The sequence below is a fragment of the Astyanax mexicanus genome, chromosome 2, assembly GCF_023375975.1.
Source record: "Astyanax mexicanus isolate ESR-SI-001 chromosome 2, AstMex3_surface, whole genome shotgun sequence".
NCBI lineage: Eukaryota > Metazoa > Chordata > Actinopteri > Characiformes > Acestrorhamphidae > Astyanax > Astyanax mexicanus.
The window spans coordinates 54899477-55043655 of record NC_064409.1 but is presented as its reverse complement, the minus strand read 5'-3'; the positions used below and the strand labels follow the sequence as shown (position 1 = coordinate 55043655).

Here is a 144179-nt window from a genome sequence, read left to right as displayed (position 1 = left end):
CAAAAAACACAGCTTTTTACAACTAAGAAATCAGAACCAAGAAATCTCTGGATTTTTCTAAATTTGGTACTTCATAAACACTCCCATGCATGGTAATGAAAAATTCAATCTGCACTTTCATTTCCCAAATACAACTCAAATAAAAGCAACCCCAATTTCCGTTTTTTATTCACATGTCCTGTTTATACTGTCCCGCTGGTCCGCTGTGTACAATAGCTATTCAGGATCGCACAAAGGACGCCTTATCATCGCCTATTTATCCGTTTGATAACTGTACACACTAACTGCCCTGCAGGTCTCTCTCAGAGGATTTGAGTCCTTTTCTGGGAGCTCTGAGACTCTGGGAACAGCAGACTCTGCTGTTTCTGTTAAGCCACTCACACATTCATGCATGTAGATCTTATTCTATTTGGTGCAAGAAGAGATGCTATAGATGTCTGGGGGATAACACAAAGTCATGAATAATAATCATTTTTGTCACAAGGCTAAAACTTGCAGCTATTTTTAAGTAATCTTAGATTCAATACTGCAAAATGCAAAAGTCTAGTTTAAACTAGTGTGTGTTCTTCAATTTGTAAAAACTACGCAAATAATGTTTCTTACATAAAGTCTGACTGATTTATTTGTCTGCAGACAGTGTGAACCCAAGATATTTCATATTTAACCAGGTCATAATCATTCATAAGACGGAGACAGTTAAGAGCTAGTAATGGCTAGAGCTGGTTACTGTGTCTTTGCTGTCGTAACGACAGAAAAAGTATGCTTTGCGTGGCTCGATCCAGTTTGCAAAAGGCATGTACTAATTATCTTAATTAATCATGGGTGTGTTTTGTGCGTAGTGCGCAGGTCTACTCTGACTTTGGTGCCTTGCACTTTTAACAGTGCAGTTAGCCGGACACGTCCAATGTTTCTTAGTAAAAGAAACTGACCTGCTCGCATGTGCTATGGGCTTGTGCACTATGGCAAGCCAACTAAGCCAAAACGTGTGGGAAAGAAAGCCTCCACGGGTAAAAATATCACGTGTCCACACGTAAAAAAAACACGTGTACAGGCGGTAAAACTGTTCGTGTATACATGTCTTGGCATCTAACATCCAATCAGTAAACGTGCCTAGGCATACATTTGCATTGTAATAAGGCAGCCTGACAACACATGATGTCATGCAACGTATTGTATTCCATATTCATAAGACGCTTACGTGGGTTACAACGCAGTGTCAACGTACCGTGACATAGCCCCATACATACTCATACACACTCTGCACATAAAGTCCACGTAACTGAAATGTTGTAATCATGTGACTATGATGTACCCCCCATTTCACATCTACCTCTGTACAGGTAAAAAAAGCATGTGATGTACAGACGGCATAAATTCACGCCTCTACACGTAAAAAGATCACGTCTTTATCTGTCAACATGTAATTTTTTATGTGTGGATACGTGATAATTTTACGTGTGGAGCCGTTTCTTTCCCACACATTTTGGCTTAATGGCTTGCCATAGTGCACTGCTGTGTGTGGCCACATACCTCTGTGTTGGCAATTCATTGCCAAGATAGCAATTAACGTATGACTGTTAATGTCATGCCCATCAGCATAGATATATTCACAACTGTCTTCGCTGTTTAAACGACGCAGGCACAAGGCGTGAAAATAGACTATTGGTTGTGTATAAGATCTTGTTCAGAGTGTCAGTCTTTAAGGAGCCAAAGTGGGCAGAGGATCTCGAGTTTGTCAACAAATACGTGAGAAAATTCTAGTCCAAAAAACAGGGGCTGTCATGGTATTATATTTTTTCAGTACACTTCCATGATGGGAGCATAAAGAGCATGAAGAGCAACATACAGTGCCTTATCTCTTCCAGGAACAGTCATACATTTTTAACAAGACAATGCAAAACCACATGACGCACAATAAAAGAGTGCACTGGACTAGCCTGCCTTTAATTCTGACCGAAAATGAGACAGTAACACTGCATTGTTGAACATGTTTGCAGGCAAAATAAAACGAAAACACTTGATACACTTTCTTTCAGAGCAAAATAAAATATTTAAAAAGAAATAACAATATTACATAGTGGTAAATGCTTTACTTCCCTTTTTTGTAATGTGTTACAGGACTAAAATGCAGGAATGTATGAATCGTTTTTAGAATAGCTTTGTTCTTTATTTAAAACCAAAATCTTTTATACATATATTTGCGACGTCCCACTAACAAAAATTTTATACGTGTCTCTTGCATCTAATTTTGTCGTTATTGTGAAGATCTCATCAGCACTCAAACCTTACAGTAGTTTAAACCACTTTTGAGGCAGATGATTTTAAGTTGTTTGAAAAACACAACTATACAATCATTAATTATTGAAATTAATATTATAATTAGATTTCTCTTGCTATGAAAGATGCTTTGATGAATATAAAGCTTATCAAACATTACTTTGAAGATAGGGCAGTATATCTCACCTGTTGTATCTGCTATCTAATGCGGAAAGTTTGACTTAGCTCTCAGATTTAATATAGAGACAATTTTGGAGACTCTGCACAAACAGACAGGTTGTGCATCCACCCTAAGTCATCGGAGGGCAATTTGTTATACATCTCTGCCGTTCTGGAGAGAGTAAATATTTCATGGAGGCAAACCTGATGATGGAGGCTGTGTTCAATGGTAAATAAAACAAGCGGTGCGCGACAACGTACCAAACATGACCATCTGGTGTTTATCTCATCTGGGGGATTGCTTGTAAAGTAATGCCTTCGGAGAAAGCGGCTGATATTTGCGTGCGCTGTTTTGTTGGGCTATTGACGGTACACAAAAATTCTTCATATGGTGCTGATGAGAACTTTTCATTTCTCCAAGGGAAGGAAATTGTCGGGGGAATGATTCTAAATAGCAGTTTATGGAAGAGGTAGAATTACACTCCTTTTTTTGTGCTTGTTTTCTCTTGCTCTGCAGGATAATGAAGCTGGTGAGTGATGCATTCAGTGAGGCACTGATAATTACCACACAATCGGAGCAGTGGTTCGGCCTGGGCTCAGAAATGCGTTCGCTGTCAGGTTGTGGCGTGAGTTGATAAATGTTTGTACAGCAGGTTGTCAGCTAGATCTGCCTGTTTACCTGTGTGTGTGTGTGTGTGTGTGTGTGTGTGTGTGTGTGTGTGTGTGTGTTAAATTCTTACCGCTGCAGCTAATACACAAGTGACACGTTTAAAAATGAGAGGAAATGAAAGCAGAAGAGGGGCATCACTCCTGAAGGCCTTGAGTGTGATAGCAGGAGTCCTCTTACGCGGCTAGACTTCAGAATGGACTTACAGCACAGGGCGCAGTTCCAGTCACACCGGGGGGCAGCAAGACCCAAACAGTTCCAGACAAGACAACAAATTGGACAAACAGCTGGACCTGGGAGCGAGAAAAAAAAAGATACCAGAATGACAGACAGTTCGTAACAAAGTGGAGCCGGTTTAACCGAGAAACTTTAAGTGCTTCAAGTGGCTAGACAGGAGAGCTGTGTCTGAATAGGGCTGAACAGGGCCCTCCTAGTGTGATCAAATCAAGATCAAGAGGAGGAAATCTGCCACGCCAGCCCTATCGATTGTAGAGTGCAGTGCAACATGAGACAGGATAAGCACTTGACAGTGTGCCTGAGTTTTAAAAAAATAGTAATTTCTACTTTTTATAACTAGTAACTTGTTATTCTTGATTTAACACTTAATTGGTTTTGGTTTGGATGCACGCTACAAGTGTTTATTAGATTGCAGCATTGACAACTACATCAAACACACAGGAAACACACTTGATTTAGAATGAAGAGCTCTTTATTGTGAAGGAGGGTGGAATGCTTCACTTCAGTTGGCTCATGAATCAAGGAGCAATTGATTCAAACCCTGATTGCTCACTGAGCTTCCCGAGCTTCCACGCACATGCAGCAAATCCGCTGACCCCATTAGCATCAACTCAAACCAATCAAATCTCTGTGTCTCTATAAGGGACGCCTAAAGGCCTTATAATACACAGACAACTAATAGTGTAAAAATAACACACAACATGACAGAACTCACAAATCTCTGCAACCACAGGCTGTAAAAATGCCCCAATGGCCCTTTTCCGAAGTGCTGGATGTCGTATAATTGCCAACAACCCGTGTCGAAGTTTGTCAGCTTGCTTCCTTGCTTCTTCCCTTTCCCCTGATTTCCATTTTCTCCCCACATTAAGCAAGTCATCATTTCAAACTCCAGCTATTTTAGTGTCACTGGATGAAGCAGAATTCTGAATTTTCTATCACATCAACCAGCAGAACAGTAAGGATGACTTGCAGTACTGCACTGAGTGATGGGAAAATAGAGAGGGTCATTCTACCCAACCAACCAATCATGACAGATTAAAACAATTCTGATCTGTTGGATTTCTCACAACGGAGGGCTGTGGCATCATCTTGCAGTATCCAAAAGATTGGGTATTCTTACAGGAGAAGGAAACATTTTTGACTTCAGTGTATATCAGGGGTCGTTAATAGGCCATGAAACATCTGGCACGTGAGGTTGTTTGTTTGACCTATAATGAACGATAAAGAAAAAAACAAAATCAAATGCTTCTCTGGCAATCTTTTGTTTACATGCCTCCCCTGTCTACCTGTCGCGCTTGGCGTGACTTTAGTTTTCACCTGCTCTCGTTTTTCTGCCCATTCTTGGGCCCCCTATCTCCTTATAATAGCGTTTTTCCTGGCTGTGTCCCAATTCAGTAGCTCTTTCAGTTCACTTCCCGGTAACATTAGTGTGTAATTTAGCTCGTTGCTAATTTTAGCTAGCTTTAGTACTATCCCAGGTAACATTAGTATTTTAGCTAGCTCATCACTAAGATTAGCTAGCTTGTCGCTAGCTTTAGTTCTCTCCCCGATAACATTAGTATTTTAGTTAGCTTGTTGCTATGGTTAGCTAGCTTGTCACTACGGTCGTTGCTAAATTTATTTCTCTCCCTGATAACATTTGTATTTTAGTTACCTTGTTGCTATGGTTAGTTAGCCCATGGCTAATGTTAATTATCTCGCTAGTTTGCACTTACTTCTCGTTGTGCTTTCTTTTTAGATGTCTGGAAAAATTAATCGTGGTCCATAAAACTCACATGTAACTTAACGTCGGACTCTTCAAAATGAAAATTGTTTATTGACTGGATACTAAACGAGAGCGTGAGTAGCTTATTTTTTGCCTGTTAGACAAAATATGTGTGCAGATTTTAAACACACAAAAAAGGACTGATTTGGTCTGTTTGAATTAATTGTTGATGTTCAGTAACGATACAAAAAAGATTCAGTTTCTAATGAACTTCACCTCAGACAGAGGACTCGGAATTGGCCGGTCTCGTCCACAATCTCAGAGTCCATCTCACCCCAAGACCGAGGCCGATTCCAAAGAAGGTCGAATCCGAGTCGAGAGTGAGACCGATCATTTTTTGGTCTCGGGTACTGCAACACTACTGTCCCCATATGATTATGATATATGATATGAATTTTTTTTTCATATGATTTTTTTTTGTTTTTGCAAAAACAGCTTCCTGTATGGAGACAAAGTATAGTTTTTTTTATAGTTGTTAGGTCCCAATACTAATCCTAAATAGCTTGGAGAGTCTGGGTCTCAGATGTTAATGTTGTGACAACCCCATGGGCCCCCTTCAGGTACTACTCTGCCAGTGCACGGGCAAGGCTAGACCTGATTGGTGTAATTAGTTCTTGAGTTCACCTGTGCAGGTGGATGGCATATAAGCTGGGGGTTTGTCTCTCTCAGAGAGGCACCTTCTTTCTTTGTGTAGGCACGTTTCTTTTTCTTTCTCCCGCAGGCTCCATGATTTATCTTTCTTTCCCCCTCTTCACTCTCCTCCTTTCCTTTGCCTCTACATTTATCACTTACTGACGCAAAAATACATCCGCTCACTCAGGACTAACCTTGCATATATACCCTAGACATTTTGAATTAATTTATATTTTCAAATTGATTTAATAAAATTATCCTTTGTTGAAACTTAAAACTCCCGTGTGGTGTCCCTCTATTATGTTGCGGGGTGTTGATGAGCCCATGCCGTAACAATGTTCAAAATCCATAATTTTGCTCAACATAAGCAAGATAACACAGCATAAGAAAGACGAGTAAGAATATATGTTGTGCAAAGAATGCAGTCCAGAGTTAATTGACCTATATTATTACAGCCTATATAAACTTGTAACAGTAGCGTATTATAGTGCAGGTAATAATAGAATGAAAATGACAGCTAGAAGCACGATAGTAGCTCGCCAAGAAATACACACAGTGACAGTCTACAGAAGGAGGCTGTCAAGAAATAGTGTGACGAGTGCAAGGGGAAAAGTTTGAACTGTGGGTGGTCCTTTCATTTATGTTGTCTTTTTCCCTACAACACCTTCACACACATTTTCACATATTGTTTTCCTCATGAATCCTTCCGTTTTCGCTTCCCAGTGTGTGCCAACACCACTGATTCCCAACAATGAACTCTGTCATATTATATCCTGCCCTGCTTAATACTGAAACTACAATAATAGTTTCTATCAAAGAATATTCATGTGTTAGAATGGCCCAGTCAAAGTCCTGACCTGAATCCCACTGATCATCTGTGGCAAGGCATGAAAATTTCTGTTCACAGAGCTTGAGCTGTTTTACAAAGAAGAATGGGGCAAAAATCTCAGTCTCTAGATGCGCAAAGCTGGTAGAGACATACCCTAAAAGACTTGCAGCGAAAGGTGGCTCTACTATGTATGTACTGATATAGGGGCTGAATACTTTTGCACATCACACCTTTCAGAATTTTATTTTATAAAAAATTTGAAAACCGTGTATCATTTTTGTTCCACTTCACAGTTATGTGCTATTTTGTATCGGTCTATCACTTAAAATCTTAATAAAATATGTTTAAGTTTAAGGTTGTAAGGTGATGTCACGCTGGCCAGACACACACAAATACCAAACACAGTTTATTAATAAAGGGAACAAACTTACAGGGAAAGTCAGAGACAGGCAGGGTCAGTAACAAATAAACAGCAATGGTACACAATATACCAGGGAGAGAGCAGGCTAAAGAGGTCATACACGGGAGATCCATAGAAGAGAAGGGCTAGGGCAAAAGAGTAGTCTAAAAACAGAAATAAGGGTTGGCAACGATAAACAAACTGTACTAGGGCAGGGCAAACTTGTAGTCAAAAACACAAAAATGGGTCGGTAACAAAAGAGCAACAGAAACAGGTGGCTATTTATACTAAGAGGACAGGTGTGTAATCAGAAGCTTGGTGGGTTAGAAGGCCGTAGCGTTACACAATCAGCAGAGTCTGGAAGATCTAGAGAAAGTGTATTATGGGAGTTGGAGTCTTTTGTGTGAGTATTAAAGTTCATGGCAGGCAGACTGACAAAAGGACAAGGGGTATAAATATTTTGGCAAGCCACTATATAAATGTAGGTACATGTAAATATAAGCGTACCAAGTGTCATTTGTATCCTGCACTTTTGCTCTGTTGATTATTTGTTATTTATTGTTGACTGCATCATCTGCTACACTGTTATTACTGTTATTGTTGACAAAAGATACAAGATACATTTAATAGATTTTCCTTCCAAAGTTTTTTATGTTTTTGCATCTCTGAATATCTGTATATTCTTTCTGTTTGTTCTTTGATTGCATTTGATTGTTGTTGTAAGTGACTGGATGCCTTAATTTTCTTCAGAATCAACAAAGTATCTATTTGTCTGTCTGTCTGTCTGTCGGCCCAAAGATCATGCTAGACTTCACCAACTGACATTGAAGACAAACCCTAGAATACCAGTCAAAGACTCCTAAAAGAGTTTCTAGTGACAGTTTACGGGTCAGGCAGAGAGAGAAGATTGAGAGGGATTAATGGCCCATTTTATGAGGGAAGATGAGGGGAAAGCTGTTCATTCCGTAATGAAATGACGTGTCTGTTATCTTCAAAGAACAGGTCAGAGTCGGAGGAGAAACCCACTGATAGGAAAACAACAAGGCGAAAATTTCTGATTTATATTCCGACGTTTTAAAGTAATAAATTATCTAGCCAAATGTTTCGAACCGTCACAATCAATTTCCATCTGTAATAAGTGGAGGGTCTTTGATATGGTCACTGCCCCCGGAAACCTCAAGACCTCAATATGACTGTTTTTACTGAAACCTGACACTCCTCTGCATGTCTGCTGGATGTTTTTATAACCACAGGAGATTAAACACGTCCTCCCACACGCCTGCACCTGAAAGTCTTGTGATAATTGGATTAAAGCCTTGTAAGATGAAGACTTTTCCAGAAGCTACAACATCAGGATGTAATGAAATCACCTGCCTGTTTGAAGTTCTGATGTGAATTGGATTGCAGTAGGAGATCCTATAAATGAGTATGGGATTGTTTTCTCCTGCAGTCATACAGTCCCAGCTTTAGTTTCCTGCTTACTTCATCTTAGTTTCATAAAATGCAATTAGGCTTTTGTGGGAAATGAATCATTTCCAGAGATCATGTTTCCATAGAAACAGCCTCAGGATTCACGAGGTGTGTGTGACTATCTGGGGTTGTAGACGTATGTTGATAAAACTGCAGAATAAACTTAAATAAACTTGGTGTAATCAGAGTTTCAGTTTTTTTATCTTTCTAATATACTAAATATAAACAGAGAGAAAGAGAGAGAATACCTTATACCAAGAAAAACATATCTGGGTCAATATTAATATATTGTGACTTTTATATTCACAGCATAGATGATCAGAATGTGGCAAAATAACACAATAACACAAAAAATATATATTTTCTTTATGAAGTTTTGAAGATGTTTTTAGTAATTCAGGCTTTTAAATGTTTTTTTAAGCTATTCTCATAAAGTTCTTAAGCTATTTAAATGAGTGTAAGAATTTCCTGTCCAACCCTGTTATCTCGGGATAAACCCGCCCCTTTAAGAAAGTAACCTTTATCAACTGGGGCATCACAAACTTCATACTGTTTTATTTTCAAAGGAATGAAGACACTTGCTACATGTTTAGGCATTAGTTATATTAATGTCACCTAATATTTCTCATATTTTTTCCATACTAAACTGTAAGCAATTCTTCCTATTGTGGTAAAATATTAGGGTAATTAAAATTATTAAACAATTAAAATTATTTTACAAAATCAAAATGTATCTTTAATGCCCCAAGTTCACCATGAGCAATAGAAAATGTATACATCTTTAAGTAAAAATGTCTATTCTTTTGTGCATCACTTTTTAATTTCACTTTTGATTTTCTGTCATGCATGTGTCCATCCTGTTGTGCAGCTTGTCATAGCATGGCAGAAATAAAAAAGTGATCAAGTTGGAAAATAGGATGTCTGTGTAGTCTGAAGTCTTCCTAATAAGATAAACTGTTAAAATAAGAAAAAATATTCTATATATAATTTTTTGAAAGTTATGTAAAAAGCCACAGTAGCCAAAAGCCACAGTACTCTGGTGAATTTTCCTGATGATTTAGCAGTTAAAACGGTTTTGCTGTTTCTTTGCTCAGGTGTGGGATGGGACAGAATGTGGTCATTCTCTGCTTAATGTGTCTGCGGCACCAGATGCCTTGGAGGGAGAGTCTACTTGTTTTCAGGATCAACAGAACATGACAGCCAATATTCTGGTCTATGACAACCATTTGGAAGTAGCCAGAATGTTGCAGGTGAGAGACAAAACATTTCACATTTCAAATGTTCAAGAAGGAAAATGTGAATTGTCATCAAATATCTGTTTTATAGATCTGTTTATAGCTATAGTCTGATTTGTGTGTATATAAGGTTTGTGAATGCAGTTCAACAGGAAAGAGACAGAGTCAGAGCTGCTTTATTCAGCTGCCTGTCTGTATTATCTGTAGCCTTATTAGTTATCATTCAGATCCTAGAGAATCTAGGATAGAAAATAATCTCTATCCTATTAAACTATACAAGTATTTAATCAGAATCACTTTATTCCACCAAGTATGTCACACAAACAAGAAATTTGGCTTAGTGAGAGCAACACATGTATGACATGTAACAGTTACACAGAATATTGACAAATATTACACTACGAAAGAAGGTACAATAAACAATACATAGAATAAGAATATAGTTAAAAGTACTAAAGGAATAAAGAATAATAATAAAGAACAGTAGAAATATAGTAATAGAAAAAGATCGAAATATAGTATTAGAAACAGAATAGAAGCCATAAATGAAATGAAATAAAATAAATGAAAATCATAACTGCACACATATCAATATCATTGTATCTAAATATTCCTATGGTAGTTTTTTTGGTAAATATTGTTTAAAGAAAGTTGCAGATGATGTTAACATTACAGAAGAACATCTGTACAGCTGTTCAAGTAAGCAAATTGCAAGTAAGCAAATTGTGAATCCAGTCAGTACAGTTCAGTGAGTGATGCTGGAGACTCAGAGGTGTCCACTGTGGTTAGGGAGTGCTACAGCTCTGGGGAAGAAGCTGTTAGCGTGTCGGGTTGTGCTGGTTTTGATGGTCTGAAGCCTTTTACCAGAGGGAAAGTCTGGAAGAGGTGATGTCCAGGATGTGAGTTGTAAGTTGTGATTTTGCCTTCGTCACACTGCTGATGTAGATCTCTTGAAGTGTTGGCAATAGAGCTCATTTATCTCATCAGCAGGGACCAGCTGGTATCAATATTTTGTGACTGATACCGAATTTAAATTGAGCTGCATATGGATGAATAAAGGCAACTTTATGTAGGTCTTATTTTGAGACTATTATGGGTGGAATAGTTGTACTTTTCCCAACACTGAATTTAAACACAGAGAGAGAGGGAGAGAATGCAGAGCGAGGAAGAGGGAGGGAGAGTGAGATCATACCTTAGGCAAGACAAATGGGAGCTGTTTCCAGGTTCAATAACTTCTCATATTCAGTCACAACTGAGTGGAACCCAATTCCTTGCGGGATTTGGGAACAGTGCTGAGGCAGAGAAACATTATCATCTCTAATTTTTGGATGAAACTCTGAGTAGCTGCACTTGAAACATTCTGTCTGCTTTACTCAATTCTTCATGATAATATTCTGGAGTATCCTGGTTCCTCCTGCTATTTTATGATGATGAGTCATGATGATGATATCACATATGATCTGCATATGATGCAATAAAAGAATGCATAACACGGAAGTGAGGGATCAAATCACAATCAAACGAGTCTTAAAATGATAATTTTTACAAGGAAAATATGTTGCATATCACCTGTATGCCGTATTTAACCTCCTCAGACCAAAACTTTTCTATGGCATGCATTTTTTTTTCTCTTTGCTTTTTGGTCTAATTGGCACCTTATTAGTGTAAAAACTAAGAATATTTGTTTTACATGATGTTGTTTCTGAGAAAAGTATTTCCACATATGAGGACTTTAGTTTTATATTTTGATAGAACACAGTGAAGTTGCAATTTGTAATGATGTGCAAAACATTTATGTTGTGCCTGAACACAGCAGCATTTTTCCATGAGTGCAAAACACAAGTAAAAAGAACAATTTAGCTTTATTTCCTGTTAATTTAAATTCCTAAACTAAATCGAAACTGTAACGTGTTAAACTTTTCAGCCACCACTAGGTGACAGTATAATGGCCTCATAAGAGGACACCAGGTCTATGTAAAGAGCAAAATTTAGTGCTGTGGTCTAGGCAACCCAAAATGTGACGTCTACAGGAGGTTAAAAAAGTCATGACTCCCATAAAACTTACCATGACTGTGGTTTTTAATACTAAGCTGCCAATATTAGCAGAAACAGCTGCTACCTATAATATAGCATGACATCGGTATGGAAATTAATCATGAAGCGTTACCTCAGGGTCCAGCTTGGGAATGTTCACATTGTTCATATGTATAATTTGTGAGGTATTATCTTGTAAGTGATGTTGAGTTAATGGTGTAATGCAAACATGCAAACATGCAAATATACATGACTCACACTAATGTTCAAAGCAGAAGGCCCCCTATACATATCCCACAGGTTAGTGCGCTGTTCTTTAACTTCTATTGGACATGACAAAAGTCATGGAACAGGACACTAGTTCCTGTCATGACATTTGGCATGCCACTGTAAATTTGTGAAACTGTTTCAAATAAAACAATAAATGGCCTTTCCAGTATGATTAAAATTTGAAAGGGTTAGAAACAATATTGTGGAAACAAGGTATAAAAGGTATTAAAAATACACTACATGGGCAAAAGTATTGGATTTAGCATTTCTGTTAAAATCAAGGACATTAAAAAATATTTTGTTGTGCTTTTGTTGGAGTAAATTTGCAGCACTTTGCTCAAAAATTCCCCAAAAAGCTGTATTTTACAGCTTGGTATGGCTGCTGCGTTTGCACAGATCTCCACAGCAAGCTGATTGGCACTTTTTGTTGAGAACTTCTATTCTTATTTCTGTCTTATTTTCCTAATTTATAAAATCTCTGGCCTTTTACTCCTTTAGTCCTCTCTTTTCTAACTTTATTCATGGCACCAACAGGTTCTTCTTTACAGGTTGTGCATTTGCACACCTGTGTCAGCTATCTAATGTAGCATCAGAAGGGGTGTCTTCAAACATTTGGTCATTTTGTGTAGAAGAATTCTGAAGAGGGCATATTCAGTATACAGCACTTGGTGTTCAGGGTGTTTGTACAGTAGGCCTGGTCCTTTAACCCTTCTGCATTATTTACAGCGAGGCAGGTCGAACATACACTGACCTCAGTAAGTACTCACTGAAGGAGTGAAGTCACAACTGCTCATCTCTAGTCTCTGCTTTTATCTTTGGTGTCTACCTTTGGAGTCAACAGGCATGAATGATGAAAGAAGAAGAATCCTATACTGAGAGGTGAAGATAAAGCTTAACATCTCTGCACTGAAATAACCAGCATCCTCCAGAGGCCACGGGCTGTTTACAGTTCACAGAGCCTCCTGCTGACAGCAGAACTGTGTAACACAAAACACTAACAGCACACACAAAGGCCACATTATAAATTAATAAACAGTAGAAAGTGGAAAGAGTTCTGTTTCACATTTCATCAGCATGTGACACTCAGATTAACCTTCTCCACAAGGAAAATTACTGATGGTCCAAATAAATTAATAAATTAAATAGTACAAATAAAGTAAATTAATCATTAAAATTAAAGTGTTATCTCAGGGGATGGCTTGGGGACATCTACACCTGTATAGGTTGTCGTGGAAATTGACAAATGAGCGAACCCAGGATGCTGAAGAAAAGTATTTTATTTGTAAGTATCAAAGTATCAAAGAAATAGTATAAGCATAAAAATAGTATAAATCAAATTGAGAATAAGAAAACAGTGAGTGTGCTTACACCTCCTCCCAACAGGACACTTATATACTTTAAAAAGGGTGTGACATGAATTAATCTTCCTGTCTTTAGCTGCCTGTTCATGCAAGATATTACCAAAAATAGAAATAAGTTGTTCCATCCCTCCGGTGAAAAAAACATATATGCTTAATTGTACTTAAAACAAATTAAGACATGTCTAAGTATGCTGTAAATATACTAACAGATGTATGTACTTACTAAAAATATTATTATGCTTTTATCAAATGTTTGAAAGTAAACTCTGATAATACTTTAAAAATATATACAATACAGTGTATTTAAAAAAATAGACTACTATGAAGCACACTTTTAGTTTAATGTAATTCAGAATACTAATTTCCGAATATACTTTTGTACATTTTTAGCAAAGTGTGTTAAATACATCTGTTACAGTAATTCACTCAAAGTACAATGTGTCACGCAACTTTTTAGTTAAGTAAATTCAATTGCTGCGTTTATAAAATTTAAATTAAATTTGTAACCTGCTAAAAATTGTAGTGCAGTATATTAAAATATATTTTTATACCAAACGAACTATACTAGACGTGTGCTACTTACACTTAAGACAGGAACAAAAAGCATATTTGTAATCTAATGTAAAAAAAAAAACATAAATTGTTAGTACATTTCATATATATGTATTATAACTGCACTGTAAGCATATTTAAAATATGGGGTTACAAACATGAAGTAGTATGTTTAAATATTATGTAAGTATATTTAAAAAAGTTCCATTTTAGTAAAGTTAAGTACAATTTAAGTAAAATGTTTGTACTACTTTTATACAATTAAAGTATAATAAGTACAAAAAAAGTTGTTCCATTTTAGCACTCTTTATATATACTGATGATAATAATGCTTAGTATATTTTAATCAAATTTTTTAAACTAGGGCCCCACTGGGGTTGAGAGCTTTAACATCCCCCGGTGGTCCTGACACATGTACCCCTAAAAACAGGGATTGAAACTTGCATGTGCCAGGACAATAAGGACAAAAATAACAAAAATACATGGTGCAAATTATAAGGCACATGTACTCAACATTTAAATTAAGATGCTGTAAATGTGCGGACAGACAAGTGACTCTGACAGAAATCACATACACCTTTAATGCTGGAGACCTTACGTACATACCTTGCATGATATGGAGTGTATGTGAAACATGGTGAAGATAGTGTCAGGCCATAGCAATGCATAGCACACTCCTTAATCATTACTCATAGAGCAACTGAATAGTTCACGACCACTTATTTCCTTTATATGATATCTGCACTATGATGGGTTATATGATTTGCTTCCACCAACTGGAATTTATTAACATTGTATAGTTTCTATATAATCATATTAAATTCCCCAGACTCACTAGGTATTCACTGAAGAGGCGCATAGTAATGAAGGTTTTTAGAGTGTCCAAACCAGTTTCATATTTAATATCTAATCAGCCGTGCATTTCACATGATGAAAACATAATTGAAGTCAGGAGGTCATCAGCAAAGCAAACATCTACAACTGACTGAAGCAGAGACATGGATATTCAAACAAAAAATATTGTTTCTTCTAAAATTGAGGGATTAAAAAGGAGCATATGCTGCTTTTGTTGGGGTAACTAACTGTCTCTATTCTCGTGGGAGGATTTCTACTAGATTTTGGAGCATTGCTGTGAGGATTTGACTGCATTCATCAATACACCACTTCATCACCTTTCTCACCTCTGCCTGGTTCCCTACCCTGCTTGCTGGTATGTGTGTATCTTGTTAATTTTTGTATATAGTGTGAATAAAACTCCTTTGGTTCCACCTCAGCATTTGTCTCTGTCCTGCCTGGCCCATCTGACAACATGGGCAGTGCTGTGCCCCTATCACTAGCATTGTAAGCCTGTTGGGAGCCTTGGCTAAAAGCGTTGCATTTTGGATTTCAGGGGGCAAACGAAGGTGGGCTATTCAACAAAAGTTTGTACTCATTATGATGTTTCAATACACTCCAAGTCCATTTCACACAGAATTTGTCCTTTAAAGGAATAAGAAAAAAATATATTTTTAAATGCATAAAAAGTTATTGATGTTTCTCTCCGGTTTATCTTTGGATCTGATTGTTTTGATAGGATTGTATGTAATTTCCTTCTCTGTTCCAGCACTTATAGAGGGAATCATAAATGTGAGATTATACTATAACACAACATTGCCCTCAATAGATGTTTGTTTTGGAAAAAAAATGATAAAAAAATGAAGACCATATTCCATATTGTCCAATAATGTAAGAAGAGAATTTATTCTATATTGTTGCTTCACTGGTTTATATGATATGCAATAAAGCAGAAGGCGGATTTAGTGAGGAACGCTTTTTTGTGCAAATGGAAGAGAATACATTTGCATGATATTAGAGTTGGAGGCCATCTTAAGAGATCAAAAAAAGCCATATTGGACTGCATGCAGATAGAGTGAGATAATTATTTTTAAGAGAGAGTGAAGGGTCTGTCAGAGTGCTGTTATTTCCCTTCCGCCTGGCATGAAAGTGTTCGGCTGGTTGCTATGCAATGAGACAATATTTGATTGATCATTTCTTTCAGGGATGAGATCCTTATTTTGCCATTTATTGGACCAATTATTTCTCTATTAATTCTCTCCTCAGAAGAATGATGAAGAGGGAAAACACTGGAGCTGCTGACGATGAAGCGCTCGGAGGGGTTTGCTGAAGATGTCCTTGGGGGCGCGAGAAAAGAAAACATGGTGTATGCAGGCAGTGCTGCGTTACAGTCGCTTAGTAAAGAGATAAAAAAAAATCCCGCAGATTTAGGGACAGAGCTGTGCTGAGGGCAAACTTCGTACAGCCGTGCTCAGCAGCTCAGCGCTGGATCTGCTGTAATTATTTCAGTGCTGGAACAAGGCAAACACGAGACAGCGATGGAATACAAAATCACAAAAATAATGGGATACAAAACAGTTTACTGGCAGAAAATACTGAAAAAGGCAGAAGAAGGCCTGAACTGCACACACACACAGTTAAAAGCAAAAATACATTCTTTTAAAGCTGATTTGACATGGGTGAAAGCGAGTGGCTGGTAAGAGCTCTTCAGATTTGCAACTAGAAAGACAAAGAGCAGCATTTTATGTTTTTTTGTGTACTCATCTCCAGTCTCTCACAGCTCTGCCTCTGACTTCTTCAATTGCACATTTAAGAACAATTCAAAAGTCTTTCTCTTCTTCCACTGCGTCTGACCCAGGCTGCCTTTTCCCAAAAGCATCTCAGCACAAAGACTATGACTGGTCTAAAACGGTAGAGTGAGTCTCACGCTCCCATTATCACTAAAGATGATCAAAAGAACATCTAAGCAGATGCTTTTGGGAAACTTGGCTCATTTTTTTTTTCTCTTATCATGTAAAGCATAAGTGGCTTTTACCAATATCCCTCTCCTCCACCAGCGCTGATTACTTAGTGAACAGAAAGCCTAGAGCCAGAGCTGGATTGCACTTAGTATGCAGTGCTGTTTCTTGAGTTTTTCAAAGTGATAGGCAGTGCAGACAAGGCAATCCGGCTTTACAGATCACACACTCTTAGTGGGGACACCCGGAGCATGTGCAAGGCAAATACATCTCATCTGAGACTGTACATCATGCAGAGGATAAAGCTTTAACACTATCAGAGACAGCCACAGTATCATCTTCATGTCAAAGATAATAATGTTTTGATAATACTGCAGGTCCTTTTCCATCAAAGAACAGCATATACAATGTATACAGAATCTCTCTTTAAAAAGGACTAAACGCTTTGAAAGTGACTGGTGTGGAATGCTGGTTATTCTGCATTATATTATTGGGCAACTCCCAATAATTATTTGTAGCTTTGCTCTTATAATAATATGGATCCCATTGTTTTTGGAACAAATGAAACAATGGAACAAATCACAATTAAGACATTAAAACATTGAAGAACATACTTTTTTTTTTGTAAAAAAAAGGTTTTAAAGGCGTTTTCATGTGCAGTATATACTTACTTTGATTTGGTTAATATAAGTTAATATAAGTAACAAGCTCAACCTAGATTTGATTGGTTCATCTTCACACAATAATCGACATGCACCAAAATTGGTTAGACTTGTCTGGGAAAGAGCAAAAAATTAAATACAGGAAGATGGTTCTGTTTTCTGGACACAGCAGTTTAATATGGAGCAACATCAGAGATGGAATTGGCAAATAGCTGTATTAATTATCTGGGTAATTTAGTAAGTTACATAAACCAGAAATGAATCATGACAAAGTTAATTTGGAGCAAAAAGCATCTAGTTAGCTAAACAGTGTTGGTCCTTCTTTTAACAGTCCAGTCAAATTACGGCACTGGTTTATGTAATATAGTTTTAATATAGTTTCATTAACACTATTAATAAATACTTTATATTTATATACTTAATATTAATATTCTGTTTATACTGTTAAACACAATGCTTGTTGACACAATGGGTCATCTGAGTTTTAGATATAATGTTAGTGATGGTACTGATTATAAAATGATTCATATTAATTATTGCAAATTAAATTCCTCCATGTTCTTCTCCACTACAAACTTGAACCTAAATATACTTTAGGCCAAAATCTTACCTCAGGACCATTAAACCACATTAAAGCTTCAGGCAATGTATTTATAACAATTTAATTTACTAACAACCTTTAAGGAAGATTCAGTTATTCTGACATTCTGATATCTGGTTCCTGTCAAGTATCTGATTAGTATTTATAAAAAGAACATAGAAAACAGGACACGTGTTATTTTACATATGATACTTAAATAAACAAAAATACTTGTTTTTAATCAGTTCCTCCTGTTTATTTGACAGAAGGTGTCCAGGAAGTGAAGCAGTGCAAACCTGCCTCATTAACACTGCTGATCTAACTGTGAATCTAACCTGCAAAAAAACTCAAATGAGATCTGGTATAAAGTACTAGCCTACAGAAACTGACCAATAATAATAACTGCTGTAGAGGAAAGCTAATAAATAGCACACAACAACATAAGGGCTACTGTACACTTTTTATATCTCTGCATCTGTAGAGCTGCTATAAGGCGTATAAGGGGTATCATTAATAAAATGGCTCTTAATTTGAAGTACAGCAGAGTGGAGAGGAAGCTGAATAGAGTATAAACCACTAGAAGCCATATATCGACTGATTCACAATACAGAGCCCAAACACAGCCTGTTATTTAATATGCGAGCTGAGCTGCTGCACAGAAACACACGGCTGCTGTTTCTGGCTGAATGGTCAGCCGCTGTTCGCAGTCTTGCATTTCTTTATTGTTCTGATGAAAGAATAAAGAACAATGTACTAATTACAGGGTAATAATTAAACTGCTCTGTGTCACTTAACACTACAGATGTTTCTTTTTTCTGTGTGAAATTTAACATCATTCCTTCTAATAGTTTTTCACCGTATTCACTGCATGTGAGTTAATGATTGTACGCTGTAGCTTGCGCTCAATTTCAAGTGTTTCTAAATTACAAGGTGAGTTCACCATGGCATTATTCCAGTAATTATCATAATCACACATTCTCTTTATTTTCCTTTTGGTTTTCTCATTGTGTTTCAGATAATCATTTTAATTAGGCTTGTATAATTGCACATTATCAGCAAAAAAAAAATTGCATGCATATGAAATAACAGGTTAGATTGTGTAGGAGCTTCAGTGCAGTCGGTGCTGGAGAGACATGTGAAGAAAAAATATATTTAAATATATTTATCTCTCTCTCTCTGTCTCTTTCTTTCTCTCTCAGTCATGTTCTCTGTCTCGCTCACGAGTCTAAACCTCTGATATGTTCAAGTACATTAGCCTCAGTGTGTGTGTGTGTGTGTGTGTGTGTGTGTTTTATCAGAGATCCTTCCTCATTGTTTACAGTATCTGGTGAGTTCACCGCATTTTATGACTAATTGGTAGCTTCAAAATTAGCATACGTGTTTTAAAATGGAATCAGGTCGTAAATGTATGCATAAATTAACATCTTGTGCAGCCTTCTGCATGCACTTGCAGAACACATGCAGGTTTTATTGTATTTTTATATAGTAATTAAAAACCTATTAAACTCTCTCTGATAAATCTCTGATGATTTTATTAGTTTTGTATGTAAACTAATTTTATCTTCTGCATTAATAGTCAGGAAAACTATTCATTCTCCTTCTTTAACTGAACCATATTTCACTGGAGCAAATGTCTTATTCTTTTAAGCCAAAATATAAATTATAATATGGAATGTGGAACAAGACTGTACAATATTTAAATTCAATTGACTTTTAGCTCTGTAACATTTCTAGTACTTTTTTGTTGTTTTTATTGAAACTTTTTTTAATAATGCTTGTGCTTATTGTCCTGTTTTTGTTTGTTAAAATGCTTTAATGTGCTATATTCCTGTACATGCATACATTAATTAATTAAAACAAATAAAACATTTATTATTTTAAACAAAATACAGAATAAAATAAAAACTCTCAATTCTCTGCTAAGAATACAGATAATATTACTGTTATTAATAAATACACATCAAAATAGAGTGAACATGTAATGTCTTTATTATATATAATGCTTACTTAACACCGAAACTGCTTACACACACACATCCGCATACTCCAGCCAGGCTGCTTCTACCTGTGAAGATTTTTTAATTAAAGCTATTATAACTCAGATATTTCAGATTCTTTTCACTCCTACAGACTAAACTGAAGTTTTAATTTGCATTTACTCTATTTATAATTATAGCAACCACATAGCAACAGCCTTGCAGGAAGTGGGAAGCAATTAAGCTGCACAACCTTTCTTCATTTCCTTCAGGAAATGCGATTTTCTAGTTATTTATTATTAATTATTAGTACTGTAATGAACCTTCACTGTTACTGTTATGTTACTATAATGACTACTGTTATGCTTATCAGTGATTTATCAGTACAGCAGTTTATGAAAATGGACTTTCTGTATGTGGTGTTAAAAACATCACAATTAAAGCAAAATATTTTATATTAAAATATTAGCTTTAAATTAATTGTTATTATTCAACAATTAGTTTAAAGCTAAAGCTAAGTTTTATGATTCACTGACCTGGGGCTTCGAGTGGTCCAGCGGGCTTAGCGCTGCCACTATGATCGCCGGTTCGAATCCTGTTCATGTAGTCTTCATCCTCCTGGTGTTGGGGCATCACTAGTGATAGGGGAGTCCTAATGAGTGGGTTGGGTAATTGGCCATGTAAATTGGGAAGGAAATAGGGGGAAGAAAAAAAAATAATAAATATATATATATATATATATATATATATATATATATATATATATATATATATATATATATATATATAAAAAGATCCACTGACCTGTAATAAGGATCATAGCATCAGTATTATTGCTATTCTGGGCTCATCATGCTCATAACTGCACTATAAAACTTCAGACAGCGCTCTGTCACACTCTGTCACACACCTAAGTCATCTTTGTGTAAAATCCTGTAATATTACAGCCCAGTATTCAGTTTGTAGAAAAAGCTATGCATTATATGTCCACCTCAATATCCATCATTTTCCTCATCCATGCACTTTTGACAAACGTCCATTCTTCCACATTCATGAATTCCCTTAGCAACCTATACATCTATCCATCCTATTCATTTTTCTTCATTCTGTTACTTTGTGCTTATTACTTCATTGTGAAGGATCTTTGTGTGAACAAACCATGTCAACTTCAAGTCTTCTATGACACACCATCAAGGCAATCAATTTCCTATTAACCCTCTATTCAGCTGAACCTTACAACTGTATCAAGGTGACTTTTGTAACATTTAATAATATAATTTATAAATGGTTTTGACCAGGAAAAGAAGGGGTTGCTGTTGTACGTTCCAAGGTTTCCTGTTCCAGCTGTAAAGTAAACATCATTTAGGGATACACATTTTATTTATTTCCTCTTTTTTTGTCACTTTTTTAAAGCTGCTTTACAGCAACATGTATTGTTAAACAGTGTTATATAACCAGTGTTGGGCACGTTACTTTGAAAAAGTAATTAGTTATAGTTACTAGTTACTTCTCTAAAAAAGGGACTGAGTTACTAACTGAGTTACTCCATTATAAAAGTAACTAGTTACCAGTAAAAGTAACTATTGCGTTACTTTTGTTATTTTGTTATAACCCCTCCCCCCCAGGCCCCACCTTTTCAGAGCATGTTTCATAAGCCAGATGATTACAGTGCGCACAGTTATCTCATCCTCCCCTCCCTTGTGGCTCACACACACAATAACGCTCACACACACACTTGCGCCTTTGTCTGTATGCGCAAAGTAAAAAAAAAGTTGAGCGGCTAAAGTATTGTGCAGTAACAGGGTGTCGGAAATGGTAACAGCGTTAAGGTGACAGTCATCTAATTAGTTAGATTACTCGTTACTGAAAAAAGTAATGGCGTTCCCATCACTGTATATAACAAATTTTGGCTTTAACTGTAGAAATTGTAGTTCAGGTATTATTTTGTGTTATTATTTCGTCAGAATAAAAGAGGAAAACAGAAAGGACGTGTGCTGAATGTGAGGTGAATGTGTTTCCACTGACTGTGCTGTAAATCTCCTTGACGTCTGGTTTGTTGTAGTGGAAGAGGAATTGGTGTAAGTAATCAGGTGGAGAAAACTGTGAAATCAAGTCTAATCACATTTCTAGCATTTTAAAGTCAACAGCGCAAAGGAAGAGGCATGAGAATGTGAGATCTGTGCTGTGCAGTAAATTACATGCAGCACAACAAATCTCCTCTGATGTGAAATTCACTGCAGCCAGAACGTCCTGTTTAGATGTCAAATTAGGAGCTTTGGAGCTTTCTGAGGAGCTGAATGCAGGAGAGAGTCCTGTCTCACCTCTCCACTCAGCAGGACGTCCAGGAGCTTCTACTCACTGCCCACTGAGAGGCTGGAAATGGCACATCGACCTGCCGAGTCACCGCACAGCCTCTCACCACAGACCCAAATTAGCTACGCATGAGACGACACTGCCTCACTGCCTTTTTTCTTTTTTTTTGATTGAGCAGGAATGACTAACACCTTTGATTCCTGGAGGAACCTTTAAATGGATGTTTTTAGTTGACCTGTTTTTAAGAATGAGATGTATCTCATTCTCAGAGTGCGTATGTGAAGAACCTTTCTAAAGAAACCACGTTCTACAATTGTATGTTGAATGTTATTCAGTGCCATAATTTACTTTAATGATATATTTACATTTCTTCTCTTTATCTCAAATAAACTGTGCCTTTAAGAGTGATATGTGTAAATAGTATCTGGCTATGTTGCCAGATATGGCAGCCTAAATCTGATTTTGGCACATCTAGATTGTATTTAGATTGGTCTTTAATAGTCTGGACAAACAGCAATCATATGATTTTTCAAACTACTTTTGAAAGTGACTTGATTTCAACTAGATGTACAGATGCTTCTCAGCCTGGAAGTTTTGAATGATCAAATCAATGATATTTTGCACATGCACATGTCTAGGGGATGTGGAAGTGTTAGGGGTAAATTACCCTCCAAACTGAGATTTTTTAGAGGCACACTCAAAATAGAATGTTATAAGAATCGACCAAAAACAAATGACCAAAGAAACAATAGATTTTTTACAAATTACAATACCCCCTATGTTACCAAAACATTTCTTCATAACATGCATAAACTAATCACTAGTTGTTTATCTTAGAAGCTAACTATTTAGCTAACTGTCCTGTTCCACCCAGACAACAGAGGCTGCAGCATTTAAAGTGGAACGAAAAAATAAAAGAGAATAAAAGTTTATATAAGCTCCTTTCACCACCTTTCATCAGGAGCAGCACACTCTGTTCTGGTCGCTTGCAGTTACCAGTATGGTTAGTAATCTCAGCAGATCTGATTTCATAAAAAAAAAAAAAAATCCGGATTTGCCTGCAATCTGAACACAGCCTCTATGTTCAGAATGCAGAGGTTCATTCAGAAAGCAGTCTAAGCCAAAATGCATCTGATAACTCTGTGAACAAGTGGAGTGACTGTAGGCTGGTGACATATGAAAATGAATGGGGTTTTTGTGACATCCCAGAAATAATTCTTTTTTAAAACAGGTGGTTTTGGCAGATGCATGTCTGTATATTTAAGGCTATGTTCACATTATCAATCAAAAGTACTTTATAAGTGGTCAGATCAAATTTGAACCTCTTGACATCAAAAATGTTGCTGGGTTGATGTGGTAATGATGTAGGAATTATTAATTACGTAGCCACTTTGGTAATGTGGCTTTAATACTTGGAAGCAGAAGAGATGGAGGTGCATCATCTCACCATCTAAACAGACTTATTGTCAAGTCATGGTTTAGAACTGTAATGTGGCAACAGTAAGATGGTCATTAGAAAAGACACTTTACATTCAGTTCGAGCAACCGAAGCATCTCATTTCAATTCACCCCCAAATATGTTATGGATCTGATTTGGATCATGGGGAATGTTTTGCTGTGCAGTATATTACAAATCATATATGAATACAATATTTATATATGCTAAAATTCTGATTTGGGCTGGTAGTCTAAACATAGCCTTTCATATGTAGTCCTACGTCTGATAAACATTTAAATTAAGGTCATGCAGCATGAATTTGAACAGTGAGAATGGATTTCACGTATCCTTTTACCTGGAAAAAAACAAAAAACAAAAGCAAGCCTGCTGCCTTTTTTTTTTTTTTACTTTCGCAAATTAATCATGTACAGCCAATAGGTTTCCTGTCTTCCTGAACAAATGTTGATAATAATTAAACATATTAGAATATGGACTGTCAAGATTGTCTAATTTGAACTGAGGAAAAGAGAAAAATTAATAATTGAAGTAATGTTGTAATGTAAAGGTAGCCTTAGTAAAGAAAACAGAGTTTACCCATTACAGTTTTCTATTTACAAAATAAAATAAAACAAGAAAATCTTGGCTTTAAATTTGAACAAATAATGTTAGTGTTTTTTCTGTAACCTTAAATCCAGGCCTGGAACCATTTAGGAACCTTTATTTTTGGAGTACATGGACTTTAGGGCTCATCCAGCAAATGTGCTCCATGTATCCATGTATTGTAAAGCCCTCATGGGGGTTTGCTGAATTTACTGTCCATGCTGGCTTTTATATGACCAGCCCATAAAATAAGCCTGATGAGGGCGTCTGGGTTCTTGTGCGCCAATTTCACAGGCCTGGATTTTTTTGGTTTCTTATACTTGTGAATTTGCCTGCTTCATACACTTACTGATTGTAGGAGACATTTAACAAATGTTTTGATATAAGCTAAAACTCACTCTTCCAAACACATGAACGTGTGTGCACAGAAGCCTGGAAGAGGCCTGACAGGTGCCATGTTCTCTGTGGTCTCATTATGAGCCTGTCCGCTCTGAGTTACTGCCCATAAACATGTGACATTTCATCAGGAAAGTGCCCGGAGCCAGGCTCTGGCCCGGACCCTGCTGATAATAGGTCTCTAAGGCTCTGCTGTTGATGCCGTGAGGAGCCCTTACACGAGCCACGCTGCCCGTGTCGCAGTGCTAACAAGAAGGAATCCATGCTTACTGCGTGCATGTAGTTGAGTGAAGCAGGGGTGGATACATTTATTTCAATCGTAATAATTCTTAAATTGATGTGTCAAGTAGTGTGAGTATTATTATTAACCAGCCGAGCCTATCAACTATATCTCCTGATTTAACTGAAGCTTAAATCTGTGACTAAAAAAGGCAAATTCACTGCAAGTTAAATTTTCCTTTGGTTTTCATATTGGGTAGGGTTGCTTAAAGACTAAAGTCTGGAAAGTTCTTTTTAAAGTAATGAAATGAAATGAAATTCATTAATTGTTCTTACTTCATCTTATTTTTTTATAAAGCTAAAATAGATACATTTGACCCAAAATGCTCTCCTTACTGCCCAAATTGTAAGATTGTTGTGGGGGGCAATGCCTATTGTATCTGCTCATTATCTAGTATTATGGGAAAATGTTTTGGAGTTGATCTAGACCTCGACCCTCTTTCATTAATTTTGGGCATTCCATGTAAAACAATGAAAAATAAAAATGATAAAATATTCTATAGTATTCTGACTTAAATAGCAGTGAAGAATATCTATCTGTCTTGGATAAGAGATAAGGTTCACTCTGTTAAAAATTGGTATAAGATTGTAAGAGAGTGTATACCTATGACCTATGGAGTTTCTGACTTGCATGTTATATTCGTCAACAGATTTTTTTACCCGAATCTGGGCATCCTACATTTTTTGTAAATAAGTGAGCTTGTTTGTTGCTAGTTTGTTTGTTGATGTAAGTTTAAAATTGAAATAAAAATATGAAAAAGATATTCATATTTAATTTACCACAACACAAACATGAAAACTGCACCAATTTATGAAACAAAAGGTGTGACATAAAATTTACATACAGACTAATAATTAGGTCTGCTAGTATAAGGATCTCGTAATAAATATGTAATGTGCATAGCTTCCTTCAGCAGCTTCTTTTAATTAACAACAATGTCAATTATAGATGATTCCTTGCAGAAATTAAACATTGTCAAGTGATGTAAATGTGACACATTGGATTTTGATTCAATATTTTATTTTTATATAAAATCAAGTAAATGTTTTTCAGTTTACAAGTTCTCTGGTTTGTTTAGATCAGGGGTCTCAAACTCATTTTGGTGCACTACATGTTACATGTAACTTTGTAACTGCATAACACTGGTGGCGCGTTTTAAACCACACCCATCTACATATAAATTAGAACTACTTGAGTGATGCTTAAGTGATTATCAGTACATAAATTAAGCAAATATACTCCACCAAGTACACTTTCGTTTATTTTTCATTTTGTTTGAATGGTTGTATTTGTTTCCTGAAAGTGGCTACATAGAAGGTATCCTGAATCTAACTGCACATTACAAAAACAATGTCCTAATAATTGAAAAATCCATTTGCAAGAGTGCATTGTTGTTGTTTACCAGAGAATGCTAATGTTCCATTTTTAATAAAGCCTCTGTGTGTTATAGGCTCTTAGTCTGTGCTTCAGTCACAATGAATGTGACAATTAGGATTTGTAGTCTAGTAACACGGGAAGCTGATTCTCATTACTTTGACACTATACTAATCTGCTCTTGCTCTCTCTACAGGCGGCCTAACGGGATTACCTCACATTATGAACACAATCCCAGCAAATTATCAGCCGAAGACAGGCCAGCCGATAAGGTGACTGCACCCGTCCTCTGAGAGGCCAGAGAACCTGAAACTTACAGAGCAGGTTTATTTATTTTCAGTCTAACTGAAGCTTTTCTGGGTAAGCCAGTCTATATATTATATTTATATATTATCTATTACATTTTAAGTGGATTTATATGTGAGGCAACTGTTTTTATTTACTTATAATAGGTGAGTCCAAATTATATGTTATATCAAACTCTATTATAACTTATGAGAACCTGTTCTTGCTTTGTAAAACTACCAGTAATAAATACTTAACAGGAAGTGAGAATAAGCAAGGTGCACTGTCTCTCCTTCTAACTACTGTGAACCCTGGCACTGGCAGGTTCCGTGTTCTCTGACCTGAAAATAACATTGACCTCACATTGCAGCAGGCCTGCTGCTGAACTGGAGGTGACAGTGAAAAGAGCAGCATATTGAGCGGTACACTGAGTGCCACAGTACAGTAGGATAAGGTTCACTGAGGGAGGGTGAGGAAGGGGTAACTGGGGGAGGTCATGGGGTCAGAGATGATTTAGTAAACCTGCCACTTCTTATTTCTGTCACAAATTATGCTGCCAGAAAACAACACAAACAAACCAAAGTGAGAAACGTTCAATGACATACTTTCTTTTTTTTTTTTTTTTTTACTTTTTGCTTTATTTTAATGTCATTCATTCTGGTCTTCCCATTGTCTGAATATTTTACAGTGAATGAACTATAATGGACAGTTTAACATTGAAATGAATACTTAGTAATTATCAGATAATTAAGTTGTGGGGACCACTTATATGGCCTAATTATTTTGTCCCCACAACTTAATTATCTTGTTTCCATGCCTTAATAAGTTGTAGCCACACACTAGGATCTTATTCCCACGCATTATTATTGTTTAACATGATGTCACCTTATGGAACTACTGTATGATTCCAAAACCACAGGGAGTGGACATATATAAAATATTTACAAAAACACAGAAATTGTCATACATTATTCACATGAACAAGAAAAGGAAAAATGTGTTTACAATTATAGAAAGTTACATTTATAGAAAAATGATTTACCCTTTCAAATCTGAATTATCTCCAGTGATTGAGAAAAATGTAAGCATGCTGTTTTCTGATTGTAATGTACAGAAAAGAGAACTCTAGTCTACTAAAAAATCTATATAGCAAATAAATCCAATTACTAAAACTAAAATATTTAATATTTTTTGAATTACCATTGCACTGAAAGCCTGTGTGCAATATTTTATATTTCATACTGAACTTTTTATTTCATAAACCATCTGTAAACAGTAAAAACACAATAAACATGATAAAAACGTGTTCTAAATCACAAAACATTAGTAAAAATGAGCTGTTACTATGCCTCAGTGGCTCTAGTGCTACCGTTTTTCCAGTGCAGTAGGCAGAGCCAACAACTGTTTCATTGATTCATAAACTTGTTCCCTGGCCATTCATGGTTCATGGTTTATTTTGATGGACAACAGCTCTCGAATAGGGTTATGTGCGACAAAATATTTCAAAATAAAGAAAATACATGATGTCCATTGTAATGGATGCAGGGTCTGAAATGGTTAAATATACAGCTCTTGAAAAAATAAGAGACCACTTAAAAATGATGAGTGTACTTTGATTTTACCAACCTTTGGAATATAATCAAAAGGGAGATTGGTGATTAAGTCCTCAAACCAAGCTGAACTCCAATAGCAGTGTGTAAGACTGGTGGAAGATTACATGCAAAGATGCATGAAAACTGTGATTAAAAACCAGGGTTATTCCACCAAATACTGATTTCTGAACTCTTGAAACTTTATGAATATGACCTTGTTTTCTTTGCATTATTTGAAGTCTGAATGCTCTGCATATTTTTTGTTATTTTAGTTATTTCTCATTTTCTGCAAATAAATGCTCTAAATGGCAATATTTTTATTTGGAATGTTGTCCTTAGTTTATAGAATAAACAATGTTTATTTTACTCAAACATATACATATAAATAGCAAAATCAGAGAAACTGATTAAAAATTGTAGTGGTCTCTTTATTTTATTTTATTTTTTCGAGAATTTGATTTATATAAAATGACTGGCAAGTGAAAACGACTTTTTTCCCCCATAAACAAACATTTTTTACTTCTGGATATTTACAGAGTGTGGAGTTTACTCAAGAGTGTAAAATGCGTTGTTTTATTAGAACAGCGGTATTTGAAAGGTCACCACCATGTGTGCTTACAGTTTATATTGTCAATAGAACAATATTAAAGCTTTAAAACCAGGTGTAAAAGCGTTTAGGCTCAGTCTGAGAGCAGTGAACAGGTTTAGAGTGAAGAGCTCTGTGTTTTACTGTCTCTTTAAGAGAGTTTCTGTGTTTCGCTCATTTCCTGCTGCAGTTTTCCGCGCTCACATTAAACCTGCAGCGGGCTGCTGCTGTCCTGCTGTCATAGAGTCACACCGCTGTACTGACCTCATCTATGGACCCGTTTAGCACTAGTGTTAGCCAGCTAGCTGTGTTGGGTATTTTATACAAATACTGCGCGGACCGTAAAAAAACAGCTAGTTAAAATGTCCACGTTAGTTTTGTCTGTCAGCTGAAGTTGGCTGGAGTCTCTTGTTAGCTAACTAAGTGTAGCGGCTAGACGAGCGTTTGTTTTTAGCCGACTAGCAATAGTAGAGTTTAACTAGCTAGTTAGTTAGCTTAGCTAACCTAGCTAACTAACTAAGATAGCTAAGTTAGCTTATAAACGCCAAAGGGAATATGGTGTAATTTGAGAGTTTGGGTGTTAAACGTGGCTGTGTTCCGGAGGAGATAAGTGCTGGTAAGTTTGTTTAAACTCGTTAAGACTAACTTTCAAAATGTAGCACTAGTTGTAGCTGTATGTGGATCCATATTCATATCTGTGATTATATATGAGGGGAAAGAGCCGTTAGCATTACCCAGTTTTTTTTAACTCATTAAGTCGCTAAGTGACATATAACTTACTGAATATATACTGTGTGAATCTGTGTTTGTTTAATTGACCCCATTTAAGCTATGTAATGCACAAGTGTTGGGTTAGTGCTGGAAATAAAACTAGCTAGGTTATTTTTTGCTTTTACAGCTCTGATTCAACCATTCAGTTGCTTTAATTCCAAGTTTTAGGTTCAATATAACCAGAACTTATGAAATTGTTGTGTTATTTGTGTTAAATCAGGATTTTAAAATATTTAAAATATTTACATTCATTTGCCTACAATACAAACTTATGTATCTGATTAAATTTTGAACTTGATATCAATATGAAGAAATAGGTCTGGGCTCTAATGGGTTAGAGTTAACTTAATGTGCCTAATGTAACTAACTATAAACCTAACTACAAGAGCAAAGACGCTTTTAGTCAGTGGTTCTCACACCACAGGAATGAAATTCACTGCATGCACTAAATTCTAGAGGCTGAAGTTTATAGAGTTTTTTTAACTCGTAAAGTGTGTATAACACATACAGCTTTGGAAAAAATTAAGAGACCACTTCAAATTCTGAATAAGTTTTTCTAATTTTGCTATTTATAGGTATATGTTTGAGTAAAATGAACATTGTGGTTTTGTTGTAAAAACTACAGACAACATTTCTCCCAAATTCCAAATAAAAATATTGTCATTTAGAGCATTTATTTGCAGAAAATGAGAAATGGTTGAAATAACAAAAAAAGTTGTAGAGCTTTCAGACCTCAAATAGTTCAGAAATCAATATTTAGTGGAATAACCCTGGTTTTTAATCACAGATTTCATTAATGTTGGAATGTTCTCCTCCACCGATCTTTCACACTGCTTTTCGATAACTTTATGCCACTTCTGTCCTGGTTTGATGGCTTGTGATAATCCATCTTCCTCTTGATTATATTCCAGAGGTTTTCAGTTTTGTAAAATCAAAGAAACTTTAAGTGGTCTCTTATTTTTTGTCTCTTTTTAAAATTATTTTGTTTGTTATTAGTGTGTAATCCATTAGGTAACAATAAATGATCCCAAAATTAATGTGTTTACTTATTATAACTGCAATATTATAATGATAAGCTAACATCATTTTAATATGACGTACAGTAGAACACTGTGTACTAGCTAACAAGTCGATCACAATAGTTTCTGTATTATAATTAATAAGTAAATCATTAACCTATGTGTATGTTTTTTAGGGTTGACAGATAGACACTGTAGCAAGGTCATTGACCTTTACTTCTTTTGTTTTTGTCCGTCTCACACTTTCTAAAATGTCTGAGTAAGAAAACTGTTGTGAACATTCACAGTAATCAAACATACTGCCATGCTAGTTTGCAGATTGTAAAATTAGTGAAAAAAATGCACACAATTAGTGAAAAGCACTGAAAATAGAGAAGACATGTGTGATGTGTGGAGTTCTCATTTAGCCTACTGTGTTAAATGTATTGTGAAATGACTTGTAGGTGGTATGTAGTCCAAAAACAATTAGGTACCACTGCAATAGGAAATCTCGTGTTGGGTCAACAGCACAGTGGTCCTGTACCTCCTGATTATGGAGCTCCCTGCAGCTGTTTTTAGATCTTTTTAAATTTATTTGCTGAACATCACACAGAACACTCAATTCTGGTTTGATGTGGGCTGAACAATGGTAATGCCAAATAGTGAAAGGAATTTGTAGCATGCATGGGTGGGCGCATAGCTGGAAATTCTGTATATTTACCGTTCATATACACAAATGAGAGATGCACAGTCAGCTCAAACTGCAGCCCTCTTGCTTGCCCTTTCCAGCTAGACAGTAATTCCCATTAAAGCGTCCTATTGTTGTTTGTTGTTTGTATGTTGTTTCTCTTTAAATATGCCATATGAAATCATATCATGGATCTTCTGCCTGTTGTCTGTGGTAATTAATGCCTGTTTGCAGTGGGTATAGCCCAAGGGGAATTAATTAGGCTTACTACAGTCATGGTTCTTTTCATTTTATATTGTGTGTTTTGAACAATAATACCTAACTCATTTTACGTTAGTCTGTTTTCCTTTTGTGTTCCACCCTGAAGACTTCAATTACAAACTGGAGAGTGAGGCACAGAAATAATCACAATGAGCACCGTCATTTTACTTTTTAATGTATCAGTATGCTCCTCTCTGAGCTCAGTAATGAAGGAAGACGTACTACTGAGTTGTTAAATGTGCTCGAGTCTGTAATTCCCTGTGGTTTCTTGCTCTAATTTTAATGGTTTCAGGAGAAGGATTAAGATCTCAGCTAATAGATTTTGTTTTGTGTGAATAAAGGCACGTGGTGGGTTTTTTCAGACTTTTCAAGGTCAGTTCAGACATTCAGAATCTCCCACCTTTCACATGTTTGAAGTATTGGGTCTTGAGAATTTCTCAAGAGGATTCTCGTCTTTGTACTCGTACAAGTCTGATCTTTATGTTCATTGGCACTGCTTGTGTTGCTTGCCTGCTAGGCTCATCACTGGGCTACATCTCATGTTGCTCCAAGATTTGAAGCACAAGTGTCAACAGAAGAGCCTCTCCTTCAGCTGACAGATGTTGTTTACACAGAATGTTAGGCTGATACACACCAAGATTGCAAAGGCCAGGAGATTTTTTGAAAAGATCAAGGCCCTTGTGAGACTTCCCTCTTTCTGATTATCTCCTTCAGCAGGATTTGTGTATAATGATATGTATTTGTAAGCTTTGTGATTAGGTGCACTTTTGTTTATGGAAACAAATGTCATGCTTTTTCATTTGGTGTCTTTGAATGGCACTTATCTTCAGAGACTACAGAGGCAAGTAGAGGGGAATTTCAGTGATTTGTCAAAATTCTTGCATAAATAAATACTGGAGATGGAAGTCATTGAGGATGGTTTGGTGTGAACAGGTTAACCCTGTGTGGGGTCCACAAACTTGTTGACTGACTCAATGTTTAATATTTTTGCATAAAGACAGAAATTGTCCTAACATTTCCTGAATCTTAAGGGTCTGCTCCTTTGATTGCAAATCTATTTATAGAAACGTTGGAATTATGATGCGCCAACAAGTTTGTGTACCAATAATGGGAAATTGTAGAAAACTACAAAATCTGATGTTTGCAGTAGATGTGATCTAAAATAATGCAAATACAGCCAGAATGTACCGTTAATAATAATTAATTACTGATAAATCGAAAAAAAAAAATCCTTGGTTAATTATGCCACAGGACGTTAAAAAACCTTGGTCTTTGCTGGGTAAAAGACACTTTGACACATTCAGTGCAAATAAATAAATACTTGAAGTGGGTAAATATTATTTTTTTCCCCTTTTTGGATAAAACAAAATAGATATGTATTGCACACATATATTCAGACTGATAAAGAAATCAAAGACATTGCACTGATATTCAAAAAAGTGAGATTGAGCCCATACACTAGATTTGTCTTGTATTTTTCACCATTATCATAGTATCATATCATACACTTTAAAAGGGGCCCTTAAATAATGCTGACATGAATTGCCTAAGCCTACTTAATTACTTATTTATTGTACATGTATCATACTTTAATGCTGTCAGACATGTAGAGAACTAACATAGAGTAAAAGGAGAGTTGTGTGCTGGGGATTGAAAACGTGTAGAACTGCTGAAATTCACCACAAGGCAAAGTCTCAGTTTGAAGTGTAAAGGTGATGGGAGTGCTCAAATGAATAAACAAACACACACACACACACACACACACACACACACACACACACACACACACACACAGAATGCTTCATTCTGAATGTCATTCTCATGAAAAGAGTCATGACTGTTTATATTTAAAGAGATTGACAGGAAAGGTTTGGTCATGTGACTGGTAAGCAGATGAAGCCTGCTGTATTGTCATGAAGCCTTACAGCAGAAGAGACATGAAAGAGCTCAGTGGTAGAAACTGAATCTGCTTGCTTCTTCACATGAGTGCTTCTACACACTGCAGCATATGGAAACCTATAAAGGTGCTGCATGGTCACTAGCTCATGTATTTCTGTAAATTGTATTGTGTGGTGTGAGCCTCTGACAGTGCTGATCGTTGTCAAGTGAGCAAATTGCTTTCTGTTTTCTTTGTGGCACTTTTTGGGCTGACATTGCTTTTTTTTGTTTTCATTGCAGATATTGACTGTAAGGCATGCCTGTCCACACAGTGAAAGATGTGAACGACCTGGACACTAAGGTCCCTCCACATCTGCAGCACGTCTCTATATCAAACCTCAAACTCACCTCTGACTGCCTGCACAGGAGTGTTAAGGTTGCATCAAATTTGCACTTGTTACCACCTTCATGTTTTTTTATAGTTTATCTGTTATATAGAAGTGGCATCTGCGAAAAACTGTGCTATTTTACTCTGACATGTGAAAAGTAATAGGATAGCTGTATGCAAATTGATAATGAAGTGTTACCTCAGATGACAGCTTGGAAATATCCACACCTGTATAAGTTTTGAGGTATTTATTTGTAAGTGAGGTTAAAAACTGGCCAGCAAGGTGACATGAATGATCAAAGTTTGAGGGCGGTTATTGGATGCCTTTTCAAAAGTTATGAATACATTTAACAATACTTAAGTCCACAATGTCTGGTATTTTTCTGGAATATGTCATGGAAGGCATTACCACCCACAGTAAGCAGCACCAATGGGTGGAAATGATCGTTATTAGTGACTCAAATTGTCCATGCGAACAGCAAAGCAACTTTGTGAAAAATGATAATCCATATTTAATGCAGGACAATCTAAATGCATATCCCATAGGTCAATGTATAATTCTGTAACTTCTGAGGGACATTGCAACAGTCAAGGGACACACTATTTGTTCCTGTCTCGTGACCTTTTATATGTTTGTGTACACTGTGTGTAGGCTTAAATTACTGGTATTTTTAAATGTGATAATTTAATCTAAAGTAAAAAGCTAAAAAAGCATATTTGTCTGTGTTCACTGTGCTGATTATTTATTCTTTTTTATAGGGTAAAGTGGTTCAGAAGGGCCCTGTAGTATCTTGCAGACAGAGAGAATATCTGCTGAAGGCTGTTATCCAAGGTGAGGCTCTGACTAAATTGCTCAACTTTGTTTAAAAAAAAAAAAAAGAAGAAAAAGTAGGGCTGCTTAATTTGCACTGTTGTGATGGGGAAGGGTTATGGCAGGCTATGGCCTTGATTCCCATGCTAAAGCAGAGAAGAGTAGATCTATATTTAGTTAGGCTACATTGTGAACGTGTAGGCTTAGATTGAGACATAGACTGAAGTGAGAAACAGTAGTCCATATGGGGAACTCCCTGATCCTCAGGGACATAGAAGTGTTTTTGTAAAGGTAAATCATGATTAAGAATGATTTGGTCTGACCACACAAATCCATGTTGTCTGCGCTGCAAGCACCTTTTTCAAGAGCTGGTGTCTGGGATGCAGTGTGTTTTATTCTGCTGCAGTAGGTTTATGAGGAATTTAACATAAGCTAGGGATTTGTTTCATCCATGTGTTTATCCATGTTTCTCAGGGTGTAATGCTACATACAGAAACATACTACACAGACTGTATAGTAAAGGCGGCACAGGCAGTAAAGCATGTTACAATTTGTTCCACCTGGTTTCATACAGTCCCCCTGAGGTGCAGCCTGCAGTGGCTTAAGGAGTGAAATGTAAACAGTACATTCTCTCATAGGTCATACACTTACATTGGGCTGATTGAAAAAAACTAGAGTCAGTAGAACAAAATTATAGGTATGCATTTCCATAAAAAATCTAAATAGAATAAAAACAATCACAGATTTACTACATTTAAGTAGATCTTTTTCAGTTTGTTCCAATTTACCAAAAAACATGGACACGGTGGTTCCATTCCCTTCAATTTTATACAAATGAAGCCAGATCATCTCTGTTTGCTGCTGAGACAACCCAAAGCTACTACAATCCAGTTAAAGTTTTTCAGCTCCTGCATGATTTTTTTTTTTTTAAAGACCTGCCAGCATGTACGCATTTTGTATAACGGACACACATTTTGATCTCCTTTTACACTTAAATAATTCCAAGTTCTAAAGTACGCATTTCTCTGTTGTAAGTCTGTTTGTGGCCACTATGGTGTTTGCAAATGGCATAGAGTAGCTAGAATATCCATCTGCCTTTTTAGTTTTTTTTTCCCGTCCCATCTTTTATTGTGAGGGTTGGGCTAAAGCTTTGAATGTTTAAACAAAGCCTAAGTGAAATAAACCAATTACTGTAGAAAACAGACAGTGCAGTGTCTCAAAATGAAGCCACCAGAATTCTTCTGTTGGCTGATTGCAGTATGACGTAGCTTTCTGCTCTAAAGTGTTTTTCCATCCCAGAAGAGTGTCTAATTTTAAGAGTTAGTTTTTCCTGTGTTAAAACTTGCATATTTTTGAGATTTAATCTAAATAGTTGGTAACCAACCAGCTAATGTCAGTATAGTTAGACATACTGGACATACTGGGTATTTGTACTTGGTCTTGGCCAGCACACTCATCACATTTATTTTCTAATCTGGAGCGAGTCCAAATAAAGTCTTATTCTAGCTTCTCTATGTATTGCACTCATTTGTCATTTGGTCGTAGAACATAGTTTAACGTGTTAATCTGTAGGGGTGGGCGATATGACCAGAAAATTTGTGCCGATATGACAAAACATTGAATTAACAAACATTTTTTTCAAGAATTTCCAGTATATTTGGCAATATTAATGCATATAATATGATATGGAACACCCCTAATTTAGATTTTTTTACCAGATAATGCACTCCATATTTCCAGGATTGAAGTAAAATAAATGGTACTGGACAGATATAAAGTGTCTCTTTTTTGTGATATTATTGCCTATGATACGATGTGTCACACCCCTACTTGATGAGCTGTAATGCCCAGACCTGGAGCACTGGGGACAAATGCACGTACCTGTAGGTGTTTCCTATCTGTTTGTGATATTGCAGTATTCATGCATTTTTATGTGGCTGCACCTGAAGTGAAATAACAGTATAGCAGGGAATGAATAATTAAATCTGACAGCAAAAAAAACAAAAACTGATCTGACTCTTTGATCTTTAATCCTTTTTATATGTTAAAACTTTTTCATTACCAAGCCTCTCTTGTTCCCGCTTTGATTTTCTCAATTCCTCTCTGTTATTTCTCTTTCTCTACTTCTTTGTTTCTCAGGGGAAGACCCCCAACAGAGATCAGCTTCACAGCATGCATCAATCAATGTCATTTTTTTTGGCACATTGGCCAAGGACTTCTCACAGTCTGTCAGTCAAGGGGTAGGTGTCTGCTTTAACACATTAAACTCCTTTTTATGGGGGGTATCAAAGAGTTCCCCACTGGGATGAGTCATACCCTTGAGTTAGTTGAAAGTGTAGATTCATAGAAAAGTGCCCTATAGTAATAATAATGGATATTTAACTATCTATTAGTGATTGAACACATCATTCTGTCTGCTCCTATGCATGTAAGTATCTACACTATATGTCCAAAGGTTTGTGGGCACCCCTTCTAATGAGTGTAATCAGTTGCACCAATTGCTGACACAGATGTGTGCATCATAGGAAGATATGATTTAATGTTTTGTTTATGAAATGTTATACAGTTGCATTCCCGTAAGTGTAGGCCAAAGAGCCAGTGGGTGTAGGCAAAGGGTGGATTATTTGAGAAATAAAACTGCATAGTAGTTTATTTACCCTTAGAACAGTATAATTTATTTGCTGCTGTAGTCAGGTAAATAAGTGGGGGCTCTTGCTCATGAATATTCATACATGCAAACAGCACTGTGAGGCAGCGAGACGGACAACAGAGAAATGTTTCAAAATAAAGATATTTTTACACTAATAACAGTTTTTGCAATGTCATATGTCACTTTAAAACATGTGTAATGCAGCACTGCTAAGTGCAGTTTAGCGTCATAGAGACTCTGTAAAATGCAAAATCCACTGGAGATCCTATGTAAACCTATAGTTACACACAGGAGTGAATAGTCCAGGTCCAGAAAGTAAAAATCCACACAGGGGTTGGCTGAGCCGTAGCTGAGCAGAACAGGGGTGGATTTTTTCTTTTAACTAGAGTAAACAAAACTGTTCTAAAAAATATGCACCTACCTATCTCAGTTATACTTTGCTGGTGGTATTCCATAGACAAATTCGAACTATTTGTTCCTTAGCTCTGAATTACTGGGCAAAGCATATAACACTGATGTGTTATTTGCACAAATAACACAAAATTGAACTGCCATGCTGTTCCTAATGCTGCTGTCTCCTGTCTGACGAGACGTGTCTGGCTGCCTGACCTCAGCACTGGGTGGTCAAGAGCCAAGGTGGGCAAGGCCATGAATACTAATTCACGGGTTGACGGAGACACGGTGCTTTTCCTGATAGACTCGTTTTTCTGAATATTTTCTTTTATTAGCTACTGCAGACAATGGAGGTTGAGGAAGAGTTTCATGTGCAGCATCGTATACAACTCAGAGAGACCGATTGTATTTCACAAAGAACGTGAAAAAGTGGATTTAACGGAGTGACAATTTTAAACATGTTTTAAATTTTATTAAAGTTGAATATGTCATAATGTCTAGTTCAATAAGTGAATTAAATGTCATTGTTATTGAACAGCACATTGCTATTCCACGCCTGTGTTAAATACTGCTGTCGCAGACCAGTCAAAGCTTTCAGATGCCATTCTGAAGTAACCCCATTTGTATGAATATGTGTGAAAAGCACAGCGGTTGCATAACACAGATTTTACCGCATCGGAATCAGAAACATAACAAAATCATCTGAGTTTGGATTGCCTCCCTGCTGACAGGCGATGGCGATGTGACAAAAAAAAAAATCCTTCCTCTGAGACATGTCTTTAATCTGAGCCTTGGTGCTTTGCTTTCTTGAATGGTGCTCAGAATGAGCCTTTTTCCTCTTAGGATCCTGTCCTTATCTTGCCACCCCCCTAAAGCCCCCACAGCTGGCTTTTCTGTGGTTTTGTTCTTTGCCCCAAGAGCCCCTCTTTCATTATCAGCCATCCTCTGTGGCTTATCCTCAGTGTTATTGTTACTGTTATGCTGAGGGTGACTCTCCATCTCCTCGTTCATGTGGCAACAGCACTTCTTTTGCAGCACATGCTGATGCTAAACCCTGTGTGTGATTACTGTACAAAGTGTTTTGATACTTAGCATCTGCTATAAGAGCAGCATGCTGCATGCTGTCAGTTCATTTTCTAGACTCTGTGAGCAGGGATTCAACATACACTAATACGCTACTAAGCACATTCGCAAATTAATTGAAAGACAAAGGCACAGCGTGATAGCAAATAAACAAGTTTGTATCAAGATGCCAGAATATCGTTAGTACATGAGGTGCACCCTGGGAAGAAGCTACAGCGAGACAGAGGCTTTCTTAAACAAAAACTGACAACCCAAATGGAGTTTAGTGGGGAGATGCACATGTCTGATGCAAGCCATCTCTTTTTTGAAGCAGATCTGCTGAGAAAGCAAGTCTCTCTGCTTTTGTTCAGCAGTACAGTACACCTAATACTCTCTGCACTTTTCACTCAGTCCCACAGTGAAACTGTAGCCGTTAATGGGTCACTAATGATTGCTGGGTTCACTAAGCTCACCTCTGTCATATTTGCTTAAGATCAGTTTACTAGCATTCTTTCTTTCCTGATGCTGCTTCATGTTGCTCTAGGACATTATCTTATTGGCCGGCTTCACCATCAGTAAGTCACCATCTGAGCAAACTGACAAGCTGCATCCCTGTCACTTGGAGATGAGTGGCCCTGATGCCTGTGTGCATGTACGTATCTATATCTAAATGTATTCACAAATAATATGTTTCTGTTAACCACATTATTTTGCATCAAGTTTTGATGGATGCTTTGTGACCTGTTTCATAGGTGTGTCCCTCTGCTGGTTCCTCATCCAGTGGATCTACTACTTCTGAGGTATTGTGTTTGGTGTCTACTTGTATGAACAAAGCCCCCAATGTATGATATTGCACCACATCTCTAGTGTATGGTTTTAGTAGAAGAACAAAATGTTTCAGTACAGATCAGAATAATGAGTTATAGGTGTCCTCTGCTTTGAGCTACCCACATCTTTATAAAAAAGTAGGACAAAGATGGACTAGTAATTTCACAGGTAAAAGACAATTGATGACAATTTATAGGAACCTAAATAAGAGATTTTTTTTGCTAGGTCTAGATGCAATGGTCTGCACATGAAGATGTTTGTTTCTTCATCAGTCTGACATTATTATTTTGTAAGTTATCAAGCTAAAGGCTGTTTAGTAACACATGGCAAACAGTATCCAGCTTTCCAGACAATAATACGCAAGATATAGGTGCTACAATAACAGTTCCTCACGGACATAATGAGGAGTTTGTCATTTTAACAGGAAAATTAGATACTTGGCATTTCTGTTCACCTTTTATGGACAGTTTTATTGAAAACCTCTTTGCTTGTCAGTCAAATAGAGTTTTTGTTAGAGTATTTTCACATTAATGAATTTGGGAACACTGCTTTCATTCTATTACGCCCTGTTCAAAAATATGACTCTACATGACAAAAGAAGGCAAACAACTTGCACACACAGTTCATAAATGATACTTTTATGACATTTTCATAATCTTTAGAGGACTCTCTGTTGAATTTGACTGTTTTCCATAAGTACGTTACTCATCGGTTCCTACTTTAACACTAATACCTTTCTTTTGTGCACACTCACATTTCTAAACCTGATAAATTCTCTTATATAATAGCTAGTCCTGGCTTAAAATCTGTTTGTTATGCATTTTAACTAGGGCTGTACAACACTGAAAAAAAAACAGCAATATTGAAAGAAATATTGAAAGGATTTCTACATATCAGTATATTAATAATGCCCTGTGTATCAATGTTTGAAGTAAAAGATGTGATAATGGGCAAATGCATTTGCACATCCTGCAATCAATGTATTGTATAGCCTTAATTTTAATCTTGGTAATATTTCTGAACAGCACAGCCTTTGCTCACTTAAACTGTATTACTCTACTCCTATTATTGCTCTATCCATGCCACTATTAGATGAACCTAATAGAGTTAGTTGTTATCGGTCAACAGCGCTCAACGGGTATCTTAATGAAGCTCTAATTAGTCTGTCCTGGTGTTTAAAGAATGAGTTAAATTCTTTGTATCATATCCTCCTTAGAACCACTGAAACAATGAGACACAATAGCTGAGTTCCGATGTCTAGGTTACAGTCAAGGTTGAACAGGGTCTTTGAAGACTGCTTCTCAGGCTCCTGTTTGTTGTGTACATGGAACTGTCTAACAAGGCCTTGTGATGACTCCACACACAAATATTATGTGGTGACAAGTGTTTTTTTTATTTCTTTATATAATTAAATGAGTCATAAAGTCAATAAAAAATTCTAGCATTTAAAAAGAACACAGCTCCAGCTTTCAAAAAAGATTTTCACAATGTTTGCTTATTGTTTTGTGAAGCTGTTTTTTTGCATTGTCTTTTTTGCATTGTAACTGTACAATAAATTCTGTGATCTAGCAGCCAAGAAATGCAGGCCATCTTAGCTGCAGCCTGGACTTTGGAATACAGCAACCGCCAAACCATCCTCATCCAATTTTACCCGTAGATTAAAAAATTTAAGAATCTAACACAGTATAAACAGTATTCCTTTTGTTGCCTACTGTATTAAGACAGATCATTTCAGAAGGATGAAACTCTGGACTTCTTTAATTTAACTTCCTATTTTGTTTGGTTAAAACGTTTGTATAAATACAAAACAATATAAGAGCTTGATCGGGCATGAAAAACATTTTGTTCACAAGAACACAAAGTATAGAACAGTTTACTTTCAGCACAAAGCTTTTACACTGAACTACTAAAAGGAGTGTTCACTAGAAGTCAGGTACAGACACACTCATAAGAGTACTTTGAATGTGACAAATTGTATAAGCACTCACAAGTGTGGAGGCATACCTAAAGATAAGCATTATTCTGCTCTTACAGTGACATGTTCCTATCCATTATATAACACTCAAACATGTTTTTCATGTTTTTTCCATTTTCACTCGTTAAATATTAGCATAACACTGGCAGGTAATATCTTTTGATGACACTGGCAACAAGATCTGTTTTACTTTATCTGTTTTTCCCACTCTACCTGTCCACTTTCATGATATGTCAATACAAGTGGATGTGTTTGCTCCAGCACTGAGAGTGGTGAGCTCCATTGGGTTTATCCAGGTAGGCATTGAATCTCTTGTAAAAGCATCAGGAAAGCCAATATAACTGCACCGTGGGGAAAGAATAGTGGATCAAACATTGTAATACATGCAGTTCTACTCATGTTGTTTACCTTCTTTCCTGTCCCTGTGGTCTGCGATGTGTAAGTAAGACTACCCTCTAATTACAGAACAGTCTCCACACGCCAAGCTGATTTAAAACCTCCCATGGCACATCAGGAGGCTAAAGAACACCCTGGAAACAACTCTAGATCTCACTTTCTGCTGCACAAAACAGCTTTCTCTTCTACATTAACGAAACCACAGCTTAACAGAACAAATCTGTTAAATCTGTACACAGTCATTTTGCAATACTGAGGCACTTTTCTGTGTCTGTATCAATTTTTTTGCCAGGTGAATTAATCTAAACTTGTATGATCAAAATCTAGTGGTCATGGGTCATTGTAAACTCTTGATAGATAACACAGTGAAATGGGATACAGCTGCCAGTCATTGGTGGGGGAAGGGGTGGGGTTACATGCATTGATTCTTAACATATTACACAAATCTTTAATAGGCCTATATCTCTGCTTGAGGCGAACGTAGAGCATGTGTTACTAGCTATGATACATGAAGGAGGAGATTAGTCCCATAGTGTCAAATGCATGCAGACATTTTCCTGACAATTTATTCTGCTTTTTGCCCTGACTTTTTATATATATATTTTTTTTTTCTTTGCCTACATTGGCAAATGTAGAGTGGTAAAGATTTTTCAAAGAAAAAATAGCTAGTGAAATATATTTCACTCACAACACTGAAAACCTACTCCAATTGATCTGATTGATTTGCAACACCCCTGGGAGTGGGGAGAGGGTTCAGGTGTTGTGTTCAGATATTAGTATTGTATTTCTTGTATTTGTTTCCTGCTTTTTCTGTCTTCCAGAAGCACTGAGGAAATCCTATGGTCTAAAACCCTTCAGTCTTTTTTATATTGTTTTATGTGATCTGCTTATAAAACCTGTGTTCAGATAATAAATGAATACAAATAATTATTAATTTAATCTAATAAGCATATTTTTTAGCTTTAGGGTAGGCTTTTTTTTTTTTTAGCTTTTTTCAGGCCCTATTTCTGAGCCCTTTTAGGCGGTTTGTATTTGTGTGCAAGTCATTTGCTTTCTTTTGCCCCTAGTAACAATGCCAGTAGTTAAAACTGGAAAATATGGACATTTTACAAGTTCCATTCCAGACTTCCCAGAGAATGTTAACTAATATGGTCAGGAATTGTACTATGGGAGTGTTACTTTATTGAACATGATTGGGAAGTCCACTATACCCAGTAGTGTGTAGAAGTGTGTACCAGCCTAAAGAATTGCATAATTTAAAGGTAACATCAGAGGTAAGAAATAGAGAAATATTTTTAGTTCTGTTACATCTTATAATAAATGACTTTATGGACTTATAATGTGTAATAATACAGAAAACTCAACTGTAGTTGTTGGACCTTGTGGCACATTTCAAGCTTAAGGATCCTCCTCAGGAGGTTCAAGTTATTCAGTGATTTCCAGTGCTCACTACAGTGAAACACTTTAGCTGTCTTTGTACTTGTTTGAGTAATATTCATGTTTTACTTTTGTGCATCATAGTTTCTTTTTTCTTTTTTAGTATCTTCTTTTTCTTTGTGTCTTGTAGGTTTGTTTGCTGATCCAGTCTGAGTGTTTTTTTTTTATTGCCTTATGTGCTCAAATTCAACCAGACAACAGTTATTCAGGAGAAGCAAACTTTGTATTCTAATGTTTGTGTTTACATGTATCACTCGTACATATGTATGACCTGGTTTATGATCATCTGCCCTTTCTATCTCTTTCTCTCCAGCCCAAGTACACTTATATTCCTTTAAGTGAGCTGAAACCCAGGAGAATAGTGAATGTGTATGGTGTGGTGACATTTTTCAAGCAGCCCTTTCCCACCAAAGGCACAGGTCAGTCTCTTAAAAAGGCAGTAATAGCGTGACTTACAGTCATTGCTGCCCTCAAGCTCAGAGTAATGCTGAGGAAAGATGGCTCTCCACAGTGCTCTTAACATTTCGAAGCCAGTGCAGAAGCTGGTGACGTTTGGAAATGGGATGATGGCTGAGAAGGTGATTGGGTGCAGCACTTACCACATTATATGGAGATCAAAATGGGAGCTCTTTCCAATGGGAGGCTGCTGGTTGAAGGGCTCCTTTCCATCAGAGATCAAGCATCTTGATACTAATCATAATCAAAGGCATTGCGGGATAAAAGTAATTACGCTACTCCTAACCTCTCGAAGGAAATTCCCTCTAAATGAAGTAATGTACATGCCGGTACGCTCGAAGTTTTTGACAGAGGGTTAAAGTGACAAGCTTTACCTGACTTGGAAGTATATGTGAAAGTAAACAGGCTGCTGTTCTGTCTGTATCCAGGTTTCATTCGTTGAGCCTTAATTCTCTAGTGCCTCTTTCGCCTCTTTCTTCTTTCTCATTCCTCTTTTCCTTCTACTGCCCTTGACTCTGATGCTAGCATGAAATCCTTCTAACCCTCAGGTCATGGTGTAGATCACAGCGAGGAAACCAAAACAGTGGCGCTAACCAATTACAGCCCTTCCACTCCATCAGGGTGCCGCACTGCTCTGGCTTCACGCAATTATGTGTGCCTTAACACATTCAGATCATTGATCATACTTTAGATCGTGTCATGCTGGCACCTTGTAAAGTGGTGAAAATCAATCCTCATCTCAGTCAAAGGCTCCTGTCGATAGATTGTTGTGATGAGCAGAGAGGGAGAGAGAGAGAGAGCCCAGGCTTGCGTCCAATTTAATCAGCTGAAGGAGTTGTGCATTGTGCACGCGCATTGTGTCCAAAGAGGCAAACATTCCATGCCAGATCAATGCTGAGTGTGAAAGGCCATAGCACAAATAACCAGCATGGGTTCCGCTTTAAGAAGCTAAACCTGATTTAATGTTATTTATTGTGACTGAAAGTTTTTATATTTTGATGTTTGTAACAAGCAGCCAAAAAGGACACATTTGTCTGGTTTGCTCCTGTGCATGCGTATATTTAATTAAATAGACTAAATGCTTTACATTTTCAGTATGTTATCTCTTTGTCAGAACATTTTATGTAGTAAGTACAAAACATTTTGGACCAGCATAATGAATTGATGTTATGAATTGCAGAATCATCCTCCATCTGGCAGTGTTTTGTGCCTTAATGAGACTGATGCTTATGTACACACTTCCCCTCAAACTGTTTTGAAATGTCTACAGAAATTAATCACTCTCATGTGTGATTTTGTAAAATGTTTATCAGTGGATGGCAATCATATTTTAGTTCTACCTACTTGCATTCATTTGTAACGTTTTTGAAAGTGTTTTATTTGTAATTGCAATTCATTAACCGATGTGTAATGGACTGTATGAAGGGAAATAACTCACTGTGAAGTTTAATATTATAACCATTGGTCTTCTGTAGATTACTGTTCTACACTCAAGATCACAGACCAGTCTAATGCAAAAGTGGGCTGCACTATATTCAGTGAAAAGCTTGAAGACCATCCTAAAATCTTCAGGGTTGGAGACATAATTCGGCTCCACAGAGTGAAGGTGAGATCTGACTACATTTTCTTGCTTTGGTAAACATTCTATAGGGTCCTTATCTAGTACACAACCGTAGGTCAGGAGAGTTGGGATGATATGGAAAATGCAAATGTTTTTATTACAGACAGTATGTTTTGTCTGGTCAACATACTTTCATTTCAAATAAATCCAGTTTCAGGCATTTTAGGCCTGCCAACGGATTTAAACTAGGGCCTAATAATGAGCTGAAACTGAATGTTCCACTTAATGTTGAAAACAAAAATTATAGTTAAAATGTTTAAAAACCGATTAAAATATTTTAACATTTTTTTTTTTGACATTTTTTAAATCAATAAATAGAATCCCAACCCACATAGGCAAATGATTATTATGGCAAACATTTGTGAAGCACTTTTAATATACTTAAATTCAAAAATGCCATGTAAAGCGTTACTGTGCAAAATGGAAGAATACTATGCTGAATGGAAGTTCAGAAGCAGTGTCCACTTTTCTGGGCATCATCTAGTGATAAAATGAATCAGTATGCCAGATCACTTTTTGGAAGAAATAGATTGCTTACTCTGGCCCAAAGAAGAAAATTACTTTCTAGACAGTTATCAGCAAGTCCAAAAGCCAGGGTTTGTTATGGTATGGGGTTTTGTCAGTATACTTCTGTCACTTTTCCAGGGACATCCATGCAATTTTTAACAAAACAATACAAAAACACATGCTGCACACATTACAGAGGCATAGCTGTGGAGGAAGAGGGTATGGCCCAGCCTGCATTACTGTCCTGTCCCCAATAGAGAATGTGTGGAGAATTTTCAAACTGAAACTGCTGCAAGGATGACCCTGTACTGTTGTACATTTTAATATGTGTATGCAGTAAAAAAGAGAAAGAGTAACACCTAAAACACTTTATCACTTGGTATTCTCAGTGGCAAAATTTGTTTTAATTGTTGTCAGAAAGAATGGGAACATTTCAAAGTGAAAAATGTTTTACTGTGCCAGCTTTTTTTCTGGAATGTATTGCAGGTCTGAAATGCAGGAATTGATATATATTAACAAATAAAATGGAGTTGGCCAGACAAAACGTTTTTTTTGCGTTTGTTATTGTCTGCTATGAAATAAACGTCAAAGTAAATTTAAAGAACCCTGCATTTAAAAAACAACACATGATTATTTGACTTAACAAAAGTGATCGCTTGTATCTAAAGTCAAATCTTGTTTAATCTCAATACAGAGATAGAAGACTGTAAAGATGGGTATTTGCCCAAGGAATCTTTTTGTTGTCGTTAGATTTGCTGTGTTGTTATTGTCTTTGCTAATTACTAAATTATATTGTAATATCCCAATCTTCAATAGGTGTCCTATCCGTGCAAAGGACCCTTAAAACATGAAAAGAACCTATTAAGCTTCCAAATAGTTGATGGTGTTTGGTACTTCTCCTCAGGCACAAATGTTTAATGGCTCCATGACTCTTCTGACCACCCTGGGCTGGTCTACAATCACCTTTGATGGAATGATTGACAGCCCGGTTGAGCCCCGCACATCAAGCCGGACTTTCCACTTTGCTGAAGCTGACAAACATACAGTGGAAGCACTCCGCCAGTGGGCAGCGAGCCAGTCACTGCTCACCAGTGAGTCTACTGTCCCCCTGTCCTCAGTGCAGCCCAAGATGTACTTTGATCTGACCTGCCAGCTGTTATCAAAGGCCTGCATGGACAGTAGATGCATACTGCTTAAGGTGAGGCACATTAAAACACAGTTCAAGTATTCTGTTCTCAGTATAGTGTAGTTACAGTGTCAGTTATTGCGTTTTTACACCTGTAGTATTGTTTCTCTGATCCAGGTCTGTTGATGAGTTTGTTTACTTGGCGGGATAAACCTAAACGCACCAAAATATGCACCAATAAACCACAGGAGCACATTCTCTACTCTGATTGGTCAGAGCTGTCTAGCATGTGAGCAAGAAAGTAAATATAGTGAGAAGATTCTGTGTTCCAGCATGAATATATGTGCAGTTTAAAGCTGCTTTGACACAGAATGCTGAAACGCTGTGCTTTCATAGTGTTTTCAATAGGGCGTGCAGCACAGAAGTACACATAGTAAATGGTAAAGTGCAGCTGCGAGCAGTGAACGCTGCACAGACTGACGTGCATTAAAAACAGAGACAGCGTGTGTACATAGCTGTGGTAATATTTCAGATTAAACTGTGCAATATTAGCATTTTGGCGCAATTTAAAAAAGGAGTATATTTGATAGCTGGATCAAATTGAGACTAGATCACGTTCTCACCACAAGTGAACCGCTCCAAAGTTTATTTGGGGCCAGGCCGAGACCACCTCCTCTAGCTGGTCCAGTTTTATTGATCTGTAGCCTTGTGTGATTACTGTTTTCACACCTGCTCAATCAAACCACACTAAGAATACAAACAAACCAAAGTACGTTTTAATAATTATATATATATATTTTTCCTCGTTTTCTCTCTAATTTACATGGCCAATTACCCAACCCACTCATTAGGTCAGCCATTAGTCAGCCACCTCCTCTTTTTGAGCTGCTGCTAATGTAGCATTTCCGAGTAGCGAGCGCATGAGAGCGAAAGAGCACCATCTACCCACCCAAAGAGAGCAAGGCCAATTGTGCTCTCTTAGGGCTTCAGTAGCTGATGGCAAGCTACATGAACAGTGTTTAAACTGGCGATCTCCTGATCATAATGCCAGCGCCCCGCTGGACCACTCTGAACCACACCAAATAGTGCTGGTGTGAAAACGCCCTTAATGTCTCCTTTAACTCCAAACAACGCCACACAGTAAAGAAGCTTTTTTAATTTAAATGAGTAAATGGTTAAAACCCTGTCGCTTTTCTAATATAATAATAGAAAAAAACCTGGACAGCATCACTGTTCATTTGCCCTTAGAGACTATAGTACAAACATAGACAGTCGAGTCATATAGCCTTCACAAAATGCAACAGATCAAGGCTGTTCATTTTCAGAAAAAGCAGAGCTTTCCAACTTCACAGAGCTCTGCATTCTCAGTACATGAGCCAAAATATAAAATGGCATGTCAATACGCCTCCCACATTCCCCAAAATGTTAGAAGCTGTGGAAAACACATCACATGTATTTTGGCAAAAGTGGCTGATGATTTAGCAGTTGAAACGGTTTTGCTCTTTCTTTGCTCAGGTGTGGGATGGGACAGAATGTGGTCATTCTCTGCTTAATGTGGCTGCGGCACCAGATGCCTTGGAGGGAGAGTCTACTTGTTTTCAGGATCAACAGAACATGACAGCCAATATTCTGGTCTATGACAACCATTTGGAAGTAGCCAGAATGTTGCAGGTGAGAGACAAAACATTCTGTACAAGTTGAAAAAAAAGTGCCATTTTTATCAATTTCCTGTTTTATCGATCTGTTTATATCGATATATTTATAGTCTGCCAAGGTTTGTGAAAGCAGTTCTTCAGAAAAGAGACTGAGATGGAGCTGCTTTATTCAGCTGCCTGTCTGTATTATCTGTTGCCGTTCGGTTATCGTTAGGAACCTAATCTTGTGTTCTCAGCAGGGACCAGCCAATATGAATATTTTGTGACTAATACCAAATTCAAATTAAACTGAATTTGAAAAAAATCCTATGCAGATCAAACTGCATAGTTCCTTACTTGAATGAATAATTCCATTTAATTCAGATGCATTAATTTAGGAAAGAGATATCGCTAGCGAATCATTTAAACAGACTATAATAAAACTGACATGACATTTTTATTTTAATTTTTTTTACCTTTATGTTGACAAAAGTATTGGGATACCTGCTCATTCATTGTGTCTTGTGAAATGAAGGGTATTTAAAAATATTTAAAACCAGTGTATTTGTTGGAGTAACTGTACAGGGAAGGCTTTTCACTAGATTTTGCAGCGTTGTTGTGAGGATTTGATTGCGTTTAGTGACTTTTAGAAAGGTCTGGATGTTGGATGATCACTGCCCCACCTTATTTTACCTCCCTAAATCATCCCAAAAATATTGGATAACCATCATTCTAGAGAACATTGTTCCACTGCTTTACAGCTCAGTGCTGGGGGCTTTTTACCCATTAGCCCACTGCTGGCATTCACTTAGTGTCTTCACTTATGTTTGGACATATAGTTTGTAACCCTAGTAAACTGAAAGTATGCATGTTAACTTTAAAGCATTAGCTTACGTGTGTATATATGTATATCACTATATATATAAATATATATATATATATATATATATATATATATATTTCTTGTTTACATTCTATGACCAGTTTCTTTGGTTTGGTATTCTGCATGGTTTGTACATAGTAACAGCCCTTTGGCAAGTATCAGAGCTTGTAGCTGCTAAGTAGAGTTTTTGCGTTCTTGTTTGGGGGATTTGTCCATTCTTTCTTGCTAAAGGATTCTATTCTGTGAGATTCTTAAGCCGTCTTTTGAGGAACACATATCCACAGATTTTCAAAGATGCTTAGAATTCGTTCTTCAAGCTGCCAGTAAAACCATTCCTTGTTCCCTATGCTGTAATTCAAACCCAAAAAAGGATGGATTTAGCTGTGTGCACTTGAAGTGTTCTTTGCTTTGTATTTATCTCCAAAATTGACTAACTTTCTGAAAGTCTGTTGCTGTCAACTGTCAATTGCTATGAAAAGTCATGTGAGGAGTTTAGAATTTTTCATCACATGCTCTTTCCTAAAGGTGATGGTAAACAAGCCACAGCATTATCGATATACACGGCCTGGCCAAAAAAAAAAAGAAGTCACCACTTGGATGTAAATAAGCAAATGATCTGGATGTTGCAACAGTATGTGCTGAAAAAATGAGGTCAGTTGACTACCTGAATATACTGAATATATTCCAGGTTATTCCATCAATATATTTTTTTCCCCTGATGACACGAGCATATTTCAAGATGACAATGTCAGGATTTATGGGGCTGGAATTGTGAAAGAGTGGTTCAGGGAGCATGAGATCATTTTCATTTGCACACATGGATTGTTCACCACAAAGTCCTGACCTTAACCTCATTGAATCTTTAGGATGTGCTGGAGAAGACTTTGTGCAGTGGTCAGACTCTACCATCATCAATGCTGCAAGATCTTGTGACAATTCAGAAGAAATTTCATTATTCGAACAATGCCACAGCAAATGCGTGCAGTAATCAAAAGTAAAGACAGCCCAATGAAATATTAGTGTGTGTGAGACCTCTTTTTTTTTTTTGGCGAGGCAGTTTATTTAAGCTTTGAGATGGATATGACAAAGGATATTTCAGAGAAACTGCATGTCAAATTACAGTTTTAAAACATATACTGATAAAATCAGAAGCAATCCACATCACAGATCTCCACATCAAGGGAAGCTTTATATCTATTACAATCACCCTCCTTCACACTTAGCACAACCTGCAAGCTTATTGGCTCCTTTTTGTTGAAGAGCAGGACTTTATCTGTAAACAGACATCATGATAGGCATTACAGGAACTCCCTTTTATATTGGTAACATCTTCACTGTAGCTCATGCTGCTTTTTGCCATGTTCACAAACAGTAAGCACTCTTATGTCTGTGCATTCAATGCAATTCTTTATAGGGCGTTATTAATTCAAACAGTATATTCAAAGGTATATAAACCACAATCACTTTTTCTTTTAAAATCAATTCCACTCTTAGTATTCAGAGAGTTGCACTTGTGCTCGCCTAACCCCTGGAACTGCCAGCTGTGGACCACATTTGTGAATGAGAACATCTTCACTTAGTAATAAGATGTAGTTCTCTCCTGCTCAGCTGCATTAATAGACTTGGGAGTATTTTTGCTCTGTCTGCACAAGAAAACTACATGCTTTTTTTTCCTTATTGAAGGTCTTTTGGAAAAATAGAGGAGTTTGAAAGAAGACAGTTCCAAAATACTGACAGCCTTCAGCCTTCAGCTCTCTTCTTTGTATTAATATTTTAAGGGGAACTTTGCTTTGGTGCTTCTTCTTGAGAAAGACTGTTTTAAGATGTGAAACTTTACATTGTTCTCAGTCTCTTTTCCCTTTCGAAGGATTTGCAACTTATAGCTTTTGAGTTGTGTGTGTTTAGAATGTCAATTATTTCTTCTTTTTTATATGTGAAGTATTCACATTCTCATACATGGCCGTGCTGTAAACGGGCATTACATGTTGAATATATACACAATAATTGCTTTAGTGTATGCTTTTATATTGCATCTGGTGTTTCACAGTGTGCAGTTGTTATAATGAACAAAATATGAGTCATGGTGTATATTTATCAGGTGTGTTGAGAACAGAAATTGACCCATACAGATGGTGTAAGGATACACAAAAGATATTGTTCGGTTTGCATCGTGATATATTCATATTATATATATTCGTCATATTTGGACCTCAATGTTGTTACAGGTTGGGTGCAATATAGAAAAAACCATAAGACAACCCTAAGTTTCTTTTTTCCCCATTTAATTTAAACAGACGTATGTGCAGTTCCTTTTTTCCATTTTTGGTCATACAGCAGTTAATATATACTGTATTTTGGTAATTAAGCAGTAACATGTCAATTTGAGCATGATTAGTGTGTTTATTTGCACATCATTCTCGTCTAATCGAGTTGTTATGAGTTGAATTATGATGGTGTCAAAATATATGAATAATTTTTCTTTATTTTCATGTGTTTTTATTATTTTATCTTAAGGTGAGAACAGTGAGAGATAATGAATGAAGACATATAAAGTAAGCATGATGATAAGGTATGGTAGAGACTGAGGGGGTGGACAGGGGGCACATGAGGTTACAGTTACCATAGCAATACCTCTAAACCTCTAAAACTACCAGTTCTGGCAATAGCATGCAAATCCAGTGGCTTACAGCTTAAGTTTTGTCATGCCCTAATAGTGCATACTGCGTGTTCTCTGTTTCACCGCAATTGTGAATTAGTCTGACATTTTGGTATCTAAAGTTTCTTTGTTTGGTTTTGCTGCAGGGCGTTATGCAAACTGCATATTTACTACAAACTTGCCTCAAACTGCATCAAGCAATCCTTAATAGAGTTTATTTGGCTTCTGACACTGTATGACATACTGTTATCTGTATAAATGTCTTTAAAGTGGCTGCAGCAGCTGTTTTGGATGTGGTGCAAACCTTTATCTGTATCAGCCATTAGAATGAACATCGTAGATTTAGACTTTTCCACAAAACTGAACACAACAGCTGCTCTGTAGTTACATTTTGGTTTCAAGCCAAATCTAAACTGCAGCCAATAATTTGGAGGCAGTTTGTCAGATTGGCATCAAAATGATTGAATGGGTGTGTTTGCATTATTGCACAGAAAATTAAACGAAGGCATAAAATTGTCCGTCACAGTTTTATGGGTGACAAATATGAGCTAAAATCATAAACCTGACCAGTCTATCATTTTTAGTGGTACTGTTGTGTAGTTGAGGTTATTAGGCTCAATGTACAGCTTGTTTAGATCTAAACGTTGTATTTTGAAATGCATGGATAAACTTTTAAGCTTGTGCACATCTACACTTAATGAAGGACACAAATTATTGTCTTTAAAGTTATTGCTATTAGTTCTTTTAATTTCTTTATTTGAAGTTCAGCCTGAGACGTTATCAAGCTTTTAGGCTTTGGTCAAAAAGGCACCTGAAAAGGTCCTCGTGTGCGAGTGTTGTACCTGTACACTTTGTCAGTGTAAGACAATTGGGCCATCCATCACCTGCTTGCCACAGTCTTGTTAAAGGGTATCTCTCCAGCCACAAACTATCAACAGTCTGACAGAAGCACAGATAGTCCAATTCTTCAGCTGACCTGAGGCAACAGACAAAACGGATGCTCCAGACTTAGGAGCGAGGTGCTTCTAGTAAGTCTGTGATTCCAACAAGATATGTGTTCATGGCCACTCTCTCCCAATAAAGCACGCTGACACAAAGTGGTAATCTTGCTTTTGTTGGTGTGGCTTTTGAGAATAGCCATTATTTTGAAGGCCATGGCTTCAACATACTGAATAGCTTCTGTGCTGTAGTGGCATCAGGAAATGAACAGACCCAGCGAGCGCATTGTACAGAGTCTTTGTGTTTGGACAGTTGATTTTAGCTCAGCACAGATTCAAGGCTCACATGTGTCCTGGAAAATCTGAAAAGCCTGAACATTTAGAGACTAGTTTGCTAGATACAAAAACTCTGGGACAATACTTGCACCAGATTGCACCAAAACCACTTTTCCCCTTTTTTGGTAGTGAATTCAGATTGTCAAGTACAGTGGTATGAAAAAGTTTGGGCACCCCTGATAAGTTTTATTATTTTCTTTTATAGATCATTTGTTTGGATCTGCAATTTCAATTAAATCGATTGTATAGCAGAAAAACACTGTGATATTTAAAGAGTGAAATGAAGTTAACAGGATTTACAGAAGCTGTGCAATAATTCTACCAAATCTACCTAATTATCTATCCACAGTAGCTGCTGATGCATAGTACTGATACCAATGCCAACTATGACTTAACTACTCAATAAAGTGCCTATAAATTCTGATATTTATAATATTCCATCCTAGTATATTTTTTTGTTTTGTTTAAGGCAGTATTCGGTTTCCCAAATGAGATATAATAAGCTTGAAAGAAGAGCATTTACTAATTGAGGATCAGAATGTTTGTTATGTTTAACATTAGAGAAAAATGTGTATACATTACTAATTATACAGCTTAATATTACCATTTTCATTGAGTGTGAACATGAAAAGAGGATCTGTCAATTCACTGTTTATCACCAAAAATAGTTCAAAACATGTTCCATATGCAAGCTTTCACTGTGTCAATGACACTCTATCAAATTGGCTTTCTTTCTACACAACCAATATTAAACTCTGTACTTAACATTAAGTACAGAGTCTAAATAACATTAGTCTATCCATCTTTAAATAATTTGAGTTTGCATGCAATGCTAGCTTGCTGTTAAATAGTACATCCTTTTACCTTGTGTGAAACTAAATCAAACTGTGAGTCATTTTAATGTGCTCGTTGTACACCCATTCTGCTTCAACAAAGAACAGTTTTGATAACACCGTTTAGCGTTTGGAGAACTTTTGTAAAAGCCGAAAGAAATTCAGTGACCCTTGTTCCTAGACCCATTATCCCCTTTTCTGCTCCACTGACTATATATGAGCACTTTCTAATCCACTCATGCCAGCACACCATATGCTAACACGCCACCATGCCAGTATCACTTCAGTGTGGAAAATTACCTACCGCCCAAATAATAGCTGCTCTGTGGTGTTCCTGTGGGATTCTGACCATTAAAGAAAAATTAAGTATACAGATGGACTACAGTCTGTAATTACAAAACTGCATATTGCATCCAAATGCTCAATGCATAATGGGTATAGAAACAAGAAGGTGGTCTTAATGTTGTGCTTGATCTGTGTTTGTAAAGGTCCTTGACCAGTTTTAAAGTTTCTTCAAAGTACACCAATTTTTCCTGATTTTTTTGTTTATTGTTCGCAGAGGAATAGTAACTCTGTCAAATTACATTTCAATATTTTTGTTTCCATTTGATTTATTAGAAATTTAAAAATTAGATTGGTGAAAAAAGGCTCAGGGAACAAAATCTCATCTTTTTTTTTCCTGTGGTCTCCTGCCCATGGGATGTGTTTCCCCTAACACTACTCCTATTACAAACCATTTACAATCCCTGATACACATTAGAAACCTGAGCCGAATCATGCCTTTTTTACTTAATGCCGACTGATTGATTTTTCTTCTTTAGTTTTTTTCACTAAAGAATAGGAATATTTCCTTGCCATTATCAGTATCTTTGACTCTATCATCTGTAATATTGTGTGAAATTGCTGAGGCTTTAGCACTGGGGAGCTGAATAGAGGCCATTAGGATTAAGTGGACTGAGAGAGATAGCTTTATGCTATTGAAGAAAGGGCCAAATCGATACGGCTGTGAACGGTCCTCACGCTAAGGGTCTTGGATGTGCGCGAACACACACGCACCTCTGACTCAGCGTGTCAGACCACTGGGTCACATAGTCATATGTGCCAACGCTCAGCTAAAAGATGCTTCAGTTAAACACTGGTGATAACAATATAGGACTTCTGATCTCACATTAGTTTTCTCTACCTCAGTTCATTTTCACTAGATTTCTACTGCCTGGTTTGATTAAAGATACAGGTTGATATCAGAGTCATACTGTTACTGGATGATGATGTTTGCTTTGGTAGCTATTTTACCAATATTTCACTGATAACTGTAATTAGAATTGTATCTGAAATGTGTACATGTGTGTTCTTTTCAGAAAACTTTTCTTGGTGTTGTGTGGACAGTTCTTTTGTCTTCATGATGTATTTGTAGCCAAGAATAGTGATTGAGCAGTGACTGAACTTTTCTGCCAAATTATATTTTATCATATTGACCATGTATTGAACTATAAAATATAAAATAATTAAAGAGGCGAACACCTCATTTTAAAATAGTCAAATATATAATTTACTGAGTTATCTGTTTGGTGTGGAATTAAAATAAAACTGTTTGTTTTGCCGCTACAGAGTACTAGCTACAGAGCTTTTATTCGCTTTTATTTTATTGGCTGACAAAAACACTGCAAATATTCCTGTGACTGGATAGTTTTTCTGTGATTTTAATACTTTCTTGAGTTTTGCTGTGGAACAAGATATATAGGATGGTAGTTAGCTGAAGTAGCTGAACTTTGTTTTAAAGGAAGTGAAATTTGGAGAGAAAAGATGGTAAAAGCTGAATATCTTGTGAAGCCATTAGGCCAGAACAAGCAGTCGTCTGAGCTTTAGTTTTAGCTTTGCTGCATACCAATTTGATTGACTGAGCTTCTATCTGCAGAAATTATTTGGATAAAAGCTATGGTCATGAGACCTGGTTCATGCAAAAACCCCTTATTCCCAGGGCCTGCTGGTGATGCTCTGCTCTCAAGCATCAACAACACTGTATATATAGATAGTATGGTGTTTTTTACAGCTTCTCTGGATTTGATTGGGGCTTTTGCTAGAATGCCAAATTCTCTTTTGAAGAAGGACACAACAGTGTTTGAGATTCACGGCAATGTATATGTGTATCAAAATTTCTTGAAAATAGGCCAGTTTGTAAAAATATGTATTTTTGGGTTCAAAATGATTTTGTTCTCCAATGAACTGCAAAAATCTAAATCTAGAATTTGTATTTGAGTCGGTTCCTTCTCAGGTCTATGAATAAATTAAGCTTGTCGGCCTTTCAACCCATTCTACTGTAGCAAAATGCCACAAATGATGATGAATGTGAGACCCTCAGCAGACATTAAGGGTCATATGAGTAATACAAATGTCAATACACTTTTTAACACACAATTTTACAAGAGGTGAATAGAATCAGGATGTATGTCAATGGTGGTAAATTTGTTAATTCATTATATGCACCGAGAGATATATATCCGTGTGGCTATTTAATGGTTGGAGCAGGGCCCAACAATGTCTCCCTGCCTTGATTCACATCTGACCATCAATTATTCATGCTGGGAAAGAAAGAGAGCACCTGTGCTGTCTGAACACACATACGCTCTCTGTCTGTGATCTCCTCAGACAGCAAGCACATGACACTTGTCCACCCGGCATATGTATGCTTGTTTAAGTCTGGGTGTGTGGGTCTGTGTGTGGGTATTGTTCATTTGTTTATGGGAAGGAAAAATAAATTGCTGTTTGAAATGCAGGATCATGGCAGGGATTTGCAGCAGATTTAATGTAGCAATGAGAAAGTCTTCAAATACTGTGAAAGGCTGGTGATCTAAAGCACAGAAAACAGTGACACATGATCAATAGTCTGATCAGCTGCTGACTAATGGAGGTGAGAGATTACAGCCTCAAATTACGCTGGGTTGGCATAAATGAATAAAATGCCTTCCAGACAGTAACATTAGTCTTAGAAGGTGCCATTTAAACACAGGATTCTTAACCCTTGTGTCTGACTTGTATTTGCATAAAATGTTGACTAACGTTAAACCACATTTTTATTTTCTTGTGCTTAAAGATTGTCCTATTGTTTCTCCTCACATAGAAAATCCTAGAACAAAAGCCTGTTCTAGCAAAGAAAATGGTTGTATCTCCAAACACAACAAAACTAAAACTAAAGCAGCTGTCGGAGGCCGTCATGCTTTTATTGAATGAGACTAGTGCGCAAGTGTGGTGCAGCATTTCAGGAAATGCCGGTTGTCAGGCAGTTTTTAGGTGGTCCGTCTGGAAAATGTTTGCTGACATAACAGCACTTTTTAGAGGCAGAGAGATGAACACAGAGGATTGCTGCAGAGTTGCAGACATTCTGCTTTGCATTTGTACAGGCAGGAAGTCTTACTGAAGCTTAGGAGATGCTGACCACAAAAGCCTAATCTTTCTATTGTTGGTGAGTGCAGGAGGATGTCACCTGCACTAGAGCATTGTAACATAACACTTGTATAAAAGTGCAGCGATGCTGATATCATAGAAAAACACAAGAAATATGATAATAGGTAAATCAAAACCTTCTCTAAGACAAACCTAAAACTAAGTTACATAGAATGATTATTTTAAATAAAAATATGTAAAACAGAAAAAATAAACATTATATTAAATTGCAGGCTGAATGGAGGTGGTAAACAATTTAAAGAACTTAACGTTTAAAACTTTGATTAGCACCAACACCAGCGAGCGCCGTTATCCAGTAGTGAATTCCAACACGCTGGTGCACTGTATCTAAAAGCTGATTTTCCTAGTTTAGCAAAACTCTCTGAACCTGACAGGAAATCCAGTCACTAGAGCAGGTCTGATAATTGCCATTATTTACAGAGATCATTGATGTGATTATAGGATGGCACACGGCCAGAAAACACCTTATGAATAAACAGAAAGCAATGGGCTTCCCACAGCAGAGCCAGAGAGGAGCAGACAGCTTTCTCCTACAGACGGCAATGATGAGTGCTGAACAGTTTCCAGTAATAATTCTCAAAGCTGAGAGACAATGCAGTGATCTGAGGCTAATCGCAGAGTTATAACCATAATCTTAATGATCCAGTATATGTACAGTTGTCTAAACATTCATTTTTCTAATGTGCTTTTAGATGTACAGACTTCAAAACCTTGAGCTTTTGTATACTGTTACTTACAAGCTTTAAGTTGTGATGTTATAAATGAAAATGATCATTTGACCAAATGTCATGATACTAAGATTCAGAGACTGTAAATGCTGGATGGTGCCAGAGTGGTGATATTCAAGCCATAAAGCTGTAATCTGTAAAAAGAAATAATAATAAATAACATTAGAGGGATAATTTGCATATAACACATTTGAGTTCTTTGGCCAGTCTGAATTTTGATGTACATTCACAGTGATAAAATATGCATATGAGTATTATTTAATTCATAAAGTACTTTTCGTATTAGATTTAATTATTAATATTGCTTAATTCAAATCAATTACTCAGTTCTTTAAACCCTGCACTGATTTTGGCTTATTTTTAATTTGATAACTTATTGTTTAGTTACTTCTAATTATTCCCTAGTTAAATAATTTAACAAATAACTTCTGAAAGAGATATTTATCCTTAGATATTTGTCTTTACTCCTCTTGTACTAGATGAGGCATATTTCACTGTTCCAAAATTCTTTATTAACTCTTTATTCACCTAGCGGTGTAACAGAATTCTGTGAATAAAGACCAATAAATTATGTAACATTCACTGCCCACATACACTTAAATGCCAAAACTTGAGGAGGAGATAGTAATATATATCTCAGGGGATGGTTTGGGAATACCTACACTTGCATAAGTTGTGAGCTGTTGTCTTGTGAGTAAACACTGGACAACAAGCGGTTGAACATTGGCCATTGAGCTGATAGTGGGTGCCAAGTGGATGGGATATTCCATTTCTGAAGTTTGCAGGCATTTAACATTCCTGAATTCACAGTGTTGTGTGTGTTTCAGAAATACATCGTAGAAAACATTATCACCCACAGTAGCACAGGGAATGGTAATGAATGTGCCCGGTAGCGTCTGGCTAGAATTGACGAAACAAACTGATTAGCATCTCTGGCGGGAAACCCGTTCACATACAATGCAGAAGGCCCCCCCCACATAGCCTGCATGTCATTTGCTTCCACTGGATACTGAAAAAGATATAATACAGGAACTAGTTTCCTGTCCCAAGACGTTTAGTACGTCAGTGTAGTTCTGTGCAAACTTTTTGGTTGTGAGATTGTACACCCCTTGTACACTACCATGGGGCAGTGATTTGAACACCTGTAAATGGTGCAAGTTTGCTGTGTTCCATTCTGTCTGTATCTTTTGACTTTTCATAGAATGTGCACAAGGCTCTGTCCATATCTCATGTCAAGTCAAGTCAAGAGGCCTATATTGTCATTACTTCTGAGTACAGTTACACATGCACATACCTGTGTTCCTCCGGAACCATAGTGCAAAATGAAACAACAATACAATAGAGAACACGAAGTGCAAAAGTGCAACATAATAAAACTATAACACTACAATAAATACTGCAGACAAGACAATTTAACAGACAGGACAATGCGGTATCAATACGTTACAATGAAATGTGCATAGTGAGGATAAGGTACAGAGATGTGTAACATACTGCAACATATAGAACATACATGATCACAGCAGTTACTGAGTTAGAGTTTATAGTTTATTGGCAGGAAGCAACAAATATTTTGGTCTCTCTGTGTGTGATGGGTGGGTGTACGTGTAATCTCTGTGTTGAGCATAATTGAGCCGCACTGAGAACTTTAAAAGTGCACCTGTAGTTTATTAAAAACATTGTTTATACACATAGTACCTTGAGGAAGTTCTTCATAGAAATGCGTTAATAATAGAAATTTTCACCAACAGCTGGAATTCATGCATTTCATTTCATTCAATCTGTTCTCCTATCCTAATTATTTGTTTAAGCTAGTCAGTCAATTTATAGAGATTTAATTTCAAGATGGTGGGTCCCAAAAAAATGCCTCAATGTACTGTGTCTATCATTGTAAGCCTCTTGGAAGCATCGACTAAAAACGCTGTATTTCAGAACGCTTGGGGTACAGAGAGGTAGTCTAGTCAACAACAATTTGTACTCATTATCATGTTTTACTACACCCCAAGTACATTTCACACCAGATTTCTCCTTTAAAAGTGAATGCCGAAAGCTAAATCCTTATGCAAATTAATATTTTTACCTCTTCTTTTAATACTTGTGGTTTTAAAACATACATGCATCTAGACAATGCATGATTCAGAATGTGTATCACACAAGAACACCAATATCTGAGAAAGTTTCCATCTCAGCCAGTGCTGATAGAGTTTGTAACCTCAACATTATTGCTGTTGGTTACTTTCCCAAGCTGAAGTTGTCCGTGTGTGCTTGCTTTATTGTAATGTGTGTGTTTGGGGAATTGGTTTGACTTTGAGAAAGGCACCTTGTTTACTGAACGTGACTCCCAGGCTCCTTCATTTTTCCATACGAATGAGGATCCAGTCAATACTTGTGTTATCCTGTCTCATATACCTGTAAATCTTTGGTTAATGGAGTTTTCCAGGCTGGCTGATGCAGCCTTTATAAGAGAGCACTGCCTCGCTCTACCTGCTTTTTATGACTTTCACCAGCGGGGTTTTCACAATCGTTAGTTCACACCTGTGCTCGACAAAAATCAATGTGCAGCACCTGCGTAATCATGCAAACTGTGCAAACACACAGTGGGTAGTTTACAAAGGATTAGACATGCTTTCTTAGATATACGCTGAGCCTGTGAATCCCTGTCACCCTGAATTGATTTCACCAGTTCTGTCCAGTTTAGTTAATAAAGAAGGGGGTGATCAACCCTTTATTCCCAGAGCTTCTGACTTTTCAGCGACATAATCCTCAATTAACTGTAAATGATGTAGCTAGTTGAAAATGACAGTTATTTACTTGTACGTCAGTGTATTTTCTGTATTGTCTAATGAATAATTGATACATTTACATGAATGTTTACATTATTTCTAGTCTTATTTTAAAAATATAAAACACATTTTATATATATTTATCAATTAAAGCAGATTAATTTTTCTTATTTTAGTTATTTTAGTCTTTTCTCACCAATTAAACAGATTTCACTCTTCTTTCTTTTTGTTTTATAATCAATTAAACTTATGTCTTTGTAAATCAGTGCTTTAAAAAATATCTGTTTTATTTAACTCATTTAAATTTAACTTTTAACTTTTTTTTGTGTGCTATGTATCTGTAGATCTGTCATTTACATCGTTCTTTCTGCCATCAGTGCTTTTAAAATCAGAAATTGAGCTCAGAAAGTTTGATTATGCACCACAACCAAAGTATGAGTCAGATCTTCTGTTTAAATATAGAAAAGTTTAATTTTATATGCAAGAGACTCAGTGTAAAATGTAAGTGATCATTTAAATAAAATGTAAGTGATCATTTAAAAGTGTTTACTTTGCTAGAGTTCACAGAGTTCAAGGCGATTTTGAGAAGTGAGACACGCATTAAGGCTGATAGCAGGTGCTGACCTCCTCTCAGAAACACAGAGGCGATAGCAGGGCAGAGGTCACAAATTGCTCATCATTGATAGAGGCTCACATGAGTTTTGCTTATCAACAGAGGAGACATATAGCTGGGGAAAAAAAAGTAATTGCTGTTGTTTTGTCCACTCCATATACATGAGAATATCAGAATCGTCTTTGCCCTTACCCTGATATAAGCTATCTGATGTTTTCCCTGAAGGTGGAACATTGAACAGAGGACAGGGCTGCATCTTTTCATTTCAGTATTCAGTGAATAATAACATCCTGGTAGCTTCTCTGAAAGCACAAATCCTGTCAGGTAAAGAAGGACAGGGCTTGTATTTCAGCATAAGATTTCAGGTATGCTGCAGAATTGGGTATTCCTGTATGTCTGACACTTGTAATGTGAGATTTTCTCCTGGACATTTGTTGCTGAGCCTTCTCCTAAGCAGGCACAACCGGATAAATCAGTCTGCTCTTCTTGGTGTCAGGTTGAATTTTGTCCTGTAAGGCAAGTATAGAACAAACAAAGTGCTGATATTGAATCACACAGCCAGTCCTATTAAGCAGGATGGAGAGAAGATGGCGGGATGGAGGATGACTTGAACCCTACAGGCAGGGATGACGAGTTAATGTAGTGCTTTTGGGAGAGAGGATCTTGGGCCTGGAAAACAGAACGTTCGCAGCTCAGGCTATGAATTTATTAGTTTCTTACAGCCTTGTTTTTATTGCTATTACTGCTTATGCCCAAGCTGTTGAGATTCCTCCTATGAGCCAAAGGGGGAAGCGTTGTTTATAAATCGTTGTTTACCGGTAGGCTGGGAGAGAGGAGGCCCAACTATTTTAATAAATGATGATACAGGCTGCAGTGATTACAAGCTGCACAGCTAGGATTTAGAGCTGTGTACTATTGCTGCTGGTCCTGTCGTTGTCCAGATGCGGGCGAATAAGACTGACAGTCGAAATCCAGTGAGCTTGTCTCTCTCACTGCAACATGTCACTCAGAGTAAGTAGGGCTGGTACACCTGCCTCTCTTCAGCTCATATCATGACCCCTAATGCCAAAAGTGAAGGAGCCTGTTACTCCAAAGCCACACACCTGTGATGTGTACAGAATGCTGTGCTCATTAAAACTGTTATTTGCTACATTTTAGGGAAAAGAAATTATTGATATGTCGGAGTATTGCAATATTTTGTCTTGCAGTACTGTATCAATAAAGAATAAAACAGCATTGATTATGAATTATTAGTGTACATGTGAAGATGAGTAGCAGACAGGGGTTCACTTTGTGTTGTTTAAACCCTGACCACTAGATAGCAGTATTGATTGTACTCTTGTCAGATCCCTCAGTAATGACTGGATAAAACAGTTAACTACTCAGATTTGATAAATATGATGCTAAATGTAAAATTTTTAAAACGATTGCCATATATTTCTGTGCCATCAGTACAGCAGTATATAGATATATGAGATGTAGTATATATATTTTTTTCTCTATCATGATATGTATTGCATCGCAAAGTTCTTGGCAATGCACAGCCCTATTACACACTGTAATAGAGAGATATTTAGTGTAAAGGAATCTATTATATGTCAACCAATGGTTGAGATGGTCTTACTTTGGTTTATTCTTCCTAAAGAAAGTACTGGCATTAAGATTCACAAATTAAATACATTTGCATAGTAAAGAGACTTCTAATTCATTCTCAACCTTATCAGGGTCAGTCTGCCCGAAGCATTTTCATAATGCCCAGTGAATGAAACACCAATCATCTGAATTCAGTGGCTCTTTTGCCTGATTAGCCCATGCAGGTGCGAGTACAGGGCATCCACTGTGCCCACTGATCCTCTGGTTTTAGAGAGAGAACAAGCTTGTAGGCTCTGGCTGCTGCTTAGTAGCTTTTTAAACCACTTGGGTATCATCATTATAACCGCCTGCCATAGGAAAACTCCCAGCACATTAAAGGCAACCTATACATTTATTATAAGCAACATTCTGAAGATAATGAAGAATGTGTGGGATTTTCCCACCACAGAGGAGTCCGTGTGGTGAAGTAGAGCACTACCCCCTGCTGGCTGCTATGGTCAGGATTTCTGTTTTAACAATTTAGATTTAAGATTTGCATTTCTGCATTTTTTTATATTGATAAAATCATTAGTTTACTTTTATTATTAATAATAATTGTTATAATTTAATTTCGTATGAAGTCACTGTGAGAGCAACATTAGCAGAGATTGTTTTTTTCCCTCACTGTCCATCTAATACAAATGTGTGCTTCAGATTTTATACCAGATTGCCCCCTACTGGAGGAAAGCTGCATGACCTGCTGTTGGGCTGTTGGGCTTGGCAAATTTAGATTTTTTGTACTGCATGAAGATAGTCCCCAGTATAGATTATAGATGTGTTCAGCAGAAAGTGAACTGTGCTGTCTAAAATGATCCTCATCCTTTTTTGGTAAAATTATTATTGTATTGAGTGTGTTTACTCAATGACACTTAATCTTAATTGAAGCAGAATATATTAAATGAAAAAGCATCAATAAACAATGTATTTTAGAATTCTACATACAGTAAGCGATTATTTTGTCAAACAGTGCAGTTCATTGATGGTTTGCAAAGCAATTCATCAAATTAATCACAAATTAAGTTTGTAATTACTCACAATAATCATACATTTTCTTACTTCACGCTAAGCTTTTGATAATGTGTATTTAAATGTAAAAAAAAAGAATTAGTGTTAGAAACACTTGAATTTGTATTATGTGTGCCAAATTCCTTATTAATAATTTACTAAATAACTTCTACTGACTAAATCTTGTATAAAATCATGATTACATTTTTTTTAAATGCTGGTACCTAACTGTATTTTTGGGAAGGTATAAGTAATAATACTGTAGTTGGTGGTTTAAACCTGGCAGACTGGATGTTTTTGTTGTTTACTGTATTATAATACCTCAGGGTAGTTTTGATGCATTTTATACTATAATATTGTAATATACTGAGTTTAACAGAGTTTTAATGGAGACAAACGCAATTTTAGCTCCATATTTCACTTTCAACAATGTAAAAACAGAAAACGTGCCATCAGCTGTGTGTGTGTGTGGCAGAGAGACATAGAGAGAGCATATATTTTAGCATAAACAAAAAAAGATAATCTACTTTCTGAACTCATCAGTAAGCATTGCTGTGTAAAATCATTGAATACTAAATTTGCGCTAAAAATTAAAGCATTAACGTTTCCAGAGAAATTACAGTTCCTGCATCTTGTTTCAGCCTGGCATGTTCCTGAGACTATACAACCTCCACGCAGTACCTCAGACACCTCCTGGCCAGCCCCCTGATGTGCCCCAACACCTCGTTTTCCACCTGCATGGCGGCACTTCATACGGCAGGGGCCTGCGCAGCATCCCATCAGACAGTCCTGATCTACAGTCCCTCAAGAGGTAAACCAGGCACTGGTCTGATTAGTTCATCATTATATCATTGAGAAGACTGTGTGTGGTCTGTGTTTGTAATTAGAATTAGTTAGACAAGAGATTTCTTTGGAAGGTTTGCATCAGGATCAGTTTAGATATTTATTATAAAGAATCTTTTAAGTATTAATACTTATTTTCACACATGCAGAGTGTTGGAGAGCCATGCAGAAAAACAGGCTGCTGAAGCAGAGGTGAATGATGGCACTCTTCTAGATGTGTGGTACACTCCTCCAGAGACAGTGGGTAAGCGTCTGCCTCAGAGCATAACCCTCTTTGAGTCCTTGACACAAAGACAATCTCTGTCAACTTTTATATTGTTATTTCACAGTGGAACATACAACTAAAGACCCTGGTGAGATTTATTTTTTTATTATTTTATTTTTTTTAGTATTTTTGATGAATGTATTGCATGCCTGATGTACCGTGTCTATTAGAATTAGTGACCCTGTTAGATGCAAAGCAAATCATGGACTTATCTTTTCACTGATATGTTCACAAACACACACTCATTGGTGTTTAGCAGGCTGAAGATTCTCCATTTGGGGGCACTTTTAGTAGATAGGATTGGGTTTGTTGCTTCTTGTCAGTGACACTGCATGCTTCTGTTAGTGTAGACTTACAGTGTAAAGCATACAGCAATAAATACAGTCTTTACATTGCGTTTCAGGTGAAGCAGATACCGAAGACTTTTACACAGGTGAGAAATAAATGTCTGATATTTTTCATTAATTTTTTTATTTATTTTTTTTTTTTTTTAGGAAAATCTTTTCTTCTTTTTCTGCCTATTCCGTAAAACCATTCATTTCTGGTTTCACATAATGTCACATAATATTGTAGGTCCTATATCTAATATGAAATACCCGTTCACTTCTCTTTGTGTTTATCCAGTTCAGACATGTGACCACAGTCTGCAGCAGGTGTCACTTGCACATGTGAAGACTTCCATACCACCTGTGGTTTGTCACGTTCAAGCCAGAGTGAAGTCTTATCAACCACAGAAACTGTACCAGTGTCTCAAACTCTTCTGTCCGCAGTGTAAAACAGTGTAAGTGTTACACTGCACTACATGCAGTAATGTAACTATATATATATGAGAGGACATTCACTGATCTGTTCCAATGAAGCAGGAGTAAAGGATTTTCTGTATAGTCAGTTTTCCCCCATTTAGAGCTTAGATTAGGCCCGACCCTACCTGAGCCTGTGCACCTTCTGTCCGAACCTGACCCAACCCGCCTAATAAACTGTTGTTTTGAGCCAGAGCCAGGGTTAAAACCCACATTGTTTTAGAAAGTGTATGTAGAGTATTAAAACTGACCTTTTTAACTACAATTCTGAGTTGTTGGTGCCTGAACTTCCTGATTCCTCTGCCAAGAGTTTCCATTATCTTGCCTGGCAGCCGTGTCTGCACCCTCAAATAGTTTGTGGTGCAGCAATTGACCGACGTGCAGTGATTTTAATTTTAGCCGCCCAGAAGGCTGGGACTGTGGACAAGTGGAGGAGCTTGTATCTGTGCACTGCACAGGCCAGTGCTCTGTAATTTATAATAATATATTTACTTTTTCACAATCACTTGTGATTTTGTTACTTTGCTATATTGTGATTTTATATAAAATAAAAAATAGGATTCCGGTTTGGCATTGGGCAGAGAATCTAAACTCTACCCCAATTACAGCATTTGTAACTGTTAGTCTCTCTGAAACAATGTAATAGTTTGGAAGAATGTAATCCTCATTGTCCACAAACTTCTATGCATCCTTCACATTGGCATGGATGTTAAGCAATACATCCTCTAGGGTGCAGTTCTAAGTCGAAAGTCACTGACAACAACATGGCAACATTGGAGGAGGTTCTGATATTAAAATAAGAAGATTAACATGTTTTGCTTAAGCTTTTAGAAACACTGCCCCACCATTTAATACATATCCATAAGCTTTCAGAGAACTTGCACAAATACAAACAAAATAAAGTATAGACAGAAAAAGACCATTTATAAGTAAGAATCTAGGGATGTCCAAACTTATATTTCCATTAAACATAAGCGTATTCTTATTCTTTCTTCAGGTCATTTATCCCATTGTGTTCTATTCACACTATAATAACAAATACACAAGTAGCATCATTGTGCAGAGTCAACTGTGTGCTAAGGCATGTTTTCTAAGAGTTTAGTAAGCAGGTTAAATGTACGCAGTATTAAACCTTTAGTGGTATAAGTAACAACATTATTAAAGCTGAGAAAAATACAGTCCTTTGCATATTCTTGAGCAACATGAAATATGAAAGTAACACATTCAGGTCACATTTTATTTTTTATTTTTTTAATATTTATTCTTTATTTAACCAGGCAAATCATTCAGAACACTTTCTTATTGCCAATGGCAGCCTTGCAGGAGGCAAAAACGTCTATTAAAAAACTCAAACACACAAGTACAACACACAAGGACAGAAACATCAGACAATATCATACCTGTCACAACAACACTTCTCATTCACAATTTCTGTGATTGAATAAAAATGATTGATTGTAATTGTAATATAAAACTTCCAAAACATATCAGTTCACAGTATGCTAGACTATTCAAATACTAAGAAATGAAGTGATTCTACTGCAGCATTTTGAAGTTATTGTGAACTATATATATATACATTTATATATTAAATGTTTTTAGTCTGTAACTACAGAAAATGTCTAAATCTGCCCAAATTATCCTTAAATTAAGCTATAGGATTGAGTAGGGCAAGTCTGGATCCACCAGAGGTCCTATAAAGTTCAAGAGGTTATTATAGTTGACACAGATCCATTAAACTCTGCATTGAGCAGCTCTGATCTTGTGCATGGGATTAGTAGATAATCACATTATTGTAATGAGTTCCCAGACGCCCCCAGTGTAAAGCCTGTTTTGTAGAAACACTGCAGTTCTACCCATCACAGAAGATAATGTGTATAAGTTGACTCTGCTACAGAAAAGATGTCCCTGATGATGAGTCCATAGCTCAGGTGTTCGAGGAGGCTCTGAGAAGCAGTAACCAGCCCTGCAGTGAGCACTGGGCGGTCACCTCCTCAGCAGACTCCCACCAGCTGGACCGAACCGTCACCATGCACATGTCCTGTGACATGGTGCTGGACAACACTCACTTACAGATGATCTTTCTTCAGGGTAAGCCTGATGCGCACACACTGCAGCACTTTACAGTTCAATTTACACAGAAGCCTTTTACAAGACTGCTGCTGATTTACAAGACTGGTGGGCTTTTTTTTTTATAGGTGTGACCCTGGATGAGATGTGCATAATATCTGGTTCTCATAAGAACCTGGTCCCTGTGTGTTCAGGAGAGGACAGGAGAATGAGACTTCTGGATCTCTCTGCCCCATTCCTCTTCTGTGGAGACAAGAGATATTATGGGTATGAAAAATATCTCCGAGCGCTGGCAAGAAAGCATTGGTATATCATCTCTGTCCAGTGAAAAACAAGTATCTCCAAAACAACAACTTTACAGGAGAGATAAACCCTTCTTAACTTTCAATAAAAGTTCATATAAAAATAATTTATTTTAGGTAATTTTGAAGAGTTAATATTGGTCAATTCATCAAGAAAATTTGACATAGTGTAAGTGACAGTTTGTCACTTCAAATTATGTTACTTAGGAGATACTTTTGGACAGCAATGAAGTGCACTGTATATCCAAACGTTTGTGGACACCTTTCCTAACGAATGCATTCAGCCACGTTAAGGGTATATCCATTGCAGACACAGATGTGCAAGTGCCCAAGCATACAGCCCTTATGTCCCATGGAAGCTGACCTGTGACCTGTAGGATGTGTGTGTGTGGGGCCTGCTGCACTGAATTTAAATGTGATTTCTACCAGAGTCACTTTGACATGTCTGTTCACATGAATAATTGTAGCAGGTCACAATCAATACCAGCCACTGCACTGTTCACTGTGGGTGGTACAGCCTTCTATGACTAGTACTTTATACATTTCTGCAGTGTCATAGAGACCCATACTTGAGTAAACAGTACAAGTGGACTATCAAAAACAGATTGAGTAGAAGGTTAAGTGTTCTTCATGCAACACATTTAAAAAGTGGAAGCACTGAAGTATTCAAAAATGTTTGCACTTGTAAGTATTGAAAGTAGTTTATTCTAAAAATTTCAACTCAAGTACTTAAAAGTAAAAGTACAGTATTGTTTAATGTATTTATAACAAAAAGCAGAAAAGGAGCAGTTCGGTACTTTTGTAAGATCAGCTTGGTCGCTTGAATTACCCTTGAATTAGCCTGGTAATAGTGCACATTGCATCTACCACTCTGGCTTTAGTGATAATGTGGATTTGGAATGATTTGTAACATTTTTAAGGAGTACTGACTAATAATGAAGCACATAAAATGTACTGGAGTAAAAGTATTAAATTAATCAAAAATATATAGTGTAGTAAAAGTAGATATAGGAGAAAAAATAATACTCCAGTAGACACAGTATTTTAGTACCGGTACTTAAGAACAGTAGTGAAGAAGATCTACTGTATTAGTATCTCTGGAACACTGTTTACTTTTTTATGGTTATTGTTTTTTACTGTGAATAAAGTACTAATATTCTTAAACATGTTAAGCTGACGTTGCATGCATGACATGGACAAATATTTGTAGTGAGATTTATAATGCTAAATATAATTTAAATATCAGGTCGTGCATTAGGCTTCAAATAACAATCATGAACATTGATGAGTGTTTTAAAAAACAGGGACAAAATATGCCCATGTTCAGCAGTACTGCAAAAAGTATGATATGTCTTATCTTGGTGATCCTTAAATGAAACAATTTGACCAAAATGATTGTAGCTTTGATCTTCACAACACCTACAGATGCTTATCTGGGACTGGGGATTTTTGAGGTTAGAATACCAGTATTAGTATTAGTATTGCCGGTCTAGTATACTGACTGCAAATGATAGTTATGAGTTGAATAATTAGTATTTAATTGTGATCATTATTACTAGTGTTTGTATGCTGTGTGTTTCAGGTGTGAACATTGCTCTCAGTCCTCGTTTGTGGATCCTGTTGTTTCTGGTGTAGACGTATGGGACGAGCAGAATGTAGCTAAAGGTAGATCTTCTTCTAAAATGTATACAATATAGATAAGGATCTTCAGCTTTGTGAATGCTGTAGTATAAATTTTCTTATTTGCCTTCTCTGCCCGTTTTCCCACTCTCTCAGCTCTTGGCGTGCAGCTTATGCAGTATATGCTTCTGCTGCAGTTCGAGCTTGAGGATGAGACTGGCACACTGGATGCTTTGCTTTGGGAGGATGCTGTTAGTGTTTATACCATATTATTTTTATTACTGTATGAAATGGAATTTGTCCATCTGTCTATCTTTGAGTCTGATTGATTTAGTTTACATTATTCTTTACAGGAGAGATTCTTTAATGTCTCTTCAGCTGAAACATCAGCCAATCAGGAATTGCAAGACAGGGTTCAGAACATCATGGACAGGATTCATCCATCAGGGAGTAGCATGGGTAAGACTGTCCTTTACTGTAACAACACTCCGACATCACTGTACTGATGTGCAATGGTTCTTCTGGACACACAAAGTTGAAGCTGACTGTGAGTAGACTGTTTAGTTGAAATATAGCATGTAAAAATACTTTGTATCCAGTAGTTCTCTGTTCTGCTCTCTTTCCACAGCTGAACGGCCATGGCTGGCTCTCTGCCTCAGTGTCTACACTGTAGAAGAGAATGGCCGGACTCAAGTGTGCTACCAGATCACTAACACAGAAACCAGGGGAAATCTCTAGGCTCCTCATTCAAGCCATAGAACCTTTCCTTTAAGTGAAGGATGCCCGTATAATAGCTTAAGCTAAAAAGACTGCCATATGAAGGTCAACCAAGGTCAGCCAAAAATGTTCAAAGCTTCTGCTGATGTGAAATAGTTTGTCCTGTCAAGGCCTGTGTATGTGTGCAAACATTTGCACAAACATACCAATTGTGTCTTTTTCAGCTAATTCCAGTGTACAGTTTTTATTTATTTGCTGAAATTATAAAGAACAAGACATAAAATTATATATAACTGTGCATACCTGCCGTAGTTAACCTCTAGATTTGTCTAAGCAGGCAAGTAAGCTGTAATTTTGCATGAAAATTTTCTGAATTGTGTATAAATTGGTGCTTTTTATTAGTGTTAACTACCTTCTGCTCCATCATATCAGGTAATATAACTATTCACTTAATAACCTTAAATCAGTCGTTTGGGGGTAGAGAATGTAAGAAACTGTATAGGGCAGTGGGGTCCCAGAACTAATGCATGTCAGAACTCAAAAACCCTCCATTAGAGATTTATGGTTAGCTTGGTTGTTTATGGAGGAATCTGCTAATATACACCAGCCAGCCCCTTTAATAAACCTCTCACATCACAGGACCACCACACAACAGATGATGTTTGGACGTTGGCTCATTCTTAGCACTGCATTGACCCTGACATGGTGGTGGTGGGTTTAGTAGTGTGTGTTGTGCTGGCATGACTTAATTAGACACAGCAGTGATGTTTCCACTCACTGTCCACTCTATTAGACTTTTCTACCTTGTAGATAATGTAAAGTCAGGGTCAGCAGCTCTGAATCTGTTGCTTTAGTCCTTCATCAGTGAAGATGTTGGGCACATATTCCAGGTTGGTGGTCTATTCTTAATCCAGCAGGGACACAGGTGTTTAAAAACTCCAGCAGCACTGCTGTGCTGAGAATGAACCACCACTAAATAATACCCGTCCTGTAGTTTCCTGATAAGATAAAAGGAGGCGATAAAGTGTGCTGAGAAACAGATAATAGTCTGTAATTATACAGCTACAGAATGCCCTATTGGTCTTAATGAAGTGGCTGCTTGGTGTACCAATCTCATGCTCATCATTCATCTAATAAACATGGAATCCTAGATCTGATTAAAAGAATCAAATGTGAAAAAACTTAAAAATTAATTACAGGATTCAGAATTTGAACAGTGGGGTCTCTCACTGGACATTATTTACCCACATCTTCCTGATACTTTTTATAGCTCTTCTTTCATAATGTTTGAGCTCGCTGTCTTCATATATTCATATAAAAACATTAGTACACATTGAAATCTTCATGGAAGCTATGTTCTCAAGTGTTCTCAGTATTATGGCAGCTACGTAAAGACAAATCTAATATAAAGCTTAGACCTGTAGACAATGGTAAAATGACTATATAAGCTATATAGAAAAATGTATAAATATGAAGTGTTTCCTAATTTGTCTTTTTTCACTGAATCGGTTTATAAATCTTGAAACTTGAAATGTGTTATATTTGTGTTCTGTGTCTAAGCTGTCATTGAGTTTTATTTCTCTTTTGAATACATGATATCTATTTTTGAATGTCTTTGGCTGCCGTTTGAGTGTGAACCATCTTGGTTTTAGTCCAGTAGAAGAAAATGAAAATTACAGAAAGTGTGCCTTTGCCTCTAATTGAGCAACATGCATCTCTTTTTGGCAGAATTGTCCATTATTATAATTGTTCATACCTCATTGTAATTGTTCATTTTCACAGCAGATGATATGTAATAAGTAACAGTGTCTTGTATAGATTTAAGCTTATTTGCAACTTTTTAAGCATTCAGGCTTCCAGTTTTAACTCTGTGATATAAAATGCTCTTTTTCAACTTACGAAGTCCACTGAGTATTATCTGAAGTGTTTGTTTCCAATTACTGATCTTCACGGTCTTACTTCTTTTGTACTGATGTACAAAGTAGTTGGTTTTAGCCTGGCTGCTGATTTGGTCTGCTTTACTTTCATATCTTTTAATGGGTAGACACCACCAGCAGACCATAAAAGTAAAGTCTACTGCTAAGACACTTTCTTCAAAAAAAAAAAAAGCTGTCTGTCAGCTGGAAAGCTGAAATAGCCTCAAAAATTTCTCAGACATTGCTGGTAGCCTAAAAATAGGAGTAGTAAGCATTGTGTAGAAAATCGGCTGCAATTTCTAAATGATTCATCTGAAAAGGGTGAAAATGTTTTAAAATTGCAGGTGACTGCTTTTTGTTCCTCTGTGCACATAACTGTCGTTTCAAATCCCCGATGACGCAGTCCTCAGAGACCCGAAGCCTTTCACATGTTTTGCTCTTTCTCTCTCTCAGCTTTAAACTTCTGAACAAAGCAATCTGCCTGAGGGGTCCTGCTGTCTTTCTGTCTGTCTTTCCTTCTTGAAAGGTCTTCTCCTTTTTGCTGTCTCGCTGTTTCATACTACTGTATCCTCCGGCTTTTTACTCATGTGCAAAAACGGATTTTGTGATAAAAGGAACAACAGAAATGCTTCAGAATGTCTATCACAATAAAAGTTAAGAGTTTATTCCTTCTCCTGTAAAGTTGCTATGTTGGTGGTATGGGTTTTTTATGTGACAGTGACACATTATTTTCAACTGATGTTATGTAAAGTGTTTTGGAAGCTTTGTTGTAGAATGCAGGTTACAAGTGAAATGTGTATTTCTACATTCTTTTTTTTATGTTACCGTTTGTTCCAATTGAAAAGTCCCAGTATATTTAGAGATTAATAAATATTGAATTCAGTTTTATGCTGTTGTATTTTATTGCTTATCCATGTGGAAAAATACATAAACATATTTTGTTTTTGTGTTCCTATAGTGCAAATAAATACTTATTATAGAATTTAGCTATACTCCATTCATTTTTCATGCAATGTAATAATTTTATATTATATATATTATTGCAAAAGTCTTTAAAAAACCTGACATGCATTAACAACTGTTGCCATAGCCCACTTTTAGTCTGCTATTTATGCGCATCGAAGACATTGACAAGAATCTTTTTTTTAAATGGAACAATGCTAAAGTACAGTAGTTCCTGTTTCATGTTTCTGGCATGTTTATTTGTCTCATATACAGCTCTGGAAGAAATTAAGAGACCACTTCAGTTTCTGAATCACTTTCTCTGGTTTTGCTATTTATTGGTTTATGTTTGAGAAAAACATACATTCTTGTTTTATTATATAAACTTCAAACAACATTTCTCACAAATTCCAAATAAATATATTTTTATTTAGAGCATTTATTTGCAGAAAATCAGAAATAGCTGAAAAAACTAAAAATATGCTGATCTCTCAAATAAAGCAAGAAAACAAGTTCATATTCATAAAGTTTTAAGAGTTTAGAAATCAATATTTGGTGGTATAACCCTCTTTTGCACACTGCTTTTGGATAATTTTATGCAACTCCTGGTGCAAAAATTCAAGCAGTTCAGCTTGGTTTGATGGCTGTGATCATCAATCTTCCTCTTGATTATTTTCCAAACGCGTAATTTTTAAGTGGTCTTTTTTCCAGAGCTGTATTATAAAATAAAAGATCTCCAGGCTGGAGATGTTGGGTGTACGGAGATCCTCTTCCACAGAGAGGCGCTCTCTCACCAGGTGTCTCCCAGGCCAGCAGGCGCCTCCCTGAGAGCCCCAGCGGGAGCCGGGCAGCCGCAGCCGGAGTCAGTGTCCGGAGCCTCTACTCCATCACCCTGCCCGGAGCTGCCGCACAGCAGGAGATGTGGATATGGAGCTGGAGAGGAGAAATACGGGATGTTTCTGGATGCTGGAGTGAAGGATGAAGTGGAGTGGAGGTTTTTTATTCTTTTCTCACAGTGATGAACTCATGAAGTGCGGTTTGGACTGTGTATACGGAGCTGTGCGCTGGAGAGGCGGGGATAATGTCCTGAACTTGAGGATCTTTCTACAGATTGATGGATTTATGAACATGGGGTTGTGAGTATGGTGTGACTGAAGAGTTGAGGGGAACATGGGGATACAAATGAAGAGATTGTTTTGTCTGCTGGTGTGTTGTGAACTTTCTTCACTCCTAAACGGGAGTCCAAATTTGAGCTGTAGAGATTGTGAGCAGAGCAGCAGCTCTGAGAACCTGTTAAGTTCCAGAACTAGACCTGAAAACCTGCTGAGTTCCAGAACTAGACCGGATGAGCGGCTGAGTTTTAGAACTAGACTAGAGGACCTGCTGAGTTCCAGAACTAGACCTGAAGACCTACTGGCTTACAGAACCAGCACTAAGGACCTGCTGAGTTCCACAACTAGCCCAGAGGACCTCCCTCAGAGAGATGCTAGTTATCTTCAAGCCCAGCGGTCCTCCAGCCGCCCACTCCTGCAGAAGGAGCCAAGTTCACATCCTCGGCACAAACGTGGAACCAGCACGGACCCTGAGCCCGCCTCAGCAGACCACAGTGATGCTCAGAAGTTGGTGGAAACCCTCCCTAAGCCCCTCGCCCAGAACCAGTCCACATTCTCCCCCGGTGACTTCACTCTGGATAACGGTTTATTTACTGTACCAGAGGGCGACTACCAAGACTTCACCCCGCTAGTGCCCCTCAGCACCCGGCCCAAGACCCCCGGGGTTAAAAACCCCTTCTACCCGCTCACAGGAGACTCGTACGGGGCGTACGCCATCATGTTCATCTCCATTATCATCTTCACAGTGGGGATAATCGGAAACATAGCAATCATGTGCATAGTCTGCCATAATTACTACATGCGGAGCATTTCCAACTCGCTGCTCGCCAACCTGGCCCTGTGGGATTTCCTCATAGTCTTCTTCTGTTTACCTCTGGTGATCTTTCATGAGCTCACCAAGGACTGGCTGCTCGGAGAGTTCTCCTGTAAAATAGTTCCTTATATTGAGGTAAACCTGCAACTGCATTCACTGAACATTCAGTACAATCAGATCTTCTACTGACAATCTTTCTCATGGTCTCACAATTCTATTATAATCATATCAGTTTTGGTAGCTCAATATTGAAGAAAAAATACTGGCATCAAACAGGTGCAACTTTATTTTTACTTTTTCACAAAAAAAAATGTGATGTACCACATGTTCAACAATTAAAAAAAAGATTTTACCTAAAATGGCCAAATTTATACAGGATAATTAGAAATATTCTTTTTATTTTCAATAAATATTTTTCATTTGTAATTTGTAATGGCTTTTAATTTGAAAAGCAAGACAAAATACAGTTAGACTATTCAGTTGTTGCAATGGTGCAAAAAAGGCAAAACAAATGAAAAGCTGCAAAACACAATATTAAGTATTTGCCTCTTAGGCCAAATTTTACCATATTTTCGGTGCAAAATTATTGCTAAAAATTGTAATTTTTTCTTCATTTGGAATTCTCCAAACATATTCTCTAAACATATTTTAACGCACAATTTTGACAACGTGTCAAATATTTAGTCAAAAAACAGTTTGTTAAAAGTGCATTAACATATTTTAAAATATTACATTTTTTAATACTTTAATACAATCCTAACTTCATTGTTGAACATTCAAAACTGCATTCATCTGAATTAATCACATTTCATTTTCTTTTGTTGAAAAAAACGGCATAAACAAGCCAGACAATAATTTAATAAGGCAGGTGTGGCTGCTGTGAAAGATATTTTTTGGGGTGCTGCAGTATCTGTTGGGTGTTTTGTGAGAGGGGCGTGTCACAATCACAGACACAAAGAGATGGTAGCATTGCCTGGGGGCAGAATTAGGACTGAATCATGTTGCTGTAGAGTGCTTGTGCTTGTTTTAAATCCCTTAGACCAGCCTCTACACCCACTCAAAGCATTTATAATCTATGTATTTTAGACTGGATGAGCCTCAGTGATAAGTGTGTATTTTAGATTGATACACCGATGTTGCTGTAGTTATTATTGGGGGTGTTTTGTCTGAATGTTGCCCCTCCTTACCAATAGGATTTGTGGCCTAATCTATGAGCCTGGAACATTAAGCCGCTCTAGAAGTGCCACTCTAAGCTAGATGCTCCACCAAAAAAAAAAGGGAGGTATGTCTGGTTCACTGGTTCTCAAACTGGTCCTCTGGGACCTCAACAAAAGCATGGACCGTTTATGGAGGCCCTGAGGGCTGGTTTGACAAGCACAGGTCTAGTTATTGATTACTTAGAAAGATTAAGCTTTGTCGCAGCTGTAGACATAGAGCATGAAACTGTATGGACCCAGATTTTTGTAGGGCTTTCTGTTTATTGAAATAAATAATTATTCTTGGGCTGTGCACTTCCTGACTAATTGCTGATGGGCTAAAGGCTAATTCTTTTATTGCTTGCAAACATTTACACACTGAGCTGTGACACATGCAATTTATGTAATGGCAGATTGGGACCTCAGTGCTTTGCTATGTAAAGAAGATAATGACCGTGTTCTGTCGTCATGCTAAAGAGGACTCTAATCATGTAATTAATTAGAGATGATTAGAGGGGTTGCACTGGGACTAGACAAAGCCCATTCAGCCTTGAAAAATCTGCTTTCACGCCTGCGGAGGTTACTCTCCAAAACCAAATTATTACAACAGACAGTTACCACAAAGGGAACTCACTCTCTTTCTGTTTCACCCATTTTTTTCTGTAGTCTAGAGCTATAACCATGTGACAAAAATAAAGACACCATCATTTTTCACATATTATGAATTATTTATTGATATTTGATTTTCAGTATAACAGTATGTTTATATGATTTTCATAATTTTATTTTTTGATTTTCATATAAACAGAGATTGAGGAAATGTTACTTAACTCCTCTCATGGAAATCACCCTTGTTTAGTCTCTTTCTAAGGATGAGATGCTGTTCTTTGACATCCGCTGTGCCGAGAGCTACATGTAAGTCCTGTGATGACATTTTAAGATTGTTGAAGACATCCTTATGCATCTTGTGGTTTGCTCTTGAGCTAAACTTGCGTAGACATTTGTTTTATGTGTAAATTATTTAGTTGCCTCTTTACCCACAGAGATTCACCTCATTTTTTGGATCTTGCTGTGGTGATACCACTCATTTTAACAATCAAAAGTAAACCAGAAAGCTATGTTTAGACTACCAGCCCACAACACATTACTAGCATGTTTAGATTGTATCCTCCTGATTAATTTTTAAAAGTGTGGACGAAAACCTAAAATCCGATTTTTGATATTCGGGTCCAAACCACATTTAAAAGGCAGTTACAATCAAGTTTGAACATTTTTGCTCTGGCCAATCAAACGATGTCAAAAAAAACATGTGACTGCATGGAAAAGCTGGCCATGATTACACAGATCATTACAGTGTATACCAGCCTGAATTTGTCTGGTGTGATGGTAAGATGATGCACCTCCATTTCTCCTTAATGTGGCTACATAGTTACTGATGCATGTATCATTCCCCCGGCAACCCTCAGACATATGTTTGTGATGTCTGGACACACAAATCTAAGCATTAGTGCAGGCAATCATATCAACAGATTTGATTTGAGAAACAAATGCGATTTGCCTGCAGTCTGAACGGAGCCTATGTCTAAGGATTAAATGATTAAATAAGACATGGCCTGTCAGAATCTTTTCAAATGATATGATGCAGATAATTCTAATTTTTGTAATTTTGAGTAGTTATAAATGTGGGGTGTCCTTACAATTACAAATTACTTTTTAAAGACCTCTAATTTTGTTTAGTATTAGTATTAGTATCGATAATGGTAAAATGAAGATCTCATGGTTATCTTACACGCATTTCTTTTTTAGTTTGGGATTTTTCATGTGATAAGGCAATGTTTACACCTTCCTCCTCCAGAGCTCACATATGGAAGGCGTCACTATGAAGGGCCTTCTGGGAAATGTATAAAGACCGGTGGGACAGTTACTGCGCTGCAGTGCAGTTTATCAGTGACAGTCCTAAACTGTGCAGGCCACTGTATACAGATCTCTCGTTTGTTTATGGGTGGTCAGACATGGAAGGTCAACTTTGTGAAAAGTTTGAAGTGGTTGGAGAGAGAGATTAGAGACAATTTTGAGGGTAAAGAATCCTAACATCGCAGTGTTTTGAGGTTTTTCTGGGTTTGCATGTATATTTACCTCAGGTTAGACATAGTAAAGGGTTGTGTGGTTAACTGAAAGCATGTGTGTGTGTGTGTGTGTGTAGTATGTAATAACGTGAGTGTGCTTAGGTCACTGTTATGGAGTGGATGTTCTCAGACAGCTCTTCTCCTCCACACACCTCTTGACATCTGTTGTAAAATATCAGTCTGTATCCCAAACTATTCCAAGCTGTGTTTACATATGTAGCATCCAATTCATTTTTGTTTCTGGAGATGGGTGGAGGGTGTAATTTATGTTCCATTTTTAAGGAAAAAGTATGTATCTGAAGTAAAGTCCTAGCAACACTAATGGATTTGTTGCGAAACTGAGAGTTCCTTCTGATTTAAGGTTTTATCTAATCACTAACCAGAATTGTTTTTATATGCTTGATGGGTTTGGTACTGAAGCAAGTGGTAGGGAATGGGACGTAACAATGTATATTTAATTGTGCTGCATTTTAGTATCATGACTAGAAATTTAGCTGGTGGCTAGTATATTAGCTTGATGGATAAAGTGCACAGTTTAAAATTGTTAATGTTGAGTGGTCTAATAATAATAATCTGAAATTAAAAGTTAACATATTAAGATAAGGGCCATTTCACACAGGTGGGTAGAACCCACCCAAGATGGCGGCGCGTTAACACGCAGCGGCCGCTCCGGGTCCCTTAAATGGTGCTTTTGTGTTACTATTTGTCGTTTTTTCCGTTTATTTCCTGCAAATATGTGCATCGGAACACCCGTGCACATGTTCTACCACCGCCAGACCCTGCTACAGTGGAGAAATCAGCCAGAAAACACGCTACCGGACGAGGTTCTGCAGACGCTACTTGAGCTTAGCCTGCTAAGAGACCCAGGCCGCCAGCCCGCGGTGTTTCCTGACGCCGGAGCCCAGCGGAAGTGCCATCGTAAGCGGTGCGAGCGGAAGCGCGGAAAGAGAGCCGGGATCCGGCTAAAGGCTAGTCCTAGCCGGCCGGCTATACCATCGCTCTTTCTGGCAAACGTCTGTTCCCTTGATAATAAACTGGACTACATCCGACTCCAGCGAACAACCCAGCGTGAGTTCAGAGACTGCTGTGCTTTGGTTTTTGTGGAATCGTGGCTGAACAACAACATTCCAGACAGCGCCATTCAGCTAGCCGGGCTAACCACGTTCAGAGCCGATAGAAGCGCGGCTCTATCCGGGAAGACCCGCGGTGGAGGCGTGTGTGTTTACATCAACACGGAATGGTGTAACAACGCTGTGACTGTCGCCAAACAGTGCTCTCCGCTGGTGGAGTTCCTGATAGTCAAGTGCAGACCTTTTTATTTAGTACGGGAGTTCTCCGCCGTGCTAATAGCTGCTGTCTACATCCCACCCAGCGCTAGCATTGGTGCTAATGCTAAAGAGGCTCTGTGTGAACTCTATCGGTCTATCAGCGATCTGCAGAACAAACACCCAGACGGACTGTTTATTATCGCCGGAGATTTCAACCACGCAAATCTCAAGTCAGTGCTCCCTAAATTCCATCAACATGTGGACTTTGCAACGAGAGGAGCGAGTGCACTGGATCTTGTTTACACAAACATCCCCAGCACGTACCGGGCGGAGCCCCGCCCCCACCTCGCTTTCTCGGACCACATGTGTGTTTGGCTGACTCCAATATACACCCCACTCATCAGACGCTCCAGACCAGTTCAGAAGCAGGTGAAAACCTGGCCGGCAGGCTCCATCTCTGCCCTTCAGGACTGTTTTGAGTGCACTGCATGGGACATGTTTAGGGAGGCTGCTACTGAAGGAGATTCTGTTGATTTGGAGGAGTATGCAGCATCAGTCACTGGCTACATCAGCAAGTGTATTGATGATGTCACTGTCTCCAAGACCATCACTACACGCTCAAACCAGAAGCCTTGGATGACTGCTGAGGTACGTGCGCTGCTGAGGAACCGCGACTCCGCCTTCAGAGTGGGTGACAAGGTGGGCCTGAGGAAAGCGAGAGCCGACCTGTCAAGAGCCATCAGAGAGGCAAAGCGCGCACACGCCCAGAGAATCCACAGCCACTTCAAGGACACGGGTGACGCGCGGCATATGTGGCAGGGCATCCAGGCAATCACCAACTACAGGACAATGCCACCGTCCTGTGAACGTGATGCCTCCCTCCCTGATGCCCTGAACAACTTTTATGCACGGTTTGAGGCACAAAACAACACGATGGCGAGAAAGACCATGCCCAAGCCGGACGAGCAGGTGTTGTGCCTGACTGCAGTGGACGTGAGGAACACTCTGCGCAGAGTCAACCCACGAAAAGCTGCAGGACCAGACAACATCCCCGGCAGAGTGCTCAGGGAGTGCGCAGACCAGCTGACAGATGTTCTCACGGACATCTTCAACATCTCCCTGTGCAGCGCCACTGTCCCAACGTGCCTCAAGTCCACCGCCATCGTTCCCGTGCCGAAGAAGTCCACAGTGTCCTGCCTCAATGACTACCGTCCCGTTGCACTTACACCCATCATCATGAAGTGCTTCGAGAGGCTAGTCATGAGGAACATCAAGACACGACTGCCCTCTTCACTGGACCCCCTGCAGTTTGCATATCGTCCCAATCGCTCCCCAGACGATGCCATCACCACCACCCTTCATCTCTCCCTCACCCACCTGGAGAAGAAGGACACTTACGTCAGAATGCTGTTTATAGACTTCAGTTCAGCATTCAACACCATCATCCCACAGAACCTCACCAGGAAGCTAAGCTCGCTCGGCCTCAACACCCCCCTCTGCAACTGGATCCTGGACTTTCTGACGGGGAGACCCCAGTCAGTCCGGTTAGGGGGCAGCACCTCCAGCACCATCACACTGAACACTGGGGCCCCCCAGGGCAGTGTCCTGAGTCCTCTGCTGTTCACCCTGCTGACTCATGACTGTGCTGCAAAACACAGTTCTAACAGCTTTATCAAGTTCGCCGATGATATAACCGTACTGGGTCTCATCACCAAAGGCGAGGAGTCAGCATACAGAGAGGAGGTGCAGCGGCTGACAGACTGGTGTACAGTCAACAACCTTCACCTGAATGTGGACAAGACAAAGGAAATGGTTGTTGACTTCAGGAGAGCACAACACACCCACTCTCCACTCAACATCGACGGGTCCTCTGTGGAGATTGTTAAGAGCACCAAGTTCCTTGGTGTTCACTTAGCAGATAACCTCACCTGGACCCTGAACACCAGCTCTACAGCCAAGAAAGCCCAGCAGCGTCTCTACTTCCTCCGGAAGCTGAGAAAGGCCCGTCTCCCTCCACCCATCCTCACACTCTTCTATAGAGGGACCATTGAGAGCATCCTGAGCAGCTGCATCACTGCCTGGTTTGGGACCTGCACCGTCTCTGACCGCAAGACCCTCCAGCGTATTGTGAGGACAGCTGAGAGGATCATCGGCGTCTCTCTCCCCTCCATCACGGACATTTACACCACCCGCAGCATCCGCAAAGCAACCAGCATTGTGAATGACCCCACCCATCCCTCACACAAACTGTTCTCCCTCCTGCCTTCGGGAAGAAGGTACCGCAGCATCCGGTCCAGCAAGACCAGATTCTGCAACAGCTTCTACCCCCAAGCCATCAGACTCCTCAACTGCAGAGACTGAACTGATGGTTTTTCTGTACATGCACACACACTCTTACCCCACTTACTCCAGAAAATGGAAAGCACTAAAAACCCTACTACCTCACTGGACTCTATTGCACACTGTGTAATAGAGGTAATTACTACCTCACTGGTCTTTTTTGCACACTTTTTGCACACTGCATAATTTGCACACAGTCTTGTTATTTATTATTCTTTGTCTGTATTGTGTTGTATTGTCTGTCTGCACTTTTGTACTGTTGCACTATTGTTCTGTCTACACTGTGTTTATGTGCACCATGGTCCCTGCAGGAACGTTGTTTCGTTTCACTGTGTACTCTGTATATAGCTGAAATGACAATAAAAACCACTTTGACTTTGACTTTGACACTCCTAACGTGCCAGGTAGGTAGATTATATGGACAGAAATTTTTGGCCATGTGCATGTTACACCTACAGGTGCTAGTATGATATCGCATTCTAAAATAGTAACAATACATAGGTATATTTAGTTGCCTGTCATCTGCCAGATAGACAAGTGTGATTAGTTACTCAGTAGAATTTTCCAGTAGTGAGTCCAGTAGTGTGCTTTACACACAGTTGTTTGTTAATGTTAATGCCAGATGAGGTGCATTTTTTGGGCTATGCTCCTCAGCAATTGGCATCCCCTCTTTGCAACTTTAGGTCATCTGGCACTTCAAGTCTGAGTTGTTGAAGACACTTTTACTAATATATACTACTAATATCACTCACAGTTGATCGTGAATTACCTAAAATGGAAATTCGCCAACTGACGATATTGTATATATTCTTACAAACAAATGTATGTAAAAGCAGACTGAATGGGTAGGTGATCAATTTCATACACCTGTGGCAATAAACTAAATAAAATACCTAAAGTCAATGTGTTCCATTATCTAGTTGTGTATTATACTGACGATGTGGTTATCTCCAATCACAACCACACCTTCAATACAAATGGCAAACAAATAAAAAAAAAACAGTAAATAACCATTATCTAAGTAACTAAATAACTATTCTGGTTATTTACATCAATGAAATCAGGTATAAAGTGCTGGGGTTCTCTTAAGGCAGGCATGTTGCTCATACTATTTATTTAATCCTGCGAAAAAAAAATGTACAATAATTTAGTTTCATTTATTCTGTTATATTCCCTTCATCTCTCTGTACTCTTAAAATGAATCAAATAAAATATTCCTATGTTTAAATATGTTAAAGACAAAGTATTTCATGGGGCATGAATTTTACTTTCTGTATTTCTGTATACAGTCTAAAACATTTATCACATTTTTTTTGTCTGGTGTGATGTCACATATAAATGCTTTTTGGTAAAGGATGGATGTGAGTGTGAGGAACATCCTCCACAATAACATGACGCATATCAGCAAAATGGATGATTATTGTTTGCTCCAAGATTTATCCATCTATTCATCCATCATTTATGTACTAAATCCAATGTAACTGTTTTCCCTACGCCTGTTTGTTTTTTGTGAATTGTAAATACATTATTTTATATGATTCATGTCCTTTCGTTACAGGTGGCTTCCCTGGGCGTAACTACCTTCACTCTCTGCGCCCTGTGTATCGACCGGTTCCGTGCGGCCTCCAACGTGCAGATGTATTACGAGATGATTGAGAACTGTGCCTCCACTGCGGCTAAACTCGCAGTCATCTGGATAGGAGCTCTGCTGCTGGCTCTGCCTGAGCTATTGATTCACCAGCTGGTGAGAGAGGAGCGCGAGCCCCCGGAGGTGACCCCCTGCGAGCGCTGCGTGGTCCGCATCTCCACCGCACTTCCGGACACTCTGTATGTTTTGGGCCTCACCTACAATGGCGCCCGTCTCTGGTGGTATTTTGGTTGCTACTTCTGCCTGCCCACCATCTTCACTATTATCAGCTCGGTGGTAACGGCGCAGAAGATCCGCAAGGCTGAGCGAGTCAGTGTGCGGGGGAACCGTAAGCAGATCCAGCTGGAGAGCCAGATGAACTGTATGGTGGTGGCACTGGCCATCCTCTACGGCTTCTGTGCCATTCCTGAAAACATCTGCAACATCATGTCCGTGTACATGGCGGCGGGGGTGCCGCGCCGCACCCTGGATATTATGCACCTGGTCAGTCAGATGCTGCTGTTCTGCAAGTCAGCGGTCACACCGGTGCTGCTGCTGGCCTTATGCAAACCCTTCGGTAGAGCTTTCCTGGACTGCTGCTGCTGCTGCTGGGAGGAGTGCGGCCCACCAAAGTCGTCCACGGCCACCAGTGACGATAATGAACACGAGTGCACCACAGAACTGGAGCTTTCACCCTTCAGCACCATGCGCAGGGAAACATCTACCTACACTGCTGCAGGCACACACTGCTAGGGTTCTTTTATCCTACCTATGCCCTATGGAGTGTCCCACCCATAGGACTCTGTATAAAGGGCTCTGATCCTCTGAACAAACCAAGTGAGACATACACAGTTTCATACTGCTTCACACTAAGTTAGAAATGATGAACTCTTATTATTTTTTTTATTTTTTTGAAGGGAAGGAAAAGGGAGCATACTGGCAACACACAGAGTACTTTATCATATCTCTTTACTATAGGGACAAAAAGCCATGCATTTATTCGAGGTCCAGAGGGTGTTACAACTGTAAGCGTCCACTGCTGTTTACAGGAGGAAATCACGAGCGTTACCTTTAGTTTAAGTTCAGTTCAGTGATTGTTAATTGTGAATTAACACACCTTTATTGTTTTTGCACACTTGTCTTACACAGTGTTTTATTTCTATTTAAATGGAATGTTTACATCTTTAGTTCAATGAAACATTACATTATTAGTATCTTTGAGTTTTATGGAAAATAAGAAAGTGAAAAAGTCTGTTAGTAAATGTGTTGTGTCGTAAAAAAAAGAAAAGAAAATGGTGATTCTTATGAATCAGTTCAAAGTGAAACCTGGCTCCCTTGCTATGTAAGTATTATTATGTTTACTCTGTATTTGATAGCAGAAAAAATGATATCATGCACTTCAGTTGGCATTATAAAGCACTGATAAAGCTGTTGTTTTAGCTCAAATATCACTTTAATAAAAACAAAACAACAAAAAAACTGAAAAACTTGACAATCCATTTTTGAGTCTGAGACCTATAAGTCAAGCACCATTTATACAACCTGTTGAATGTGAACTGTACTGTAAAGAGAGAAGTCTGGGCTTTCTAGTCAGACCTCAATGGTAAGGGTGTGACCAACAGAGCATGGGGACTTTCTTTTCAAACTGGCAACCATCCCCTTTCTTCAAAAGGAGATCCTTAACTTAAATTTTGTAAGATTTCAGAAATATACAATAATACTAACTATCACAAACCACTGCTTTTATTATGTGTCTTTAATAGTGGACAGCAGGACTGTAACTGTATGAAGCAGAGTTCTGTGTGAGGAAAAAGCAACTTTATTCAGTATTGTGAAACAGTTTTTGTAAACCGGTAGGATGGGCTTGTCTCTGAAGGAAGCCTTTAAGTGTTCAGATTTGTTTTCCGTTTTTAATGTTTATAAAATTAAAAGAAAGGTTAACAAAGATCCACATGAAAAATATCATTACATAACACCTACATTCTAAAAACCAAGCAAAAAAACAAGGGACATATGATAAAACATAAACGTATATTTTTGGTTGTTTTTAACTAAAACGTTTCATTCATACACAATTTAATTAAATTTCCCAAAAATTATATTTTTAATATAGTGTCTGGGTACCATAAGGATATCTATATCCTGAAAAATCCAGGTGTTTATATAAAATGTGTTTTACTTTCTCTTTCTTGGTTGAACGTCTTATTTGTTTCCAGGGTTATAAGGCTCAGTCCTGGTGAAGGCGTTGTTCAGCCGGCCTGCGTGACATCAACAGCATACAGTATTTTGCAAGTGGACACAGAGGCTATTGTCTTAAGCTGGTTGCCAGAGCAACATCAGACATCCATAATGAAAAGGTCTGTGTGACGTCACTGGGAGCAGTGTATAAGGAGCTCAGCAGCGTGAGGCAGGATGGAGGAAGCGTTTTTGGGTGAAGCAGACAGCTGGAGTTGGGTAATTACAGTCTGTATGAAGGATGTTTGCCTCAGAGGAACAGTTTGACTTGTTTTTAGTTTGGCTAATCAAAAGGCATTGCTCTGCCTTGTTGGAGGAACATCTCATGCTGGTACAGTTTGTTAAAGGAATAACTGTGAAGACTGGAGAGTCTGTTTTTGACTGTAGTTCTCTGATTTTTTGCTCCTTAATGAATCACATGGTAGAGAACAGTGTGATTTAATCCACCCACTGGATCAGGTGTATTGGGGCAGTTGGAGAGTAATGCTTCAAGCTCTAACTTCAAATAATGCCTCTAGAATTACAGGTGCATTTAAAAAAAATAGAACATCAATGAAAAGTTACTTTATTTCAGTAATTCAGTTCAAAATGTGAAACTAATATATTATATTGATGTATTACACACATAATTATTTATTTTAAGCTTTTATTGTTGATGATTATGGCTTACAGTTAATGGAACATCAAAAGTTTCTCAGAAAACTAGAATATTAAATAAGACCAATTGATACTTTTGGCAGTGTGGGCAGTGTGCAAAGTCTCCAAAAAAGTTGTCAGCAGAAGAAAGTATGAGGTGTTGGTTGAAGCTGAGCTGTCTTTAAACACAGTGTACCAATACCAGCAGATGACATGACTCTGCAAACCATCATTGATCATCAATAAATTTTGCATTTCATTTGGAAATCAAGGGACCAGAGTCTCAAGGATGAGTGGAGACACACACAGTTCAAGCTGCTTGAGGTCTAGTGTGAAGTTTCCACAATCAGTGATGGTTTGGAGAGACATGTCATCTGCTGGTGTTGATTCACTGTGTGATATCAGGTCCAAAGTCAGTGCAGTGTTTTCCTGGAAATTCTTACAGCACTTCATGCTTCCCTCTGGATTCAATGGATTCATTGGTTGTGGATAAACAAATGAATGAAAATATATCTTTGAAACAGAACATGAACAAATTTGCAACTCTTAGTCAACCACATTTACATCAAATGCTAAATTTCACTATAATTGTCCACCTTGTTGTGCAGCTTGCCATGACAGGGTGGACACATGCACAACAGAAAATAACCAGTGAAAATAAAAAGTGACTAAGCTGGGAAAATGTGATGTCTGTGTAGTCTTATAAGTACGATAAATAAAGTCATTTTGATGGCCTAAAGGCACAGTATTTTGATAATGATCCCTAAATAATAAAAGCAAACAGAATGTTGAGATAGCCATCGACATACTGTACATGGAGAGATTTATAAAGTACACCTAAGAAAACTAACTGTTCATTAATGTTTTAAGATCATAAGACAATTTCACAGTTTCCCCCTGAACACACTTTGTTAGATTTTTAAAGCTTTTAAAGTCACACACCTCTTAAAATGAATAATTTATTAACTCAAATTATCAACAGCTCCATTAAATAGCTCCTGCAATGTGAATAATTAATCAGCGACAAGCTCTTTTTCGTTATTTCCCACTGCTGAGATACTGGACTTTTTGATGTTATTTGGCATCCATTATATAATTACTGCTGGGTTTGATTTTATAAACATTAATTAAAGTATTAGAGTAATTACCCCAATACATCTACACATTATTTCAGTTAAAGGTGTGGTGATGGAACATTTAATAGGTCATTCCATGGACATAATTTCTTGTTTTGGATTTTTATGAAAAGATAAATCATGCAGTTTTACAGTAATACATTACAGAGGTTTTGTAGCATTATAAATGTTGTTTCAAAAATAGCACTTTTTCTATTTACATTTTTACATTTTTAATCAAGCTGTTATTCTTGATTTAAAAAAAAAATAAAACCAAGATAAAGTCATGTCACATACACAATTGAGATTTAACTGTGCTTATTAAAAAAATGTTTGAGAAAATTATATTTGTTCCTTCAGAGAAAAAAAAAATTGAATTAGATTAGCTGTTAGATTATGTTAAACTGGTGTCTTATATTAAAATATCTTCAAATATAATATATTGGACAAAACAGACATAGGACATTTTACAATAAATAAAACTCTTTATTAACACAAACCTGTTTTTATATGTTGGAGGAAAACAATATATTTTTTAAAATTTGCTATTGAAAAAAATATTTTCTAATATAGTGAACACTCGCACACTGTGATGTCATCTTGTTAGCATGGTGGCCATTATGCTCAAACCTTTTAAAATGACACTTACTTACTTTTAAAGCAGCATAATGTGTGATTTGGTATTTTTGCTACTGGCCTTCCCATACAGTTGGGAAGAGTAATTTTCACTTGGAGCCACCACTAAAGGACATATTTTACACATGCTTTTCTGGACAAGCTGACAGAAACACGACCTGAATCCCTAAAAGTAATAAAGCATGCATGCAGTGGGCTAACAAATCCAGAGGAACAATTACAGAGAAGCTACCCCCCTCTCTTACAGATCAGTACAGCATCAACATGATTTTAATGCTGTTACATTATGGTAAAAATGCTAAACATTTATGCATTAATTCTAAAAAAATATTGTAACTTAGTAGTTTTTAAAGACTAAATTTTTTTATATTAAATAAAGATTTTACCTCAACTGACCCAACAGGCTCTAGGTAAAATGAGCTCAATGTGTCGTCTCTTGCCTGCTTAGTCACGGACTACCTACTCCATTCTTACGGTACTCAATAATGGGAACTAAACATAGGTGTCCAATGAAGGCCCGTTCATTAGTCACAGTCTCCACTGAGCTGCATATTCATAATGGCTGTCCACATTGAGACGGCTGTATAATCTGATCTATCTGATTTGAGTGGATTGCATTCTGACAGGATAGAGAGAGTATTGTCTTGTGTTTGTCTTTGTGGGATTGTTCCTCATTTCTAGGTCACTGCCTGTGATAAACGCTTGAATGCATTAATGAGTTTGAAAGTGCAGAGAACTCTCCCCTCTGTGGTGAGGGGCTATGCTTATTGTTTCATACACACACACACACACACACACACTGTGTACACTGTGTGGCTATTAGTCTTCATATTTCTTCTGTGAAAGAATAGGACAGTACTTTGGGTGCTGCCAGAGTGCATGAAGGACGTTCTGTGAAAGGTTACACTTTTATCAAATGGCTTTTCATTGGCCTAATTTATGTATCTTAGCATTTAAATATCAATCAACAATAGAACAACCCCCACCACAAACACAAACCACACTCCTTTACATCATTATTTATGAACTTTTACCACTTACTCATTTAATGCAATATTCAGTACATTTTTTGACCAGTTGGAGTTGGTGTTTGGATACATTGTCATGTTAATAGCTTCAGCTGTTTTTTAAACAATAACAATGTTGCATTCATAGGAAGCCAACACCTCAATTAAACCAATTATTCTTTAAAACCCTGTTTTTTTTTTTTTGTAATTTGTAGTTGGTATAAACTGCTAATGCTAACAGTGCTAACCTGGGGCTTAAAAGTGGATTCACCATAAAACCCTGCCTTTTTTGTAATTTGTTGTCAACTGCTAATGCTAACAGTGCTAAAATGGGACATAAAAAGTTAATTCACTATTAAACCCTGGCTTTCATTTTTTTTTGTAATTTGTAGTTGGTGTAAACTGCTAATGCTAACAGTGCTAACCTGGGACATATAAAGGGGATTCACCATAAAACCCTGTTTTTTTTTTTGTAATTTGTAGTTGTTATCAACTGCTAATGCTAACAATGCTAACCTGCCACATAAAAAGTAGGTTCACTATAAAAACCTGACTTTTTCTTTTTGGTAATCTGTGGTTTTTATCAACTGGAATTGCTATGCTGACAGTAGTAACCTTGGATGTGGGACCTATTTTGACTAGATTCATGATAAAACACTATAACTGTCAAACCAGCTGTGGTTAACTCAAGAATCGTTAGCTAACTGCTGGCAGATGTTTTGAAATAGTGTACATAGCCCAGTCAGAATAATTATTTTATCAATGTATTCTGCAGGACCCGAATATTCGGGTATTCGGATATTCGTTCGTTGAGTAGGTATTCGGTTTTTAATTTTGGTATTCGGATATTCGTTTTTTTCTCCTTTCCAGAGTTCCACCTCACTCTAACCACTTCTGTTTTCGCGGGTCCCGTCAGAATATCTTGCGCGCGGGACAGAACTGAACTGTTATTGGCTGGAGCGGGAGTTTAATCCAGACGATGCGGGAGCAAATTAATAAATAGTTAAGAAAACTGTAATAATTGTAAAAAAAAAAAAACCTAAAGAAAACTCTCAACGCGCAGGATGGACCAACACACACACGCACACACCGATGGTGTTTGGACTGGGGTAAGGAACGGGACCGCACTTTTCAGCGCTGCTGTTTTAATAAATATATAAGTAAATTTGAAGCATTAAATGTAGTTTATTTAATTTATATTAGGAACGTGGGGCGGGAGCGGCAGAAATGTGTATGTGGCGGGCGGGCGCGGGATTAAAAGAAGCAATTTTTTTGCGGAGCGGTAACGAGACAGAAACGCGGGAGCGTGGAAGAGTGGGTTTAAAAATCAGTCTCGCGCAGACCTCTATTATACATGATAAAAAAAAATGCAGGCTCTTCGAAACTGATTTATATAATAAAACGTAAGGGGTAATGTGGCAACAGTAGGGGCTAAATCGGTTACAAAAGCCTGGCCTACAAAAATGATGTCTGAACGAATTTCCTCTTATCTAATATAATTTAAAATGGTTTAAAAATATAAAATAATTTCTAAGCAAACGAAATATTTAATATTGAGCTTATAGCCCAAGTGCAAAAATACAAAATCAGTAATACGGCTATGCCCTGCACAATCCTTTAACCGAAATAGACCAAGTACAGTTTACAATGACTGTCCTCTAATATAATCAACAATGTTTAAGAATATAAAATACTTCCTGAACAAACGTTTTTTTTGTTTGTTTTTTAAGCAAATAGCCTAAGTGTGAAAACACAAACAGCAATTTACTGGGCTGGCTTGCGCAGCGGACAAACCGTGCAGCAGCCTCCTAGCCTGCTTGCAGCGGATAAGCCGCGGTGTAGGGCAGCAGAAATTCCGGGATGAAAACACAAAGAAATCTGGGCTAAAAACACAGAAAAAATATGGGGTGAAAACACAAAAATCCGGGATAAAAACACCAAAAATCCAGGGTGAATATGTCTCGTCGGTCAGAGCAAATTGAACATTTTTCAGTGGATTAAAGGGGCCGTGATTTGCTTTTTTTATTTTTATTTTTTTTACCTCTTTTTTTAAAAAACGAATATTCGAATATTCGCTTCGAATCAGTGCCGAATATCCGGAGCTCAAAAAACGCTATTCGGGCCAGCCCTACACTGCAGTATTATGGACATGATTTCAATCATTTTTGCTGACCTCAATATTGCTCTATTTGTTTAATTAGTGAAGAGAGCTCATTAACATAATGTATGCATTCTTGTGGTTTTATTTTATTTATGTTATATTTATGTAGGATAGAGCATTTTTTTTTCCAATGTGTCAATTTTCTTAATAATTAAATGAACTATTGGTCTTTAAAGGATATAAATGCATTATTATACTATTTTATTTTCATTTAATCAGTGGCATAAAACTTTGTCTTAAAATGACCCCTATAATAAGACTCATTGCAATTATTTCTTGGACAAGATATCGCCCAAAAAAGTAGTATAGTATAGTATGTTTAACTGGAACACAGTTAACTCAGGTGTGACGTCAGTCTCAACTCTGACATTTGACCTCTGTGTTAAATATAACACAGCATAAGGCCATTAGAAATACAACAACACCACAGCATGAATACAGCTGTATATAAAATAGCTTTCCCTTCTGGCTACAGTGTCTGCCTTTAGCTAGGAATATTCATCAAGAGTGTTTATAAATGAGATTTTCAGCCTTGACATACTCAAGGAACATCCAGGTTTGCTTGTGAAGGACAATCCTTCATTAGCAATAAACGTTCATTTATTTACAGTCTGGACCTCGTCTCCTGTTACGCTGTTTAACAGCAGGGAGAAAGAAACCTGGCCAGCTGTCTCTGCTTGCCTGTGAGAATGTAGCAAAATACACTCTTAAACTCTTGCATCCAAGGCCACAGTGTGGTATTGCACTTCAGCAATGCTAAGAATTGTTTTGACTGGGTGGAATCAGCAGATTCCATCCCATTCTTCAGTATTCAAAAACATCAAGCTTGAATGTGTATGAATGTTCAGAACTGTCCACTCTTTGGGTTTGACCCTCTGCACCCGATACTTGTCTGCAGTCTATGTGAAGTGCAAAGATATCATGATAGAAGAGGTTCTTTAAAACAACAGTGCAAAACATAAACAAAATTCTCTCAATAAAGCTTCAGTTCTTGACATGGGAAACATTCCTTTAAGATTCTGGTCCATGTTGTCATGACTATTTCACTTTTCTTACACGTTTTTTTTTACTTTTTCCACACACTCCAAATTTCCCATCCTCTCACAACAAAGTGAAACAATAAAGAAGCACCATCTTGACTAATCAGGGGAAAAATTGTGTTTCTATCAATAGCCTGGATATTTTTGATGATGCTTCAGTAAAAACTGCTATTTATGTACTCTTCTTAAATTTATATGGCCCATTACAAATTTAATTCTTTAAAACAAATAAATATATTTACTTCAGTTATTTGCCTCAGAAGTAAATGTTTAAATTTGAAACCAATTTAACTAACATTCATAGTAAGCTTCAATCATGTATTCCCTGTTGTTTTTAAAGGATATCGTCTCATGTGTTTCTTTTCTATTGATTGTTTTAGCAAAGTTTTTTATAACAAAAAGTGGAAAGAGAAAAAAAGACTGTAAATATATTCTTTTTAACTTTCTTCTCCCATTATTCTTCATGTTCTATGACAAACTTACAACCTTAAACAGACCTGTTTCGTTAAAAACAAGCATAAAGGCCCATTGGAGAAATTGCTCTAGCCATGGCACTCAACAACAATAGCCTTTCCTCGGGCAGAAACAGCTATTTTGTCAATTGGTAGGTCCCTAAAATACAGAGACAAATATTTATTTAGCTAGAATGTAGATTTTGTTTCTCCCAACATAAAATACATTTTCATTTCTTATGATTTAGTACAGCACATTCACCTGTACAATGAATGTAAATTCAGCTTCTCTCCTACTATTTCTCATTCATATTAATATTGAAGGTTCAAAAGAAAAGGCTTTTGAGAGACGATGCATCAGTCTACCAAAAATCATACGTCAGATCAGCAGAGCACACTGACAGTAAGTGTTCTCTGTGTTCTGAAGCATGATGTCCCTACAGGTCTGAAAGTGCACACAGAGTGCACTTCACATTAATCAGATATTTAAATTATTACAGGGAATGATGCCACAGAAGGACCACTTTCGGTTCCCTACCTTGGGCATAATATATTGTTTTAAAAGTTTTAAACTTATGTGGATTCTTGCCAGAGTCACTTGTCAGTTTGTCACCAGTCACAATAATTACCAACCCAGTGGACAGCACTGGTGGTGTCTGGCTAGAGTTGCCATTCTATGATGTATTCCCACTACACATGTAACACTGTGGATTCACAGAATGTTAAATGCTTGTAAAACTTCAGAAACTCTGATCAGTCATATTAACTTGTCATGAGCACGCTGGCTAGTGTTCATCCTCACTCACTGAATAACATGTCTCTACATATACTGGTGTATATAATCATTGTATCTACATTTTAAATTTGGAATGGAGGTTTTTTTTTTGTTTTTTTTGAGGAGCCTAAAGCTCCATAAATCTGACAGTTGACATTAATATTAAGTGACAATTTCATGATGAATGGAACAAAAGAAATGCTGAAAAATGACCTATAAATTATGATGTTATTTTTTTGTTCTCCAGGAAAGTTGCACGTTTTACATATTTTGTGTGTGAAGTGTGACAATCTAAAACACTCATATGTAAGTATGTGTGTAATGGTGCTGTTTGTATGCTAGTGGTGACCTGAAGGTGATGCTAGGCAGAGTCTTGGCATTCTGCAGCACAATACCAGCACTGACTTGGAACCATAAACAATCTCTGCATTGTGTGTGTGTGTGTGTGTGTGTGTGTGTGTGTGTGTGTGTGTGTGTGTGTGTGTGTGTGTGGGAAAGGATTCTGCTGAAGTCGTGTCAGGGACTGTCAAGTCTGGATTCGATTTCAGTTGTTATACAGTATACAGTAATAACATGTCATAGAATGTTCCAATTAAATATTTACATATTTAGCTAAATTAACTTGAAAGATGAGCTCATACGAGCTGAGTGAGTTGAGTGATATTGCTTTGATGTGTTTTCATTCAGAAAACATGTCTGCTTGTCTGATGACTGGGGATTGCCTTTCATTTAAATCAGAAATCACAGTGGGAGAACTTCACTGAGTTTCCACTTATACAAAGGGAACCGTTTGCGTCATTGTGGCGTTCGGGGTCAAGAGGGAACAATCAAAGTCCTGTGTGGGCCTTTTTATGGCATGTGGGAGATGGCCAAGCAGGCACCAGTGGCCTGTAACTCACTCATCACAAAGAAACAGAAATCGAGCGACTAGCAGCACCAAACTACTCAGCCTCACACTGAGCATCCGCTGACCCATGAAAGCTACATAAAAACACTTCAACACACTTCAGGCTGAAACACAGCAAGATTTCTAGCCGTATTTCAAAGCCACCAATGCACCAATGCCACCTGAAGCAAATTAGCATTTATAATAGGTTTTTAAAAAAAGGTCACCTCATAGAATATAAGTTTAATATTAATTTGCTCTCTAGTATCCAGTATGGATCTATGCTGTCACACTACATTGAAGTGAGAGAGTCTGAAGAGCTTTCAGAATGGCTCTTAAAAGGTTTCTGATTTGTTCTAAAGGTCAGTCTTTTCCTGTAGTGAATCAATTTATGGAGAGATTGGCAGGTCTGCTGATTCCTGGAGGCATTTGGAAGTACAAGCCACACATGATCACCTGAGATGCTCCTTCTGTTTTGCTCTGCTTATTGATGAAGAAATGAACTTGGACTTGGGATGGGGGGAGGTTGTTTAGAAGGTTAAGCAAAAAAAAATAAGTCTGCAGTCTCTGTAGTCTCAGATACATAAATTGATAAAATTGTATTTGTAACACTTGTACTTTGTGATATCTGACCTTTATTATAAGCCAAAAGTCATGGGATAACAGTATGTAAATTGATTTTGAAGTGTTTTTTTTTTTCAGAGAGCAGCTTGGGAATGGCCATAGCCGTTTTATTTTGTGAGTAAAGTTGGCAACATTAAATGAGTCTGAGTGAGGCCTGATAGTGTATGAGAAATACATCACACAAGCATTGGAAAGCACAGTGAATGGTAATGATCGGATGAATTGAATTGTCTTTGAGAAGAGACATTCAAATCATATTAACATTCGAAGCCCCACATTCATATCCTGCAACAATTTATACTCTGATGTGCCCAAGGTCATGTTACATAAAACTACTTCCAGCATAACAACCTTATCCTTTCTGTGAAACATGTTGGTGGTAGTATCATAGTTTGCGTAGGTATTTTGTTGCATCTGGTGAAGGATGACTAGCCTTTATTGATTTAACAATGAATTTTAAATTATATATGGGGATTCTAAAGGAAAATGTCATTACATCTGTTCATAAACTGAATCTCAAGAGAAGAATAATGTTAAAAATGCAATATGTAATATTTTCCTACAGGTCTGTTTACTTTGAGTTATTTTACTGGGTTGAAATTTATTTACTGATTTAGTGCGTGAATTCTTCGTAAGCTATGTGACACCAGTGAAAAAAAAATAGAACTCTGTTCTGTCATTGTGTTTAAAGGTACATAATATAATATTTTCCTCCAGGTCTGTTTACTTTAATTTACCATTTAATGGCCTCCTGCCAAAGAAAGGCATTATACATGTTAAAAAACTGCCCTTTACCCTCACAACATGCCATTATTTAAGATTCAGTAATTTTTATTGTTAGGCAATACTAATTTTGATATCCCTTAGATAGGTGTTTTACACAAAAAAGCTACTGATTGTACCTTTTAATGTTCTGGAATGGCGAGGTCGAAGTCCTGAACTTGTGTTGTGTAAGGACCTGAAGCACATAATGTAAGGAAATCCACCAAAACCCCAGAGTCAAAGCTGTTCTGTACTGAGAAATGGGCTAAAATTCCTCTAAGCCAGAGTGCAGGTGTAACAATGTAAGATAATCTACACATTACCAAATAGACAAATTTGTGTTTCTGTGTTTCTGTGTACTTTCCCGTATTAAACTACTGCTGTTCCCACTTACCTGCACAGTCCCAAAAGAGTCCCAGTGGCTAACACCCTGAGCTATACTTACCTGGGTAAGGCTTCCCTGGGAGGTGAAAGATGCTAGCTACACCTGAGAGTAGGTGCTATGTATATTTGTTTAAGACTTAAATGACTGTGCAGTCATAGTTGTCTTTTCCTCTGTTGGGAGGCTTTTTATTTATTTATTTTTTTAAATGTTTTTTTTTTGCCCGTTTGTAAATACTCTGCACTGCTGTGGCAAATTAAAGGTGACTGGACTTAGAGACTGAATGCAAAGGTTCACATACTTTCAATTTTGTAATATTGGATCATTTTCCTCAATAAATAAATGACCAAGTATAATATTTTTGTCTAATTTGTTTAATTGGGTTAAACTTGGTCTTATATTTGGTCTTTATCTACTTTTAGGACTTCTGTAAAAATTATACAAAACTATAAATTATGTATAGATATATATTCTATAATTATATAGAAAAAATGGTTCACCCAAAACTGCATATATTGTTGCTGTCTGGCAAAAACCTTGTATATCCATTTTGCTGTTTTTTACTTGTTGACCTTATAATCTGCTAGTCTTGTTATGAATATAAGGCTTCAAAATGCCATTTTTTAGACTGACTTTCATTTTTTTTTTTTTTTTTTTCGTTTTTTTCATGGGGGTCATATTATGAAGCAATTGCTATGTTGAATGCATACCATTAAAAAGCTAGCTAAAATGTAGCTTGTACAATAAATCTTTTATTGTAACTATGAAAAAACTACATAGTTTACTATTAAAAATGAACACAGCTTTTTGAACACACTTGGCCTTTTAATTACTCTCTCCTATTTTTCTTTGAAACTCTTCTGATGGCATTTCATACATTTGGATCTGCTCACCTCCCTCAGTGGTGAGTCTGTTCACACAAAGACGCCGCTCTGGTGAACTCAATGGTGCCTCTCTGGAACATTCCAGTCTCTCTTGTGTACTGAGTGGACAGCTGCCTCCCGTACCCTCTGAAGCAGTAGCAGGGCGGTGGTAAGCAGAAGGTGGAGGAGGAGGAGGAGGAGGAAGAGGAGGAGGGGTCGGACAGCATTACTTCTGGGCCTGTGAATGGCAAGTGAATTAAATAATTATTGCTCATGCAAAGGCTGTGCTAATGAGCTTTCATTCCTGAGCCTTGGGCCAGCACTGACTCATGCATGATGGAGTTCAATTATGGCTGTGTGTGGATGCATAGAAGTTTCCTAGGCAATATCTTCATCACAACCATTCTAAAATGTATTTTTCCTACAAAGACATATTTTCCTCATATTATATTCATTGTGTAGGGGTCCAAAGACATCAGCCCACTTGATTTCATATATTTAAGGTTTTCTCCGAAATAAGGCCATTGCTAGAGCTACCGGCTAAATCACTTCACCTCTACCTTAGTGAGAAGCTGAGTTACTGAATTTAGGCAGCTCAACATAGAAGAAAAACACCCTCTGGGTAATGTTGTTTTGACTGTGAATCATGCTTTCAAAGCCAATTTATGTCCTCTCATTCTACTCTACTCTAACATGCAGGAATGGCTACACTGCAGTTACAGCAGGGGAACTTTGACTGTGGGATATAAACTGCTTGTTAAATTTAAATGTAACCCCAGCAGAATGTCCTAACACTCATCTGATAGAGATTAGAGCAAGGCCTCTCAGCTCCGTTCCTCCAAGAGCTGAATCAGCAGTGCTTAAGCAGGAAAATCACCAAAATGGACTGGACTCTGTTCCTCCAGGAGCAGCAACTTCAGAGCAGAAGTGGAGACCAGAATGCCTAATGTTAATATCAAATGGTGCTTTAAGATGAAAAAAATAGGAAATTTAATACTGATAGAATACTGATCTATGAAACCTGCAGCAAAGCTAGATCTTCAGGGAGAAAGTTGGGGAACACAGCACTGAAACACTGACTACTGAGACCATAGTATGACTTAATTTATATGACTTAAGTTGATGCCTTCTTGTGGTGCAGTAATTATGGTAAATATGAGTTTTAAACTGTGAAGTTGCACATGAACACCCACCCTTAAGGTGTCATTTCTAGTGAAAAACTTATAGGCTGTGTCCCAATTTTGTACTACCCACTAATACAAGAAGATTTGTACTAGATAATCAAGTTATCTATACTCATCAATTGTGTTTGGTAGGTTAGTACTTTTTGTACTAACAGGAAGTGACAAAGCATGAGCATTTTTTTCTTTTTTTATTTAGTTTTCTCTTTTTTTCTTTTAAATATGCATTGCATTGTGGGATAATAAAATTGTGTTCATTTTACACTCAAAAACTGAAAGGTTTGGAGTATATTTTGTGGATATTTGAGTATACGCAATATTGAAACTTTTATCTGCATATACTATGTACTAAACCAGGGGTGTCCAAACTACGGCCCGCGGGCCATTTGCGGCCCGTTTCCTTTTTTGGAGCGGCAGGTATTTTAGAAATAGAATAAAGGTTGGCCCGCTGTTAAGCAGGTTTTTATAATGTGAGATTAAAAATTTCAAATTCAAAACGCTAGGTGTCAGAAACGGGCCAAAGAGTCTAAAAGCGGAGAGGGTAAATTTGTAGCGCAGTAAAACGGCCAAAGAGTTTAAAAGCGGAGAGTGTGCTCAGTTGTAGCGCAGAAAAGTGGGCCAAAGTGTCTAAAAGCGGAGAGTGCTCAGTTGTAGCGCAGAAAAACGGGCCAAAAAATCTAAAAGCAGAGAGGGTGCGCAGTTGTAGCTCAGAAAAAATGGGCCAAAGAGTCTAAAAGCGGAGAGGGTGTGCAGTTGTAGCGCAGAAAAAACGGGCCAAAGAGTCTAAAAGCAGAGAGGGTGCGCAGTTGTAGCGCAGAAAAAACGGGCCAAAGAGTCTAAAAGCAGAGAGAGTGCGCAGTTGTAGCGCAGAAAAAACGGGCCAAAGAGTCTAAAAGCGGAGAGAGTGCGCAGTTGTAGCACAGAAAAAACAGGCCAAAGAGTCTAAAAGCAGAGAGGGTGCGCAGTTGTAGTGCAGAAAAAACGGGCCAAAGAGTCTAAAAGCAGAGAGGGTGCGCAGTTGTAGTGCAGAAAAAACGGGCCAAAGAGTCTAAAAGCGGAGAGGGTGCGCAGTTGTAGTGCAGAAAAAACGGGCCAAAGAGTCTAAAAGCGGAGAGGGTGCGCAGTTGTAGTGCAAAAAAAAAAATGGGCCAAAGAGTCTAAAAGTGGCGAGAGTGTTCAGTTGCAGCGCAGAAAAAACGGCCAAAGAGTCTAAAAGCGGAGAGGGTGCGCAGATGTAGCGCAGAAAAAAACGGGCCAAAGAGTCTAAAAGTAGCGAGAGTGAAGTTGTAGCACAGAAAAAAGGCAAAAGAGTCTAAAAGTTGCCGTAATTAAGGAGTTTAATATTAAGAGACATTATGAAATGAAACATCAATTTGAAAAATCTTAGTTTACACAACACTGTCAAAGAAAGATAAAGATAGTAAGTAAAGTAAAATGGTGTGCACATGAAAGTAATCAGGAAAATGTATTATTTAAAGTTGTATATTTCATGACTTCAAATATATTTCATTTATATTTAAACCCCTGTACTAAACTATAGTACTAGTAATTAGTACGCAATTGCATTACACCCATAAATAAAAGGCACGAACCTAAACTACAAAAAAACAGCAGTAAAGGATATGGGTAGTGTTGGGTGAATAGACTGGAGCACCAGAAAAAAAAAAAAAAAAAAGCAGAAGCTTCATCTTTTCCAATAACCTTTATTTTGGCCACAACAGTGCGGAACATTTACAAGCACACAGTCCAAAAAAAATAATAATAAAATAAATGGCCTTATGGTGTAAAACCATGACTGCAAAGACATTAAGTCAACTAAAAGTCAATATAGGCAGTATATATAAAGGTAGCCCCTCCCATGGAGCATACCAATCCTTAATTACAGGTACAGCAATACATTAATAATTATTCAGAATTTACAGAAAAAAAAGTATGGCAAATATTGAGATTTGATACATAATCAAAACATACAATAGAATTCACTCATTAATATTTACAGTGTGCACACATTATTAACATATTTTCCCTTTTTTTTGTATTTTTTTCTCCCCACCACTTCTACAGAGGATGGGCTCACCCAGGTAGGTATAGTTCAGGATTTAACCCACTAGTACGCTTTCAGAATCGTACAGGTAAGTATGAGCAGTGCTAGGTAGTTTCAGCTGTTTCTTGGGGAAATAATGTTCTTGCCTGTTTAAGTGCTTGACAGATCTGACACAATAATAGAGTCTCATATAGAACATCACATTCTGCCTAGTTTCTTTCTTCAAGCTCTCTGTAAGTACACAGAGCTGATCTGTATTCATTACATCATGTGCAAAAAACAATTTGCTATGTTAATCATCTGTTCCAGGTGGATGCTGTTTGGATGAGACGGGTAAGAACAATTTCCCTAAGAAATGGCTGAAAACAAACTTTATATCCCATTTTTCATATTGGTCTGACAACAAGGCACTTGACCTTGGGTACTTGTAATTCCAACTTCATAATTGGAAAACAATAACGTTATCTCTGTCTGCGTTTTTATTTGTCTATCTGTCTGTCTGTCTGTGTGCACATTATCAGTATTTTTAGCTCTGTTAAAATGCTAACGTGGGTCACAGTTAATCAAGGAAGCGACATGTTAAGATGTGAAAGTGAGTCCATGCAATCTTATTTAAAGAGCAAAAAATAATAATTCAGATTATCAAGTGCCTTAAAACTTTTAGGAGTTGCTGAAGTTGTTGTATAACTAAGATTGTCAATTATGACCCATATTTATATCATTAAGTTTTTACGCAAGATCCCCAAACTTCCAGTGCGGTAGCCGTTTTAATAAGGCCTTAAATTGTACCACAATGTTGCATATGGGTGTTGCGCCCAATTCATGTAAACACCAGTTATATGTTGTGACAATCTTGACTGTCATAACATTTAAAAATGTTTGTGTATGTTTAAACACTATGAGCTTACTACAAAACTAATGTGTGATTATAAATGGATTTATTTGATGTCCCACGGGTTTATCACCCATCCATAAGTAAATACACACACACACACAGTGTCAGTTCAAGAGGGCTTATAGCCAGAGTCACTGGCAGAGGGTCCTTAAAGTGGGGGTAAATAAATGTATGTTACTGGGTCACTGCTAAATGAAAACCATCATATCCATAACCAAAATATGATTCCTTTAAATCAATTTCTATATATATGTATATATGGATAAATATATATTAGTTAGGTAAAAAAAGGGTAGGCAAAATAAGCTAATAGCTTCAGCCTATACCTTTTCGGTTGTTTAAAGAGATTGTTTAAATGCAAGATAGAGGATGTGATTTTTTTTCTTTCTTTTTCTCTTTTCTTTAATTTCTGTTCTTTATGTGTGTATATGTTTTGGCAAAAACCGAAATAAAAAAGCAAGTCACTTTACTGTTAATGCTAAAATCAATAACCTGACAAGTCAAACATAGTCCACATAGATCCTTTCACCAACTACAGACACAGCTGATCTGTATTCATTTCAGAGATCATGTGCAAAAAAACAAAACAACAATCTTTGGTCTGTTTGCTGTTAATCATCTTTTCCAGGTTGATGCTGTTTGGATGAGTCAAGCTGAAACTGAATTCTGTGCTTAACAGCTCTATATAGTAAATGAATCAAGTAAAAGTTCTTTTTTATTATTATTTTCTTTGCAATTATATTTCAATAAAATTGTATCTACTAAAGGCAAAACACTTTTAGTTCACTGTTTGGTTTGGCTGCTTTGTTCATTGCTGCACATTGATTTTTTTATATTTTCAGAAGCAGAGCTAAGCCAAAGCCATGTGTGCACACACACAAGCTACATCTATTTTTTTACTACATTCAAGTTCATTTGTGATCAGACAAGTGGAAAGTGATCGTTTAAATGCTAATTTAGACTGTATACACTCAGTTTCTGATGTAAAACTGATATATATACATTTGTGAAAGCCATAAATGTCTACATTTAAAACATACTGCATTTACACTGCATTTAAAGTGTCAGTAATTTATTTACACATATCTTGCACATGTATGTTTCTGTGTTTTATAGACTCCCTACAATACATCATGTATAGCTTTTCTTTAGTAAAGCTGTCTCTTTTGTGTGTCCAGAGGCACTCGTGTCACACTGCTGTAGCCCAGGCCAGCCCCTCGGCTGAAAAGAGCACTACGCCTGTCACAGACAGTCACTAGGCACTCTTTTGTTCAGATTCATGCTAATGTGGCATTTATGTGCCCATTTAACTGTAAAGCAACCCTCAGTTTAGAGTCCTATACAGTCATGGTATGACAGAAATGTCAAACTTGCATTTCATTACAGAAAAAATACATGTAGTTCTGGGATTTCTGGGCATTTCTCCTCCTTGGTTTAGCCAGTTCCTCACCTTATCTGACCTTTAAACATGACCTTCTCGGGTTCCTCACACCACAGCCCTGCGTTCAGCTACATTATCTATCACAAAGACTTCTCTACACTTCAAATCTGGAAGAGGATCTCAGCGCTTCATATTCTGGAACAATATGGAGTGTGATGTGGATGTAGTGACCTAGATTACAGAATCTAGAGAACACATGACATATTGTATCAGAAATGGCTTAAATTTCAGCAGAACAAAGACGATTCAAGATCATGTCATAATGAATGGAATGAAATTCTACACTATTTTGTTGACATCTGCCCTTTCAACACTGCTGCTGATATTAAGGGTATTTTTAACAGCATATACGCTTCTGGGGAGGGATAAGACTAGATTTTGGAACATGACTTTAAGCATTTTTCTTAGAAAAGTTCGCTTCAAAGGCAATAAACAAAAGGCAAAATTCTGGATCCTATAGGTACTGATATTCCAGAGAATGCAGTTTCATTGTGCTGAGTTTTCTATGCATATTTATCATTATGATTTAACATATGGTCTTGTTTTAAATGTTCTTGATTAAATTTTCCTCTGAATCATTAATTTATGCTTTTAATTTCAATCTCTTTTCTCTAATGCTTGTCTACACTATAAGTGTCACCTTAAGTTACACATGAATATAAATAATGATTGATTGATTGATTTCTCCACAGCCCAATGCAGGGAGGCTTTGTTTGAGTGTATATAGGGCAGATTTGGGTATTTGCGCAACCTCAAACTCAAATGCATTAGCACCAGAGCTCCATATCTCATTCTATCAAATATGATTTTCACGAAACACAACTGAATGCCATTATCAGCACTAAGTAAAGCTGCTTTTAATGACATGGTGTGTCTGAGTACTTTTGGACATTAACCACAAGTAAGGTCATTTGAGAACTTTGCTGCCATCTATAGTTAAAAGGAAGCAAATGCAACTATCAGTCACAATAACATAGCATTACTACTAATAGTGTGTAGAATGGAAAATTAACAGTTGCCATATAAGAATCATATAATGTGAGGTCTAAACTACTGTGACCTAATGGTGAGGTTCTTTAATAAATTACAGATTCTTCACACTTAAATTTGACTATTAAAAACACGGTTCCTCATGGAACCAAATTGGTTCCATCATTGCACTGCTTAAAGAACCATTTGAAGCACCTTTATTTTCATACATTTATTTTTATTTAATAGTGCACTTTATGGTTGTTCTCTGAATCAACAGAAAATGTACACTTATGGCTCATTCTACATTTCTAGTTAAAGAACTCTTTCTTCCCCACTGCCATCAGACTCTGGAACCTCAAAACTTCAGAAATAACCCTGCACCTTACTCTCTACCCGTTTACCTGTCACTGACACTTCTCAGAGGCATATGTTAATTTTACTGCAATAATGTTTATAATTGCACTACTGAACCTTTTGCACTTTTCTCACATCTCAGATAATCATGTTTTACTTGTAAATAATATCCATATCACATATTACTGAAATCATGTAAATATTTCAATTCTTAAATGTAAATTTAACACCAATTTAATATTTATATTTAGTTTATCTCTTGCTTTATTGTATAGTTTTCTCTTTATATCGAATACTTGGCGAGGAGCAAAGAAAGAACTTCATCGTACCAAGAAACTTGTTTCCTTACTGTGCACATGAAAATAAACTCTTCAAATCTTAAAGCATTGTTGCTACTTTCACTATTTAATAAAAGTAGCCTTATTTTTTATTCTAAAAAATCTGCTTCTTCATACACTTGATTTATGTGGTTGCTACTTGCTACCATAGACTGTATCTAAGTATGAACAGGACGTCTTCATTCACTCTCATTACAGCGTTTAGAAGCCAAAAGACGGCCGAAATGGAAGCTGCCATATTGCGTGCGCCTGCGCAGTAGAGGCAATGTGGAGCCAGAACAGGAGCAGCAGAGGGGGGAGGCGAGGCCCAAACTCCGCCCACATGTCGGAAACTCCCTCCACCCGTATTAGGGACGCGCACAGCCAGCGCGTCAATCACCACATCGCCACGCCCCTTTAAATATCACAAAATAACTCCTGTAAAACACAGTGACTGTAAAAAGTGGGGCTTGCAGAATGTACAGAACCCAACTTTCAAAAAAATAAAAAAATAAAATACTGGATGTGTAATTTTACATTTAAAAAATCTGTCATCTCCCATTCAAATGAATAGATATAGGCTAGGTTAAAAGTTTTACTGGAGCCAGCCACTAGAGGGCGTAAGAGATGTAGATATTTGATATACGTGACCATAGATATCTTATATATAAGTTATCTTATAGATATCTTACACTTATATATTAGCGGTCTAATTTCGCGCTAGCCGCAAAATAACGAAAGAAAACACTATCATCCCTGGTTCTGCTCCACACACCTAACTTCCCTCGCTAGCATTCAGACCGCTAACACAGCTGCCCATCTAGACAAGATATATCATGTCAAACTTAATCATCAAAACTTAAAACCTACCTTAACCATCCAGTTTGCCCACTAAATTGTAGCTAACACACTTAACTTGGGAGCAGTGCTTCGCTCATATTTAGGTCCATCCTGTCTGTGATCTTTACTCCGTGACTTGCTGCAGCTGAAATGCGAGGCCTGTGCTGATTGAGATGACGTGCTGTGGGTGCGGTTAGTAAGGGTAACACTAACACCTCTGGTCACACTCTGGGAGTTAATCTAAAACTAGAGTTTAGTAATATTTGTGTTAACACAGAGTTAATTTAAAGGAAAACATGTTAACACTCTATTTTAACACTGCTTGTTGTTTTTCTGGGAGTGAAACCAAACCTATAAGACTCTATTCAGAGATTTACTCTTGCAGTAGTTAGGTTAACTCTCTACTCTCAAATATTTAACCAACACCAGAATTTTAACTCTGTTGAATTTGCTGTGTACGTGACCTGTACACTCAGACTGAATAATGTACCTGAGGAATAGAGTTATCATTAAAAAGAAAACATTAAAGAAAACATGAAAAAATTGTGTTAAGCCATGGACAGAACCCTATTTTCTACAACTGACAGCAGAACTGTCTTCGTTTTTTGACTGATTTTGTTGATCAGCTGTTCAGTCACTGTTAACTACAATAATACCTTCTATATATTTTTTTATTCACAATATTTATATTTTATGGGACCATTTATATTTTATGGGGCCACCGTATTTTTACGGAGGCCCCAAAAGGACCGTTTTTTCACTTAAATTATCTAGGCATAATTAATATGAAGGGGGGAATTAGGTAATTACCCACTCCGGCCTGCAGATGGAACCAATACGCTATGAATCCTCTTCCCAAACCCCACTGGTTGTTTAGTGCTGTAAGTTAATTCTAGGATTTGCACTACTAATGGAAATTCACCGCTGCCGTATGTATGAACCATTCCACCGAATGAGTGACATTTGCTTGTTGTACTCTTCCACATTTGTTTAACTATTCATGTAAAAAGAATGTTTAAAAACATGACCACTGATAGATATAGATATATATGATTTTATATATATATATATATATATATATATATATATATATATATATATATATATATATATATATATATATAGAGAGAGAGAGAGAGAGAGAGAGAGAGAGAGAGAGAGAGAGAGATCACTATAAATCACTATATATGCATGCACATTATATTTTTCTAAAAGAGGCAAAGCCATTTTTATCTTATCAAGAAGACCCAAACCTGAAATACAGTTTATTAAACAAATGGATAAATGCTAAATCAAACAGAACTGTGTAAAAGTGGTTTACATTAAATAATATTCACATTAATAAACCAATAAACCAGGGGACAATACTCATTCCTGTTACTGGCACTCATTTTTATGTTATGAGTAACAGAAATGGGGTTAACAAAATTAGCAAAAACATGAAAAATAGCTAAATGGCAGCTGAGCATGAGGACACTGAGCACAAAATGTGTATTTAAAAAATAAACAAATAACATGAATTAATTTACGTAAAAGAAATAGGTGTTAAGATCAAATATAAAGAAAAACAAATAAGGGAATTTAATGTTGGTCTTCACATGGTTATCAGAAAAAAACAATTGATGTTACTTCCTGTTGTATACTAACTTGTTCCAGATGAGGTAATTTTTTACAGTAACATGAATGAGTAAAACCCAGGAACATGTGTATTTTAACTTAAATATTATGTGTTTATTACGAAAAAAATATTTTAAAGCATAAATGTGATTTGGACTCACAAAATGCAAAAAATGACATCTCTGAAGGATTTTTATTTTATAGTAAAAATGCTATTTTTCACTGTTATTAATTATCAATGTACAAGACACTAAGCTTAATAATAAAATGTATTTTAAAGTTATATTGTGTGCACATTTATACATGTAATTTCCTGGGGACAGAAATGTTACAGGTTTGGCAGAATATGCCATCGCTTTATTCACTTTATTTTAACTCAAATACAAAGATAGAGTTTCAGTGCTTGTTAACTGACATCTGTAAATTATGTCAGTGTCATTTGAAGCGTTTTAAAGCGCAAAACACCATTTCAAAGTATTTTCACAAATATATTGAAGTGATATTGGTTTTCATTTAAGAGTAGACACAGCTTTCTGGACAACTTTAGGATTAAATAGATACCCGCACATGCACACACCTTAATCGACGTGGCCCGGAAAAAAACGCATCTCCTCCTAATTAAGAACGAATACCTCTTATTTATCAGAGCAATTCTTCCTCTGAACCGTGTCAAATGACACTCTGACCTGCTAGCGAGCGTTTTGCTTTTGAGACAGGGTTAAAAAACGAAAATAGTGAATGGGGTATTTGTGCCATCTAAAGGCCAGAGGGGGTACTGCAGTTAGCAAAACATCTGAGAATTTATTATCTTATTAATTATCTCGAGATAATTAATTTGAAGAAAAAAAAATCCTCAGGTGACCTTTCCCTTCCCACAAAAGAATATTACATGCAATATTTATTTTCCGACCATGTAAATTTCCATGTAATTTTGCTTAGGCGATCCGTATTTTATGATCAGTATTTTGGTTGTTTTATTTTGATACTAATCCAAATTTTGTTTAGCAAAAGGTGCAGTGTTAACTTCCACTGTGCCCTTCTATCAGTCCTGGTCACCTCAAATATTTAAATAAAATATCTAAATATTGATGTTCTATGAACCAAAATTAATCACTCAATTGTACTGCAGTTTTTATGTAAAGTTTTTTTTTTTATTATCTTGAAAGTGCTTCAACAAATCAACAAATCACAACAATCCATGTAATGGTCAGTGCATAGGCCAGCCATTGTACCATCGTGAAGTGTGACAAAGACAAACCATCATTATAGGTAAACCTGGAAACAATATTCAGAGCGAGAGGTGCATAACACGGCTCCCCTGTGTAGCACGCACAGTCAAACCTCTCCTGAAACCAATCGACGTCCTCCTGTGAGATCTGACCCTTCACAAACAGCCCACTCGTGCTGTCCTTGTAGATTTGATACCTCTGTGGAGACAAGTGAAGATACTCTCCACTGTCCCAGATCCTCCTCACACACCTGCCCTTACCCTGACACAGGGCTTCACTGCACAGCTGTGTGGCAGTGGTCACATTTAAGATGTATGGGTTCATGACTTCTTTTAGGTGGTGTTTTGCAGCTGCACAGGACGCCTGTGTCACAGGAAACAAGTGAGAGTACAGAAAAAAAAAAAACTTTCAGACAGGTCACAGTTTGAGGAGAAACATCAGACATTACAAGGTGACCGTTTAGAGGGTTAGTCAATTATGTTTAAAAACAGTTGTATTATACAGTGCTCTGACAAAAAAATTATAGTTATGCTTTTAAAAAATATTACCTCAGAATTTGAGATTTTCATATCACCCCATGAGATGACCCCAGCAGCTCCTAAAGCAGCAGCTTCACCTACAGTGTTGACCAGGTCATACTGGGAGGGAGAGAGAGCAAATTATTAATAGTAGAAAATATGAACTGTCTTTCTGCATTGCTTTTTAATGTGGATATTAGGACTACTTACAAATAAAATCCATTAACTCAAAGAGTAAACAATCGATTGGGTGAACACTCTGCACAATGACTTAATTATCCTCCCCCTCTTTCTCATGAAATGTTTACACAATGTTAAATACAACTGGTTTTAAATTGTAAAAAAATAAAAATAAAAAAAATAAACTAAACAATATTTTAGCATTATGCTAACAGTATTTTGGCAACAAGCTCTGGTAAAGACAAACAAAATCATCTCAGTCTCTATTAGTTTTTGACAGGATATACTTAAATGACCTAAATGCATGGTGCAGGCTTTTAAGGTTTTTGGTGTTCAATCTCTGATCCAAGAGTTATCCACAAAAATCTTAACCACAAAAGACAACTTATCAGTTACATCAACAAGTGGTCCTGGGATTATTGCAAAATCTAGGACAGGAAATTAAATTTTAAATCCATAAATTGAAATCCATACCAACACTCACCTCAGACAGGTAGTTGACGTCACTGTCTTTAAAGCATGGGCGAATGTATGGATAAACAGGAACAGCAGAGCTCCTGTTTGAGAGTTTGGAAACCCTCATGGCTTCCTGAACCCTGTGACGAGCATAAAGCTTTGCCTGATGGGACTCCTGTAGTGCAAGCTCCAGATAGATGGATGGAAAGAGGGCGGTAGATTCATTCCAAAGCCAGAGCAGCTTGTCATTCCTCAGCTTTTCAATTTCTGGACACTCTCCTGTGTAAAGATCCATGTTGTTTTTGTAGTGATAGTTATAACACTCAGGATACAGGTAGTAGCCCCATTTACGTGAAGGCCTCAATTTCTTTCCAAGGCTCAAGGACTGGAGGAAGTACTCCTTTGCTGCCTTCTCAAACGCAATCACTGCTAACGCGTGTGCTTCTTTATAGGACAGAGAGAGGTTCTTCTGCATGATGGCTTTAATAGACTGCTCCCTGTAAACATATTTGTTGCCCCAGTTTCGGACCCACTGTGGTCTCCACTCCTCAAAATCCAGCACAGCCAGGCCAGGCTGATCCTCAGGAATATAGAAGATGATGCTCCCCTCAGCCAGCTCCCAGTGCCTGGTGAAATCAATCAGCTGTGGAAGACCACTGCCATGATGCTTTCCACTCTCCTTGTCCACATAAGGGAAGATGCCAAAGCGGTCAGTATAGAAGATGGAGACCCTTTGATTAGTGGCTGTCTTTAATGTGCTGCTCACAATTTGGAAGTAAGACAGATCTAGCTCAAAGCCAAATCGACTCCTGCAGAGTTCTGTAGGAGCATTCCACACAAACACAAAAGGGAAACCTGGCATCAGAGAAGCAGTGATCACAGTCCAGCAGTAATGGGCATACATCAGACTTACAAACAAGTTACTAAAGAACATCATGTTATGGTTCATCAGCACCTACAAAAAAATAAATAAAATATTTTTTGAATAAAAATGAAACAAATTAATCCCACCATGTTAGTATTTGTTTGTTTAGATAAAGGAATTAATACTTACCAAAAAGTTAAAGTCCCAGCACTAGTTGCTCAACAGCAAACTGGATCTGCAACAAAATGCAAAATATTTGTAGTTACTTTATGATATTTCTTGCTATTCATCAGTATTTTAAACAGGTATACACAGATATGGACATTTATGGTTTAGCACTTTTCAAATTCATAAAAAAAATTAAGACATCAGCAAAAAAAAAAAAAAAAATCATATTATTTATCTATATATGTATCTTTGCACTGCTTTATAGAAGAATATAGCCACTGAATATTTCACACCAGCAACTGAATTTCATTCACACCAGCTCCTCTTCTCCCATGGCCCATGTCTTCCTAGGATTACCGTTGTACCTCATTCTCATTATCATAATCTCCTGCACCTGCTAATTGATGCTACGTTCACGTGGTGACTTAATTATAGTAAAAAATAGGAGTTCCTCACTGGGAAGTTATACACGATCTTAAGTCGTAAGAGGAATAATATGGATGTGATCGAAATGGCTCTCTATCCCCTCATTGTTACCCCCCTCGTGTTGCTATATGTAAATGACAGCTGAATATTTTATTTATTTATTTATTTTTTCTTTGGTAAATGATGCAGTTCTACCACTCTACATTTTGGGCTTTTATTTTGAAGAGCTCCGCTCTTATTCTACTACCTCCTGTTATTACTGACGCTAAACCTTCTGTTCGAGTTCTCACCATAATGCTGTGCACGTTGCTCCAGAAACGGTAAAAACATGAGAACAAATTAATTATTTATTATTTTCTGTGTTGACACTTTTGAAAGATATTTTATTGTAGTTTGCTCCGTTTTTTTTTGTGTCATTTGTATGTCACGCATAGACTGTCACTGAGAGGTGTGTGGAAGATAGGCTGTTGGCAGACAAAGCTCAAACTTAGCGCCCTTGGAAGCAGAAGGAGGTATGAAGAGACAAATTGTGCATTAATTCAAATGAGTGATTTATTTCATTTAAGACAAAGAGAAATGGTTATTATTATTTTATTTTCAGTAGGAACTGTAACTCATAATAACTTAAAAGGTTAAATTCATGTGGAAGTTTGCTAAGAATTACTAATTTAAAAGTTTAAATACTGTTCTATTCATTATCTGTGAAATATGGTACTATGGCATTTGTGTTTTGTATCTGTTATGTAGTTTTCACGGTGTCAAAACGTCTGTGGTGAGAAGAGGAGAGAAATAAAGTTGCACCAGTAGAAGCTCCGAGCATTGTCTTGTGATTAATCCAAGTGGGCCGCTACAGTGAAAACTCCTTTACTACAAGAGACCATCAGAGAAGCTGACACCTCATCTGAGATCCAGCTACCCAACTGATACCAGCCAGCTGATTCCGCTCACACCAATATCCTGCACAGGCAAGATTAAAAAGGGACAGCACACTTAAGGTACAATTACGGATTCTGAAAAGGACATTGAGTGCTAAAGAGCAAAGAGAACTATTTACAAATTGTATGTGTTTTCGTCTCAAAAAAAAAAAAAAAAAAAAACGCTGAAGCTATTAATGTTTACAATGATTGTTTATGACACTTGTTACTGTTTCATGCTAAAATTCCTTTGAATGTCCATGATTTGTAAATGCTTGATATAGATTTACTCTGTGGTAAAAGATAACTACAGCTCATAGGTGTGAATTCAGGCATAGGGTAATCAAAGCCACGCTAGACGTGAAACAGTTGCACAAAGATGTCACTCCCAACAGAAGTAACAGACAAGCCCATAGACATGCCACTCAGGTCTAGCTCACGAGAGAGAAAGCTAACAGAAAAAGGCCAAGAAATGTATGACCAAGATACTAAAAAACGGGAAAAAACATTTAACAAGGCCTATGACTCTTGGAAGCTAGCAGCAAGGGAGATTAGGACAAAATTAAAAACCTTCTGCTTATTAGAAGACCTCAATAAACTGCACGAAGATATTCAAGCAAAGTATGATGCTGTTAAACTGCAGTATGAACCTATTCTACGTAACTGTAACACCACGCCAGAGATTGTAAAAAAAATGGACGCTTGTGTTGTGCTGACAAAGGAAATTTGTGACCTCATAAGCAACCGTCAAGAAGCTATTGATGAAGATTATAATGATCAACTTGAAAAAGAAAGAGTAAGAGAAATGTTGAACAAAAAGGAATATGGGTCGGTCTTTGGCTTAACTAAAACTGAAACTGTAAGTTCATCAGAGTCACCAGAGAAATCAAGCAAACTCTCCAGCTCAACCAGTATCCATAACAGTAGAGTAGATGCAGAAGCAGAGCTTGCTGCTAAGCTGGAACAGTCAAAGGCCATGGAAGAAATTCAAGCACAACGAGCACATCTTCACAAGTTAGAAAGCGAATGGAAACTCAAAGAGGCAAAAATGTTGTCAGAAATTAAACAAAGAAAAGTGGAAATGCGACAACAGTTGGAACAAGAGAGAGCAAAACTGCAGCAGTTGCAAGCAACAAAAGAGGTCGCTATAGCCGCAGCTCGTGTCAGAGCATATGACAGTTTTGAAGAAGAAATTGACAGCAGAACTAGCTCAGCTCATAACAGAACACAAACAGAGCCTCGGTTGAATCCAGATGCTGCCTCGTTCCGACCTCACCAAGCAGTGCCTGAGGTGACTATGACACAAGAGTCGGCCAGCTTAGCACAAGCAATTGCTAGTTCACTGAGTATGAACCGCTTGCCAGTCCCTGAACCCACCACATTTAGTGGTGACCCTTTAAGGTTTACAGATTGGAAAATGTCATTCATGACTCTGATTGACAGAAAACCACTTCCAGCAAGTGAGAAAATTTTTTATCTTAAAAATTATCTTGCTGGAGAGGCCCGTAAAGCTGTTGAGGGTTTCTTTTATAGAGATTCAGAGGATGCATACAATGGAGCATGGAAAGTTTTACAAGACAGATATGGTAACCCTTTCATCATACAGAAAGCTTTCCGTGATAAGCTCATGAAATGGCAGAAGATCAGCACAAATGACCCGCTAGCACTACGAGAGTTCGCCGACTTCCTCCAAAGCTGCACTGAGGCAATGCCATACGTCAAAGGATTAGCTATTCTTAACGACTGTGAGGAAAACCACAAGTTGCTCAGAAAACTGCCAGAATGGATTGTTCGAAAGTGGAGTCGAATTGTTGTAGATGAACTTGACACATCTGGCAGCTATCCAGATCTTGCATGCTTCACAGGGTTCCTTAGCAGAGAGGCACGGATAGCTTGTAACCCTATTGCTTCTCCACTGGTGATAAATTTCAAACCTGTAGATGATAGAATTCCAAAGAGAGCCAAAGCTTTCAATACAAGCATACAACCAAACAGTTTTGTTAAAGAGAAACAAGAAACTAACAGTAGCAAACCAAAATTGCTTTGCTCTGTCTGTAAAAGTGAAACTCATGGCATCACAAGGTGTCCCACTTTCACAGCAAAGAGTGTTGAAGATAAAAGGGCATTCATTCATGAAAATCGGCTTTGCTTTGGATGCTTAAGAAAGGGTCATATGACCAAGGACTGTAAGAGGCGACACACATGCAACACCTGCAATCGTCGTCACCCAACCTGCTTGCACGAAGACAGGAGCCAAAGACCTGTGGAAGCAATAACGAACCGCTCCACTTCCACAGAAGAACGTGCAAGCCAGGAAACACACAAGGTCGTGTCCCATACATCAACACAACGCTCTTCTGCTACCTCAAGTATCGTTCCAGTCTTTGTATCATCAGTACAAGAACCACACAGAGAAATACTTACATATGCAATACTTGACACACAGAGTGACTCATCATTTGTCCTAGAAGATGTAGTTGATAAGCTCAATGTGGATGTTCAGCCAGTAAAGCTGAAACTTAGTACCATGACAGCCATCGACACAATCATATCAAGCAAGAGTGTTCATGGTCTACAAGTTCGAGGACTCTACTCTGAGAGTTGTATTCAACTACAGCAGGCCTACAGTCGTGACTTCATCCCGGTGGATAAGTCCTACATTCCAACGAAAGAAACAGCATTTCTGTGGCCTCATCTCAGAAATTTGGCAGACAAGTTGCCACCCCTTCAAGACTGTGATGTAGGGCTCCTAATAGGATATGACTGTCCTTCAGCCCTGGCTCCTCTTGAAGTTGTCTTAGGTGACAAAAATCAACCATTTGCACAGAGATCAGAACTAGGATGGAGTGTAATAGGCTCGACAAACCCCCACCTAGACAGACAAGGAAGTCAAAGCTTTGTACATCGGCTAACAGTAAAAGAACTGCCAATGCCATCTGCAACAGATGTTCTAAAGACCTTGGAATCAGACTTTATTGAGAGAACCTATGAGGATAAATATGTGTCACACGATGATGTTCATTTCATACAGTTCCTTAGTGACCACATCAGGCAGAAAGAAGACGGGCATTATGAGATGCCCCTCCCTTTCAAAGGCAAAAGTCCACCCAACCTGCCAAATAACAAGAGGTTAGCCACAGTTCGCCTACAGTGTCTTAAGAAAAAATTAAAAGCCAACAAACAATACTATGATCAGTACAAAACATTCATGGAGGAAACCATTAACAAGGGTGATGCAGAGCTTGTCCCTACAACATCTGAGGGAAAGACGGAGTGGTACCTTCCGCATCATGGTATCTACCACCCCAGAAAACCGGATAAGCTGAGAGTTGTTTTTGATTGTTCGGCCAAATTCCGTGGCATTTCTCTGAATGACACCCTGCTAACTGGGCCTGATCTAATTAATCCACTGATAGGAGTGCTTTGTCGCTTCAGAAAAGAAGCTGTGGCCATTATCTGTGACATTGAACGAATGTTCTATCAGTTCTCTGTCACGCCTGAATCCAAGAATTATCTAAAGTTCCTCTGGTGGAAAGGTGGAGATTTGGAGAAGGAACCACAGGAGTACAGGATGACTGTCCACCTCTTCGGAGCTGCTTCGTCTCCAGGATGTGCCAATTTTGGTCTGAAGCATTTAGCACGACAACACAAAGCTAACTATCCTCTGGCATCAGCGTTTGTGGAGAAAAATTTTTATGTTGACGACGGGTTAGTCAGCGTCTCCTCAGTTGAAGAAGCCAAGAAACTGATAACTGAGGCCCAGGAGCTGTGCAAAAGAGGAGGCCTACGCCTTCACAAATTCAACTCAAATGAAGAAGCTGCTCTGTCATGCTTAGACCCCTCTGAAAGAGCAGCAAACATTGAGCCTCTGGGATTCGATCCAACACCATCAGAAAGTGCTCTCGGCATTCAGTGGTTGATAAAGGATGATACTTTCAGCTTTAACATCAGTTTGAAGGATCAGCCCTCAACCCGTCGTGGGTGTTTGTCTGTCATCGCCTCTCTTTATGATCCACTCGGATTCATTGCTCCTTTCAGCCTAAGTGGAAAACGTATCCTTCAAGAGCTTTGTCACAGAGGCATCGAATGGGATGACCCACTTCCAGAAGATATAAGGCCACGGTGGGAGGAATGGATAAATGGTCTTGTCAAGCTAAAGGAGGTCTCAATCCCGAGATGTTATCACCCACATAACTTCCATAACATTGTCAGAGTAGAACTACACCATTTTTCAGATGCCAGCTGCATTGGATATGGTGCATGTTCTTATCTCCGGTACAAAAATGACAAAGATGAAGTCCATTGCAGTCTCGTGATGGCAAAAGCAAGGGTTGCTCCCTCAAAGGTCACAAGTATCCCGAGATTGGAACTCGCAGCGGCGGTGGTTTCTACAAAAGTAAGCGTCGTGTTAAAGGGTGAGCTTGACATGAAAATTGATCAGGAATTCTTCTGGACTGATTCGCAAGTTGTGCTCGGGTACATCAACAATGATGCCCGTAGATTCCACATATTTGTTGCAAACCGTGTTCAACTGATCAGAGATAATAGTGATCCTAATCAATGGCATTATGTGGACACCTCAGAAAACCCGGCGGATCACGCATCCCGAGGTCTTAATGCTTCAGACATTCACTCAACGAACTGGCTGCGAGGACCAAAATTTCTCTGGGAGCGTGAATTACATCTAACACCCAGGAGTCCAGCAGACTTACTTGTTGGTGATCCTGAAGTAAAGAAAATCCAGGTTCTTGCAACCGAGACCAATAGCTGCAATGACATCCTCCAGCGTCTGAGTCGGTTTTCTTCATGGACAACACTCGTAAAGGTGGTTGCAAGAATCAAGAGACTTGGGTCTAAACAAAAACAGCATAGTGAACATGTAACTGTCGAGGAGCGTGTGAAGGCTGCAGAGACTGTGATTAAGATTGCACAACAGCAAGCCTTTCCCCAGGAGATAAAGATACTTCAAGGTCAAAAGGAACTTCCAAGCTCAAGCTCTCTCTTCAATCTTAATCCCATCTGGTCAGAAGGACTACTCTGTGTTGGTGGGAGATTGAAACAGTCATCTCTCTGTCACAAAGTCAAGCACCCAGTCATTTTACCAAACAATAGTCCTGTAACTAAACTCATAGTGTCTCACTACCATGCTAAGACATGCCATCAAGGTCGAAACCAGACACAAATGGAGCTTAGGGCCAATGGATTCTGGGTCATTGGTGGGAGCAAGCTGGTCAGTAAGCTGATACACGCATGTGTGCTTTGTAGGAAACTTCGACGGCCGACAGAGAACCAGCAAATGGCTGAACTACCTAAAGAACGTCTTGAAGCCTCAGCACCTTTCACGTATAGTGGCATGGATTGCTTTGGCCCATTTATTGTCAAGAAAGCCCGCAAAGAATACGAAAGATATGGACTCATTTTCACATGCCTGTACTCTAGAGCTGTCCATATTGAGATGCTCGAAGATTTGTCGACAGACTCCTTCATCAACGCATTGAGATGTTTCATCAGTCTCAGAGGAGCTGTTAGACAACTTCGTTGCGACCACGGCTCCAATTTCATTGGTGCCAGAAATGAATTTAAGGAAGCCCTTAAACAGTGCGACACCAAACTACTGGAAATCTTCATGACTGAAAGGCAGTGCGAATTTGTCTTTAATTCCCCCTCTGCCAGTCACGCAGGTGGTGTCTGGGAACGGCAAATTAGAACCATTAGAAACGTGCTAAATGCTACTTTTGCACAATGCCCAGGTCGACTTGATGACGCTTCTCTTAGAACACTGTTCTATGAAGCCACGGCTATCGTTAACAGCCGCCCATTAACAGTAGATGGAATAAATGATCCTCAAGCTATGGAACCTTTAACACCAAATCACCTCATCATGATGAAATCGAAAGTTGCACTTCCTCCCCCTGGAGTATTTGTTAAGGAGGATTTGTATGCCACAAAGAGATGGAGGAGAGTTCAGTATCTCATTGAACAATTTTGGGGTCGTTGGAAAAGGGAGTATCTGCTCAACATATCCATAAGACAAAAATGGCACTTACCTCAACGCAATCTCAAAGTCAATGACATTGTCATTATTAAAGATGACAACCGCCCAAGAAATCATTGGCAACTAGGACGGGTAGTGGAAACTGTTCAAGAAAGTGACGGCTTGGTACGCCGAGTCAAAGTCCAAGTAGGAGAACGAAAGCCTCACAGAAAACAAGATCCTCACTCTAAACCTTCAGTTATTGAGAGGCCTATACAAAAATTAGTACTTCTCCTTGAGAATTAATTGAAGCAGACACTGCTTGATTGATTGTGATATACAGTTCACCTGTATACTTCTGATCACTTCTGTCATTTATTAGAGTCAAGAAATCCTGTACAATTCATCTAGTTTTGTTTATGTATTATTTTATTCATTGTAGCAGGATTTGGTGGGAGTGTAAATGACAGCTGAATATTTTATTTATTTATTTATTTTTTCTTTGGTAAATGATGCAGTTCTACCACTCTACATTTTGGGCTTTTATTTTGAAGAGCTCCGCTCTTATTCTACTACCTCCTGTTATTACTGACGCTAAACCTTCTGTTCGAGTTCTCACCATAATGCTGTGCACGTTGCTCCAGAAACGGTAAAAACATGAGAACAAATTAATTATTTATTATTTTCTGTGTTGACACTTTTGAAAGATATTTTATTGTAGTTTGCTCCGTTTTTTTTTGTGTCATTTGTATGTCACGCATAGACTGTCACTGAGAGGTGTGTGGAAGATAGGCTGTTGGCAGACAAAGCTCAAACTTAGCGCCCTTGGAAGCAGAAGGAGGTATGAAGAGACAAATTGTGCATTAATTCAAATGAGTGATTTATTTCATTTAAGACAAAGAGAAATGGTTATTATTATTTTATTTTCAGTAGGAACTGTAACTCATAATAACTTAAAAGGTTAAATTCATGTGGAAGTTTGCTAAGAATTACTAATTTAAAAGTTTAAATACTGTTCTATTCATTATCTGTGAAATATGGTACTATGGCATTTGTGTTTTGTATCTGTTATGTAGTTTTCACGGTGTCAAAACGTCTGTGGTGAGAAGAGGAGAGAAATAAAGTTGCACCAGTAGAAGCTCCGAGCATTGTCTTGTGATTAATCCAAGTGGGCCGCTACACTATATATATTTAGTTACTTTTCTGATTGAAAGCACATATACACTCACTTTATTTTATTTCCATGTTTCCATGTATTTCTATGCTGAACACCGTCTGTTTTCTTTGCATTTTTCTTTGGCATTTTTGCAGTTCTTTTTGCTGCTTAGTAAAGACTTTCAATGCATTTTGGGATACATTTAGCTCATGTAATATGCCTTATAAACTTTTGCTACTCCTCCTCTCTTTCTCCTCCTTTTCTACTCCTCCTTTCCCACCCCGGAAAAGGTGCAGGAATGGAGGAGCAGTAATTGGTGAAAAGGGACAGCTGATCCCTTTTGATTGGATGTTGACTACTGATAAACTGAGCCAATCAGAACGCTCATTTTCAGCTCCCGAACCATTGCCCAGCCAATCACAGCAAACAGTCGGCAAATATATGGTCTTACTATTAAATATGGATGTTTAAACTCCTGTACATTGCAGAGAAAATACTAAATTTAAAAATACATGCCAGTGAAATAAAAGTGGAAGCCTTGTGTTATATATTTTAATTCATTTTATTTTATTTATCTAGTTTTTATTTAGTCATAATGAGTGATTATATATTTTCTCCTGTCATGTAAGTGTTTTATAATATTTTATTATTTTTACTCATACGCAATTCAAAAAATAAATGAATTAATAAGTAATTAATTTATTAAAAAATGTGTGCTCAGGGGCTTTGTGGGTGTGGCTACGTTTTTGTCACTCAAAAAACTGCCTGACTTCCTCAGTAGTGTCCTAAAATGTATACAGGAAACCATTTCGATCACAGCCTACATCTGTGTTTGGAATCACTGCCTAATACAGAAATAGTGCACTATATAGTGTAAATCATTAATGGGCCTACAATATCAAACACCCTAAAGTGGATCATACCATTCTGTGTTAGCTACCTAAACACAGAACATTCTGTTACCTACCTAAAAAAAACGCAGCTACTTTTACTAAAAAATAAAAATCCTGCAAGCTAGACATAAATAAGATCAACTGTATAAAAAAATAAAAAAGCTCTGTATTGTGTGTTCTTCTGAAACTGATATGTTTTTTTTTTCATTGCAGAAATGACATAAAAAAGATGGGTTTGGGCTTTAAATGAATATCTGTTTTTTGTGCCAACATGTAGAAAGTTTTGGTAAATTGACAACATTACAATTCTGTAAATGTAAATGGATTAAAGACATATTGATACCTTGGAACAGGACAGTTTGTTTAATCATTTTAATTATTTTTAAAAGAAACATAAATAAGAAAAAGCGGTATGACATGTCTGCTTGTGAATGTTGGTACCATTTTACAATCCAGCAGCATTTTGTGTATCTGTTTACTGTGCATATCCACAGACAGCAGGGCATATAAATAAATGGTGTGATAGACAGCTACAACAGTGACAATGCAAAGAACAGTTAAACCGCCCCTGAGCTAGTTATACATAAACAAATTAAATTAAATTAATTAATTAAAAAGTAATGTAAAATCAAACTGATTTGTGCAAGTTAAACCACCAGTGATCAATGTAGATGCAAGTACATTTTACCAGATAGTTTGGCTTAAAGATGCACAAATCCACAAATGCAAAATGTGAGGCATTTGTAGTTCCAAAAAATCAGTGGGAAGTTCTGATGTTTTACATAGTTTAAAATTTAGATGCATTTTTTTACAATGTTATATTTAATTTTTTTATTTTTTTATTTATTTATTTTTTTTACAAAATATAGGCCTGCATTTTACTTTTTGGGCCTGTGCACCTTGACGCAGATAAACCTATGAAGCTGCTACAGAGAACATCAGTGTGAAAGTTCATTTTTAAACTATGTTAGCTAGATGACTTTAGATTAATTTTTATTGTTACACTAAATCCATTTGCATAATAATAAAAATTTGAATAATCTATTATGTATTAAACAGAATATCTTTTTTTACAAAAAAGCCATAAAATGCTCTTTGATTGTAAAAGAATGTTAAAATAAAACTTTCTGGTAGTAGAAAGGCGTAAAAATCACACTTCAATAACCATTCTGCTCCTAACTGAAATGGCCAGTTTAGCAGAGCATGTCAGGTCTGTGTAGCACTGACAGGTAAATTTGTCTGCAAAGTTTAGGAGATCGGTGACAGTAGGCATGCCAACTGCTACGTATTTCCCTCTCCTCTTCTGAATGCTGAAATTCTCTGAGTTGAGGTAGAGGTAGTCGTCTGAGTTTGGGTTCTTCCGGATACAGCGTCCGTTACCCTGGCACAGAGTAGTGCTGCAGAGTTTAGCAGCTGCGGTCACATTGGCTATGTGAGGGTTCAGTGTGGTCAGCAGGTAAGCAGACAGTGCTTCACATGATTCCTAGAAGAAAAGACAGATAGAGTCAGATAAACAGCAAGAATCAGCAAGGTTTTTAACGGAGCACATAAAACAAAAGTCAAAAGTTGTATTTGGCCTACGGCATCACTTTATTAGATATATTTCAATATATTTGATGGTTTCTGATGTGCTTATATGCAAAAACAGTTAAAGCGGCTTCTAATTTGAGTTTCTTTTCGTTTAGGTATGCTTTATAAGGACAGGTATGCTTTAAAGAGCAGTTAAAGCCTTTCTCAGGGTCAGTGACCTAACTGCAATATAGTCACTTTAATTTACCTTAACTGATTTTGGCTAAACATAGCTTAATTCCACTGTCCAACATGTCAAAAGCCAAAGATTTATGCATAATGAAACTTTTATTACCTTGCTGTTGAAACTTGCACTTGCACCCCAGAGCACTGCTCCTGATGCACCTAAAGCTGCACTTTCCCCGATAGTCCTGACTAGATCTTCCTGAGTGGAAAAGTTCAAATAAAAATTAGAAATTAAACTGTATATTTATCATTTGGAAGCAAGGAGTGAACTGGCTGTAAGTACACACTGGCCTATCAGTTTCTAAAACTGCAATCTCACCTGGCCCAGGTACACTCGGTTCTGATCACGGAAAAGAGGCTGGAAATAGGTGTAAATTGGGGAAGTGTAGTTTTTCTTTGGAAGGGCAGAAACCCTCACTGCTTCCTTTACCACACCCCTGACGAAGAGTGCTGCTTTGGGGTCATCTTTCAGAGTAAGTGGCAAGTATGCGGAGGGGAACAAAGCTGTACTGGACTCCCACAGCCAAAGAAGCTCATTGTTACGGGCTTCCTCAGTCGGTGGGCAGTTTCCAGTGTAATCTGGAAAGTTCCAGTTGAAATTGTAACATTCTGGATACAGGTAAAAACCCCAAAGTTGCTCTGGACGTTGTTCGATCCCCAGCTGAATGGTATCTTCCATGTAATCTCTGGCTGCTGTCTGAAACCGCTCCTTTGCAATATTGGTGGCCATAGATGTGGACAGAGATGAATTTTGTGCTAAAACAGAATCAATGGACAACTTTCTGTATATTTGTTTAGCATCCCAGTTTCTGACCCACAGTGGACGCCATGATTCCCAGTCGATTACAGCTAAGCCAGGGGTGGAGTTAGGAATGTACTTAGCGATATCACTTGTGGCTTTCTTAAGGCTAGCTTTCAGGGGTGCCTTTTGGGGAATACCACCATTGTACTCTTGCTTGGTAGCAGGATCTACATATGGGTACAGCCCAAGTCTATCAGTATAGAAAAGGAAGAGAAATTGGTTAGGCACACTGGCTGGTGTGGTGACAGCTTGGAATGCAGAAAGGTCCAAACCGATCTTGAGGTTCTTGCACACATCGACGGGTGCATTCCATATGATTGCAAAAGGTGTGTCCTTAATGAGAGGAGCAGCTGTAGGGGGCTGTGATGAGGCATTGTTGAAGTAGCAGCTCAGACAGATGATTAAGATGGACAGGTAAATAGAAGACCCTCCACATGACTGACTGAAATGGCACATTATTGCTGTTTAAAGGAAAAAAGATAAACAACCATCATTTCATCAACTGAATATAAAATAACCAACAGAGATTTGTTGTACATATTTGGCACACATGTCCCACATTTGGTACATTGCAGGCTTTAAACCAGCATAAAAATAGACTTACATAATTTGTCTCACCTGTGCCGAATGGAAAGAGCAGAATGTTCATGCATAAAGCAGACTACTTTAAAGTGCGCCGTGCATAAATATATATACTTCACTTGCATCTTATCAAGGGTTGTTATATTTACTTTTCATGATAACATTGAAGTGGCCATTACATTAGTCTGTTAAGTTATAAATATAAACTGTGGCGATATGTAATAATTAACTTAATTTCTAACAAAACAGATTAGCACATTTGCTTTTTCCATTAGATTATACTCTGTTTAACCACTTAATTCTCCATATGACCTTCATTTTTTTTTACAGGATTACGTAATGAAGAAACCACAAAAGTGACTTTCATCATATCTTCATTTGCACTCTAAAAATCGCATCTCCAGCTTTTCCATTTCAGATTTGACAAATCGTGAATAGACCAATAGAAATCACCAATAATATCCTTTTTACTTTGTCTTTGTTTTTGCATTTTTACCATACTTAATATTTTTTAGATTATCAAACACGTGATAACCTAAGTAAATATAAAAAACACTTTTTAAATGATAGTATCATTTATTGCGGGAAAAGTTGTTGACGGCAACAACTAAAATCAAGCGTTTGCAGTAACTGGTAATTAAATCTTTTACATATCGGTGGAGAAATTTTGGCCATTCTGAACAGCCCAGTTAAGATCGTGCCACAGCATCTTAATCAGACTTTGACTTTGACTGTGCCATTCCAAGCTGGACTTGTTTGTGTGCTTCGGATCATTGTCCTGCTGCAGAACCCAAGCATGCCTGAGCTTAAGGTTATGAATAGATGGCTGGATATTCTCCTTCTGGATTGTCTGGTAGACAGCGAAATTCATGATTTAATTTTTTACAGCAAGTTGTCCAGGTCCTAAAGCAGCAGAGCAGCCCCAGACAACCACACTACCACCACCATGTGTGACTTTCAGTATAATCTTTTTCTGAAATTATCATTAAGATCATCAAGATGTTTTAGGCTAACACCTGGGAAATTCTTTGGTAGAAATAAGGTCTAAAATGGGATTAGATTAGAAAATCTGGTAAAGAGAGCTGAATTTTACTGCAATCATCATATTTCATAGTGCATGTTTACTTTTAATTGGATCCTTGATTTTATTATTCTGTGCATGCATGAAAACAGACTTTGGTTCTTGTAATAAGCAGGAGATGACAACAAAATACTTTGGAATCCATGCTGAATTTGAAGGATTTAACTCATCTTTATATTTAAGCTAATGAACTGTGTGTTAATGTTGCTGAAAAAAATTACTGTATAAAGTTTGTGTTTTACATAATGTCTTATTAAATCGTGTCTTGTTCTGTGAGACTATCGGTTGGTTACAAACAAAAATTTGATTATTGACCTACTGGTGTAAACTCAGACATTTCCTGTTCTCTGATTGCCCAAGTCCGAGTAAACACATTGATCAAATTTATGACAAACTCTATGTAAATGTTCTGTACTAACTGGATTATGAAATAAATAAAAACACCAAAAAGATGGATGATTTTGTATTGTTTTGTTCTTTAATTGTTGTAACAGTTGTGGTAAAAGTTTCATAACCAGGTATTGTAACAAACATTAAAAACTACAATGATTTAAACAGTAAGCATACTGGAAGGAGCACTGTCAGGAGCACAGTTTTACTGTCATACATACTGGATAATAACCCAGATGATATTTTACCAGAGCAGATTCTGCCTTCATAGCACTGGCAGGTGAACTTGTTGGCCCAGTCAGTCAGGTCACTGCTGGAAGGTGTCCCAGTGATAGTATATTTCCCAGCAATGTTCTGGATGTTGAAGCTCTTGGGGTTAAGCTGAAGGTGGTCATCAGAATCAGAGTTTTTACGAACACAGCGTCCATTACCCTGACAGAGCATGTCACTGCAGAGACGCGTTGCAGCGGTGATGTTCACAATGTACTGGTTTAGAGTCTTGGAAAAGTATGTAGAAAGGGCTTCACATGATGTCTGCAAAGAAAGAAAAGCGTGTTTAATGTACTAAATACTTATTTAACCAACAAGAACCCAGACCCATTTTTGAATATTAATATTAACATGACTGTAAATATTTCAAGGTTAAAATCATGATATGATTTTAATAAATGACACAACCCCAAGTTCATATTATTAACATTTCGTTGTAGTAATCAGGTCAAAACTAGTTATATGCGTCTGTTTATTAATGCATCTGAACCATTAAATGGTTTAAAACAGAGCTGAAGAATCAAATAATAAACTTTTCTTAATTAGCTAGCTAGTTTTATCTCCAGCACTAATCCAGCATTCCTACATTCTGTAAATAAGATGAGATGAACTAACACAGATTCACACTGTCCTGTAGTGATGCTCTCAGGATGTTCAGTATGTTCCACTTAGTTCCACTTAACTTCATGAGTAAAAGTAAAGGACAAAGTACTGTAAGGAACTTTACACAGCTTTTAAAGGGCATGTGACACACATATTTCACCATGGGTTCTTTTGGGTTAATATTACTGGATAACAGCAATAAAAAAAATGTGTATCTTCATTTCTATGAACTTGCTCTGCACTTTACTCACCAACCAATGCACTCATACCATACATCATACATCTGCATTCACATATCCACACCATTAACCACATTAATTCTGTTTTCTACCTGTAATGCACACAAAATAAGTAACTAACACTATAATATAAAAGTTAAATTCAATTAACAAAATATGTATTTTTTTTTGTTTTTAGTGTCCTTTGTATTGGAAGCCTGTGTTTAACTTTTTTTTATTTTACATTTAAAATGTACCTTTTTATGTTACAAACTATTCCTACACAGTAAAATAAACATGATTAAAGTATCGAAATCATATAAAATTAGCAAAATGAGCTCTTATTACTTTGCTTCATTGGCTTTGGAGTGCTGCCACACTCTAATGCCTGCACTGCCATTTTTTTCATTGGCTGGTTTATGCTCTATTCTGATGAAAAACAGTTAGTTCCAGTTAATGTTATATGCAACACAACAATAAAATACCTATACAGGAACACATGCAGAATTGTCAGATTATATTTTATATTTGATATTCCTCTAAGTACCACATTTATCTTTGAGGACAGATCTGCACACTCTTTGTACTTAAACCTCAGCGTCTTCATGAGGTAGAGTCACCTGGAATCGATTGTGGAGGACAAACACTTTGTGTTCCTACAACTACTATTAATCATTACAAATTTCAATGCATATTTGTATGTATATATGTGAAAATAAAACTGATTAGATTTTGGAATAATAAAGACAATACCATGTCATTATAATCATAACTGGAGCCCCACAGCACACATCCAGCAGCTCCTAGAGCTGCACTCTCCCCAACACTCCTCACCAGGTCAACCTGAGGACGACCAAGGGAAAAGAAATAGTCACACAATGCAACATTTATTTTAATTGGGTCTGTCACAGTCTATCACATTGCATTCGTCAACTGGATCAGTACTTCAGTCAGTGGTTCCAATACTGTAAATAAGAATGCAATTTCTGTTTCAAACTGAAATGAAATAATCTGTATATATTTTGGCAATAAAAATGAATTGATTGTCTAGAGAAAGGGAAAGCAGAGGTCAAAAATGTCTACTTAATATTTGGTTGCCAGGGTTTTCATAAAGCTAAGCATTTTAGACCAAAACTAACAGTAGTTGTTAATCTGAATTCTTAAGGAATATTTCATTTTGCATAACACTGAACACTTTTTTTTTTATTAATTTGGAACACAGTCAGGGAGAGTTATGCTATTTTAAAGCCCTGCTTTATATTCTATACAGTACAACTATTAACCCTTGCCTCCTGCATGTACTCTTCTTTCTGGTCCCGCAACAAAGGCCTCAGGTACACATAAACCGGGGCAGTATAGGGTCGCTGAGACAAGGCTGCGACTCTCAGTGCCTCTTTCACCTGGTGACGGACAAACAGTGCTGCCTTCTGGCTTCCACTGATGGACTCTGGTATGTATGCTGAAGGAAACAGTGCTGTACTTGTTTTCCAGAGCCAGAGGAGTTCAGTATTTAACTGTGTTGTGTTCTGTGGGCATTTCCCTGTATAGCCTGGATTCTCAAAATCATAGTTGTTGCAGTCAGGGAACAAGTAGAAGCCCCAGAGATACTGTGGTCTGAGAGTAATTCCTAACTTCAGGGTCTTCTCCATGTAATCTCTGGCAGTGGTCTGGAACTGCTGCTTGGCTTTGCTTTTGGCCTGCTGCCTGCTTAGAGAAGCATCCTGCTCAAGAGTGTGGTTAAGGGACAGCTCCTTATAGATCTCTCTTAAGCCCACATTTTGGTCAAAGAAAGGAAGCCACTCTTCCCAATCAATGACAGCAAGGCCAGGTGAAGAGCTTGGGAGATAGCGGGTGAACTCTGCTTCAGCTTTCTTTAGGCTGGCTGATAGGTTACCCCTTTGCGGAATGCCACCATTGTACTGTTCCATGGTTTGAAGGTCTACATAAGGGAAGAGGCCTATTCTTTTCTTATAGAACAGCGTCAGGGTTTGGTTATGGACTTTGGCTGGTGTGGTAATGGCCTGAAAAGCAGACCAGTCCAATGGGATCTTCAGTTGTTGGCATTTGGAGGTTGGGGCGTTCCATATGATCACAAAAGGCTTTTCATCAATAAGTGGAGCTGACGTCTCTGAAAGGGCAAATGTGGTGCACAACGCAGCCAGGTTGAGGATGATGATGACTGAAGACGGTATCATGGTGCCTCTCTGTGTAAGCAGTGTGACACAGCCAGTTGTTTTGACCTAGAAGATAAAACAATATGTAATGTATGTCATGGTTGCAGTCAATGTTTTGAGTGATTTTTTTTATTTGTACTTGAAAACATCACAGAATGAATTAGATAAAGCTACATTGTTATTATAGGCCAGGGGTGCACAACTCCACCAGTCACCAGCAAAGTTTGAAATTTGGCCTATCTCAAGTAAACCTGATTCAGCTCATCAGCTAAAATATGTGGTGCCCTCCAATATTAGCCATACATTTGAAACTCACACAGCACAACTCTGTCAAACTGGATCAGAGATTTTCTGACTTAATACATTTATATATTAATTTATCTGTTCACTCCAATATTGTGAGACTAAATCCCTACCATTTTGCCCTACCCAATTTTGCACCTGCACACCTGTAAGTATATGTCCCGATTCTTGTTAGGCTGGTGGGGGAGGGGTAGTGTTAGGGCTACATGACCCTTCAAACAGAGATTTTTCAGAGACACACTCCAAACAGGGTTATGAGTATCACAGGCAAGATGGCGGCACAAGTGGCCAAAGAAACCCACAGTAATTTTTTTTGTTAAAAAAGATATTCACTATATTACTGAAGTTTAATGTGTTGTCGCAATTTTATGGTAAATATTTTTTGTGCAACAGATGGCAGGGAATGCAGCATTTAAGAAAAATAAAATAAAGTAAAAGCTAATAAAAGCTCCTTTCAGCTGCTCATCACAGAGGAATTAAGGAATGGACAATACTAATTAATTGCTGTACCATCTGCCCACAAACCAGTCCCTTATTACACTGTATTAAAATGTCTTGATGACTGGACCAACAGAAAGTTTCCAAAATGACCTGAATTTAATAATTTTTACATTGACATCCATTGAAAGTTAAAAAGGTTTAATCTCTGTCCTGTAAAGTAGCTCTTTTAGATATAGATTTTCCATTTTAGTGACGATATACATTTATTATTATTATTAATTCTAAAAGTTGACTTGTGATGATTGACAGTGATAATTGTGGCTGAAATGGTGGTTCTTGTCCATCCAACACAGTAACTGTAGAAAACATGGACCCCGTGGTTCTATTCCCTTCTGTTCTTTAGAGACGAAGCCAAATATTGTCAGCCAATTTGTCAATTTTGCAAAGAGATCTTGTAAGACCCTACCTTCTTAGGTATAGTAGAACAATAATACATTTTTTTTAAATATATAACTTATATATAAAAATTTGAGGTGAAAAAAGAAAATTGCCAACATTAGCTCAGGAAAAACAGACTGCTTAAATTAGACACTGGAGACAGTTTCACAATGGAAAATGCGAGTGAAAGTGGGCAGTTTTTTGCACCTGCAGTGTAAAAGCGCTTACTGCAGATCCATGTTTTTGCTTATTTTCATGCGATTTGCACTACTATGCTATCACACTGGATATCTTAAGTTTTACATATAGCACAATGACCAGTCAGGGCTTAAACTGAAGTAGACACTTGGGACAAAACAGTTATTCACTTTCAAGAGGTAATTTTCATTATTTAGGATCTATTTGAGAACATTAAATGCAGAGGAAAATGTAAAAAAAACAAAAAGCGCCTATTATATTTTGAGTTTATAGTGTGTGTATGGATGTTGGTGATGATTAGCTAATCATTCTCTACATTTCCTGGTTTATTAGGGTCTTGTCAAACAAAGTACAAAATTTGAAAACATTATTTTGACAGCATGGGAATTTACACTGCATTATATATAAGGTGTCCACCAGGCGTCACCAAAGGCTTAAAAACCTCTCCAGAGCGCCCCAGTCTAATACAGAGGTGAATCTGTCTCTATAAAACAACATTTTAATATTTTTTTGTTTCTTTGTGATAAAATAAATTAATGTGAGTCCATCTCAGGGTAATATTAATATTTTTTTGATGAAATGACACATAAAATCACATGTTTGCGCGCTGTGTGCGCTATGGAGTTTTAGCGTTTGGAGAGGGGTGTTTTTTTTGTGACGTGGTGACGGTTTGGCATGCCCCTCCCCCAGCCATTCGGAGACCAATCAGGGCAAATTACGTATCAGTGTTTTCGTCTAAGGGTGGACTATTGGTTGAAATAGGTGTCAATCACTTTTGTGACGCTGGAGAAAGGCTATTATCTGATTTGATTGGACAGCCCTGAACACCAGCGCGATCCAGCGCTCACGCCATTGGTTCAAAAGACGATCACTCAAGAAAAGTAGTGGATTGTAGACCAATAAAAACCACTGAATCTAGAAGAGGACACCCTTAGCTTTGTATTCACGTACAACTTTACGTGAAAACAGTCCATTGTGTAGTCGCTGGGAGCTTGAGAATACGACGTTACGGCTGCGCTGAAACTAAACGCATGTTTTTGAGGAGCAGTGAGCAGGCAAATAAAGGACTTTATGGATATTTTACCTGCGGTTCAGTGCTGTATTGTGGATGCTGTGATAGTAAGTGAATTTTCAATAATATAATATGATGTTATTTTATACACTAATATTATTTTATAAGGCTATTTTGTTGGGGAGGCGTGTTTCTCGTGTAAACAATGTGAAAAAACAGGCTGTTTTCAGTTGGAGATTTCTGGCGACTGGTTTCATGTAGATGGCTGTAAATTTGCATGCAGGTAGTACTAATGAATATGAGTTGGTTAGTTGGTCGGTATGTTTAGAATATTTGACGCTTTTAAGCGTTCTAATTTACATAGTCAGAACGGGCCCGCCGGCGGGCCCGCTAGAGGGCGCTTCTGCAGTAAGAGGTTAGGTATAGTAGAACAATAATACATTTTTTTTAAATATATAACTTATATATAAAAATTTGAGGTGAAAAAAGAAAATTGCCAACGTTAGCTCAGGAAAAACCGACTGCTTAAATTAGACACTGGAGACAGTTTCACAATGGAAAATGCGAGTGAAAGTGGGCAGTTTTTTGCACCTGCAGTGTAAAAGCGCTTTTCTGGATGCTGCGGACTTTCGGACCAATTACAGGAAGCTGAGCAGGCGTTCCTCAGCAACGGCAGCAGAAGAAGAAAAATAACCAACTGCTACTGACTGCAGCCTGCGGGAAGGCGGAGTTGGACGTCCAGCGCGTCCAGTCCCACCCACTTTGTCCACGCCAAGCCTCGTCAGTCTCACAAGCTTGTAGTGTATACACAGTATTTAAGCCGGACGACGCGACACATATTTAAAGTCAGCTAACCGCCCTGTTCATTGTTTACTTCCGTTCAGAGGCGGAGCTAAAACATGACGCTGACAAAGTCCCACCGACTGGACGGCATTACGCTAACAAAGTGGGCGGGGCTGGACGTCCAACTCTGCCTTCCTGCAGGCTGCAGTCAGTACCCTCAGTCCTTAATGTGTTCACCCAGGGCCGCCGCTCTGCATACGCAGACAACGCAGCCAGCGTTAGGCCTCAACCATTTTGCAGTTGCAGGGAGCCAAATTGACTGAGAATGAAATGTGTTGAAATTATGACATTATTAAATTTAAAACCCAATGTGAATTATTTATGATACGCTCATCTTTTTTGTCTTTAAACATTGCATGGGGCACCTACTCTACTACTTAAAAGCGGCACGTTATTATTTTTGTGCATAATATAATGCCCCCACCCCTATTGCCTGAAATGGCACGGCTCGGTTTGCTCTGTTGGTTGTTGCCAGATGTGACATTTTCCAGTCAAATAAATAATCAAAAAATGCATGGAGGCGCTAAATCTTGCGCATGTTTAACCATTTTTAAAGTGTATGTGGCCATTCTATACAAAAACTTGTCCAGTGCAATATTTGTGTAAGTTAAAAACTTAAAATAAAATAAACAAATAGGATGAAAATTCGTAACTTATCTGGCAACCTTAGTCCTAACTAAAGTAGCAACGCTACTTGAGTTTGGCAGGAGACAAGTTCACCGCGCGAAGTTGCTACTAAATGGTAATTCAACTATGAAGCGACGGTTTGAGTCTGGAGCTGAGAAGAAGAAAAAGAAGCAGAAAGATGAGGCCCATGCATCCCTTTCTGGTGAGTAACTTCGATGATAAAGGTTTAAATAGTTTGATTACTTCATGTTCAGTGGTGTTGCCTGAGCTAGTTACGTTGGCTTTGCTGATTTGGTAGCTTTAAACGCTTAACTAGAAACTAATCTGGGTATTGCAAGGCACGTGGCACGTTTGCAAATAGTAGTAGTGTAGTTTGAAGATTTTTAGTGACTTGAATAAAAAATTAATAAACAGAGTAGCCTACCTATTGACTAATGCCGTCAGTGCACTATCCAAATGGTCTGTATGACAGCAGGATCAGACAGCTCTATAGATTTTGACAGGCTGATATAAATACACCACGAATATAAACGATAATTTCATAACCTTTAAGGCTGGCTTGTGTAAATGACGTGTCCACTGCTTAAAATAGACATGCATCGTTTCATTTATTATTTATACATTATAAATAGTACTCTTGTGCTGTTCTTCACTGTTATTGGCCTTACTTATAACGTTGTAAATATTCACAGTTACATGTGTAATTTTAATAAATAGTAAAATTTTGCGTAAACCTTTTGTGTTTGTGTGTGTGTGTGTGTTTTTTTTTTTTTTTTTTGGGGGGGGGATGGGGGGGGGATGGGGGGGCCTCCCTGACCAGTTATGCTTAGGGCCTCCAAAACCTTAGCAGCGGCCCTGTGTTCACCTTACCGGCGCCCCCCACTGAATACTGAGCACATATTTTCATTCCGCTTCGAGGACCGAGCTCATACCAAAGAAAGTTTCAGCACTGTTCCAGCACCTCCGTAAAGCACATCTTTAACTAGAAATAAATCCTACCGCTTCTAAAAACTGCAGCAAAACAATGCTTTGAATCATTGATTCACTCAATGAGTCGACTCAGCCCAAAGCGTGTAAACACCAATCCATCACAAGCCATCAAACCAAGCTGAACTGCTTGAATATTTGCACTAGGAGTGGCATAAAGTTATCCAAAAGTAGTGTGTAAGACTAGTTAAGGAGAATCATGAAAACCAGGGTTATTCCACCAAATATTGATTTCTGAACTCTTAAAACTTATTTTATTTGCATTATTTGAGGTCTGAAAGCTCTGCATCTTTTTTGTTATTTCAGCCAATTCTCATTTTCTGCAAATAAATGACAATATTTTTATTCGGAATTTGGGAGAAATGTGTGTAGGTTTTAGTGTAGCCAGGTGGTGAATTGAGAATACACCTTTAAAATGTGTGTCTGTAACTTTAAGAAACACAATCAGAAGTGTTGTCACCCTGAGAGAGGAAAGGGAGGAGCTAAGAGCATGGTAGAGAAGGAGGCTCAAGCTGCAGTGAATGGTGGTGCTTCATTTTAGGATCCATCCAGAGCCATCCTAATGAAATAAGAGGTAAAAATCAGGAAATACTGAACAATATAAGGTTTAGTTGGCCTATAACAGTAGTAGATGCCTATATTGCCTTTCTAAACATGTATTTTGAATGAATCACAACCAGATGCGGGCAGATGGCATTGTTTCTGTGGGGTAGTGTGCTCCTTGTGTTCAAGCCTTGTATTTTTCTGGGTTACAGAAGCTGTCTATCCAAGAAATGCTCAAATCTTGTTGAGTAAAGCTGAGTAAATCGAGGTGAGCTTAAAAACAAATATAAAAAGAGCTCTGTTAATGGTATTAAGGTGGTATTAATGTTATTTATCTATTTTCTGTAATTAGTGCCACTACCAAATACTGTACTGTGTTCTAAGCTAGGGTTTTACAGTGTATTAATTTTATTTTTGTTATTTTGAGTACAATTGAGTACAAGCTCTGAAAAAAAAAATCAGAATAAAATACCCAAAAAAAAGTTCTTTTGTCATTTGGTGTGCGTCCTTTCCCCGGTGACATTAGAATAAAACAACAATGTTAATTTTACTCAAACATATACATATGAATAGCAAAATCAGAGAAACTGAAGCGGTCTCTTATTTTGTTCCAGAGCAAAAACTAGGTAAACCTAGTCTTGAACCATTTCTTTGTGATCTGTATTTAGATTTTTAGTAGGTGGAAAAAATTAATTATAATCAAAGATTTTTTTAAGCCACAATCACCCAGCAATAATTCAAACCAATGTCCTCACAGCTGAGGAAGACCGTTTGGGTTTTCTTCCAGTTCTTGGCAAAGCGACAAGCACCTAATAACTTGTTCTTAAGGGCAGTTCTCTCCAAGATCTCTGATGATCTTGAAATTTGAAGTTATCAGGGATGCTGTATACTATTATCATTCTCAGATCTGCACTGAGCTCCCTGTGCTTTCCCATCATAATGTGTGCTGATCAAATCAATGAGTGCTTACAAACAAACCATTTAAATGTGGGCAGAAAGAAACTACAAGCTGCCAATCATGATAACTGACATCAAGGTAAAAGCCTAGTTGTTCAGCATGACTGATTTGGCCTTTTGTCATCTTTTGACCCTGTGATTATTTCAGAAACCCTCAAAAGTATTGCTATGGCAATCATTTTCTAACTGTATGTAAACCTTTGACCACACCTGTATACTGTATATATCAGGGGTATTCAACTAGAATTCACTATGGTCCAGTTAGAGAAAATTTTGCCAGGCCAAGGTCCGGACCGTCGCTATTTTTAACTTTTAGTGTTATGATTCAGTATTATATACTGTATTATATACAGTATTATATACTGTATACTGAAAGACAAAACAAAATACACATACTAGTATATTTCAACAATATGTATTGTTTTAAAATTTAAATAAATTACATTATGAACCTATCATTAAATAAATGAACTTATCGAGTCTATTAATGTGAATCTGTATGTTAGCTTTGTTTCAAAATGCTTTATTTATTCTATTTAATTTTATTTATATTAGATTTGCGCCTGCCTGTCATGATTATTACATGAATGACAAATCATACAATGTGTGGAGAAATGTTTGTTGAACTTGACCAAAATATCAGCTTTTTTAAAAAAAACAGCAGTTTTATTTTATTTAATATTATTACTGTATCAGACTTTATTATGTAGTGTGTAAAACTAATGTGGGAAGTTGCCAATGCTTTTTGTCCCGTGGGGGTTGCCTTAGTTTTGAGGTAGGGTTGTTTTGGGATTAAAGAGAGCGCGTCTGCGAGCGAGGGAGGGAGGGTTTTTTTTCTTGCTGAGTTCTGATCAGGTGGAGTAAAGTGGAATATTTTGCACTGTTGTCTCGGTTGTTTCTTTTTAATTCCTCCAAGTAACACCGCTAGGTTACATTACTGTTAATATGTTTTTATTAAGGTAGTATTTTTATTTATTTTTCTGGTGCGCACCATCTGTATTAGCTTTTCTCGCTTTATTCTCCGACTTCTCACCGCCTGTCTCAATGCCCGCGTGGCTCCGCGCGGCTCCTCGCGCTCGCATCTGCACAGCAGATGAGGGCGTTTGGTGATTTTACAGCACATGCGATTGGTCTGTGTGCTTACTGCGCTGCACGTAAACCATAAAGACAATAAACGTTCCGCCGCTTTAAATGAATACGGTCAGAATTAAATCCTTCTCTCTAGTTTCGGTTTGGGTCCGGATCGGACAACGTCTGGGTCCGGACACGGACCGCGGTCCGCCAGTTGGTGACCTCTGGTATATATAATATTGTGGCGGCTCTGGGTTGTGTGTGTGGCTGCCTGCAGGCATGTTTCTGTTCTCCTGTGTGCGAGGATGACAGGGGTGGGGCATCTCCCTTGGGAGGGGTTATGCAGAGAGGGTGGGCACCACTCTGGATCTGCCATCTGGGAGACACACAGCTGGGTTGGTGGCCTTTGGGCTATTTAGCTCTGTGGTTGGATGGTTTAACTCTCCTAGTCTTGTTAAAGACTGTGAGTGAGTGGCAAGCCGGTTCAATAAAGGAGCTGTTGAGCATTCAGCATGAGTCTCACGGGTCTTCCTTCCTCTTCCACGCCACAATATTCTCAAATGGCTTTAAATCAAAGATGCTGCAGTGCAGAACCACACAAACAGACCTGTGCATGTTCTGTATTATAATGCAGTATTTTAAGAAAAAAAAATACTTCAGAACGCACCACGAAAATAGGTATGGTTGTTTATTTGCAGTGCATCAGTATTTTTCATGCATTGCGTTGTCTACATTTCAAATTTGATTAAAAATACAAAGATAAATTCAAAACACAATGAAACTGAATTGAAATGTAGAAATGGTGTCATCTGTTGGCTTTCTAATTGATGAGGAGATGAGGTACAGGTTAAAATGGTTACAGGGTAACAGAAACAATGTGCAAATGTAACAAAAATGAAGAATCACAATCTTTTTGTCAGTTTGTTCACTTATTAATTCATTTAATTGTTCAGCAACTTGGATATAAGTAAGATGTCTAGGAAACCTTCAGCATTTGTTTAAACTGTGTTGCATAGCAGAGTAGAAAACTTTGGCAAATTTTAAAAAAGTACCTCTAATGTAGAAAAGCTACTAAAATATTGAGGTATAATCCTTTATTTTCTGCATCACTGGCTCACATAAAGAAACCCTTTATCTTGTCAGTTTCAGTCAGCATTTTACACAAAAAAACTGCACTCTAAACTCTTATTTTGAAATATCACTCATGCACATATGTGTAGAAAAGACGAACAATGAAAGCAATTAAAGTTTGAAAATATCTGCTTCTATATGTGTTCAGTTTATGTCTGTACATCTTTGGAAATTCATTGAAAAGTAAAATCCCTACAGGGATAAAGTTAAAAAGAATCAATTCACAAAACTTATTCGTGTTTTTATTTTTTGTACTTTTTCTGCTGTAAATGATAAAATAGAATACAGTCTAAATGTCCTGATTCTTTTCAAGTGTTCACGTGGGTTGTTCTGTGCCTAAAGTCCTGGAAATAAATTAGCATATTAACTAAAGTTAGGTATGTTACTGGCTTACTAGTAAGGTAGTAAGGTACTGTTTTTCTTGTATTGTTCATGAATCTGTATTTAGAGTAATGTTCAGAATTAGGACTGTTGACTGAGACTTTTCTTGAGATGACAGTAATTTTTAGATGATCAGCGTTCATCAAAGGCTAAATTAGGCTAATTAGGCTAAATATGTGATATATGGCTTTTACATAAATATTTTTTTAAATTTGTAATTAAGTGGTATATTCATTACTCTCAGAACAGAGTGATTAGTGAGTTGGCAGATTACATTTTTGGTGGTATAGTTTCTCCACATCACATTAGCAAACACCAGTCAGCTTGATTAACAATTTACTAATTAACTTCACTACCTTAAAAACTGTAAAAATTACAGGTTGTTCTTGCATGAGTGAAAAAAAACAATATACTGTGAAAAAAATGCCCCAAAATATCAATGATATTTGTATTCTCAAGTCTGCTGGATCGATCACTTTGTGTGTTGGTATACAGAATGAAACAATTTTACACCAGCAACCTGCAAATATCTGCTGTGAATAAAAATAAAGCTTTTATTTTCTGAATCTAGTGCTTATTAATAATTAATCTAAAAGTTGAGTAAATGCAAACCTTACAACTAACACGATACACTGCCTTTAGGGGGAATCTTGAGCAATATTCTGCCCAACTGCTGTGAAAATGTAGAGATCACGCTGCTCTGGGAATACAAGAAGACAATGAACAACGTGTTCTGCTTTGTGTCATGACATTAAAATCCTCTGTTTTCACTCTGCATCAGTTTCTGCCCCGTTCTCCCTACTTCCCTGAAATCAAAAGCAGTGTCTACAGGGAACGCAACCTTCAGTTCACTGGATTTTATCAGTGCCTTTGTAAAAGATGCAGAAGAGCAAGAGTTTCCATTCAGCAGCTGCTGAAAAAAAATATAAATTCTAGACTTTATAACAGAAGTGATGAGCTTGAAAAGACTGACCTCAGCTAAACAGTACTGACATAGCTTACATAGTGTAGGGTTAAATTGTACATTGTGCAAACAAGGCTCTAGAGGGGCTTAATTCAGGTCCAGAAGGTAAACGAATTCAGCAACTGTACCAAAATGTACCAACTGCCTGGATGGCTCTGCTGGTTATGAAGCTTAAACACTAAGAAAGGTATTTGAATCTGCATTTTGTGTAAAACATGTATCTCCAGAAAGCAACTTTAGAGAGGAGAGATAATACCTACTTAACTTTCAATGGAATTCAGTGTAAAAAGAGTTATTTTTAGGTCATTTTTGAAAAATGTTCTATTGGTCAATTTGTGTGTTCAAATTATGTAGTAAACTAAAAATCAACAAAAATGTGAATAAATGCTTGTAACATAATGAAATTTGCAGTTAAAATACATTTCAAAGCTTAAGATTTGCAGATTTAAAAAAATGTAATACCTATATTGTGAGATGCATAAATACAAATATATCTACCAGATGTTTCACCTCTACACTAAATTTGTGTTTGAATTTTGAATCAAATAGATTTGAATTCGTGAATCAGATTTTTTTTATATTTAAATTTAAATTTAAATTTTATATTTAAATATTTATGGATCTAATTTTTTTAATCTAAAAATTTCATCACTTTTAAAAGTTCAAAAGCATTGATATGATTTAAGAATCATGATATTTTTCTAGTTGATCAACAGTCAGTTAAATTTAATTTAAAATGCAGATTTAAATACTTATGTCATCTTTTAAGCTCCATACCCGCTGCAGCCCGGCTCTAGAGTTATCCAGATAGCTGAAATTTTCTGGAACTTTCCGGACCTGGAATACTCACCTCTACAAGGCTCACTTTTTGAGCAGGGCTACATGAAAAAAAAAACTGCACAGTTAAAAAAATTACAGTAACAATGATTATTAATGATACTAAATTATAACAAGTATGTAAACCAAAGGCTTGGCTGTTCCTCATAATGCTCTATTGCTTTGAAAACAGGTATCATCAACATAAAGCATGACTGCATACAATCAAGACTTTTAAAGGACTGCTATTAAAGAGTCTAAATACAAACATTGGTCACTACATGTGCCATTAGTTAGCTACTGAACTCCATGAAGGCCATGAATTAATTCTATATTTGTGTATGGTTACTGAATCTCATGTGCTGAACTTTTCTCGAGATAACATGTTGATTTGGCAGGCAGGATCATACATGTTGTTTTCTTGAGATCACAAGAAAAATAAGTTGATAGAATAAGATCATGAGAGATAACCATACAGAAAAACGCTACAATTAACTCATGGTCTTTGTGGACTATCGTGTATCAAGCTGCTTTAAACACAGCTAAAGGTAAACAGAACAAGCAGCACAACCAGAGAAAGAGCACGTTCCACACACACTGCAGAGCTCCCCAGAGCTCTCTCCATCTCCACTTCATTGCTCTCCTCCTCCTTTTCTTCCTGTGTTGGCTCAGTGCTGTCACAGTGCTCCCCCTCGTACCCCTGATAACAGTGGCAGCGGAATCGTTCGGCCAGTAGCTGCAGCTCACGCTGCGAGGGCTGTCCGGTCACAGTAAATGTGCCATTGCGGTTGGGCGAGATGCGGAAGCTGGAGCGACTCAGGTGCAGGTAGTGAGCTGCCTGAGGGTCTCTTCTGACACAGCGGCCGTTGGACTGGCACAAGGATTCACTGCACACTTCAGCTGCATGAGTCACATTGGTGACATACTGGCCCAGTCTGTAGTTCAGGAACGCTTTCACTTTGGAGCAGTTGTGCTGAAATCAAATGCATAAAAGTAATTAATAAATGAAGAAACATCACACAGAGGCATTTGTGTTCTTGATACACACTGTCTTAAAATAAGCATTGGCTTGTAGCAAGTGTCTTCAAACCTGGCCGAAAAAAGTCGCCATCAGAAACTCTAATATTTTGTTGGACGGCCTTTAGCTCTGATTGAGGCATTTCAATCCAGTGTTGCATTAATTTTTCATCAACATCTTGTGTTGATGATGGTAGAGTCTGACCACTGCACAAAGTCTTCTCCAGCACACCCCAAAGATTCTCAATGAGGTTAAGGTCTGGACTCTGTGGTGAACAATCCATGTGTGAAAATGATGATCTCATGATCCCTAAACCACTCTTTCACTTTTTCAGCCCCATAATTCCTGGCATTGTCATCTTTCCATATGCCGGTGTCATCAGGGAAGAAAAAATCCATTGATGGAATGACCTGGTCTATAATCAGTATATTCAGGTAGTCAGCTGACCTCATTCTTTTAGCACAGACTGTTGCTGAACCTAAACCTGACCAGCTGCAGCAAACCCAGATCATTTACTTAGTTAAATCCAGGTGGCGACTTTTTTTTTTTTGCCTAGGCAGTTAAAAAATTTAAACATAGCAGAAAAAGTAAGGACATTTGTGGTTGGTAGATTATTTATTTGTTGTAACAATGTGGGTGGCACCCATGAAAAATGTATTTGCCAAATGTTCTTTGCCATTGCCATTAGAAAACATACAAATGTAACAATATAAAGTAAATATAAATACAATTAGTCCATGTTTAACAAGGCTTGTGACATAATTTGACTTTGATTTGAATAAGAGCTACTCACTCTGGAAGATGTGAGGTTGAGGTCTCCCCAGATCACGAAGCCTGCAGCTCCTAAAGCAGCACTTTCTCCTATTGTGTGAATCAAGTCCTTCTGAAAAACACAAGAACAAAATATATTATTATTATTATTATGTACAGTCCAATGAGCTTTTTTGTATGACCTAAAGTAGAATTAATTTAAACCTAAAAGTCTCTTTAAAATTGACTAAAAGGGGGAAAAGGATTCAGCACTTCAAATCAGATGTGTTGTTTTATTTTACTTGATTCTTCATGTTGCATTTTGCATCAATTACACAGCATTTGCACACTGTTTTTGTGTTGTTGTATTGTGTTATATTTATTGTCTATTGTGCTTGTCTATGTCCTTTTTATTACTGCACTATAAATTAATTAGCTTAAAATGTTTTTATGTGTTCTGTACAACTTCTGATTTTTATAATGACAATTTTAAGAAAAGTTTAATTGAATTGACCAGAAGTAAAGACAGAATCTCACCAGAAGAGGGCCCATTTTTCAAAATGTAATATGTATTTTAAAAAGTTAGTTACAGTACAGTGTTTTTTTTACCGGTGCAAACTTGTAAGCTTGTATAGTAGTTTAAAGTTCTCTATATTATTTTGCATTGACCCTACCTGTCAATTATAATACACTGCATTAAGTAACACTTTGACTGATACATTTAGAACCCATATAACCATATAACATTTAGAACCCATATAAGGAAACCCTAAAGCTGAGCTCCATCATTTACTTTTTTATAATTGTGGTGTTATTTTAGTCCTTTATTTAATTATTATGTGGATAATTTATTATTCTAATTATTTATCTCTTTGATTTATTGCTTTACATATATATGTATATTATTATCATATTGTTTGCTTCATTGACAATGAGTGTTACCCTTAAGGTATTTACGATTGGAAATAAAGGTTGATTGATTGACAAGTCCAGGTAAAGTACAAAGTTTTGTCCATGGGCTTCATGTTGGTCCCACATATGGATATATGGATGTCAGTGATGATGGGCCTCATCAGGGTCAGTGATAGGACGAGGTGAGATAAACATGGGCCCCACCTGGGTTGTCCATTGCACATGGGACCTAGATGGGACCCATGTGAGGATAAAGGGCGTTGGGTAGGGGGGGATTTATATTAAGTTTAAAAGAGGCATGTGCAGCTCGAGAAAATACCTTGCCTTAGACAACAACTGGAAGTAGCCAGTTAGTTTTAGGACTAAACGAAAGCTTTCAGACTGCCATCTCATATTTATTATAACTAGGCTACCAGTATATTTCACTGGATGTGGGGTTACAACACAGTTAAACAATCTTAAGACCACATCCTTCTTTTTACACTTGCTGTCTATTTCTTAGCTTTACTCACCATTTTGTAGTTTTAAACTTTAGACTGTGCTCATTGTATTCCTCTGTATACATTATTATCCTCCTGTTACTCTGTTCTTCAATGGTCAGGACCCCACAGGACCGTGACACAGCAGGTTTTGTTTGGGTGGTGGACACTGGCATGGTGGTGGTGTGCTAGTGTGTGTGTGTGTGTTGTGCTGGTACAAGTGGGTGGATCAAATGCAGAAGTGCTGCGGGAGTTTTCCAACACTGTCTGCTCCACCTTGTAGATGAAAAGGCTGTTGCTGCACAGTTTGTGTTGATCATCATCTAGTCCATCATCATTGGTCACATGACACACAGAATGTCCACAAAATGCTGGTGTCTGATTTTTTTTTCTGGTTGGTGGACTACGTTCAGATCAGCAGCAAAACGGAGGTGTTTAAAAACTCAAGCAGCACTGCTGCATCTGATCCACTTCTACCAGCACAACACACACTACTGAGACATCACCGTCATGCCAGTGCCACTGCAGTTCTGATAATAACATTTAACATGGTATGTGGTGGCCCTGTGTAGTCCTATTTCTAGACTATTGAAGAAGTGAAAGAAAGATAATAAAGTATGCAGAGAAAGAGATACAAGATTACAGTCTGTAAATATAGAATGAAATGCTCTAATATGCTCAGTGTAGATGATAAGAAGAACAATAAATAAAGTATATACTATATCAGGGGTGTCCAAACTTTTTTTGTTGGGGGCCAGAAAGAGAAATATATTTGGAGTCACGGGCAACATGAAACAACTAATGAAATATACCACTTTAAATAATAGTTTTTTCCTGATCATTTCATTTATACCCCATTTTACTTGACTTACTATCTTTATCTTTGACAGTGTTGTGTAAACTAAGATTTTTCAAATTGATGTTTAATTTCATGATGTCTCTTAATATTAAACTCCTTAATTACGGCAACTTTTAGACTCTTTGGCCCGTTTTTCTGCTCTAGAAACGCGCATCCTCTCCGCTTTTAGACTCTTTGGCCCGTTTTTCTGCGCTAGAAATGCGCATCCTCTCCGCTTTTAGACTCTTTGGCACATTTTTCTACGCTAGAAATGCACACTCTCTCCGCTTTTAGACTCTTTAGCCCGTTTTTTTCTACGCTAGAAATGCACACTCTCTCCGCTTTTAGACTCTTTAGCCCGTTTTTTTCTGCGCTAGAAATGCGCACTCTCTCTGCTTTTAGACTCTTTGGCCCGTTTCTGACGCCTAGCGTTCAAACTTTGAATCTCACATTATAAAAACCTGCTTAACAGCAGGCCAACTTTTATTCTATTTCTAAAATACCTCGCGGGCCGCTCCAAAAAAGGGAACGGGCCACAAATGGCCCGGGGGCCGTAGTTTGGACACCCCTGTACTATATCACAGTAATTTTTTTATTTGTAATTACCTGTGACAAGAATGCCATAGCTTCATCTCTGTATCCCAGCCTTGTGTAGACGTAAGTGGGCAGCTCGTAGGGCAGTGAGGTCAGTGAGGCCAGCCGTAGAGACTCTAGCACTCTGTTCTGAGAGAAGTGCAGGTTGCGAATGCTGTCCATGTGGCCTTTACGAATGGCCAAGGCAGGGAAGAGGGCAGTGCTGCTGTTCCACAGCCAGAACAGCTCATCGTTACGGAGGCTCTCCAGCATTGGGCAGGAGCCGCTGTAATTATGTGCATGTACATTGTAGTTATGGCAGTCTGGATAAAGGTAGAAGCCCCAGAGGCCTTTGGGTCGAGTCTGTGTGCCCAGCCTTAGCGTCGACTGCATGAAGGCCTTGGCGCTCTTTTCGAAGCGCAGACGTGCCAGTACCTCAATCTGCTCCTCCGTCACATTGATGTACGCCTGGGAGACCAGCTCACGCGAGCGTTGTCGGTAGATGTCCTTCTTATGCCAGTTGCGATCCCACTGCGGC

General features: G+C 37.6%; 7 protein-coding genes and 1 long non-coding RNA gene across 14 annotated transcripts in view; 3 read left to right on the top strand and 5 right to left on the bottom strand.

Moving 5' to 3' along the window:
* The first annotated feature begins 28952 nt into the window (after positions 1 to 28952).
* pot1 (protection of telomeres 1 homolog) lies at positions 28953 to 73927 on the top strand. 2 transcript variants are annotated; one of them, XM_015605137.3, is made up of 21 exons: positions 28953 to 29379; positions 33660 to 33795; positions 34507 to 34579; positions 36698 to 36798; positions 39208 to 39315; positions 39416 to 39463; positions 43613 to 43718; positions 45231 to 45361; positions 46788 to 47081; positions 48525 to 48680; positions 65154 to 65323; positions 65505 to 65599; positions 65685 to 65708; positions 66024 to 66053; positions 66245 to 66401; positions 68318 to 68511; positions 68619 to 68757; positions 70375 to 70457; positions 70569 to 70663; positions 70766 to 70871; positions 71041 to 73927. In XM_015605137.3, the coding sequence occupies exons 2-21, from the start codon at positions 33676 to 33678 to the stop codon at positions 71148 to 71150; spliced, it is 2340 nt and encodes a 779-aa protein (XP_015460623.3). In that variant the 5' UTR covers positions 28953 to 29379; positions 33660 to 33675; the 3' UTR covers positions 71151 to 73927. The 2 variants fall into 2 exon arrangements, with proteins under 2 accessions (XP_015460623.3, XP_015460624.3); XM_015605138.3 differs by lacking the exon at positions 65685 to 65708.
* An 821-nt stretch (positions 73928 to 74748) lies between these two features.
* On the top strand, positions 74749 to 85949 carry gpr37a (G protein-coupled receptor 37a). Its single transcript, XM_007246549.4, has 2 exons — positions 74749 to 76048; positions 84402 to 85949. The coding sequence occupies exons 1-2, from the start codon at positions 75158 to 75160 to the stop codon at positions 85221 to 85223; spliced, it is 1713 nt and encodes a 570-aa protein (XP_007246611.3). The 5' UTR covers positions 74749 to 75157; the 3' UTR covers positions 85224 to 85949.
* Positions 85950 to 97913: 11964 nt separating this feature from the next.
* On the bottom strand, positions 97914 to 106279 carry LOC125799206 (uncharacterized). The gene is made up of 2 exons (XR_007438035.1): positions 106119 to 106279; positions 97914 to 98282 (listed from the first exon to the last, which is right to left on the bottom strand). It is a non-coding gene; the product is annotated as an uncharacterized LOC125799206 (long non-coding RNA).
* A 2546-nt stretch (positions 106280 to 108825) lies between these two features.
* Positions 108826 to 119759, bottom strand: LOC103034129 (hyaluronidase-5). 2 transcript variants are annotated; one of them, XM_022671893.2, is made up of 5 exons: positions 119665 to 119759; positions 111143 to 111188; positions 110117 to 111043; positions 109483 to 109572; positions 108826 to 109297 (listed from the first exon to the last, which is right to left on the bottom strand). In XM_022671893.2, the coding sequence occupies exons 3-5, from the start codon at positions 111035 to 111037 to the stop codon at positions 108884 to 108886; spliced, it is 1425 nt and encodes a 474-aa protein (XP_022527614.2). In that variant the 5' UTR covers positions 111038 to 111043; positions 111143 to 111188; positions 119665 to 119759; the 3' UTR covers positions 108826 to 108883. The 2 variants fall into 2 exon arrangements, with proteins under 2 accessions (XP_022527614.2, XP_007246612.3); XM_007246550.3 differs by lacking the exon at positions 119665 to 119759 and adding an exon at positions 111415 to 111514.
* On the top strand, positions 111695 to 119580 carry LOC111194100 (uncharacterized). 4 transcript variants are annotated; one of them, XR_007437829.1, is made up of 2 exons: positions 111695 to 119084; positions 119199 to 119580. XR_007437829.1 is itself a non-coding variant. In XM_049474593.1 (2 exons), exon 2 carries the CDS (start codon positions 112841 to 112843, stop codon positions 118739 to 118741), a length of 5901 nt encoding a protein of 1966 aa, XP_049330550.1. In that variant the 5' UTR covers positions 111695 to 111867; positions 111982 to 112840; the 3' UTR covers positions 118742 to 119580. The 4 variants fall into 4 exon arrangements, 2 of the variants coding, with proteins under 2 accessions (XP_049330550.1, XP_049330551.1); XR_007437830.1 differs by having other exon boundaries at positions 111695 to 119276; positions 119512 to 119580; XM_049474593.1 differs by having other exon boundaries at positions 111695 to 111867; positions 111982 to 119580.
* A 1564-nt stretch (positions 119760 to 121323) lies between the features above and the next one.
* LOC103027908 (hyaluronidase-5-like) lies at positions 121324 to 123691 on the bottom strand. Of its 2 annotated transcripts, none has more exons than XM_007246627.3 (4): positions 123646 to 123691; positions 122559 to 123502; positions 122349 to 122438; positions 121324 to 121967 (listed from the first exon to the last, which is right to left on the bottom strand). In XM_007246627.3, the coding sequence occupies exons 2-4, from the start codon at positions 123495 to 123497 to the stop codon at positions 121635 to 121637; spliced, it is 1362 nt and encodes a 453-aa protein (XP_007246689.3). In that variant the 5' UTR covers positions 123498 to 123502; positions 123646 to 123691; the 3' UTR covers positions 121324 to 121634. The 2 variants fall into 2 exon arrangements, with proteins under 2 accessions (XP_007246689.3, XP_049330553.1); XM_049474596.1 differs by having other exon boundaries at positions 123660 to 123683.
* Positions 123692 to 125160: 1469 nt separating this feature from the next.
* LOC103028224 (hyaluronidase PH-20) lies at positions 125161 to 131614 on the bottom strand. Its single transcript, XM_022672244.2, has 4 exons — positions 131343 to 131614; positions 127475 to 128425; positions 126939 to 127028; positions 125161 to 125628 (listed from the first exon to the last, which is right to left on the bottom strand). The coding sequence occupies exons 2-4, from the start codon at positions 128378 to 128380 to the stop codon at positions 125245 to 125247; spliced, it is 1380 nt and encodes a 459-aa protein (XP_022527965.2). The 5' UTR covers positions 128381 to 128425; positions 131343 to 131614; the 3' UTR covers positions 125161 to 125244.
* Positions 131615 to 136450: 4836 nt separating this feature from the next.
* LOC103034453 (hyaluronidase-4) overlaps positions 136451 to 144179 on the bottom strand; it is a 15505-nt gene continuing 7776 nt past the window's right edge. The window contains exons 2-4 of the mRNA XM_007246551.4: positions 143675 to 144179; positions 140883 to 140972; positions 136451 to 140044 (exon numbers count right to left, since the gene is read on the bottom strand). The exon at positions 143675 to 144179 is cut by the window's right edge and continues 487 nt beyond it. Coding sequence (XP_007246613.2) covers positions 139604 to 140044; positions 140883 to 140972; positions 143675 to 144179 — 1036 coding nt within the window. The 3' untranslated portion in view covers positions 136451 to 139603. The remainder of the gene's footprint in view (positions 140045 to 140882; positions 140973 to 143674) is intronic.

Coding starts and splice junctions, on each gene's coding strand:
- pot1 (XM_015605137.3), top strand. CDS start 33,676: ATGCCTGTCCACACAGTGAAAGATGTGAACGACCTGGACACTAAGGTC. Junction 36,799..39,207: donor CACAGTCTGTCAGTCAAGGG/GTAGGTGTCTGC, acceptor ATGTTGCTCTAG/GACATTATCTTATTGGCCGG. Junction 66,054..66,244: donor TACCGAAGACTTTTACACAG/GTGAGAAATAAA, acceptor GTGTTTATCCAG/TTCAGACATGTGACCACAGT.
- gpr37a (XM_007246549.4), top strand. CDS start 75,158: ATGGGGATACAAATGAAGAGATTGTTTTGTCTGCTGGTGTGTTGTGAA. Junction 76,049..84,401: donor AAATAGTTCCTTATATTGAG/GTAAACCTGCAA, acceptor CTTTCGTTACAG/GTGGCTTCCCTGGGCGTAAC.
- LOC103034129 (XM_022671893.2), bottom strand. CDS start 111,037: ATGAACCATAACATGATGTTCTTTAGTAACTTGTTTGTAAGTCTGATG. Junction 109,573..110,116: donor ACGTCAACTACCTGTCTGAG/GTGAGTGTTGGT, acceptor TCTCCCTCCCAG/TATGACCTGGTCAACACTGT. Junction 109,298..109,482: donor TGAAAATCTCAAATTCTGAG/GTAATATTTTTT, acceptor CCTGTGACACAG/GCGTCCTGTGCAGCTGCAAA.
- LOC111194100 (XM_049474593.1), top strand. CDS start 112,841: ATGTCACTCCCAACAGAAGTAACAGACAAGCCCATAGACATGCCACTC.
- LOC103027908 (XM_007246627.3), bottom strand. CDS start 123,497: ATGTGCCATTTCAGTCAGTCATGTGGAGGGTCTTCTATTTACCTGTCC. Junction 122,439..122,558: donor ACCGAGTGTACCTGGGCCAG/GTGAGATTGCAG, acceptor TTTTCCACTCAG/GAAGATCTAGTCAGGACTAT. Junction 121,968..122,348: donor GTGCAAGTTTCAACAGCAAG/GTAATAAAAGTT, acceptor CTTTTCTTCTAG/GAATCATGTGAAGCACTGTC.
- LOC103028224 (XM_022672244.2), bottom strand. CDS start 128,380: ATGATACCGTCTTCAGTCATCATCATCCTCAACCTGGCTGCGTTGTGC. Junction 127,029..127,474: donor AAGAAGAGTACATGCAGGAG/GCAAGGGTTAAT, acceptor GGTCGTCCTCAG/GTTGACCTGGTGAGGAGTGT. Junction 125,629..126,938: donor GTTATGATTATAATGACATG/GTATTGTCTTTA, acceptor CTTTCTTTGCAG/ACATCATGTGAAGCCCTTTC.